Source organism: Hydractinia symbiolongicarpus, chromosome 8, assembly GCF_029227915.1.
Source record: "Hydractinia symbiolongicarpus strain clone_291-10 chromosome 8, HSymV2.1, whole genome shotgun sequence".
Lineage (NCBI taxonomy): Eukaryota > Metazoa > Cnidaria > Hydrozoa > Anthoathecata > Hydractiniidae > Hydractinia > Hydractinia symbiolongicarpus.
Window position 1 is genome coordinate 22,885,784 of NC_079882.1, and position 139,953 is coordinate 23,025,736.

The 139,953-nt window shown below is 34.7% G+C and overlaps 5 protein-coding genes across 7 annotated transcripts; 2 read left to right on the forward strand and 3 right to left on the reverse strand.

The window, feature by feature from the left end:
* The first annotated feature begins 2,082 nt into the window (after positions 1–2,082).
* LOC130654176 (receptor-type tyrosine-protein phosphatase C-like) lies at positions 2,083–63,938 on the forward strand. 3 transcript variants are annotated; one of them, XM_057456715.1, is made up of 25 exons: positions 2,083–2,178; positions 7,745–7,820; positions 9,448–9,623; positions 15,178–15,315; positions 20,688–20,850; positions 45,818–46,101; positions 46,477–46,612; positions 46,697–46,935; positions 48,608–48,755; positions 48,854–48,957; positions 49,117–49,315; positions 50,184–50,286; positions 51,877–52,123; positions 52,276–52,342; positions 52,483–52,570; positions 52,845–53,017; positions 53,193–53,317; positions 53,727–53,787; positions 56,428–56,545; positions 56,837–56,955; positions 57,034–57,999; positions 58,804–59,123; positions 59,399–59,541; positions 59,852–59,987; positions 60,444–63,932. In XM_057456715.1, exons 2-25 carry the CDS (start codon positions 7,757–7,759, stop codon positions 60,519–60,521), a joined length of 4,395 nt encoding a protein of 1,464 aa, XP_057312698.1. In that variant the 5' UTR covers positions 2,083–2,178; positions 7,745–7,756; the 3' UTR covers positions 60,522–63,932. The 3 variants fall into 3 exon arrangements, with proteins under 3 accessions (XP_057312698.1, XP_057312699.1, XP_057312700.1); XM_057456716.1 differs by lacking the exons at positions 2,083–2,178; positions 7,745–7,820; positions 9,448–9,623; positions 15,178–15,315 and adding an exon at positions 15,325–15,669 and having other exon boundaries at positions 60,444–63,933; XM_057456717.1 differs by lacking the exons at positions 2,083–2,178; positions 7,745–7,820; positions 9,448–9,623; positions 15,178–15,315 and having other exon boundaries at positions 20,729–20,850; positions 45,818–45,835; positions 45,978–46,101; positions 60,444–63,938.
* A 7,435-nt stretch (positions 63,939–71,373) lies between these two features.
* On the reverse strand, positions 71,374–72,403 carry LOC130656072 (uncharacterized). The gene has a single exon (XM_057458913.1). It carries the CDS (start codon positions 72,391–72,393, stop codon positions 71,374–71,376), a length of 1,020 nt encoding a protein of 339 aa, XP_057314896.1. The 5' UTR covers positions 72,394–72,403.
* A 3,344-nt stretch (positions 72,404–75,747) lies between these two features.
* LOC130653855 (uncharacterized) lies at positions 75,748–77,271 on the forward strand. Its single transcript, XM_057456356.1, has 2 exons — positions 75,748–76,230; positions 76,294–77,271. Exons 1-2 carry the CDS (start codon positions 75,748–75,750, stop codon positions 77,269–77,271), a joined length of 1,461 nt encoding a protein of 486 aa, XP_057312339.1.
* A 9-nt stretch (positions 77,272–77,280) lies between these two features.
* LOC130654699 (uncharacterized) lies at positions 77,281–79,925 on the reverse strand. Its single transcript, XM_057457315.1, has 3 exons — positions 79,784–79,925; positions 79,496–79,658; positions 77,281–79,182 (listed from the first exon to the last, which is right to left on the reverse strand). Exons 1-3 carry the CDS (start codon positions 79,848–79,850, stop codon positions 77,364–77,366), a joined length of 2,049 nt encoding a protein of 682 aa, XP_057313298.1. The 5' UTR covers positions 79,851–79,925; the 3' UTR covers positions 77,281–77,363.
* Positions 79,926–105,291: 25,366 nt separating this feature from the next.
* On the reverse strand, positions 105,292–106,810 carry LOC130655631 (uncharacterized). Its single transcript, XM_057458404.1, has 2 exons — positions 106,739–106,810; positions 105,292–106,006 (listed from the first exon to the last, which is right to left on the reverse strand). The coding sequence occupies exon 2, from the start codon at positions 105,995–105,997 to the stop codon at positions 105,308–105,310; it is 690 nt and encodes a 229-aa protein (XP_057314387.1). The 5' UTR covers positions 105,998–106,006; positions 106,739–106,810; the 3' UTR covers positions 105,292–105,307.
* Between the last annotated feature and the right edge of the window lie 33,143 nt (positions 106,811–139,953).

Genomic DNA, 139,953 nt, shown 5'->3' on the forward strand with positions numbered 1-139,953 from the left:
AATTACATCGATTCAGTTGATTTGCGACATGCAGATGACCTAAGAAAAACATAGACATGTTTCTGGTGAATTGAGGAATCTCTTGAAAGTACAAAATTCATGAATTTCTGGAAAAATTAATAATGGCCCTGTTGGCCATTGTTAATAACGCTACACCAGCGTCTTTACCGACCTAAAAGTCTTAGACTTAATACACCTTTCCCAAATTTCATAAGTTATAATAATTTTGGCGCGATCCAAAATTTTAAAATGGTTCTATGCTCTTCAAATAAGGAAATTCAGATAGAATAACAAATTATCAAGAGAAAAAAAAAGTTTTTAGAGCAATATAATATTCTGGTTAAATTTTATATATATTTGGAGAAAACAATTATTTTGAAAGCGAGGCTAATCTTGGAAAGCGCGGCTATATAAAGGTTTTGACCGTAACTTTCAACTCAGAATTGAAGCACTTACGAACAGAAATATTTACGAAATTAGGTAATTTGTTCTAACGTTTTGCTAAGGAACTTTGGGATAAGAATCGTTTTTAGCATCAAACTCTTTAATTGAGTTTGGCATAATTAGGAAATTCGGGAAAGGTCTATTCTGTTAAGTACAATACCGGGATGACAAGAGTGTTATTAACCTCCCACCCAACACCCTTACCGTTCCATATTACTTTTAAACAAAATACTAGTGTTATAAAATAAATTAGCCAGAGAACCTCGTGTCAAAACCCTGAATAAAAAAAAATTAAAAATTATTGTACATGATACCCGAATGTTTTGTTTTCTGCTTGTACATGTAGCTATTTTAAAAATTAATACAATGAATTTCAAATCGAACATTTTCCTTCTTTATTAAAACCTGGATATTACAACTTTGTCACAAGAAAATCTTCAAAAAATAATCCTGATTTCTACAAATCGAAACAAATAGCTATCCGTTAACAAATACAATATAAACTGTTTTATCCATCTTTTCTAAGAAATTCTACCCTCGATCAGCATATTGACCTCGCAAGCTCCGTCTATACTTTTGACCTCGGGTAGTATTTCTCGGAATAGATAAGCAAAACAGTTAATATTGTATTAATATAACAACTGCGCAATCCAAGAAACTGTGTCAAAAAATGCAGGTACCTAACTAAAAAGCCAAAGTTAAAAAAATAATAGTTTTTTAACATTGGCTTTCTGAGGTTGTTAGGTTTAACATTGGCTTTTTAAGGTTCTCTATCCATACTACGCCAGCCCATGTACAGAAGACATTTAAATGTATATAATAAAGAGTTGTGTTAACATAGATTCAAAAATTTAAAGAATTTCCATCTAACCTAAGAGGTTTAACCCTATTATACCTGGGGTGGGGCACAAATTTCCCGCGGCAATTTCAATTGGACATATCTTTTTTGTGCATTGAATGTCGAAATTTGGTGAATTTTTTTAACTATTATTCTATATTCCGGGAAAAAAATTGTTTTCAGTTTTGTTGCGTTGTTTTGTTCTAAATTAGTTTTATATGTGCTAATGAATGTTTTGATGTTACCAAAGATACATACCACAACACGTATATAATGTAGACCATTACCTTAGCATACGTGGTTCAGGTTCTAGGGTTACAAGGGACAAGAAAGGTCAGGTATAATAGGGTTAAATTGATTTTTCAACTTGTCAAGTTTACTTTTCAGTTCTTTAATGTTATAAGTGCTAGTCTATAATACGGAAAGACTCCAAATGAGCACACGTGAGTATAATCTGTTCATCCACCAGTCTAATTTTACGATCTTAAGTCCGCGGGCCGTGGACTTAAAATCGTAAAGTTAGGGATAAAAAGCCAAATTTGCGCTAAAAAACTGATTAGTCTTTTTCTTCCTTTTTAGACTTTTTGAAATCAAGAAAGTGACACATTACAGTGCTGTTCATAAAGGTAAACAAAATACCTAATCAGTCTATATTAATTTTGCAGACAATAGGTTTCTTTAACTATTTTACTATCACTATTTATTCACTTATTTAATATCACGATCTTTTGTTTAAAATCAAAATAAGACAGATTAAAGTTATATAGATGTTTATTAAAGATAGCGCTCTCTGATAGTTTTATACTCAAGAAGGTTTAAGTAAAATTTGTTCTCTTTATCAATACGAATTTGCTATTAGTTTTGCAGCTGTTACATCTTGTCGTGTATAAACACAGGTGCGTTTAGTCTCAAGATTTTGTTGTATTTTTAGTGCATTGCATTATACTTATTGACCAAACATAATTAAACCGGACAGCTAATTTAAATTTCGGTGCCACATGTGATTGCATTGTTGTTTTGTATTAGAGTGGCACATATTGGACTTTTTTATCTTTCACAGATAAAGATCATACTTGCATTCGTGGCAAAATATGATTACGCTGTGGCAGCAATTTCAAGGGGAAAATACCAGTACTTTGATAGGTACCGGTATTTTCCAGTACCTATCAAGTTACTGAAAATTGGGATAACCTATTGGGTTTTTTCACGCTATTCTGATTAAACGTTTGTAATATAATGGTTAAAACATTTTGGTCCCTGCACATAACCACGGATATGTATCAACCTCGTCGTCTGGGGCTTTGTTTTTGTGACATTAAGACCGGTGGGTGCAGGTGGTGAGTTCTGTAATGCGGTTGGTTTACATCCATAACATAGATAATTCATTCAGACGTCATAAGGTATGTAGGGACTTACTATAGGAAGGCCGATTTTGTTACAAAAGTATTAAAACAGAAGAGGTTTCTTGACTATGGGAAAGGTTAAAAAATATTGACCAAAAAACGGTGAGACGAACATTAAATATTTTTATGGAAGATGTTATTTGGGCCATTTTCCATTGTTCACCTTTTAAATAAAATAAAGGTTTTTTTAAAGCTTTGTAGAATAAGTGGTTGAGAAAAGACTAGCTAGCTAGCTATCTTGTTAACATGTATGTACATAGGGAGGCGCAAAAAGCTATTACTAAATAAAAATAAATCTTATTTTCAATGACTACTTAACAAGAAGTGTAAAAACTTTTTTTGCTCTGTTTTTTAAATAACACCAAGCTTGTGCAAGATTTGGCTACAAAAGTTAAAGCTAGCTAGAAAAAAGTCACGTTTCTAAACAAAATTCGGGCCTAAAACCGCCACAAAAGAAATTTACTGCTAAAATGAAATACTCCACAACACATATTTTTCTGCTATGAATAATTAATGAGTTTATCTTGTTGTTACAGTTTCTGCAACTAGTGAAAGCAATTTGATCGAGTCCTTCACACGTGACAAAGACGATGTCTTTTGGTTGTTTGTGTTCTTCCACGCTCGACTTTAGGATTTATTTTTCAAACCAACTTATTATTTGTTCACCCTGAAACTATATTTTATGGTAATTAAATCTTTTAAGAAGCATTATTTATCAATTAACAACAAAATGTGGTAGCGTGTGTTTATATAAAGCTGATTTTGTTCGGATATATTGATACAAGACAACCTAGCTCAATTTAGCTGGCTATCTTTTATATTTTGCAAGTCTAGTACCTCTTTGTGAAAGTGTAACTCTTAGCTTGTGACATGTATCTATGTTCAATATTTAAACAAAACTAAAGCTAGCTTAAATAGCTAGATAGCTAAGTATAAAATATTTTTTCAATGTTACTACCTTAAAAATGTTGGCTGAGTAAGTTTTTTTAAGCAACCCAGTTGCAAATATTAGGTTTAAAATTGGTTCAGAATTAACATAATCCTTAGCAACCTACGATATGATACCTTCATTTCCCTCAGCTAGCAACTCGCACAGTTAAACTATGGTTTCCTAGGAGCAATATATACTCCGTTTCAACAGCAATGATGTGTGATCCGAAGGGTCAAGGTCTGGTTCATATTTCCTGAAATCTGTTGGTAAAATAAAGGTGCTAGGCTAGAAACAATTAGCTAAGAAACTTGTATTCAGAAAAACCTTAGTTATTTAATGTTTGACCCAAGAGAGAGATTAATCTACTATTACTTAAATGTGTTACATATTGTATAGCAATAGCCATTTAATGTATATGTAGCACCCAAATAAATAATTTTTTTGCCACTTTCCACGTCTTGTAACCCATCGTAACAAATCTAGTACCACACACCCCCCTTTTTTACATAATATCTCAAATTTTGAAACCTTGCCTATGTATTTCCACATTCATTCCATACCAAAAGCAAACTAGTGCTCTAATATGAGAAAATGATATAACAGGGCCATATATTTGGCACACAAGATGACAGTTTTGATACTTTTGTGTAATTCCAGAGGCAAGAAACAAATTCAAGATATAGATCGTACACTAAAATAACTAAAAAAAGTTCTACTTGTGACTGGTGTGGCTAAAATTTGCACAAGTGTGACGTTTTTGCTTGCTAAGCGGGCACATGAGTTATTTATAATTGGAAGACACATTTAGCTGGTCTGACTAGAAATATAATTGTGGAATACCACTTGTTTTTTAAAGTAGAAAAATAAATAAAAAATAAGATTTTCTTATATAGTATTGGCTTTTTATGCCTGCCTATGTACACGTTAGCAAAATCTTTTGTTTTTCTTATCCGGTTAAACTGCCTAATTAATGGTTTTTACTGAGCCTAAAGAAAAACCTTATTATCATTTACAATGTCAACAATGGAAATCTGCCAAAATAGCATCTTTTATAAAAGTACTTACTGTTTAGCTCAACCTTTTCTGGTCAATTTTTTTGGACATTTCTCAAAATCTTTTGTTTTTGTAACAAAATCCGCCATCTTTATAACAAAATGTTACATTTATTATGACGCGCGAATTAATAAATCATCTATTTCGAATGTAAATCATTTGCATTACAGAACTCATCAGCCTGTACCAGGGGTAATTTCGTTGCCCGCCTCCAATGTCAAAAAGGCAAAAAAGCCTGGAGACAAGGTTGGTTGGGGGGCAAAAATTCCCGACCCTTCCTTTCTTTACTTTAAACATTTGTTCGCCTGGCTTCTATCTATATGAATTTGATGTAGGAGAAAAAATTAAAAATGCACCCTCAACAGGTTGCCAGCTACGTCCATATTTCTAAGGTCCCTTATGCAAAAATTAAACATTAAATTTTTTTAGAATATTAGGCGCATTTTACTATATGTGAACAATATACCAAATTTACATTTTATTGTGTGGTGCTTACGCCTTAATTAGGCCCTCACATATTATTTTGCGCCATGTGGGCGTAATTTACGACCGTATTTTGCGGTGAATCACTTTTTATCTGTTTGGCACCACATATTTAGGTTAATTAACAGTTTTTAAAGACACCCTGTTACATAAGTGTTTGCCTAAATAAAATTAAAACACAAATGTGTTAAATATTATATAGACACTGTTTTAAAATTTTTATAGTCAACATAGATAAAAAAGATAATAAAAAATATAGTCACTTCATTGCCTGACCTGTATTAAAAACAAAAGACTAAAAAGCCAATATTCTAGGCTCAGAAGAACAAAAATTCTGCAATGTGACCAAAAATAAAAAAATTTCCGCAATTTTATTTATTATATGTCAGTTATTTGTGCAAAATATTTTTCAAAATAAGCAAGTAGATCAAAAAATATAGCGTCAGGGCGTTTTTGGTCCCCTTCCCACGCAATCTTTGACTGGGTAACCAAGACCCCAACCTGAATAAGGTTAAGCAATAAACAATTTTTTAACCTGTTAGGTCAGAGATTAGATTTTTCATTCATTCATTCATCATAATCAATATAATTTCAGGGTGAACAAATAATAACTTAGTTTAAAAATTTCTGAAGTCAAGCGTTTGAAAAACATAGACAACGAGAAGACGTCGTTTTCGCCATGTGCATGTGAAGAAGGAGGACTCGATTAAATAGTTTTTACTAGCTGCAGAAAGTTTGACAGCGAGAAAACTCATTATTTACCTATAGTAACCAATACACTGGTTATGAAAAGCCGCCTGTAACAGGAACTTGTTTAGCCGTCAAGTAATCGCCAGCGGCTGTGACATAAGCAAAAAACCCTAGGCACGAGAAAGGGATACCCACTGGAAAAACCTACAAAATTTTATCATATATTTAGATTACAATTATAAAAATTAGAGGTTTAGTTAAATTAGAGGTAGAGGAAATCAAAATTTGCAAATCAAGAATCAAAAATTTTAATCCATTTTTCATTTTTTGTAATCTGATTTAATGCATTTTGAATTTTAGAAAATTTAAAAATGTCTGTTATGTCATCACGTGATTAAGAGGCAAAATGTTCGACAGAGAGAGAGAGAGAGAGTGCATTTGCCTAAGTCACTTTATTCCACCCACTTCTAGTGTCGACACAAAATACGTTGAAATATTAACAACATTAAGAATACACCGATTATACATTTAAAAATTTACAGTAGTGAAATGTGCAAATTTCGTCCCCAAAAAGCCACTTACATCAATGGTCGCCGCCACTATCAAATAAAAGCCAACTTAGTTAGTACATACTATGTTGATTTATGATAACACACGGTGTCAACTCAGCAGGACTTCCGCGGATGCACTCACTTCTTGGTATTCCAAGATTATCAGTAATCGCGAGGTTCGAGCGATGTAAAAAGGCAAGTTAAATTCCAGTAGAACAACATCATCGAGGAAAAAATAATTTTTAACCATTTTACACTGTTTTTGTTTTGCTGTGCTATCACAAAGTCACGTCTAGCATATTAAACACCTTTTATTTTTCAAGATGTTTTAATAGAAAAATAACACAAGAAAAATTTCATATTAAAATTGAATGCACGTTATACTTCGTGTGTTTACATTCTCGCTGATTTACGTCACACAAGTTAGTATTTTACTAAACAGTAAAGCCCTAATCGACACTGTCATGCCGGCGATGGTAAGGCTTCTTTGACTTTAAAAACCTCGAGAATCAATGCTATCAAAATAAACACAGTTTATTTTCACATTATGATAAACATTTTAAGCACAACGTGTTACTAATCGGTTTTCTCCTTTAATGGCATAGTGAGTGATTATATCGAATGGGTTATGGATATCAAATACTCATCAGGAACTTTTCTGTCATATGCAGAAAAATTTAAGATGTTTTAGATGTTGCCATTGTCCCCAGTGCTCTTAAATCATTTCATCGCCATTAACTTACTTTAGTCAATAAAGTCAAAATTCAACAGTTGGTTATGTAGCCGGACTTTGGTTAGCCTCTTCTCATGAATGCGTTTTCAATACAATCAGTCTGGGTATAATATTCCAGTTTGTAATAATAGCGGATCCTTAGAATTTTTCACATTTTTAAAAAAACTTTTTCATGTAATGTTTAGCGACTATTCTGTACAATTTTCAAAACAGCTTTAATCGAAAGCGCTAGATTACAAAAAAGAACTTGATATTTTATTGCAAAAAAATATTTATTTGAAGTTAAAAACAATAATAAAGTCATTACGGTGTGCTCTGTTCGTGTTGATAATAGCTCTCTCTTTTCAACTTTCTTTCTTGTTCTTTGACGATATAAAAGTTATTGTGTAAAACTTGAAGTAAACTATAACAATTAAGTTTCAAATAAGTTTGAAACTTAATTGTTATAGTTTACCTCCAAAAAAGGATTAACTTGAAGTAAGTAGTATGGAGTATTAGCCAATAGCCAATATCTACGAAAGAAAGAAGTGCAGGAACAAAGATTTTAACTGACTGGTGTCTAACAAATATTTTAAAAAGTTAGCTAGCTGTCTCAATATTATTTATTTTTCATTCTAGAAAAAGATTAACATGATGACTTGTATTGTTTTCAGCATTTTTTTGTATTGGCATCATCTCGTATCTGTAGTAAATGGTAAGTATTATTCTTTGAGTTTAAAATAAAGTAAAACAGAGGTGTAACTTTCAGTAGTTGTTCAGACCACAAGATAACACACTAAAGATGGGTGTACTACATAGATATGGCTTTGTTAGGTAGAAAAGGACACGAACTGCTCCTTCAAACCTTTCTAAAATAATAAATATACAATGGAAGTTAAAAAACGATCAATATTATAATCTGTATCTATCCTATAATACCTATATACGTAGTTTACGCAAAATGGTAACTGCAGTAGTGAGACACCCGAAATGCTTAAATTTGAGGACGGGCGACCACCGACTAGCACTCTAAAATGAAAGTTTGCGTTAACTACAAAATACGATATATAACAATTACTCAAAGTCCGTGGTACCATCTGCAGTGAACTTTCTGGTAGTTGTATTCTGATAAATTCAAAGTACTACTTCGAAATTAGTGTCAAATTTCATTGTTTTTAAAAAAAGCGATAACCTGGTTTTTCAAAGGCTGAAAAATTATGGCGAAGAATTTAAGATAAAACTATTGGCTACGAATAATTTTCAACGACTGTAAAGGATAAACTCTTGCCAAATTCTAACATCAACATGATTATTGATATTTAAATTAATAAATTGAAGTAGAACTACTTTTCATAGCACTAACATACTGCTCCTCAGTCAACAGGATTCGATCCATAATCCCTACAACTGGGAGTCGCAGATGAACCCACACTACAAACGGTAACTGGTACCACACTGGCTAAGGCTTGGCAGTAATGATGCATTAACATAATGCAATATTAATATCTCCGAACCTCAAATATACTTTTAAATAATCAAAACCTGCAACATTTTGTGGATAATGTCCCAGAAATATTTTATTTGTAACTTTATCTTTCCTTAGTAGCGGGAAAAAACTGAGTAAAATTTTTTACAGCTCTAGATATATTAATGTGTATTTTTTATATAACAATAGCGTTTCTTCAACTCAACCTCAACATTGTCGCGTTGGATAGATAAAGAAGTTTGATTTACTTAAGATATTTGAGAAATTAAACATTTAAGTCAAATTTTAACCATTAAAAAAAATCATATAAAGAAGTTTTGAGCCTGGGCATACTTTTAGAACATATATGTATATATATTATTTGATATTCTTATAAAGTATAGTTTTATATAAAAAACGTGGATGCAATTTTGCAATTGTTAGCTTAACATATGAAAAGTTTGATATAAATATGAAAGGCTTTCCGTTGTACGTGTATTTCATTTTCACGAACTATGGTAAAAGCAGAAAAACAAATGCATTGTTGGTCACAACTTCTAAAGTCTCAACCACGGATAGTTGTACATAAAAAGAATTAGAAATACAAGAAGCCTCGCACCCTTTTAATGTTTCTTCGTATTTCTATGTTATGATGTGTTGTACTCTTACTTTTTTGTATATGCAATTAAAGGTTTTTTTCTTTGGTCTTAGTTCTTTAAAATGCTTGTTAATTACATATCAACCACAGTTTAACTGAGTTTTAAGGTGTTTATAATAAAACTTATATGTTTCATAATCTTATTCTAAAAAGATAAGTTTATGAAGGTAATTATTTTCTGTTTTGCCTAAATCCAGAAGTTTTTTTTTCTGTACACAGCATGTGCAGATCGCACACCTCTTGGAATGGCAAATGGATTGATTACTTCCGATCAAATATCAAGTAGCTCAATGTATGCAGATTACCTACCATCTCGTGGAAGACTTTATTCTTCAAGTGCATGGTGTGGTCATGAAGGAACGTATGTAGGAGATTATCAGTCGGATTGGTTTCAGGTACTGTGAAGCACTCATCTTTTTATAATTTAATATTAAGCTTTTAATGCAGGATGAAAAGCTTAGAATTACCAGACTGTCTGTTGGTGTTAATTACGGTGTAGCGCGAATAATTCATGATCGCAAACAATAAAATCAATACTCTATGTACGACGAAAATAGATCTATAAGTACACAAAACGTAATGGCCATAAACAAGACTTTCTTACTCTAAATACCCTAAATCTCCAGCAGCAAAAGTTGATTTCACAAAAAATAATAGCACTTTTGATCACTTCTTTAAAATTCTATGTTTATATGCTTTTTTATACTAAGTGTAAATAAAACACAATGAAAACTGATCTCTTCTTGAGAGGAGAAAAGACTTTTAAGCTTTCTGTATTATAAGAAAAAATGCAGATAAATGGAAAATAGGCTTTAGCCGGGTCAATCATTTTTTTCGCCAACATAGTTTGTGCGATGAGCTTTTTCTAATATTGCCTTTTCATGAACAGCCGTGGAGAAACTATTGCATGAAAACGGAGTTAGTTTAGGCAAAATTTAGAACGCCGAGTTGTTTACTTGCTGTTTTGATCTTATTTGTCAACGAATGTTTGTTTTATAATTTTCAACTGGCCCATTAGAAAAATCGTAGTGCATAAAAGCATATACAGGGTATTAGCAGTGGTAGTGTAACAAAAATAATGAATGTTTCTTGATATTGTATTTATGACACTCTTGTGGGCTAGCTAGCTAGCTATAAACAACCAGCCAACTTATTTCTCGCTCCTTCGTGAGATTTAACAAGTTTACCTAGTTTACTGAAACTTATTGTAATTGCTTTCCCAAAAAGTTACCCAGCTATTTATTCTAGCCAGATATTTTAGGTAGCTAGGATGCTTTAGCCAGATATTTGCAGAGGAATGATGTGCTACCTAGTTAAGTCTCCATAACATTGTCAGGCACGCTTCCATTCAGTAACCATTTATTATATGCATATTTTTCGTGCACTCATTAATTGCAAATTGTCATTCTTTTTGTTTATCTGTTAAGATATAAATTAATTTTGTAGGCTTAACAATTCTGGAACATGTTTAAGAAACGAAAAACGTGCAGTACGAATCACAACGTGTTAGTTGCTATCGGTTCTTGCATAAATCAAATCGTCTCGAAAGGTAAAGGCACCACATTTTTACGGATCCGAGAACAACCTGAAATGCTCAATAGTATGTCTGAAAGTTAACCTCCTATTCAATTACCCTGTGAACAATGTTTTTAATTTTATTGGATAGGGTAGCAGGGACTAATTTCAGTCGAAAAATTGCTGCTGACGCATTCCACGATGTTTATCTTTCTTTGTCAATGACTGAGATGCAATGAACTTGGTTACTATTTTTAATCATTTTGAAATAAGAAAGTTGTCTTAGACGACTGCTTTCTAAGATAACTGCTTTGGTTCTTATAAAATCAACAATCCTGTAGCAACTTTAAGCACTTATTTCTCTGAGCAGAGGCAGGCTGGAATTCCACTGTGCTTATTCCAAGTTCTCTTCAAACTTTGATGACTGATTTTGTTTCTGTTACAAAAACATATAGCTGCTTGATGATAGGGCGCCCTTTTTATTGTTAGATGTCTTTTACGTTTTTTTTTTTTGTTTTTGTTTTTAAACCCACTGAATCAATTTATTTGCACTAATAAAGAACAAATGCGGTCAATCTGCAATCTCAAGATCACAATGCTTGACCCCTTTGCGTTTCTTAATCGGCGCAATCTGCAACATTAGGACCACATGATTACTGATATATTTTAGTAAAACGTCATACTCCATTAGTACGGTTGGATGACTAGACCAACATCAGTCTGCACGTCAGGTATCGGCGTTAGTAAATCTTCTACGTCGCTGTTTTTGTAACAGCGCAGAACATATATTTCATGCAACATTAATGAAGCGTTAAAATGATCTCCGAACCACCAAAAAAAAATAGTACTTGATAAAAAATTCATTTGATATCATCTATGACAATGATGTGTTACAGAAGAAATCTTATCAATACTTTAACCATTTCATGGTAATCTTGCTGATGATTATGTATTCTGGAAGGTTAGTCTGTATTGAAGGAATAGTACAGTAGCTTCTTTATAAGCATCATTTATTCTCACTTTTTGTCAAATTTATTCCTTTTTATTAAAACCTTGTAATTTATTCCAAAGACCACATAAGTATGTTTCAAGTTCTACAGATTTAGGGAAGTTTTAACTTAAAGGCAATATCAAAGCCAATAAGAGGTATCGGTGCTATATATTTGCCCTGCAGATGTTAGAATTAATATCCACAGTCATACATACTGCGTAGTATGGCGTTAACTGACTGGAGTTCTTTTACTGTAGGGCGACACCTGATTGATGCTTCTGCAAAATTTGTCGAAGTAATAGCAGGCTTCTATTAAAGCAATTCCAAAAGGATTAGATATGACTTTTATTTACGCATTATCAGCATTAAAGCATTAAAGTGTGGACTATTTAAAATCTTCTTGTGTATAATTGTACAGAATTGCCCACTAGTTCCTACAATAAATTGTACCCTAATCATGGTGATCGTTTTGTTTAAAGCCGGAGGAACCGGCGTCGCATGCCGAGGTAAGGCAGGAGTAAAAGTGTTACCCATCATTTAAAAACCCTGTTGCACAATAAATTAGAACCGTAAATTGTGTCACACATTCAGGTGGAGCATTCTAGTACAGGTATACGTATGTTGGTAAAAGTTCAGAAATGACTGTTACTCCGGGCAGGGTGTTTAGTACAAGTAAACAATGTCGCGCATTCATGTAGGTAGAATACCTTTTTCGAAATAAAACTTTATGGCAATTTTGGTTTAATCAAAACATAGGAAACAGACCGTCGTTCACACTGGACTGAGCGCTTGGTACAGGTATACCGTGTTGCACATGTGTTTATGCTTAATACCCTTTTACCACAGTTTACAACCCGTTGCTACCCCGTCATAGCAAAAAAATTAGGAAATATCTTTTTCTTGCAGAATAATTTCAATAAACGTGAACAAATTAATCATGACATAGGATGCACTCTGATTAAACGCCTGGTTTAGCCACAAGTAACTGTGTTAGCCCGCATTGAACACCAGACTGAGTGATTAATAAGATCTGTCAACTGTGCCACATATTCAGGCATAGCGCTTTAGTACAAATTAGTAAAACTGGCATATTTATATAATGCATTCATTTTAATCACTCAACTTTTTTTTTTAATTAAAGTTAGTAGCTTAAAATAATTAAATTATCTAAGGAAATAAATTAATTGCCTGAATATATTTTAATCAATAATAAGATTTTCGATTAAATACTATAAAATAATAAGATTTTCGATTAAAAAAATGTGTTAGCCCGCATTGAACACCAGACTAAGTGATTAATAAGATCTGTCAACTGTGCCACATATTCAGGCATAGCGCTTTAGTACAAATTAGTAAAACTGGCATATTTATATAATGCATTCATTTTAATCACTTAACTTTTTTTTTAATTAAAGTTAGTAGATTAAAATAATTAAATTATCTAAGGAAATAAATTAATTGCCTGAATATATTTTAATCAATAATAAGATTTTCGATTAAACAAGACCCTGGTTTTTAAAAACATCAAAGATCGCGGAAAGATCAAAGGAATATTGGTAGCCATTGTGCATGACAGAAGGCAGAGGGACAGACGTATACGGGTATTATAATATAGACTGTCGTTGCCGTGGAAAAATCCACTGATTCGCCTGTCCTTTATATTTACCCGTCGCAACAAAGCTGATAAAAGTATATCGCATTTGATATTCCTGTTTCTGTAACATCATTTTCTACCTCAGCAGGGGAGTCCGCGCAGAGACATACAGACGGAATACGGCTAATATAAGAGATTATTATTTTGCTTTTTTATCATTGCTACAACAACCCACCATCCTAATCATGTATTGATTGCATAAGGTTTACCATTTTCAATCCAGTTATCTTGTTTGAATTTCAAAGCCAGAGGAAAATTTGTTCTAGCAACCTAATGTTAATTTAATTTTTGTCAATTGTCTGTTCTGCGCTTCAACTTAGGTACTGCAGTTTCTCTAGAGTCAGACTATTTTTGATAGTCACAGGAATATAATTTCTTAAGTACTTCTTAGAACGTTTTATCCGTATGTCATCACTATTATTTGTCCTCCCCACCGTATGTTCCTTAGTTATTGTGTTCACAAAGGTAACGAGATTTTCATGTGAAAAGAATCGTTGACTACAGTTGTCATGAAATGCGAACGTCATAATGTCTGTCATCTATTATAAGATGACAGAAACCACGTACATACCGATTGATCTTTATCATGGAAATCGATCGATCAAAGGACTTATTTTTATCTTGATTTGAATTTCTTCCACACTGATTATCGTTTATATTTTTGCTTTATTGGGACGATATTTATGCAATTCTAAGGGATGCTCTCTGTACAAATGGCCATGTGTCTTTCTTGTTACATGCATTTATTGAGGAATACTTCACTAATATTAAGTTTTTGTTTTTAAACTAGCGTAATGACGGCAAATAAATATTATAAATGAAAGAAAAAATTATAGCTGGTGTTTCAAAACCGTTGCCAAGAAAAATTCATCGAAACAAAATTTCACTTTATTCTTGACTAGAACCTAACATCAACTGCATAGAAAACCCCACAGCAACAAATTATTTTTTGTGCACGCTAAACATCGCTATTATTAAATTTAACGCAACAATGCTCTACACGCCTTTTTGCGTCACGCAAATTTAAACACCAGGAAGATAATACACTGCAATAATTCACTAATAACCTTTTATTGTTTACTCGTCTGTTTCAGGCATTTACATCGTGAAGTATCGTAGGAAGACTTAAAAAATGTGATATACTGCTATTATCTTCTTCAAAAAAATTTGCATGGAATGTTAACCATGTTTTAGGTTTAAGGGCTTATAAACTCTTGAAGGTGATCTGTCAATTATTTGACTTCCCCCTGCGCGATCTATATAAAGTTACACCATTTTTTAAACGTCAAAGTGTCAGGCTAATTATTGATGTAACCACAAGGAAAAACTCTTAGAAAGAGAATTTATTTCTGGCTCTAATTGAGGGCCCATCATTGTCCCCTCCCTTTACATAAGGTGTTTGACGTTATTTATAAAATTCCTTAAATTTAATTCGCTTCCGCGACATCTTCCAACTTGTAACTGACATTTCGTTGATCAGTATATATTTGGGAGACACTAAATCATAATTACGAATTTAAATCATTTGAAGTTTTATTATTTCATATGCCTTCTGTATAGAAAGTTTTTTCATTTTTTATATATATAACTTGAATATCTTTAGAATGCATGAAGCATTGTATTCGTCTTAGACACACTTATACTAGAAGGTTCTTTTACGAATATATACTATAATCAGTGAATATTGAATTTAAAAAATTGATAAAGATAGATTAGTCTAAATTAGAAAGCCTTAAAACCGATTATGCATAGGATAAAGTTTTTGATTTGTACAATGTTATTTTTTTAGGTTCGTTTTAGTAAAAAAACAACCATCAATGGGATTGCTATTCAAGGTGATCCACTAGTTAAAAGCAGCTTTATAGAAGAATTCAGATTGAACTCCTCAATTAATGGAAATGATTGGACAAGTTTTGGGAACGGTCAGGTAAATTTTACACCCTTATTGAAACACTGCATATGAACTTTTGCTTTTTGACATGCATATAAAGTTAAATGTTGCAAAATTAAATATAAAAGAGACTCCGTATTAACCCATTATCTCTATGTGAGTCAGGGATGGTTGTACACATAGAGTCAGAGATTAAATATGTGTTAGAGCAAAGTGATGCATTTGAAAGGCAAAGAACAAAGGTATAGGTGCTGTGTTACAGCATTTAGGTAACATGATAGAACATGGAAATGGTTCAACCTTTGCAGAAAAAAAAGCTACCATTTTGCGTGACAGACAGACGTATACGGATATTATAATATAGATGCATTTTGCTGTATCTCGGTTGAAGTAAGTTATTGTTGATATTCAAGTTTTTATGTACGTTTAAATCAACCTAAGCAAGATGGGGAAGCTGCAATAACTATGTCGCTTTAAGAAAGTGCAACTACCATACATTTGGAATGGTAACCCACCAACTTCTGTTGTTTAATTTGCATATGAAAAACAAAGTGGTGTATAATACTTTACCTGTGATCACAAATTATGATCACAAATTAAATATAATATTCTTTAAATATTATATTTCAAACCAAGGCTGGTCAATATTCTTATTTATCTCTATTTTTCCAAAATGACAGCTTAATATTCTTATAAAAGAAAAATCGTGTAGATGTAAATTAATCTTATTTTTTTGAAGCTACATTCACATGCATGTAATTTTTGACATAAGAGCTTACGGAAAATTTCTACGTTAGGCCTTACGTAAAGTTACTGCTTACGGAATGGTATGCTCACATGGACGTATAGTGTTTTTCACATATACGGAAATATTTTGCGTAATGTAAATATTTCAAATTATTATTCAATAAGGCGGCGTGTAATAAGTATGATGTTTTGACTGCAGCATTAGTGATTCTAATGTATATGTTCTTACCATTTTTCAAAGACCAGTTCTTCTTCCGCAACCCCTTTCTATGCATTCCTTTTGATGTCCTTTCGATGGAATTCCTTATGCCATTTATCATAAAGAACAGTATACTTTTGTACAGAAACACTCAAATCTTCTTTATTGATCATTTTCAAAAATTTGAAATCTAACTCCTAAATTAAATGACTATATTCAAATTTGTTCTTTTAAGACTCGAACGTGATCGGCAATTTTTTCCGTCTTTTTTCTTCTTCTGGCTTAAGGACAGTTTCTTACAAGCAAAAAATTTTCCTTCGTAAGAGAACCGCACGAAAGGGCTTACGTAGCACGTAAGACCTTAAATTGTTTACGCAGCTGGTGTCACATGTCACGTCAAATTTATACGTAACGTAAGAGAATGAATGAACTTTTCACCTTACGTAAGCACTTACGTCAAAGATTACGTGCATGTAAATATAGCTTTAAAGATTTTCCACCCAGAAGCAAACGCTCTTTTCGTTTTGCTTTTTTTAAAACCTGTAAAGCCGCGTTCACATGGACGTATTTTATTACGTAAAAAGATTGTGTTCATTCATTCTCTTACGTTACGTAAAAAATTTACGTACATATGACATGTGTTACGAAGATTACGTAAACCCTTTTGGAAATCCGTAAGCGCTTACGTGAATTTCCTTCCGTGCAAAACTTTTTGCACGTAAGAAACTGTACGTAAGCAAAAATAAGGAAAAAATAAGGAATAAAATTAAGCAATCGCGTTCGAACAGCATTTCGAACTAAAAAACAGTCAAAATTACTTGTTCAACATGTTTGGTTTGATAAAATGACAAACATCAAAATTGCATGCAACGACGAAGAACTGTCCACGATTGTGTACAAGTATAAAGTAGTGTTTTGCAGGAACAATCGTTAAAATAAATGTGCCACTATGAAGTCTATCCATGTTTGTAGCCAAAATAACAACCAGCTTCATCAGCCCTCTTTTGACGACGGTGACGCCTTCTTTTTAAAATATTAAGAACAGTTGCCAACATGTGGTGCTTGTTGAATGCCGCTATATTTGAAAATTACTTTGCCAGTTAAAATGAATGAAACATTTCTTTTGACTTTACGTAACATTTTATCTAACATTGTCCGTTCATATGAACAAAACCACCCGTAAGTTGACATTTGTTACGTAAACTATTTCGTAAAAGCTTACGTAAAAAATTACGTTCATGTGATTGCGGCTTAGCACTCTTCCCCAGATAACCACCGCCGCCCTTTTATTTATATATAAGAATTTGGTTTGTTTGCTATAATTTCAGGTTAAAAAGTATAGACCTTTTCCTCAAACAATAGAGAAATATAAAATATTGACCACCCTGGTTAGAACTTTGATATTCTTATACAGAAAATTGTGAAATGGATTTCAAATTAAAGATATGCAGCGAGTTGATCTGCTTTGTCCATGCCTTGTTAGCTGCTATAAAGATGGAAAGCTGCGAAACTTAAGATCAAATGCACACTGACAATGACTTGGACGTTGTGTTAATTAGCTTTTTCTGCGCTTGCGAAACAAATGTCCACTGTCAGACACAGCGAGCATTAATGAAGGCCAAAATAAATCCATGTTCTGAAAGTATGCTTTCTTGTATTGTAAAAAATGTTAAAAAAAATCCATGTTGTTGCTTATTTGTGATGATACAGCCAGAATTCTATTTGCAAAAAGAAAATGTGCTATTCATATCTCATTTTTATAACACCATTGAACTTGGGTTATGGCATAAGTCAGAAAAAATATAAAAACAGAAAAAAGACGGTAACCTCGTGTTTATTCTTAATTGAGTGGTTAATTACGGGCGTGAGCCGGAAGTAACCCCTGAAAACCGAAATTGTCTCAAAAAACCTCCGCTGACAGCTATTCATCGCAATAAAAAAATTGAATGTTCTCAGGATTAAACGGGGGTTAAAATAAGCGTATTTTACGGGCCCATATATGACATATTTAATACAACATTTTTTTAATTCCTAACTGGCGGCGCTAGTTATGCCGCCAGTTATACCTGTCGCCGCTAGTTGCATATCACTGTCGCTGCATATCACTGTTTCATTTGATAATGTTTTTGGGGACTTAATTTCGCATTGTCGAAAAATTGATATACTTTCAAAACGGGTTAATTTATCATTTTCTGAAGATTTCGAGGTGGGTGATGGTGCAACCAAAGATGTGTATGCAAAATGTTTTGATGAATTTTATAAACAGTGTGAAGGAGAGCGTCATAAAGTACCAATAGCAACTATGGACAAAAATGACCTTGAAACCTTTGGTAAATTAATAACTCATGCCTTTATCCAACATGGACTTTTTCCATTACAAATATCCAAGGCATAGATCGAATATTCTCTTTATGGAAATGTTGATGATAATATAGATGATATATATATGATTACTAATTACAGAAACTTCGTTTTATGCTTTACAATAAATTATACATTTCTTCTGTAAGTACTTTAAACAGTTCTTTTGCTTCCGTTGAATTGGGCAAGGTCATCTGTTTTTCATTCATTTTATATTGCAAGTAGTTCCGACATTACCTCAGAACACCCAAACAATAATGGCTACTGAATATGTGTTTCGGCCACTGCAAGGTCGTTAGAATTTACTGAACATTTATAGTCCTCTCCACCATCCCTTTTAGGCAAATGGTACAGCACATTAGGACGGCCGGCAGGACTTTCCGAATTCCTAACTTTGTGTATGCGATAGTTATTCCATAACGAAACAGTCTGATCTAAGTCAGTTTGCAATAACGTGAGATATGCAAAACGCTGGCAATCTAGATGGTAATCAATGCTCGTGTCTAGCGTACCTTCGTCACACAAATCTTTAAAGTATCCAATAGTTATATTATCCAATAGTTACAGCGGTTTTTCCTGAATTGGCACCATCAAGATTCTATGCGCTGATTTCTAGTGGAAGGACCATATCGAAAGCTTTTTTCACCCGAAGAATCATCTTTGCCATCTCTTCGAAAGAATCTTTGCATTCCACCGACAACTACATTCTCTGACCCGTGATCAGCTCAAATGCAATGAGAAGTTGATTGCAGGCGCGTGACACACTTTAGGAAATAGGCAGCAATTATTTTAGGATTATTATTACTTGCGCCGTCATTTAGCCAAAGTATTTTTCGACTCCAGTCATCAATTGCACCATGGATTGCAAATCCGAATGGCTTCAACTTGTGATAACCGTCCCATGTGCCAAACAAAGTTAGGACCACGGGAAAAATATTTCCTTCTTTTAAAACGATGCTTACTTCATTCCTCAACACCGGATGGATCCATAGCCTTCATAGTCATGCGCACGGTTTCTCGATCTACATTGAAGCCATCAGATTGGAGTTTCTGTGTCATTGAACGATACCCAAATCCTTCCCCTGAGCCAGAAATTTGTCTTTCGATAGCAATCAATACCGAATTTGTACTGGATGGTTTGTATCGCCTAAACAAATTCATACTTCTTAATACGCGGTTGAGTTGTCTGATCCCAATGTGCACATCATGTTTTGTAAATAAAAACGTTCTGATTTCTTCATAAGATAATCCATCTAAAAAGTACTGTCTGATCAAGCACTTGGTTGATTTACTGATAACCATTCCAAGGATCTGAAATTGAAAATCAAAATAAGTTATAACTTTTATAACGACCAAGTTGCCACTAAATAGCACAAGAGTTTAAAATATTGTTTTACGTCCAAATAATCACCTCTTTACTTGAAACTTTACTTGAATCAAAAGGCCCCAACGTTTTCTTGTAGTGTTTACCAGCATTCGCGCATGCGCCCAAACACAAAATCACCTGGAAGGCGTTTAAATGGCGGCATAACTAGCGCCGACAGTTATAACTGGCGGCATAACTAGCGGCGACTGTTATAACTAGCGGCGACAGTTATAACTAGCGGCATAACTAGCGGCGACAGTTATAACTAGCGGCGACAGTTATAACTGGCGGCATAACTAGCGCCGCCAGTTAGGAATTAAAAAAAATGTTGTATTAAAAATGTCATATATGGGCCACCGTAGTATTTTGTAAAAAAAATATACATTTGTTTTATATCGACACACACAGAAAAAAAAATCTCATGTCAATATACATTCAGATATGAGGTTTCAAACCTTCAAACATAAAATACACACATCGGACCACCGAATGGACGGGAAAGAAGACGAAAATAAAAGAGGCGCTTATTACGCCCTCGTGAGATAATTTTGCGTGCTTAAACGTCAAAAGGGCGGGACGAATAAATAATATCAGAAAGTTATTCTCGGAGTTTTGTACTCCCCAATTTTAAAAGAGAAACGAATATATACTAAATTTAAATCTGCAACGATTTTTAAATTTATCTATCGTTTTGCCTTTCAACAAAACTGCCTAAAAACATACTATACGTTTTAGAGATTTAAAGGTAATATGGACAACTTGAACGTAGTATACAACTGGTTTACAAAATCGATGGTAGCTACTCATGTTCAATTGTATGCAACGCGTATCAAATTACATAATGATCCATTGGCTACCGCATGTGTGCGGATGGAACTTTATGGATGCTTGCAGAAAGGTAAGTAGGGTTAACAATTCTGATTAGTAGCCGGTTGTTAAGACAGGAAGCTAGGGAGATTACGCCCTAAAAGAATCTTTTCTGAGTTTTTTTTAGCATTTTCATGCTTCGCAGACTTCCTTGTATCAGTAAATATAACATGATGCCGAGATGGTTTAAAACTTTACACCAAAAAAGGCAGCCTAATTTTTCTCTGTTGTTAAATAAAGGTTAAAATTGACCAGATAAACTAACAACTGAATGTATGTATATGTCAAATATACTTTGCGTTCATATACACGCATTATTTTATAGATGGCTTGAAATAAGCATATGGAATAAAGTAACAATACAGCATACACATGATTCAATAAATCAGCCTTTAAAACTCCCTTGTTCTGCATAGTAAAATTTCCTTCAAAACATGCTTATTGATACAACAATATCTAAATACTAACAAGAATGTTAAATATTTTTCTCTATGTATAAATCTAAAGAATGGATCTATCTATTTTAACCTGATATCCCTATCTTGATACTCTTATAAACTTGTTTTTGACCAAATGACAACAATAACAATAACAAAGGATGGAAGTTCGAGAAAACTTAGTACTTTTAAAATAAGTACTTTTTTGTCCTCTTAAACTGGGTGCTTGAACATTCGTTTTGTTTATATCACATAAAACCCACCATAAACGTAAAAACATACTACGTTGCGCGTTTTTAAATGTTATAATATTTTAACACCCAATGAATTATATTACTTGTCTCTGGCATAAAATATGGCACAATCACTGTAGCTACTGGTTCGTCTTCTGCATTCTCCCTGTTACCCTTGCTGTCGGTTTTGTTCTCGATTTTCTAAGCCTAAATTACAAAATGCAGCTAAGTCTTAGATTCCTGAATCTGATTCAAATAATCTTGAGTTTCGCTAAAAGCATCATTGAATAGTGCGAATTTATCCGGCTAATTTTGAATGATTTTTTTTAAAAAGATACATATAGATGGAAACATTAACCTGACACAGGATAGCTCGATACCAGGCACCGTGCCTTTCATGGATAGTTGTTTTACTAACTGATACCAGAAATCTTCGAAGCTTGAAACATGCAGTGTTGTTGCCTTTTATTTTATACTTACAAGTAAAGACAGTTATAACTCGCAAATTTGAAAGTCTAGTAAGTGAGCGTGGTTCATTTGTGTTTCACTCGGGAGTTTTTGTTCGATGCAAGCATAGCGTTTAATTAGCCGATGATCAAATTAAATTTCCTTGTAAGTAGTACATTAACCCAATCTGGAGATACAGTCGCTGAATATTAGGACTTTAAGTCTAGTCTCTGATCAAAGGAAGGTGGCAACCTTGCCAGAAGTAGTCACAACTCTATTTAAATTGCTGCTAAGTAAAGATTATAAGCCCAGTATAGTCAATATAAGTTGGATTTAGCTGTAAGATTAAATGGATTATGAGGTTTAAGTACCACAATTCTCCATAAGTTTGTCCAAAAATAGTCTATATACCTAATTTATCGCGAAATTTCGTAATATCTTTTTTTAAAAACTATTAGAATGCCTGATTTCTCAAACTTGAAAAGTATAGCCGTAGGTAATACAGAATTAATTGTTTGCTAATTTAACCAGACCTGTCTTATCAAAATTCCATGGGGAACGTCAATCAACGCAAAATGTTTAACAGAAGCAATGGTTACTACTTATATACTTGTAAATGTGATTAAATTTCAAATATTTGTAATGTGCGTACAATAAAATAAATTTAAAAAGCTCAGAATATAGAAAAATAAGAAAAATTTCAGGCTGATCATGTCAAAAAAAAAACACAAAAAAACCTCAAGGTATAGGCAAATTAACATGGTTCTGACCAAAAACGTGCATATCAAGTTTTGATACAGTACATTCTAATAATATTTTCATAAGAACAAAGTATTTAATGTATGTATATACTCGTATTGTTCACCTGACGGTTAAATTTTATGCAACTAAGTATCACACCGTTCATTCTGTTTCAATAAAAAATTTTCAATCCAATTCAATGTCAATTTATACCTGTTAATGTGTAGGTATTATGCATATATCTTGAAATTTTTTGTATAACTCGATTTAGCTTTTAACATCTTTTAAGACAATGTTTTTGTCCAAACATAATAAAATTTAATATGTCTGGCGTATATCGATAAGTAACTGCACAGTTAATCGATGTTTTCATCTGGTATGACTTATGGTTTTTTTATATCAGTAACTTGGCTCGCATATACATACATGCTGAGTTAAATATATCGTGATTCGACACTTCCATACGACGTTCCTGGTAACACTGATCTGGTTTTCTAATACTGATTAAAGTTAATTCGAAGTGCATATTTCAGTTGTCAGATAAGAAAGCAGTTGAGTTCAGAGCTTGCATCACTTGAATTTGATCTAAATACTAGCAAGTCAAAACTGATAGTTTTGAGAGAATTCCTTTATATGGCTAAAAAAAGCGATTTATAATCTGTGTGGTTAGCTAGCTCATCGAAGGTATAGCTAGCTACCCTAACCATTGCAATCCAATCATTTTACAAGCTAAGAGTAGCTCCTAAATATAACATTTAAATAAGATAACTAGCCTCAACTCGGTTTTTTTAAAAAAAAAAATTTAAGTAACGAGTTTCCAAAGACCGCTATTTTTACGTAAAAAAACGTGGTGTATTACACCAAGTAAATGTAAAGGGACACTTTATCAACATTAAAAATTTACAGTTTCATTTTGTCCATAAACTATGGCTAGCCATCGTCATTCACTTTAAGGTTATTACAAAGGGAAAGAATAAACATTAACCAGGGTCGGATTTAGCTATGTTGTACTGATGTAAATACACCAGTAAAAATTTATCTTCAAACAGTTAAAGTATATCTCTGTGAGCCTGTTGTTTTTTGATTATGCGCCCGAAGTGGCACGGCTCCGTATCACAAGACCAAGGGAAGCGAAGGATCGTTTACGAGCCTAGCTGACATCGAGGCCTTTGTCGAAAAATGTGAAATGCAGCGATTAGATCTAGGAGATAACGAGTTTTGGGGGAAGGCGTACTTGCCACCAGAAAGAACAATCGAGACCCCAGGATCGTACGAAGGGAAAATAGTCTTCCAGCATGTGCAGATCAAGATCATCTCTACAAGGGAGCCCCTGTTAGGTTGTGGAACTTTACCAGACTGGTTGCGAAAAAAAGGTGCATCTACAGCTTCGACAAAGAAGATGAAAGAACCGACAATTTGTGTGTCTGGAGATGCCTGGTCGTACACTCACGTGAAGATAAGAAGCAAAAAGAAAAGTACATTTCTCGGCCAGCTCTCGCACTAGCACGCGAGTACTACGAGAATCCCAAACTACAGAGGGAAGATGTACGTGCTACGAAGCTCGTTGACTTTGAGGGGATAGCGAAGCGCTTCAAGATTAACATCAGAGTCTTTGAGCCCCTGAAAAACTCTGAAAAGGCACCCTGGAGACTCGTGTACGGTCAGAATCAATACAAAAAAGATTTAGATACGATCAACCTCGGCATGTTGGATGGACACTGTTTTTACATTAAAAAGATAGATGTTTTAACGCAACACTGGAAGTGCATGGTCTGCAAACAGCGATTCATGCAAGTCTGTCATCTCGCAAGGCACACAAAGAAAGAGTGCGAGGGAAAAAAGCCGACTATCATCTGCCAAGGCAAGAAGGTCAAGCGCATGCCTAGCAAGTCAGAGAAGGTCTTTTACGGTGAGGGCTTCAGTTATGACGCTTGTAAATGGCTCGAGCACATGTCGAGGGAAACTGGAAGGCACATCCATCACGCGCTGTGTGGGCATGGAGGAGAGCGTGTGTTACGAAATAGTTTTGGGGACGAGGTCTACAAGGTAGACGGCTATGAGCCAGAGACTGAGACGGTCTATGAGTACCACGGTTGCAAGTGGCACGGATGCCCCTCCCAAGGAACAAACACGAACAAAAATCGATATATTGCCACCAAAGCAAAGGAGGAAGGCATCCGAAGACTTGGCTACAACCTAGTGACAGTGTGGGAGTGCGAGAGCCCACCCAAAACTAAGATGTACTTCAAGAAAGAATTTCGACCCTACCCTCACTACATCGTGTTTGATTTCGAGGCCCTCATGCTCCCTCTGAATCAGCGGCAAACAGCAGACCTGATGTATATATCGGAGCATGTGCCGGCCAGCGTCGCCATTCACGATAGTCTGAACGGAGATCCAACGTTCCTGGAGCACGATGATCCCAAGATCTTGGTTAAACGATTTGTGGAGCAGCTCGAAAAGAGACACGCCCACATCGTGTATGAAGTGGAAAGGATATACCCAAGACCCGATGATTTTAACATGCTTCCAGACAAGACTCAGAAGGCATGGAACGAGTGGGTAAACCAAGTGGCCGTGATCGGCTTCAACAGTGGCAAGTATGACCTGAACATGATCAAGCGGTACTTAGTCGATCAAATTGTCAGAGACGATAGTGAAAAGATAAACGTGGCGAAGAAAGACAACGACTACATGTTCCTCACGACCTCGAGGTTCAAATTTCTCGATATCAAAAAATTTCTCGCTCCTGGTCTGAGCTACGACCGATGGTGCAAGTCTCTGGATTGCAAGCTCAAAAAGCTGGTGTTCCATACGAGTGGCTGACGAGCTATGACAAGCTAACCCACGTCGGACCCGTGGCGTACGAGCACTTCTATAGCAGTTTTAGTGGGAAAAACACCCTCTCTCTTGATGAGTACGAAACATTCCGTGCAGAGTTTTACAAGCGAAGTTGCGTCACCATGATGGACTGGTTGCGTGAGTACAATTTAGCCGATGTGGAACCCTTTATCGAAGCCGTGGACAAGACGAGGCAGCAGTAATACGACGACGAGATAGACATTTTGAAAGATGCGGTAGGCATTCCAGGTGTGTCGATGCGCTACGTCTTGAACAAGTCCAAAGCTAGAGCTATACGCGCCAGGAGAGCCGTGCAAGCACAAGTGTAAGGTAGACTGCTACCAAGGGTCTTGCAAGGCGTGCAAAAAGCTGCAAAAGGCTTGCACTGAGTGTACCAAAAACGAAGCGTATGGACTGCTTCAAACGGGCATGGTGGGAGGGCCTGCCATCGTGTTCTGTAGGTACCACGAGAGAGACGTGACGGGTATTAGATCCCACATCTACAAGGAGCCACGGAAGTGCAAAACTGTTCTGGGGCTTGACGCGAACATGCTGTACCCGAGTACGTTGATGCAAGACTTTCCTTGTGGAAAGGAGAAGCTGATCAAGGTGCCTACACCGACAGCGAAACACAATCTCGAGCTACTAACACAAGGTGTGCAAAATGGATCCCTCTTCGGTTTTGCACAAGTCGACATCGAAGTGCCGAAGGAGCTGTATGACAAATTCAGTGAAATGGCTCCACTGTTTGTCGTGAAAGAGATACCCGACGATCAAATCCCCGAGCACATGCACCGTTACCTGACCGCCACAGGCCGAAAGCGTGTTCCAGGTACGCGTAAGCTCCTAGGGTTGATGAAAGCTGAAAAGATCCTGCTCTATACACCTCTGTTGAAATGGTACCTTGACCATGGCCTGAAAGTGACGGCGTTTTACCAGTTCCTCAAGTACAAACGAGGTAAACCGTTTGCGTGGTTTCCGGAAGAAATTGCCGATGCACGACGACAAGCAGATAAAGACCCCGACAAGCGCATCGCGGGAGATACGGCCAAGTTGAGAGGGAACTCGTTCTATGGGAAAATGATCGAAGATCAAGCGAGGCACGCGAACACCACCTTTACGAGAGATGAAAAGAAGGTGAATGCAGCGATGAGATCGCCGTACCTTGAAGATCTTGAAGAGATAGGTGATGCTTACGAGATCCGAGAAGGAAAGAAAAAGGTGCATATCGACAGAGCGTAACAGTGCGGTATTGCGGTGTACCAGCTGGCCAAATTGCGCATGCTTAAGTTCTATTATGACTTCATCGACAAGTACGTGGATCGTCGAGACTTTGAATATATTTACATGGATACGGACAGTGCCTATTTTGCCATCTCTGGAGAAGAGTTGCGAGATGTCGTTCGCCCTGAACTGCTTGACGAGTACGACAAAGACGTGAAAAACTGGCTCGTCGCCGATAACTACTCGAGTCGAACAGGAGGTCTGTTTAAGCTTGAGTTTATAGGTTTTAGAATGATCGCTGACTCAATCAAGTGTTACTTTGTGGAAGGAAAGGAAGGCACAAAGTTTTCGTGTAAAGGCATGTCGAAGAAGCAGAACGCTATGACATGGGAGAGGTATAAGAACGCGTTGAATGGCTCTATTGACACTGCGAAAGACGTAGGTTTCCGGGTGCGCAACCAGGGGATGGTTACGTACGAACAAAACAAGCTGGGCCTCTCGGCGTTTTATGATAAGCGGAAGGTGCACGCTGACGGCCTACATACCTCCCCTCTTATGTTGTGAATAGTGAGGCTTCCCCGTCCAGAGTTTTGTGAAGTACCACTTCACAAAAAGTAACAAGATGGAGGACAGTAAAAAATGTACACAATGTAAGCGACCCCAACCACTAGACAACTTCAAGATCCAACGCAACGGGCAACGAACGAAATGGTGTATCAAATGCCTCGATGTTAACAAGGCGTGGCGGGAACGTACAAAGTGTCCGTATCAAAAACGAACAAGACAATGCCCCATATGTGATCACCCCGGGTGTCAGTACAACCGTATTAAAGCCAGGATTCACGATGCTCTAAGGTATGATACGGAAATAGCTTCTACAGAGTACCTGGGGTGCGGTATTTCCACATTTATCGGTCATATCCAGGATCAATTCAAAGACGGGATGTGCTGGGGAAATCGAGGGCAGTGGTAGTTTGATCACAAGGTGCCACTAAAATACAGAGAGAACGGAGAATACCCCAGCGATGAGGTGCAAGGCTCCACTATACCAACATGCAGCCTATGTGGGTCGCGGATAACCAAACGAAAGGCCGTCGATATATATCTGAGTAAACTAAGTCGCGTTGAATAGTTCTTTTTTCTCTCGCAACTTTGAGTCACTTCTCTTCAGAATAAAGCTGTAGAAACAAGATCAAACTCATTTGCCTCATCCATTCAAAAATTTTTATCATTTTTGAATAAGCAAGAGGTTTTCTACATGATGCGCAAATGAGCTAGCCGGTGATGCGTGAATTTTCACACAGGTAGTACTCAAGGTGATACTGAATAGCTTATATACGAAGCTCGAATTATAGTAAAATTGTGGGAGCAGGCTTAGGTCCTGGATGAAGGTTATGGGTGCGCGGGCGAGAGCACGTCCTAGCTGGAAGCGGCCGTCTCGCCCCGGTTTCTCCCACACTGTGCCACGACGGAAAAATTGTGCCAAATGATGGTTGAATGTCAGTGCAAGGAACGGCCTCTGAAAGTGCTCACTTAAAAAGGTGGGTTTCGTTAATGCGTAGTAGAAGCACGACATTCTGTAGAGAGTATAAAGAGCAAGTATGCTAAGCCTGTAAAGCAGGACAGCACTGAAAATTACCTCGGATATGCACGACATTCTGTATAGAGTATAAAGAGCAAGTACGCTAAGCCTGCAAAGCAGGACAGCACTGAAAAACACCTCGGATATGGTGAACCAAAGGCTCTGAGTGGTATACTCACAGAATCAAAAACCCTCTGGGTTCAAACAACAACAACAACAACAACATCAAAAACCTAGAGGGTTCCCTTGCGAGGGTTTTGTTTTGAAAAATAAAAATGATGAACAACATAGGCCTCACTGTAGCAATAATCCTTCCGTACGTCTTGATCGTGCTCTACGTTTTGCGCTATAGAAGGGTATTAATAAAGATGAGTGAGATTACAGCTATATTTGATGTTGTAGACACACCTGCGGAAGCCTTTCAAGCCAAAGAAAACCCGCCAGACAAACGCCAAACCTTGAAGGATCGCATCTCTTACCCCAAAAATGTACCGAAGGATTTGTCGACAAAGCTCCTGAGGAGGCGATCGACAAGGTGTACGCCGACTATGTTCAACGAGAGCTCCACGAAAAGGGAAAAAAGACCACCAAGTCACTATCTTCACATGCGATTAGCATGTACGCGAAGGCCGTAGGTAATGTTGTTCAACTTGATAGTGCGGAGGGTCTGAAAAAAGACATCGAGGAAGATCCGATTATCAAGGACTCCATGGCAGATTTGGGGATCGTTGTGTACTCTGCCTTTGAAAAATTTCTAGCGCCACTATTGGTTGCTGCTCATACCATTAATCACACTCAGCTCTCCGTGAAGCATGTGTCCAAGACAGATGAAAAGCGAGATGATGAACAGCAAGAAAAAATGGGGAGCAGTCTATCAAAGATACGCATGAGCAATCGTGAAAATATTGATAGTGTAAGCAAGGGGAAAATGAATAAAAGCACGGTACACAGATTGGTGCAGCATTTACGGTGACTCCCACTCACGCGTTGGGTAATCCTGACACCAGAAGCTGATCGCTTTCCACCACAGGCGTGTAATTTAGTAAGGACTTCGTATAAGAACGCGATAGGAAACGCTGGCAGAAAAGGTTTAAAGGCCTCCAGATGTATTCTTTGAATGATCAAGATCTAGCCGTCTAGATGTAAAAAAGAAGTGATTTTTGTACGTCTCACGACTTACAAGATAAATGAGTGAAGAACAAACACAATCTAGCCTAGTCATATCCAAGAAGAATGAGGGTTTTTTATTTATTTATTTTTATTATTTATTTCTTTATTTAAAGTTGGATCCAGTATAGTTATAAAGTACTAATTTACACCAACTATCAAATTAAAACATGTAAATACTAAGTGATAAAAATACAAATAAAATACTAAAATAAATCATCGATTGATCCCCGAATGAGCAGCACAAAGTTTACATTGGCAGTATATTTCAACGTGCCTGATAACAGATTTGAATTCTTTTAGATCTGTCACATTTTTGACACACGCGGGTAGGTAATTCCAGGCTAGGCTAGCGCGAAATTGAAAAGAATTCTGCCCGATACTGCTTTTAGAAGGTGGAATGACCAGTACAGTACCACGCCTAAGACTGTAAGTAGTCTCTTTCTTTCGAAAAATATCCCACATTAGTTCAGGGTTCAATTCATGAAGACACTTATAAACTTCAGTTAAAAGGCTTTTCAGATTTCTATCATGGATAGGCATCATACTAGATATTTCCAGTATTTCTGTATAGGTTTTCTGCACCAGACCAGTTTTTGCACACAACGCTCTTTTATGGGTTGCCGAAATGAGATTGTGTGCCTGTTTGCTGCAGAACATCCATACAAGGGGGCAATAATTGAAACAAGGTAAAATAAATGAGTTAAATAATAAATCAATCTGATCCTGTTTGAGAAAATTTCGTATCCTCAGGAGTGCTTTTGTCTTTGAGGAAGCACTTTCGCACATCCCTTTAACGTGAGGGTAAAATGAAAGTTTTTCATCCAGAGTAATACCTAGTAACTTAACTTGTTTTGATGGACAATAGAAGATGAGCCAATGTGAATGCTGATATTGCCAACATCAGCTCCCAGAATTATCATCTGAAACTTGCTTGGATTTGCAACCATACCATTTGAGTTGAACCAGTTTACCACTTTGACTATGTCAGAGTGCAAACCTTCTAGAACAGCAGTAATGCTACTCTTACAACTAAAAATGGTGTTGTCGTCGGCAAAGTTGCAGATATCACCCTCTAATAACAGGAACAACAAATCATTAATAAACACATTGAATAATATCGGTCCTAGGACAGAGCCTTGAGGAACTCCTAACAAAATTTGTAACCACTCACTAACCGAGGAGCCTAACCTCACTCGATGTTTCCTGTTTGATAGATAGCTCAGTACAAGCTTTAATGTATTAAATCCAACGCCATATGCCTCCAGTGTTGCAATTAAAAGACCAAAAGGGAGACAATCAAACGCTTTGGATAAATCCATCAAAACCGCACCGACTTTTCCAGATTTTGAGAGACATTTTTGCCACTTTTGAAGCATGTTTAAAATAGCATACTGACAGCTGTAACTCTATCGAAATCCACAAAGATATTTAGACAAAAAGGTGTTGAAGAATGGTAACAGTTGTTTGGCAAAAATTCTCTCAAAAACTTTGGAAACAGGGTCGTGTTGCTGCTGGCAAGAGACTGGCTGAATGGAATTGCAAAAACAGGGCTGACTTACAGAAGAACGTGGGCAAAAGTACTTCGCAAGATGATCAGGAACCTGTCGCATGTCCTCACAAGTTCCCGGACAGTGCATATCTCTATGGCGCCGTACTTGCCGCTTGCGTGGTAGTCTATTACAATGATCAAGACCTAGCCGTCTTGATGTAAAAAAGAAGTGATTTTTGTACGTCTCACGACTTACAAGATAAATGAGTGAACAACAAACACAATCTAACCAAGTCATAACCAAGAAGAACGAGGGTCGTGTTGCTGCTGGCAAGAGACTTGCTGAATGGAATCGCAAAAACAGGGTTGACTTACAAGAGAACGTGGTACTTCGCAAGATGATCAGGAACGTGTCGCAGGTCCTCACATATTCCGGGACAGTGCATATCTCTATGGCGCAGCAGGTATTACCGTACTTGCCACTTGCGTGGCGTCTATTACATACGTAAGCAACCCGTAGCGGCTCACCAGCCTGCTGAAATCCCAGAGCCATCGCCTAGCGGCCGTGTCAGCAGAAGGGCGAAGCCCGTCTCCACAGGAGTACGTGCGCCTCAACCCACCCGAAAGCAATACCCTGAGCGTCAGCCTGATATTGACATTTTCAAGATGAAATAAGATATAATAAATGACAACCAACGTAACACCCATGCAAAAAGAAGTCCTCGACATGATCTATGAAACAGGCGTGAACCTAGGATTCACGTTTACCTATGCAATGACCGGGAAGAATTTCCTGGGAATTTCTAGCCCCAGCACCAAGATGGATACTAACGACGTGTCGAGGCTCGCGGGAAATGGCGGTAGCAAAGGGTTGGATCCCTGCATCTATCGTACCAAAGCCTAAGTAAGTCTACATGGTTCGTGTCTGCCCAAGGCAAACACGAGTGAAATAAAATGGCTCTGAACATTGTCAAGGAGCCGCATACGGCAATCTTCACGGGAACCACCTCGTGTGGCAAGACGCAGCGTGTCCTGGATTTGCTTACGAACCAGTATAGGCAGCATTTCGACAACATTGTCATTCTCTGCCCTACAATCCGCTGGAACAAGACCTATCAGGAGAGATTCTCGCTATGGAGGGATGACTACGTGTTCCTGGTGGAGCCCAAGGAGCAGCTGTTCGAGTGGATCCAAAAACTGTCGTCATTGCTGGCGGGCGAAGAGACGTTGTTTATCGTTGACGATATGATAGCCGACGAGAGTCTCGACAAAACTCGTAGTGCGTTGCTAGAACTAGCTGTTTCGGGTAGACACAGAAGACATAGCTTGTGGCTGCTAACACAAAGATATAAGAAGATCCCAATAACAGTAAGGGATCAAATGAAACAGTTTTTTGTCTGGTATCCGAAGAATCTGAAGGAGTTTGAGCTCATTCATGAAGAGAACGATGTAATTTCATGTAGGGAAGAAATTTCCATTATTAAGGCTCAGCTCAAAAAGTCCAAGCACGCTTGCTTGTACGTAAGACTTGAGCATCCTAGAAGTTACAAGATTGTTGGATGCAAGTTAGACACTTGACATATAAGAAAAGATGGATAATGAGAGCGTAATTAAAGCTGTGTATCAAGCTCTTTTGAGAGCCCATGACAGACTGATAGATGCTGTGCATGATGACGATGACAGCAAACTGGTAAACACGACTCGGGATATTGAAGAGTTATGCGAAAAATATCCATGGCTTCCTCAGCTTGGTGTTCATTATTGGATCTACTAATTTTGTGACATTTTGCGAATCACAAAAAACTGTGGTTGAGCCTTGGCGTGAATAGTGCCTGCGCTCGAAGACTAGCGTGACTCAAAATTTTTGTAGCTACACGAGGCTACAAAAATATCGTCAGCTTACCACTACTTGACATGCTCCGGAGGTACTTGTACATCCTCTGGAATTTCCATCAATTCTTCTGAACCAAAGCTCCGCTCTGGCCCGTCTTGCAAGTAATATAGCACACGGTTGTTTGGTTGCTGCTCGATGCGATCGAGTCTATCAGTCTTTTTACTCCACCAGGCGTCAGTAGCACGTCTTCTCGCATCTCCATGCTCCTCGCCTGGTTCCAACAGGTAGAGATACAGGCCTGTTTCAGACAATGGCTTTTCCTGCCCGTCAGGACGGAGCCGCAGGCGATCAGGGTACTCTTGCCCGTCAGGACGGAACCGCAGACGATCACTTTTGAGTAGAGGTACCTCATCCGTCTTGATCGTTTTTGACGGCTTCATGCCGATCATTTCTGTCTTGGTATTGTTCATGCTTTTCACGATGGTGTACAAGTGCTTGACCCATGTGGTACTAGTCTCTTCAGAGACCATCTCTTGTGCATCCTGGGACTTGAACAGTCTCTTCGCAAGCACCTTGTTGTAGCTCTCCACAAAGGCCGTGAAAGTATGGTGGTACTTGGTAGTTGCCCGCTTAGGTTCGACCCCTTTGCCCTCTAACAGCTTCGTTACGTCTGACTTGAACTCACTACCGTTGTCGCACTGGAATATCTTCGGATAGCGTAAAGGTCCTGCTTTGTAAATGTCCTTGATCATGTCAGCGACTTCGCTGGATTTCTTCGTTCTCAATGGTCTAGCTACCTTGTAGCGCGAGGCTACATCGATCCCTGTGAGGATATATTTGTACACGTTGCTGTAGACTTTGTCATGAGGCATGTAAAGCAAGTCAAATTGGTGCATTTCATTAGGTTTTTTAATGGTAAAATGCGGGTAATCAATCCTTTTAGGTCTTCGAATATGTCTAAGCCATAAGAGTTGCCTAGACAGCCAGTGTACGACTTTCTTTTTAGGTAGTCCACTCTGCTCAGCGAGCAATTTAACAGCCTTGCGACCAGTCCAGAGATTTCCAGGGGTATAGTAAATACTGCTCAATTTTTCTACCTCCTCTGTGGGAATATGTGTTACTCCTTTCGACATGTTTATTACATGTCGAAAACATTTTACATATAACTCCTGTGGAGACGGGCTTCGCAATTCCGCTGACACGGCCGCTAGGCAAACTTGTACGCTGCAAAACCAAGGAGGGCTAAGGATCCAACGATGAACGTCAGCTCGCCGTCTTGTTGTTGCTTGGAAGGTGTGTAAAAATCGGATAGTTTTGGAGCTTTTTCGATCGTTGCGATATAGTACTCCCTCATACCTTCATCGAGCTCCTTCAAGCTCTCTCCAGCTTGCCTTTTAAGCTCTCGTTGATGGTTATACCAATCGATCTCTGCCTGCCGATCTCTTAACCACTGTTGCTGAGCTGCTTGAAGTTGTTCAATTGCTTTATCATGCCGTTTCCGTTCCTCTTCGCCATGGCCTGATAGCTTACTGAACACGAAATTTGATCCGCTAAAGGCTAATGCATTAATCGCAGCACCAGCCACAAGAACACCGATAGTTGCTATTTATTTTCAGTATTCCACAGAGTGATAACGGCCGTCTAAGATGTTCAGCTGAGCATCCTGAAGTAGTAAAACGTAGCATTTAATATTCCCGGTTGTTCCGTCTGCCTTCTTTGCCATATGCAATGTTATACCGTCTGACAATCTCTGTAATTGCCTTCCGGAACCGTGGAGAATATGATCAGGTGATGCTCGGAAATCAACAAACAGGGCGTATCTCTCTGTGAAGAACTGCCCAATCGTCACCTCCGAATCGTGGCTACCGAATAAGTTTACGATCTGCTCGAGGTGATCTTTCGGGAGCATCGCGTGCGTGTGGAGCTCATTAGGCTCACCCTCGTCAGTGGGGTAGCGCAAAACGACTATACCGTGACATCATAGCGCTCGCGAGACCCTCGTTTATAACCTTGTCAAACTCTAGTGCGATATTAGTGATCTTATACGCGGCATCCGGTGCTTTAGCTGCGGTATTTCCAACAGCTGCCGTACCTCCATCTTTGATAACGTCACCATATGATGCAAAATGTATAACGAATTGCAGCCTGTCATATAATCCTGCCTGGCAGAACGGCAAGTCTCGTGTCAATTCAAACATTTTTCCTAGAGGAATACAAAAGGTGCTGCCATAGGCTGCGACGATCGCTTTTTCCTCGTCCGTGCCTGCATGATCAGTCGCTTTCACCTGTAGGGCGCTGATTGTACCGTCGTTGGGATTGATCCCCTCTAGGATCAAGTTGTTTTCCCGATCAAACTTGGGCAACCATAGGTCCTTGTAGGTAGTGAGCACCCTGTAGTCGCTAATATTTTGCACCTCGTTTCCATTCAAAGTGATACAAAGATTTTGCACCAAGGATTTACCTATATTGCTGACGATAGTGCGCTTCGTGTTTGTTCCCGTTAGTTCCAGATCAAAAAGTAGTTTGATACTGCCTGGAAAAATTACATCGTCCTGTCCCATGTTGGGGATGTCAACATACAAGTCCTCGTTCTGATTAATCGTACTAGGCACATGACTTACTTTTACACGCTGCTTCTTCCCTTTCATCATTGTTTTAATCTCCGCCTAGGGACCGAGCTTAGTTCCGAATATGTTACTCATGCTTTATTATTAGCTGATTTTCGTTTCAAATAAATGCAATGCCGATTAATCCAATATACAAAGGAGACGAATTTACGCCAGAGGAAAACATTCCAGACGAGAATGGATCTTTCAGTAGGCTTCAGCCTGATGCCTGCTCCACGCTAACGCCAGATCAGGAGCAAGAGCAGGGTCAACGAGACACCACGACAAGACAGAAGGAAGAGCTACTAAAATCAAAGGTCGACGATCTTTACGAACACCTTGGTGAGGAGCAGGGGCAGCCAATCGCGAGATATTACAACGAGTTTGAGGCACGAGGAAACCAGCTTCTTTTCGATGGCATAAAGATCACGAAAAGGCATGGTGAATTGAGGAGCGTTGCCGAGATACGGAGGCGGTTAGGTACAAATCGCTTGCGAGCCATGGGGTTTACCTACTATACTACACCAAACAAAGGCAGTAAAGCAATGGCTGAGAAACTCCTTAACGAGATTGTTCACGTTGAAGAGAAGGCCGATGATATCGAAATGATTCCGCTGCTCAAGAACGTCCTTGATGAAACGGAGAGCCTGATCGAAGAGACTCCCTTTGGCGCCAGCGAAGCCTTCACAGAGCGTGAAAGAAGAGGGCTCAACCTCGAGCTTCAAACGCTAAGGGGTAACCTGAAGCCCTTGAAAAGCAGGATGATCTTCTACGACAGCGAGATCGCCAAAGTAGAAGCCAAGGTGAAAAGGCTTGAGACGAAGAAAGCTACACCTGGAGTATCAGAGGAGCAGCAAACTATCTGGAACAAAGACATTGCAAGGGCTAGGGAAGATCTAGAACGACTCCAAGATTAAAAGGAAGCAGTACGAGAAGCACACGGTTTACTATTATCTGACACTCAGAGCCAACTGAAAACAATTAAGGAAACGCTGATGAAAATCGCAGAAGGCGATAAATCTCTGGCTGAAAAGCTTAGAATCCTGTTCAAGGAGCAAGGGATTACTATAGCAAGCATCGTCTCGGCTGTTGGTCTACTGATTTCCACCATCGTACTCGCAGTTACAGGTGGAGGTTCCGCAACAGGCGCAGGAGGAAGTGCCGCAGGGAAGGGCTTTTAGCAAAAACAGCTGGAAAGGCTTGAAAATTTTTTGAAATACCTGGCAGGTAAGGCAGGTGCGGCGCTACCAGGGATTATTGGCACGGTTGTCTCGTTCTTTTTTAGAGTAGCAGCAAAAGTTGTTGAATACGCAGCCAAACACCTCTACATGACAATCGCTGCTGCCGTCGCTTTTGTTGTGGCCTACGTTGGGAAGAGAGGCAAACTATCGTAAATATTAGTCTAATGTGTTGATCAAAACACACTAGGCTTTTATTTCTTCAACCAAATGTACAGTAAAATAACGCCTACCCCAGTTGTAATTAAGGCAGCTTTGTTGTCATCGTGTTTTTCGGCCTCTATTGCTAGCGTAGTCTGCGTCTCCACCCTGTGCTTCTCATGTTTAGGGATCACGCTCACATGTGGAGGGCGGCGCTTAATATCAACAATGATGTCAGCCTGCTTCGCGTTAATCTTCGGATTTATACCGATTGAAAAATAATCCTTGCTAATCAAAATTTTGTTCGTGAAATTCACAACATTTCCAATATGAAGGCTCATGTCACTTGGGATCATATACACGCCATGAGCAACACTAAAATCCACCTTGGACCGCGCATATTTCAGCACATTTTGAAATTCGGCAATTTCCTTACCCGTGTCGCTAGGTCTAATTATCACGTCCTCAAATGTCGTCAGGTACAGGCGTTGAGCATCAATTGCGCTGCCTTGGTTTCCAATGATTCCAGATCTTGCATTTGCCCGGCTTTCGAGAATTAGGTAGGCATAGAAGCGCACGCTTTGGGATGTCCGTTCAATACCAATACGAGTGGGGCCTGGGATTTTTCAATGATCCAGCGACTCCACGAGTCCTCGTCAAGATAGCTAGGGCCTGAACCAGGATAATCTTTGCGATGAAGTTGCCAACTATTAAAGATGGTTTCGTTCCTCCACTCCTGCTCACTACCAGGTACTCCAAACTCGCGAGCCAGTTGCTGGAGTTTTTGTTTGTTGAAGGGGTTGTTTAGACGTCGAAATCTAACTGAGCCCGGTAGAGAAATGTCAAGCTCCAATAGAATTTTACAGATTTGGAAATAGGCGTGAAATAGATACACGGCACGAACCATAGGCAACTCGGAGGTAAGATGCTGCATGGAAATACCGCAAGCAGATGTTGCACAGTAGGTAGCAAAATTAAGTTGAGTGGACCAGAGACTGAAAGCCTGGCTGTTCCACTCCTTCACTAGCCCGCTAGTGCCAGAATGGAATTCATAGTCGACAAAGATGTCTGGAAATTTCACCCTGAACGCGGACCCTTGAGCATCAATAACGATGTTCTGCACTGAAAGGCCATCCCCTTTAGTCTCTCCAAATATCTCCCATGGTTGGGTGCATACTTTTGTTTCGGTTTAAGTAAATGCTCATCGTTTCTTTAAGAATAAACATGAGACAGCTGTATGTCACGGATATAGAGAAGCCTACGATTTTTGACGATTACCTAGGGCAGGACACGAGAATTGCCCTGAAATCGATAAGTATCAGGCCCGTATGGCTGAGCCTTTACAGCGACAATGAATTTGTCATTCGTAGGACAGGGCCTGATCAGACAGAGACTAGAATTGAAATTATGAACGGTCTATACAGGATAGAGGATTTGGCAACCATCGTCAACAGTCAGGCAGGGGACAAGATCAAATTGTTTGTATTAAAAAATGTACTCTGCAGGCTCCGTGTGAATGACGGGTATACTGTGGTAATCCATCAACAACTTCAGGGGCTTATGGGGTTACCCTACGACCCTGCAAAAAAGTACTTTACCAAAGGCGACTATGACAGCTTCTACAAAACTGACGTGTACCAAAGATTGAGACTCGTTTGCCCCCAGCTGGATGAAGACGATTGCCTACTCGATAGGAAGAAATCAAAAATGCTTGCTTTGCTTCCCACCAAAGAGTTAAACGCATGGGGAGACATGCTTACATGGAGTTTTGACACTCCAATCTACCTTCCTTTGAAAGGCTCAACAGACAGACTGGAGTTTTGACTCTCCAATCTACCTTCCTTTGAAAGGCTCAACAGACAGACTGGAGTTCATGCTGACGGACGAGCATCATCATGAAAAGACCGTTTCGTTCGTTGGAATTACGATGCACTTACTCATAGAATAAAGATGAGTGACATAATGAAGTTATATCCGAGCTTACCAAGTGCTCCTGAGCATGAGCCTGAAGAAAGTCAGGTATACAGACTCAAGAAGATCGAGGAGGTGGAACAGTACTTGCGTGGTGAGATCAAAGAGCGTGACAAACTCGCCAAAAAGTTCAAGATGCATGGTACGTGGGTTAGATTCACTGATCATGGATTGTTAGCTGTAAGTATTATAACTTCAGGTGTTGGGATTGGTAGTATGCTGTCCGGAATAGGTGTACCACTAGCTGTGGCGATGGGTGGTATCACGATCGCTGTAGGACTAGGGCAGGCAGGTTTACGGAATGCGGGGAAGAGCCTAGACGTTAAGTCAAAGAAGCATGAGGGCATCAGACTCTTGGCAGGGACTAAGTTGAACTCCGTTGTCGACCTCATCTCAAAGGCTGTGGAGAACGGTGTGATTAGTGATTATGAGTTCACCCTAATCATGCAGGAAAAGAAACGCTACATGTTGCTGAAGGAGCAGGTCCGACAACAAACGAAAAAGATCGTAGATTCCATCAATGATCGGGAGCGACAGCAGCTTGTCGCAAAGGGGCGTGAGGAGGCCAAAGAGGAGCTTATGAAAAAACTTCAATCTGCGCAGTATGTCAGCGCTACTTATAGTCTCCACCTGCTTATTCGTAGATCTAGTGTATTGTTCAAAACACTAGATCACCTACACAATCTCGAGCACTTCTCCCGTATCTTGAACTATCTAGCTGTTTTTTAGCGAGATCCCTCAAATATTGTTCAAGATTTTTCTCCCATGCAATTTTAGCACAAGGCTCGCAGTACGGTCCGTCCGTTTGTGTCGACGCATCCTTATACTTGACTTTGCGTATGGCTTCGACAAGGTCTATTCGCTTTAACATAGAGTACCCTTTGAGACATAAGGCTTTAGCTTCTTGTCGCAGTTTATCCATTTGTTTATGTGAACCACGCCAGGCTACATTCTACATGGAGATATGACGGCTGCCTTTCGTTGTATGTGGTATGCGATCTAGAGTCCACCACCACCCCCAATTGGGACACTTCAGATAAAGGCTTTTTGTCTTCCTCATCTACTTGCTTGTTTCCCTTTTCTACTCAAACAGATTTACGCATGCGCGTTTGTTGATGTCAGCAGTTTTGTCGAGTGCCGTCATTTTTGATGATGTCACGTGGCGTGTTTACGCATTTGAGGCATGATAAAATCTGTGACGTCACAGATTTTTTAGGGGGTCTAAAAGCAACGTTTTTTAATAGGGCTTTGACCGTGGAAAACCAAAAACCTCCTTTAATTCCTCCCCTACTCTAGCTCATCTTAAGTCGGATTTTGTAAATTGGATATTCCAAGTGCATGTAGCTAGATATTTAGTAGAGCTAATAGTTAAGTAAGGGACAATGAAAGAAATAAAAACAGATATACGTGGGATGGAGAAGAGCAATATTCAGTTAATTTTGTGGCGAATTTATCTATATGCAATTGCAGGATGGTACATTTTTTTCCTTAATTTATTCCTAGCGTTTATCTTTATTACTACTCTCCACAAACCTTCTTACATTTTCTTATCAAAACGTTGTAAAATTTTGACATTTTAAATAGGGACCAAGCTTAAAATTTTCGTTTAGTGTCTTTACATCTTCTTTACTGAATGGGTTAAGCAAATTATTTGTTTTTGTTACCTTAACTTTTAGTGATTTCAGTTTTCAATTAAATTGACTTTAGTTTTCAAATAAAGTTTATCTCGTCTCACCATGTTGATTATAAAGTTTGTTGTGATGTTAAAATACCTGATTAGTTTAAATTCTCACGAAATTAAGCTGATTGGTTTAAGAACCAATGTAGTGGCGGAATTAACTGTGACTAATTTGATAAACAACGCCGCTTTTTTTCGTTATTTGATTTGACAAACACTTTCAGGTTACATTCAGAAATATGTTTTTAATTCTTAGCTGCAACGACAAAACTTGAGTACAGTGGTATGAAATATGCATCTATATACCTGACGCTGAAGAAAATGTAATGTAATAAAATGTAATATTTAAAATGTAAATTAAATGTAAAATGTAAACTCATTGACTCAACAATATTTTACGTACTGTAGTAGTAACAGCATTTTAAAACCACTGTTTAAACTTCTCTGAACTTGAAAAATATTTGTAATGACTAACAACAACAGTTTTTTCATGTTTAAATTCCTTTTCCACAACATACTACGAGCTTACAACGATGAAGTTTGTTTTGTCAGCAGTGGCCTGTTTATATGTACAAAATATTTATTTAGAAATTTTTTAAGTATCTATTTGTTAAGGGCTTGAAAGTCAGTTAGAATGATATATAGGGCCGTGTACTTTTAGCGAACGGTTTTACAGATATTTGGTTTAAAAGCTTTTGATAACGTCATCAACCTATATTTTCCGAAGTGGGTGACACCCAGGTTTGGGCAATTTACCCAATTAGTTCAAATGTGGCCCTTAGTTTCCCAGGCAGGGGGTGACGTCAACTATATTACACTTCTTCGTTAATTTCAAAATGATATTAATGGCAGTGTAAATTACAATTACATCGTGCCGTAACCTCAAAAAAGTTATCAAATGAGACAAAACACTTTTGACTACTTCCGTCTTTACCGATCATCGAGGGACAGAGGCACAGTTTTCGTCTCTATAATAATAGCCGTAGTTTGTTTAAAATGGTTGCGCGCATTACAACCAAAGCACTATAATGTTGTGTGCGCTTTACTCCATTTCCAACATGAACTTCATACCTGTTCCAGAGTTCTCCAATTATTTAATTTTTGTAGCTAGATAAGGTAACAACTGGACTTTTCTTGTGTTTTTAGTTAAATCGAAGTTTCAGCAAAGTTTTTTTTTTCAAAATACGGTATTATTCGTTCTTAGCCCGCTGTCATGATTAAATTTTGAACTTTTATGGAGACTTATGCAAAATAAAAAATATTGGCCGTTTGTTTTTTCTTTGATAGAATAACAACAGTTTGTAAACGAGAAAGTTATTTTTAAGAAAGTAGGTTACATTCGAAACACTATTATGGTGAAAGCGCTTCACTTGATTTGCGCCATACTATATATCCATACTAAAGCGCGTTTCTTATCAAGCTCTCCTCGGCGCGTTCAACAAGAGTTACTTGTGGCTTAACCCCGCGATTCGACGGCGGGTCTTCTGATAGGGTCTTCCTAATAAGAGCCGCAAACTGTGCCACACATCAAAGTGGAGTGCTTTAGTTCATGCATTCAGTATGTCATATATCGAGTTTAGCGCTTAGTGTAGTGTGTTATTCAACAAAAACTATAGCCAAAAAAAAAAAATAGTTTACAACCCATTGTTACCCCCTCATAGCAAATTTAAAAATAGTATTTGTTTATAAGTTCCTTTTTTTCGGTTTTACCTAAACAAATTTTTAATAGCATGGCCTTCTTTTTCAGTTTTAAATCAGCCAACCGTAGTGAAATACGAACTAGAACGCGATGCAATGATTTTGATTTAAACGGATGATATTTTCTCTATCGAAAGAATATATTTCCTTTAAGTTTTTCAAAGTTGTTGAGGATCGTTCGCCGTTTCTTTTAAGAATGTTTTGTTATCTTCCTTTCTTACCTACCATTTTTGACGGAAGCAGAAGTTTTGGATCAATGTGTCTCTATAGTTCATTTTCTTTTAAACCTCGTGTTAACCATGGCGATTTTCTCCCATAGCTTTTTACTGATAATTGGAGCATGTAGGTTTGATTTTTTTAGTTAGATTACTTCTTAATGCACACCAAGCGTTGATTGGTATTTGCACGGCGTGACCAACCTTTATTACTTAAGCCTTGACATAACTCATTTGAGTCGTACTTCAAATAATCTCTATTAAGTTTTCTTTTTGATGCAACGTTATGATGATCGCTTAGCGGGTGGAAACAATTTAATCCTTTTTTGGCTTTCGAATCTTAAATTATTTTTTAGGAATTATCTTTGGGTATTTTTCCAAAATCCAAAACTCTAGTTATTATTTGCAAACATTTAAGAATCTTAAAACGTGATTGGTTTAAAGATTACAATCTTCCTTAAATCCAACTCATTTATTCGTTAAGCGATGATGTAATGGTTAACTAATTTTTAAAGATGGCTGCAAATGCAAGGTCGCTGTCAAAAATGAGATTTGTGGTTGACAAGATTTTTCTATACGTTTTAGGAAATATAATATAATTACATATAAATAGTAACATATAATTTTAAAAACTAATGTATAATTACAATCAGAACTCCTAAATAATGTAGTTGACTAGCTAGCTTCCTAACCTTAGTTGGTTGGAAAGTTCCAGAAACGATTTCTTTAAAAAAATTGAGGCCCATCTAATAAAAATGGTATTATACACATAAAATTATCATAAAATATCTCATAGATTTCCAGCCCCTTAGAACCCTTTTAATTAAATTGCGTTCCTAGAAACTCCTGGGTCGTCATTATAACCACATAGAGAAAATATGGTGGTAAAATTATAAAACAAATAATTTCAAAAATTTGATGAAATTCTTTATAACTATGTGTGCACACTTTTTTAAATGTTTTGTCCTAAGCCTCATGACTTAGAGAATTGACATTTTGAGCGTGTAGTGCTTCCTTTAAATTTATTAAACAAAAAATAATAATACTTTAATAAATCCATTAAAAAATGCCATGAGATAAAACATGATTGGACAAATAAGGAAAAAAAAGGAAATATTCAATGAAATAACAATGTACCTTCAGGAGAGATTGTGTGAAATTGCGCTCTTTTTCCGCCAAATTTAATTAAATTTTAATTTACTCCAAAAAATGATAGTCAAAAAATACTTATTTTTGATCCCTGCCAAATTAAATTTCCAAAATTCAGAACGGTTCGCAAAATATAAAAAAGTACCTTATAGTATTAAAATTCAAGTTATATAAAAAATAGTTATTTTGATAAATATTACATATTGTCTTGCTGAACAAATGTTTAAAACAAATTACTAAATTAAATTATTTCTACCTCTTAACCCAAAATTTTAAATCTTACGATTTGCAACACATAAATTGTAAGTTAACTAAAATCAGTCATTTTTGTCTATTGCATACCGTTCTCTCGCAAAGACATTTAAAAAGATTATAAATAAACATATATCCCGCGGAAACATCCACTGTTTCATTTGTTTTCTGTGGCTCGAAAAGAATAAAAACGGCGATTGAGATCACGGGGGTAATATTTATTACGAATAGCGTATTAAAATAATGCATTCACTTAATTTATTTTCTAGTTGTGGCTAATAAATTAAAGTAATTTAATTATGTAAGGAAGTAAATTAATTTCTGGAATTTATTATAATCTATAATTAGACTTCAGATTAAACGATTTCTAAGAACTCGCAAAAAGATCAAAGGAATATTGGTAACCCTTTTGAACAGTCCTTTAAATTTACCCTTCGCAACAAAGTGGCATTTGATATTCCTGTTTTCGTAACATCATTTTCTAACTCAACGGGGGGTCTGCGCAGAGATAGACAGACGACGGCTAATATTGAAGAGATATTAAATTCCACAGATCACAAAATTTACCACTCTGACACCCTAAACTAATGTTTTGTGTGAACCTTTTAATTCGTGACTGTGCTCTTCGTCTAATGTGAAAAAAATGAAAACTCTAGCTATGTACGTTAGTCTTCAGCCATTGAGATTACGATTATTATAGCTTGAGCGTTTATGTTTGCTATGCTTAACTACATTTTTCTTTACAATGTCAAATCATGAAGGGGAATCTTTTTTATAAACCATTATTGTCATGTACAAAACTTTGCAATATGTTACCATTGTCGATGCATATATTTAAAGGTAATTTTTGCAGAAAATATTCTTTTAAAACGTCTGTGCGTCTGGATAACGTCTATAAAAAAATCTTCTTCAGCTCAACATCCACTTAATATGCATTTTTAATTTCTTCTGTGTTTGCCACAGTTTATACAAGATTTAGCGTGCAATAACAATTCGCCCAACTGCCCACAAACTATGAAACACGAGTCTATTATATGATTATATGACGAAAACCATTACAACATATTCAGATAGAGAATATATATTGTATTTTATTCCTTTGCATTATAACAGCCCTTCATTGTTTCATTAACTTCACACAACATGCTTTTTAAATATTCACACATCCAATTCAACTCCATTTTTACACAATAAACTCACAAATTGATATTATAAGTTGATATGATCATTCATTTTTCTAAATTTAGCAAGTTAACTGAGAGCAGATTTAACTATCTATATAACTAGAGAGAAACAACAGATATAGCAATCTTAGCTATGCTTCTTATAAACATTAAATTAAAGGAATATGAAAACAATGAAGTGTATAGCTACAAAAAAAATGAAATTATTCCATTAACATTATTCCCTATCGCTGCCATCTTTATTAGTATAATTATACGAAATTAGGGCAAGGCAAATATGCAAATCAATGATTATTAACAAAATATAAAACCTTATAACTCATTAAAAGTTGAACAAAATTGTACAAAGTTAACACACCATAAAAATAAAATCAGTAGATATATTCTCTGCAGGCATTTAGCAGGCACATATAGTGACTTTATTTTAATGAGCAGTCAATGCATATAACAACCTACATCCATTTCCAAAATGGCCATTCTCCTCTGTTTTCGCATGCGCGGTTGCACCACTTCGTTAGGTTTATTTACATACCCACATTGAATATATTCTCAAACTTATGAGATAAGATTAAATTTCATACGCTTTTTGGTACTAACACGCCTTTATCCGTCAAGACGTTAATACTTATTCTAAATTTGCGCCTGTTTACGCCGTATTTTGGAAGTTTTTTTTGTTTTTGTTTTTATTTGTTTCTGCAGTTTCTGCGGCTTTGGTGTCCTATGAGTTATAACATTGATTCAACGTTGAAAAAAAACCCTCGCTCCTAAAAAAACAAGAGACTGATTATATCTTTTTTTTGTTTTTACCTTTCCAGCTTGACATGAAATTATTTGGAAAACAGGTACAAAATAGATTATTTCTATTTAGACATCCCGTTACAGCTTGGTATGTCAAGTGGCATTATTAAAAACACACAGTTAGAAACTAGTAATGATGGGTTTAATAAATCAGCATCAAGATTATTTATTTTTGGAGACGGAATGTATCGAATGACTGGCGAACCAATGTACTTACAAATTAATTTTAGAAAAGCAAAAACAGTCACAGGCATATCCATGCAAGGTTCGTTCGAAAGGTGGGCTAAAAAATTCATTAAAAAATACATTATAAAGTATTCAAACGATGGTAACACTTTTACCCTATTAAAACAGGTTAGTATCAGTATATTTCTTGTTAAAAACGTAATTTTTATGCAATTTCTTTAATTAGTGCAGAAACTCTGTGTGTCTGTAACTTTCGCAATAAGTGTTTTTTACTCATTTGTTAGGTAACAAATAAGCGCTCTTTTCACGTTGCTACGTTAAACTGACGTCAAAACTTTGAAAACCATTATTCTGACAAAGTGTATTGTTAATAAAAACAAGCTGGTTATGTCATCAAATATCTTTTAACTTGGAATCAACAGGTTTACAAATTTCAAATCATTGATAACTTTATTAAAATATGTTTTCGTAAAATGTTTGCTTCTCTAATTCCCACAGAACCTTGACCTAGCAAATGTTATACGCCTTTTATATTTGTTTTAGAATTTGAACAACACAGATTTAGGTGCTGTATTTATTTCCTTTTTGGAACCTACGACAATGAGATACATTAGAATAACAGCTGTGGATTGCAAAAGCACGTGTGGTATGAAAGTTGAGATTTATGGTTATGATCCAGGTAAGAATTTGGACTATTTGTTGTTTGTATAAGTTATTTTAAATAACTGCCACAGCAAATTTTCTATTTAAATTTTTGTTTTAGTGTGTTTCCAAACTTTGACACAAATGAATATATCTAGAAGAAATGGTTCCGTTTTACCTAATGTTGATATTAACGGTCCAGATGCATGGTGTGCAACAGATAATGCTGAATATGTTCATATTACATTCACCACACCAATAATAATCTCCGGGGTAATTTTACAAGGAGATTCCAACAGAGATGGCTGGGTAAAAAAGTACAAAGTACAATACGGTGTAACAAAATATGAACTTATTGAGGTATGCCTTGTAATTTACTTGTATTTTTGGGCTTTTTATATCAAGAGTATTCAGTAAAGTGGGATGAAAATCTAGTTATATTTGACCAATTTAAAGTTCGCGCGTTAACATGTTAATAAAGTTTGCGATAATCACAATTAACCCTATTAGGTACAACTTTTTTTGCTATGCTGCATGATTGTGACACCACCTAAGTTTTCATTTATCTATCGGACACCAGCGTTCAAAGTTTTCTTGACACTATTCGATCTTGGGTCCTACGTCATCTCTAAAAATAATAATAAATAAATAAAAATAAGAATAAGAATAAAAAAGCAACTACTTCTACGGTAAAATGTTACTTATGGTAAAAATAATTTTAATCATTATTGTACTGGATTGACGTGTTGCAATGAGTTGCGAAAAGTTGAGAATGTTTCAGCACAGAATAAGATTTAGTTTTTTTATTATAGGATAGTTAACTTTTCCTAGGAAAGAAAATGTCGCGTAATAAACATATGTTGCTTAGTTAAACATAAAATCATAAATGTACCGGGAGTGATTTTAGTGAATCTTAGGTAGCTATAAAGTAAAATTTAGTTTCCGACTCACAACAAAGATTTCACAATGCTTTTTTCAAAGTTTTACATGACAAACATTTTGTGGACAAAATTTTAGAGTTATTATTTTTTTTATTTTCAGTCAAAACTGTTCGGGTTTTTTCATGAAACAATTTTCATGTGGAATGGGAGAAAGCAAATAGGCTTTTTGAAGTCAACCTCCCAAGAAAAAAATTATAGCAATCATAAGGATACTAAGAAGGCGACTTTTTTTTTAGATTGTTGGCAAAATAATTTTGCAAATAAAGCAACTAAACAAACCATATCTACACTGCTTCCCTAGAAACTAGAAGTTCGTGAATAAATAATCTCGTTTTTATGTTAGTCAGTATTTTAGTATGTATATTTCGCAGACTAAAATTGGAAGAAAATGCGGTGTTTTGTTTTTTTCGCAAATGACGTACCATCATTATAACGTTATTTAATTAACCAAACTTTCGTTTTTTCACTCACTCACTCTTAAAGTTACTGTATTTGACTCATAGTCATTCCAATACAGCCTATGTGTATCAGTAAATATATTATTTTAATAAATGTTTAAAGATTTCGAAAAGATAAAAGTTGAACACTCTAAAAAATTTAGTTGAATCTCTGATGCAATTTTTTTAATATAACTAGAAAACTGTTTTTCTGTTATTGTGTAGTCAACCATCGTGAAATATCTAAAAGAATAAAATAGTCTTAGTAATTGAAGGGGCTACGGAACTGTTAAAGTAAAATCTGCGTCACTGGTGTTACTTTCTATCGTTGCACATTCTGAATAACAGCGTGTTTTAAACATACCATTCGAAAGGACAAGAACAAAAAATTTATACTCACTTTACAACTTTTTACGGTCTGCACTGGACCTGTATCTGCAATAATTTGTATGCCTTTAAGCAATCTATTACACTGTTTATTAAGTCTTACAGGTCAGTTTGTAGGGTGCTCTAAATGTTAACGTCGAAATGTGCCATGAAGATATTTAATGAGAAAGAAATATTCCATTAATTTTTAACCTACTTTTACATTGTTTTTCCCTAAAATTACCAATCGATATTTATTATGTTACTACGTTAGTATGTTTCTTTTAGGATTTAGTTGGTGTTCCAGCACGGATATCACCATTATCTGTAAACTGGCTAAATCCCTACATCGTGACAAATTTTCTACACATTATTCCAACAGTATGTAACAATGGCAGATGCTGTTTAAGATTTCGATTAAAAGGATGTCAATTTGGTAAGAGACATTTAAACTTCGTCGTTTTTTTAATTAATGAAAATGAGAGTCACTAAAATGAGAAAGTAGTTTAATTAACAATTTTCTCGCATTTTCAGTTTTAGAAAAGCCTCATACAATACAAGGAAGCATATCTTCTTCAACAATCACATTTACATGGAAAGCACCAATTTCGCATCCTCTTTCTGTGGACAAATATCATGTATGTGGCACTTGTCATAATAAAACGTTCTGTCATAACTTTAAAAGTTTAAAATAAAAAGAATTTTTTTATATGTAGAATACATCTAAAGTATATCATAATGGTTATAATGGTATAATACGATATTGTATCTTTCATAGCTTTATTTGGTTCTTTCAGATTAGAATTTCAGCGTCAAAGGAGTATGAAAATAAACACAAGTTCTCCTTCTCAACAATCAACGCTACCACAATACATTTGATTTATAGTGTTTCAAACATCAACTTCTCAGCAGCTCGTGTTCAAGTTAATATTACGGCAGATATTCAAGGTGTGAAAAAATCTGCTAAACCATACAATTTTTATGTCCAACCAAAAGGTAAGTTTAAAAGATTAATTTATTCCCAGTAGTGAGAGTAGAACGGGAAAAAGAAACTTGTGTTGAATGCACTAATGAATGAATCAATTTTTGATAAAATTGTGGTACAAACAAATTCATTTTGTCGCAATATACCAAAAGGTTTGGCAGAAAATTACTTTTTCAGTTGTCGCGCATATTTGTGTATCAACATGTAAACCAATTAGAACAGAGATGTAATATATAAGGAAATATATAAATCGGAAACATGAAAAAAGAAATCATGCTTGGTAATGTTATTTTCATTTTACGTTTAAAGTGTTTGTCAGGAATTTTTTTGTATCTCTACAACCTATACTTCTGCTGTATAACCGTCGCTCTACATTGACACTAGTTATTGTTGCCGTTATTAGATAGGTCTTTTTCTTCCTCGTCACTCTCGGAACTACACGTTCCTAATTTATTCAGTTCTTCCATAAAAATTTCTTTTTTAAAATTGTCCACTCTCCACGATGTTTACTTTTCGTTTTTTTCTTTCCAGTCAGTGTTTCGTTTATCATCTTTTAACTACTATTTTGGAGTAACTCATTCAATTTCATTACATTTTGTATCAAACGCAGTAGAGTTAGAACAAATATGTAATATATAAAGTAATATATAAATCGGAAACATGAAAAAAAAAATTATGCTTGGCTAATGTTTTTTTCATTCTACCTTTGACATGTTTGTCAGGAATTTTATTTGTATCTCTGCAACGTAGATAGATAAGCGAAGCACAATTACAGCATAAATGTTAGAAGCTTAGTGTTTGAGGCAAAAACACCTACTAAAATCTACAAAGGAATTATTGAACTCTGAATATTTGTATCAAACAATATATTTTTACTAGATCCACCATCACCTGGATTAACTAAAAACTTTTCTTTTAATGAAACACACAACGCCACTATTGTCACATTGACCACTTCGTCAGATGAAAACGGACCAATCAGGTGAAAACTTGTTTACAAATGCTACGAATTGTATGCACGAGATAATTTAGTTATATAATAACAAATTCATAATTAGTAAAGCGTAAAGAGGAGTGACAATTGAGTTGCGATCTCATATAATGCATTATGGATAAGATCATTAACATACTTTCAAACATTGCTTCAAAACATTTTCTATCTTATGATACCATCAGGAGTGTCCACATTGTAAAAAAGAATTAATTTTGTATAATTTTTCAGGAACTTAATTATAAATTTATGCAGGTTACCCTATTGCATCATCAAAATGAAGTCATAAGTACAAATGGAAATCTTTAAAGTTAAATATTTAAAGACCGTTTTACATTAGACAATATATTATAACAACATATTGCAGATACTTGATAAATATTGCAAAATATTGCTACAGTAGGAATATATAGTGTGAAAACAACATACAATACACCACACTGATAAAACATTTCAACTCAAATGTTCGCAATATTCCTATTGCCATAACAATATATTTTAAACAGACATAGTGTGTAAATTAATTTCTACAATACAATCTACAATATTTTTTTGATAATGTAAATCACCACAAAAATCTCATGGTATAGTAAATGATTCAAACGAAAAAGCACACAGAAAGCTTTACTTTAAAAACTTTAATTTTAAATTAACTTTATTTTCAACGTCTTTTAAATGCGTTAATTATTCTAAGCTCTGATATAATTGTTGATGGGTTGACTTAAGAAGTATAAAAATGTCTTAATTTAAAGCGCATATATATGGTCGTTCAGTATTTTTGTTTTTCTTTTAATAATTTTTCGACCTCCTTATTGGAGGTCTACATCAAAAATTCAAAGAATAAATATCTCTTGTTCAATGACGGGTCAGAAAATAACATAACTGGGTCGGTTCCCTTAAGTTTGATTTTTCTATCGATCAAGCAATAAAAATGCCGTCCATTGACCTTAAAAATAGAAATTCAGCCACCTGCTCTAGACCAGTCAGAGTATCTATATTACTCGTTTTGAAAATATAAAAATTTCAGGTGATTTTTGACGTATATCAGCATTATCGGTAAACCCTACCCAACATCATTTACAAATCGGTTTTATTGTAAAACTCGAAGCACGATTGTCGTAAATTTTCTGCGAATACAATTCAGGAGATTATGCACGCTCAACGAATATAGCTAGCCGATCATCTTTTGAATGTTCTACAGCGTTTCTTGGTTTTTGATGATTTATATTGAATGAAACAATATTGTTTCTTTCGTTTTTTAATTGTTGTTTGTGAAATTTATTCATCTAGAATCTTTTTGGTATATATAGGGTAAGGTTGTGCAGTCAAAGTGTTTTATAAATACGAAGAACACACGTAAATATCATAGACAGCGACTTGCTTTTCCTTTGCATTCGCTCGAAAATGCTGTCTTGCATCAATAACGTTAAACTAAAATAAAAATACAACATGTATTTGCTAATTCCACTGATGATTATAAATCGGCACAATACACAATAAAGAGGACATAATTGCGACATTGGTAGTTTGATTTTGTGCTACCTTTACTACCGTTACATACCTTACTTTTTTAACTTGTAGCTATTATGAGATTGTGATATCAACAACTCGAAAGACCAACCTATCAAACCAACTAAAAAATCAAGCCGAATCTGAATTAAAGAATTTAGATTATTTTCGTGCTGCCCAAATTAAAGCTGACGATTTGCCAACAGTTGGTATTAAATATGCTTTCGTAGAGGGTCAAGAACATATTACCGGTTTAAATGCAAGAATATCAACCGTTGGAAAATATTACTTGTATGCTCGGGCTGTTATAGATGGAAAGGTAAGGTTATATGCATATTGTTTTTTATATATTACATTGTTTTTTATTACTTTAAATATCTTAAATGCTATATTTTTAACATGTACGAAGTTTAATGGTAATTAATTATCGTTAAATTAAGAATCATTCGAACATATATAATTTTTAACTAGGATATTACAAAGTACGGTTTCAGCAAAATGAATTACTTTTCAATTCTCTCTCAAGAAATCATGATAGGTGAGGTTGTTTATTGGTCTATTTTGTTTTTCATCTTCTACATTTTTAATTTTTCCTCCTTTCAAAACTTGGGAATGAAATGTTACGCTAGTGTAGATATTAAAATTTACAAATAAATATTTTGTATATTTATATTTTAGAGCGCAACTCTCTTAGCGTATTTATACCAAAAATCTTGAATGATACTATTCCATCTGTTAGACTGGTGAAAGGATCCTCAAATATTAAGTAAATTAATCCTTTGCATACTACTTATTTCCAGTTAACTCAATCGGTCCTGATTATTTGGCTTTTGCACATTTTTTCGTACACTTAAGCATTAAAGTAGGTGGCAACTGCCAACATTTTTCATAAATTAGGATTGGTCACAAACAACTACAACGTGTATTAAGTTATAAGATAATACCTTCACTCATTCCCAGATTAGATAAAGTTACAAAATAAACAGTATTAATAACATTTTTTATCAGCACTCCCCCTTTTTAAGACCCTTGATATTTAGGTATCATTTTGTTGTAATCATGAAAGTGAATAAGACAACTTTACAAGAAAAAGAACCAACGTTGTACAAACAGAAGGAGTTAAAGACATACGAAACTGCTGATTACAACGAACCTTACATAGCTGGCGTATTTAACAAAGCACAGTTACTCAATGTTGATGAGTTTAAATTAGGTAATGTAGACGACAGAGTTGAGCATACATTTTGTTATAGTACGTTCAAAATACTCCTGTTTTGAAAATGTCATAATAAAGTTGTTTGTCATAACCTTTGTTATCCTTCTTTTGTAAAGCTGTGATTAAAAAAAAAACACATGTTAAATTATTAAGCTTTCGCAATATTAAACAGGTGATAACGTAACGTACTCGATGCCATCCAGTTCTGCTCGCAAAAGAAGATCAGTAATGGAGTACAGAAATGGACCTTTAATTGCGGGTGAAACGTATGTTGTATTTCAAAGACTTCTTGAGCAGGTAAATATAACATTATGTAACAGTGGAGTTCAGTATAAAATTATGTCAAAAGCTGCAGCTGGTTCTGCGGAAAGATAATAACAAACGGAGAGGCTTTCTTACGATCTTGAAAAAATTTTGTCGTAATGATAATAAGTTGAGTTAAATAATGAGATTATAAAATTATTCAAATACCAAAACTTTCAAGTATGCTTACCATATTAAAACTACATTGATTCATTAAAAACGAATAAAGGAGTAATTAAAAGTTTTAAACCTAGTCAAATTAAGTTCCTATGGAATAGTTGCAAATTCTGTTACACTGATGATAGATTGCCAGACTTTGTTAAAGAGCGTTACATCATATTTAAACGGATCTAAATTTTGAGAACTGGTTAAGAAAGAGTACCAACAAAGTATTTCTTTTTAGGATGAGTTTTATTCAACTGCATGGTCAAAAGAATTTGTAGGACCCATGCAAGCAGAAAATGGTAGGGAATATTGCTTCTAATGCTACATAAAAGACCCAATATATCGTTTTTTGTTCTGCAAAATACACTTTTATTTGTGTTGAATTAGCCAGGTAAACTAACTTTGAATAAGTGATACCATTATGGCTGGACTAGAAGTCAAATCATTAAATAAGCGTTTCATATACTGCGAGGAATACATTAAGCATTGGATTAAACAAGTCAATTGGATCTAGTTTCCCTTGTCATTCTCTGTTCTATCACAAGGTACAAATTTCTAACAAAAGTTCTGCAAACATTTTATTATCCGTCATTAATAAAAAGTCACATATGGAACCACCGGACAAATATAATATGTTCACCATCGCCCGGTTTATTTACACCGGGTACGTAATTGTCATATGTTCTTGCTTTATTCCTTGGATCATTGATGTATAAGACTTGCGGGTTGGATGAGAATCCTGCTTGCCACATGGTTACAAATTTCTCAGTCTACAAATCAGTAGCCGAAAATGCGCACTTTCAATGAACAGAACATGAAAAAAAGTCGTGTGTTAGTTTGTTCAGCAGTCAAAGCATATTGATACAAATACAACCATTTAACGCTTAAAGGAACCAAGCCAGCGATGAACAAGGATTTTAGCGAATGAATAAATACCGAATTAACACGCAACGGGATAAATTATGTTTTCGGAACTTTCTTCTTCGAAAGAAATTTATTGGCTTGGAAAACATACTTGCGCACCAATGATTTCGCATGTGACTCATCGAAGCGCAAAAATATATTACAAAAGTGTTTACACGCTATGTACAATCACTCGTTGTGAGTTGGAAAAAACGTTTAGCAGTATTGTATGAAATTAGAGGATCATCGGCTCGGTGCAAAAAGATTAACCCTTTCAAAACGGTTCTTTTTGTTTCTTTAGCACCAGGTGAGGGACAGAGTTCCTGCAGGCCTACTTATGGTTATATGATAAAACTTGGCATACTTGTAGAAATTCCTAATAGAAACAAATCTTAGGAAAAAATCAATTTGATGGCGTCATGCTGATCTGGAATGACGCCATACATGCCTAAAATAGGTAATTTCACACATTTTTGCAACCGATTACAAGGTTCACTAACCATATGGTCTTAATTCTTTCTTGATTTATTAACTGAATTAAAGAAAATTGATCTCATACAAAAAAGGAACATAATGACGCTATTGTGATCAAAAAATTTTTCTTATTTTATCGATAAAGGCGAATAGATCCGTGTTTGCAGAAACGTTTATGTCATTAAACTTTGTACATGTTTAGAAAATGGCATTAATAAATTTTTGCTTCCAATAATTTTATCGGATTACATAGTTTTACTTAGTGATTTTGTCTTGTATGGAAATATACTTTTGATAACATCCCAGAATTTCTTTGAATTGCATGTTCTTTCAGAATATTTTTATTGTAGTTGCCTTTAGCATAACTAATTTTGTTAGTACATGAGTTACGTCCCTTCCTATATAGCGTCCAATCCGCATTACTTTTTGATATTCTCACTTTTCTGTATAGCTTGTCGCGGTGAGACATAATTTGTTTCACTTAACTGATAATCCAGGCACTACGTTTACATCCAATTTTTTTTTAAACAATGTGCGCTATTTATTAAAAATTGTTTCTAACACATTATTAAAATTAGTCACAGCTAGGGTTTAAAAAATCTATATTATAACACCCGTATACGTCTGTCCATCTGTCTGTCTGTCACGAGTAGCGAGACGCACGTAATGCGGTATAAAAAGGACAGGCTAACCCGTGGACCTTTCCACAGGCCACCGACTAGTATCCTATATTATAATACGCTTGTGTGAGTGGCTATGTGAGTTCACGGCACTAAAATCACAGGTCACTTTCTTATTTCTCAAGCATTGTCTGTCCAACGCATGGCGTTACGCTAAGATTTAATAGGATAAAAAATCGCAAAAAAAAGGAGGTTCATGTTGCGTATTTCAAAAGCCGTACCGGGTCGTTATGGATAAAATAATTCAATCTAAACCCTGGTTTACCATGTGGGCGCCGTATCTCACGAAAACAAGTTGTTTATCAATTGAGAAAAGAAACCGGAGCGAAGAAGATTGTCTCTTTTTCAAATTAATCCTGAAAAAAGTTATTTCAAACAAAGCTTGGCAATGTTTGAGGTTAGCTTAAAGTTTATTTGGTATGATGGATTACAAACTGTACATTGTGGAAATTCTGTAATAACCTTTTTTCAATAACTTAAAGAAATATGTTGGGTTTTTTTGATTGGAATACTATTTTCTCTGCTTTAATTCTGGGATGGCAATGCAAATACATAATTTTAGCAGATTTAGCTCTTTCCATAACGGTAGTTAGACACGCACCTGCCTGTATTTTTAGACGTTTTGTTTCATCGGGTATAATTATAGAATAACACAGATTGTGACTTTAAATATCTATCTACCTATGTATCTATTCTGTCTTTTTTGCCAGATGTGTATTTCGCAGAACGAAACGGATATGGAAATAAACTTATCTTGTGACGTCTATGTGATAATGTACAATGATAATTGCGAACAAATAAAATGTTGCATTGTGTGTGAGTCCATGCATGTATATTGATGCTTTAAATTGAAATCTGAACAAAAATTTGAATTTTACATAGGTAAAGAGAAGGTTGCGCCCCAGTCACCTTCATCATCTTCACAATTATCATTGATCATCGGCATATGTGTGTCTTCAGTCATTGTGATTGTCATAATTGGTGTGATCATATACAAAAGGTAACTTATAGAGTATGAAGTGATTCTTTTATGCTAAAATAAATTGATGTCTAATTATTTTATTCTTTCGTGCTGTAGCTTGAAACACATTTTTAAGTAGCTACAACAGATATAACTTTAGATATGACGCTTATTTTTAACTTTGTTGTGAAAAGTCTTGCAGGTAGTAATTTATGTGTGTTCTTTTAACAAATTACTTTCTTTTTGGGGAGGACTCAATGTTTGATATGCATTCTCGGGAATAAATTAAGACGACAATTGAATCTCATTCACTCTTGTTTTTATGTCCAGAAAGGTGGCAACGTTAAGGATGAAGAGCACAGAGAGTGAAGGGGATAAATCGACTGGTGCAAGCAACTACCAAGATCTTACAGGAATTCATCAAAGTGTATCTAAAGATACTTACGAAGGTAAAGAACACATAACTTCACCAAAAGAAATGAAGTAAAAATTTAATATTGTATTTCATCATTATTTTGTTGTCTTAGAACTTCAAAATGTCGCTAAAAGTGGTCCCACTTATGAGCAGATCGCAATGAAAAAAGTTCAACACAAACAAATGGATACATCACAATTTTCCAATTATTTTATCCGACAATGGAGCTCAAACTATGAAGGCCTTAAAAAAGAAATTAACTCGTTGGTTCAAAATAATGACTACCGTCACTCGAACAGTAAAGCAGCAACTAATGATGTAATTGAGATCATCTCCAGCAAAGATCGATGTGTTGGTTACAGCATATTTCAAGGCGTTAACCTAAGCAATACTTTTGATATTTGGAGAAAAATATTTCTTGAAGCGTTTCCAGTTGTTGTAGTTATACGAACCTGTGGTACATTACGTTCGGACAAATTACTTAACTGTCTAGTAGGCGAGACAGAAAAGTATGGAGACTATAATGTACGGTTATGTCAAACCTTAGTACGCAAAGATCATACAACTCAAGAAGTGGAAATTAGCTATGGACAGCACAAACATAAATTCTATCTTTATGAGTTTGAAGTATTGCCATTGATGGAGTATGTAGCGTCAACAGAATACTTAATGAATACATGCAGAGCCTTTAACCGCATGGTTCAGACCAAGCAAAATACACGCATTTCTTTCATCGATAATTCTGGTTACGGGTTTGATATTATACTGATTGTTATTATTGAAATGATGGTACTCAATAAAGAAAAGGGAACAGTTGATATTTACAATTTCCTTACCATGCTTGTCAACAAGGTTTCGTCATTAAGAGTCACTTTGGAACAGTATCTTATCATACACAAAGTAATTTGGGAATTTATAACGTATGGTGAAAAGTATGTGTCAGTTAAAGATTTTCAAAATGAATACAATAATTTCAAGATGGAAAAAGACGACAAAGGAAGATATTTTTTTGAAAGAGAGTTTCATGAGCAGGATAAGTTACGGAAGTCCCTTACAAACACTTGTATCCCTGCCTCAAGTAAGTTAAATGGTTCAAAAAATTGCTTCCGCGGTGTACTTTCTGGTAGATCTGCCATTTCATTGGGTAACTCTTTATCATCTTAAACATAAATCAGGTGTTGACTATGTTTTTACCTGTGTTTGCTTTACTGCAAGCAAGAATTTAGGATATAATTTTGGCCCAGCTTTAGTTTAATTTTAATGCTTGCTGAACAGAGTGGTAAAATGTAACAGATAATATAACAGTTACCTCCTCAAATTGCATTTTTCAAATATTGCTCAACAATGCTTTAATTTATCAAGCATAGGACAAACTTTTGTTACAAATTATGACGTGTTTATACATGTCACTGCCGTACTTTAAGACTTAAAACGAGATACACAGAAATTAGATAAGTATTTAAATGAGTTTGGTAAAGATTCAATCACTCCTGATAATAAATTCTACAGTTGTGTTAAAATTTTTATCTTTTGTTGACATTATTGGGATCAAACATTTTAAGGATTTTTAACGTCCCTAGTATCCTCTTATCAGTAGTTTTATGTAAGCATATTCGAGCTTATATTCCATGACAAGATAAATGGCATTATTTAAGGTTTGGTCAACGTCCGGAATTTTAAAATTATATCATCATTTTTAAATTTCTTTTTTACAGCTAGGGTAATTGTGCCTTTTTCAATTCAGTGGAAGTATCAATTCTTTAAAAATCAAAAGTAAACTAAATCACAGCTACATGACCAGTCGATACGTGCGCATGATTTTTCTGAGTATATTAGAATTCATTTAAAGGCTTTTTCATAAATAAGTGTATTTTTGTTTCAGGTTATAAGAAGCGTGTTGTTTCACCAGTTTCATCAGATTACATTAATGCTGTGTATGTTGATAGTTATCAAAAGAGGAATACATTTATTGCAACACAAGCTCCTTTAAAAGAAACAGTTTTGGATTTCTGGGATATGGTTTTAAAGGAGAATGTATCAACCATTATCATGTTGTATACTTTTAATGAAGATAGAACTACTGATTATCCAGTGTTCTGGAAACTTCCAGAAGATAATTCAAAAAACATTAAAGTTAAATTGGTTTCTGACTCGATGCACGGTGTCGTTATGTTGCGATCATTTTTCGTATCGGTGAAAGCGGTATGTGATTTTTGTGTTGTTAGCAAAGTATGGACAGTTTCGTGTGGCATTAATGTGACTGTATGATATAATTTAAATGTCAAATAAAAGAACTGATCACTAAAAATTAGGTTCAGTTATAGAGAAATAACGGTTTGATAGTGAGTCTGAGATAAAATGAAATTCGCTCAATTATCTTTTTTAACCACATATATTATTCCAAATTACAAGTGTTAAAAAGTGTAATGCATGTTTTTACTGCTGAAGTATCTTCTTTCATTTTTTGAACTGTTTAGGCAACACATCCTGTCAACATTATACAGTTAACAAATTGGTCTCTTAGCAATCTGCCAAAGATTGAAGACATGAAGTTAACTGTCGAGGAACTTAAAAAGTCTCAGGAAAGATTGGATCATGGAACAATTGTGGTAACGTGCGGGTAAATTTTCTGTTCGCATAGTATTTACAACTTGTACAAATCCTTACCCTTTTTTTCAAGGCACATTTACTGAAGTTAAAAATTAATACCTTACTGGGAAATACAAAAAGTAGTCTGCTTTGCATAATGCGAAACACTGTAACTCCTGTGTTACAATTATTGAGTTTGTTGTCTGTTACTAATAAAAAATGTGTCGAAATCAGAGAAGGTTATTAACGACTGCATTGTATTATTCACACATATATATACATGTAATCAAAAGCACATATGCATACATTAACATGTAAGTATTTGATTTTCTTTAATTTAGTGATGGTGCTTACCGAAGTGGAACATTCATCGCTTGTATGAATGCGTTGGAACAAATAAAGGTAGAAGAGGGCGTCGACGTATTTAACATCGTAAGATGTATGAGACAAAGCCGACCAGAATTTATTTTGAATAAGGTATGAGCTTTCAAAATTTTCTTTAACGTTAATGTGGTTACGTAATTAAAATCTAATTTCAGACAGGTAGCGAATTCTTTACACAACCACTTCCATACTTTGGTTTACCCTCACAATCAGTAAACTACACACATTCAAGAAGTTTTATTTTTCCATTATTTTTTTCTGTGCAGCGTGGTGAAAGTGTACCATTTTAAGCTTTTTACACACAAGAAGAAAATTTAAGGTTTTACGTCTATGATTAAGTGGAAAATTATAACTAGTGTAACTATCCTTTTATATATTTGTAATAGTTGATTACAATCAATAAACTGCACAGATTTAGAAAGCTTTATTTTTACAATAATTTTTCTGCGCAACAAGTGTAAAAGGTTACCGTTTTAAGCTTTTTATATATTCTTTTACATATTTTTTATTCACTTCATAAAACTTCTGTTTTTTTTTTGTTTTTTTTAGCACCAGTATTGTTTCGTTTACGAAGTTGTTAATTCGTTTATGGAGAATCACTCTGCTTATGAGTATATCAACACATGACATTTTATATACAATAATTTCAATATAAATATAAGATGTAAAGCCTAATTTTAACGTTTTTGCAGCGCTGAATGGTAATTAAAGTATAACTGAATCACATATCATAAAACAACACATATTGCAAGTTATTGGGGAACATATTTGTGGACTCTACTGTTAATTCAGCATTGAACACTTCAGTAAAGTTTGACATTCTACAAAGCACAGAGTAACTAATACTTGCAATTTTATTTTATATTTTTAACATCACTTGTCTAAGTATTTGTTAATTACTTCCAGTTTTCAAATCATACATTGTTGACATGATTGGATGTAAATGATCTTAAAGATTTTTTACAACAGGTTGGATATATTTTTAAAATCTAAAATTAAAACAGGCGGATATTGTGAAACAAGTGGTACCGAAACAAGTGATTAAGTAGAAATTATGAAGTCCTACACATCATCATCAAATGCTAAGACTTTAGGCTAACTTGAAATTACCAAGTTAGCAAGCCTGAATACAAAAAGTTTTCCAAAACGTTGGATGTGTACATTTATTATAATTAATTTCATACTTTATGATTCAATGATTTCAGTAATTCCCTACGTTCACGGATGCACGGATGCACATTCTGTATTATGTGTTTTATTGCACCAGAGTTTATCCAACCGCGTATTGTGGCTGATGTAAAAAAGTACGACTTTATTTCCGTAAAACATATTATATCAGCTATTAAACTATTTTCACCAAAAAAAGGTTTTTAACAAAACTTTTAGATTTTAAGTCTCCTTCCTTTTTGATTAGTTTCAAATATTTTTAACTTCTTACCACTTACGACTTCCTTGCTTGAATACTGGAATAAAATCATTTGTCAATTGAAAGCCTCAATTTTGCAAAACCACGCATTCGAGATTTGAACATTTACAATAATTGTTTTGATTTCCAACATCACTTATAATCCAAGTTACAGGCTGATAAAAAAGTTGCAAGTACTATGATTTTATCTTTATTATGTCATGCACTGGATAAAAAGTAGAATTGCCTTGGTATAATTTAAAAAATTAGCAATTTTGTTAAGATATTGAACAAAAACATAGTACTAGTAAAACGCTACAATAAAGATTTTTTAAATCTTTTTATCTCTGATTATATATTTTCATAAATATCTTTATTATTGTAAGCTTAATAAATTTTAATTGATCTTATATTGGGCATTGCGGTTATAAAATATCCTATGGGTTCTGCTGGGGTCCTGTAGATTTAATCACATTAAATAAATTGGTGTAAGCTGTGTTCATGAAAATAAGTGGGAATAGAGATGGCATTAATTAATATAATCTTATAATTATAATATAATTTTTGAGGGCAGGCGGTTTTTGCCGTTGAGCATCACGTCATTGAGCTTTTAGAGTTACTGTAATTAGCTTAATAAGAACAGGGTTTAATTTTTGGGCCCTATAATGCAGCACAATTGCAACGACAGAAAAAATATTATGAAAGGTTGCCAAATGTAGAAAACATATTGAAAGTCTTATCTATATATCAGTATTTTAGGAGTTATACCTAAGAAATTAAGTTGGTGGTAAATGCAACCCTCCTAGTAAATAAGGGTTATCATAGAATGATGTCAATTGTACTATCTTATATTTGTGATACCTTGTTATTTTTTTTTGTTAATTCTTTTATATATAACTTGTTATTATTATTAAATATTGTAATACTTTTTTCTAATTCTTTTTGTAAAAAATAGTTAAAAATCTCACGAAAATGCGCGATTTGAAAATGCGTTATTAAAAGACAAGAAAAATCAGTTAGAATATGACGGGGTTTTTGTGACCCAAAATACAAATAACAAATATACTATGGTTTGGTATGTAATATAAGAAACAATGCAAATAATATTTAGAAAGACAACGGTTACAGTTAAAGCTGTTAAAGAATTTACCAGACTATGATTGTACGTGTGATGACATACCGCAGAATGACTAACCTCAACTTGACGTGTACGTGAAAATTCCTTCAGTCGATCGACGATCGTGCACGAAAAATTGTACCATCCGTGATCGAGAATATTATAAACCGTTGTCTTTTGGTGCGAAAAAGAATAAACAGTGAGAACTTTAATGACTATTTTGTATTAATGAACCACGACCATAGCACCATAAATGCGTATTCGTTACTACGGCTTCCTGCAATTCTCACGGAATATGTATTTAAGTTTATGACAAGTAAAATAATTAGGACCTTGCCAAAAGACATTTCAAACAATAATAAAATAACTAGTTAAAAATTATCTGGGCATTATAAGTAATTTATTTTTTCCAAACCTTTCTGCGGTCCATGATTTTGTTTTCTCTTCTTTTTTTTTGCGACATGTTCTACTCACTGTCTACGCGTTTTGACTTTTAACACACATACACATGTATTTACTTATTTGTTCTTTGCAATTTATAACTGTTTTCGTATCCTTGTCATTTGCTTTCACTTTTCCAACAGATTCTATTGCGGTTTTAGTTTTTCTCACCCACTTAACTGACGCCTTCTATTATTTTAAATAGAAGAAATAAAATGAAAAAGTATTGGTGCATCATCTTTTAAGTAACTAGCATTAGCATTTTAGGTACATTCTGTTATTATTCTAGAACGTTTTTTCTTTACTTCTTCTCTTCACCACACTTGGATGTCATCATGTGAAGGTCTCACCACTTACATTTACAACATGCAAACTGTAGTAAAAATATCTATGAGACAGCGTAGTTCACCTTAGCTGATCTTATTAACTAACCATAGCTATATGTTATCTTAACACTAAACCATGCGAATAAATATTTCATAACCTAAACAAAAAACTAAAATGGATCACTATCACTTCATTTTTATGCCTATCTTCATTCATTCAACGATCAATTTGACTGAACATTTTCTTCATTGAACCCGCATAAGCATCAGCATGGCATATCCATGCACTATTCGGATCATAATAGTCTTTCCAGCAAGTATCAACATCAACATAACGAATTCCAAGATAAAGTTGACCTCTTTGTCCTGGTTGCGATCCCATCAGTTTAATGCTCTTATTTTTACCGAAAATAAACGAAAATTAGAAAAAAGTATCCGAAATACTTTGCTGTGCCTATAATGATAGTTTAAATGGCCATCAAAACCTGTTCCGGAATTATGCGTTAATCACAGAGTTCTTCAATTCCATTGCATTTTGTTGCATATGTATTGCTTTGCGTCCCGATAAACAGAAGAGTAAAAAAATTGAAGGGTACATTGCTGGACGAGTAATCTAAATAAGTAAAATGCTTTAGTTGTTAGCCAGCACAAAATCTGTCATACTACAGGTTTCCGTCCATCCAAACACTACTATTTCATGAGTCCTTTACAGCGTTTAACTATAAAGCATGGAGAGAGACTACTGAGTAGCTTGTGGAAATCCAAAATTTGATTTCATGGGCTATTTGAATTTACATTATGGTTATCTAATGAGTTCTTTTCACTTTTCCTTGTTCGTTAAGTAATATGCTTCTCAGGGAATTGACTGCTATTATCGATTTTCTTATTTGTTTTATTCAATTTCTATTTGCACTAGCGTTATGGTTGTTGTACATTTTGTAAAATCACTTCTGAGAATGTTTTTATCTCCATTTGTTGAATTGCGTCAATTTGTGCGGAATTCATTTTCGCAGTGTCTTGTAAGAGAACATTTGGCTTGTCAAAGATGACTGGTTCCGTCCTTGGTTTTGTAGATTTTAATAATAATAACAAATCATCAATTATGTTGTTTTTAAATGTCTCTACCTTCATTTCATTGCATAGGACGTCTGAAAGTAAACACGATTTCGAAACTCCAACTAGGTTGGTATGTAAAGCAAGAAGCTTGGATTTCATTTACGTAGAAAACAACAAAATAACTTTAGCCAAATTTTAAAGTTTTCGATAATTTGTATTTTTTCAACAAACGCTTACATGCCTAAATGTTTTTAAACTTTCATAGATTCACGTCTTTATTAGAATGTTAAAGCCAATAATCTAAAGTTGCAAACAAAATCAAGACGAGGTAAAAAATGCTAGTTACCAATTCCTTTGGTGTTTACCTGAACGAAATAGACTTGCATTTTGGGACAGATAGCCATAAGATTCTTGTCCAATTAGCAAGATTAAAAAGTTATAATTATTTTCTCCTATGCGAAAAACATTTCAGACACATAACTAGGCGACATCCCGCTAAAAAAATTAAATAATTCCTTCGTAATGACTTTGTATTTCACAGTAGAACATCAAAACCGGTCAGTATCCATTTATAACATGTCGGTTATTGCTAGTCTTTTTGTGATACATTTATTTTATAAGGATGCGGTTAATATGTATCGCAGTGAGTTACTTTTGTATAATTTCTATCGTGATTAAGGTGAAGTTTGCTACGTTCCTGTGTCGTTTTAGCACAAATATTGCAATACTGGTGTTTCCCAGCATGTAATTACGGTTTCTCCTATTATGGTCTCCATCAGTGTCTTTATAACTAATTTGACAGTATTCAAACAAACGTCATTTCAGAACGGTAGGTGAATAGATTTGATAATATTTAGTTATGATTATTACATTATTGTTCATTTTTACCAACATGATAGTAAGTTTTTCGCATCACAATTTTCTTATTGGATTAGTGTCCGTTACTCAACAAAGGCTTGTCTGACGATGCCGATGGATCCATATCAGTTATTTCCAAACAGACAGCGTGTTAGGATAGGGGCCCAAAATAAGGGAGATTTTTCTGACACAAGATCCAAGTGTCTGTCCTAATGTTATAGCTAGTTATCTAAATACAAATGGATTGGTAAGTAAGTGGTTAGTGTTATGGTATATATTAATCATGAAATTATTTATGTTCTTAAGTCTTTTAACTCATTTCGGGGTTTTGATCAATAGCAAGACCCAGTGTGATCCGCCACAAGGAGCTATGTAACTCTTCGTAAGAAGCTGATGTAACCATAAGTTAGACCAGCAAATATTTTTATGTTGCATAATAGATATTTAAGTTAGATTTTTAAATTGAAAAAATAGTTAGAATTAAAAACTTTATGATATTGTGCATTACACATTCAACTCCCGGGCGTTTACTTATTTTCTTTTCGCTGGACTTTAAAAATGTTTTGTTATGAATTTGCATAGCGACAGCACATATTAAAAATTCATAATTTAATATTTTTACGTTTTGGTGTCCCCAATCGCCACAAATAATCAAGGGGGTAAAATTCATCAAACTACCATTAAAACAACTCCTTTTTATTCTTCATTCTTGGATTTTTGATCTTTATACTATCTCTTTGTTGAGGAAACCTTTTTTTAAAGGACATCCTATATACCAGACACCTCTCAACAATGAAACTTTTTCAGGAATGGATGAAACGACTGTCAAACTCCTATAACAAAACCTATTCTGGCGAACTATTTATAGCGAGCACCTGTTTTATTGGACGTCATTAGCATAACCAGGGGCGCAGCCAGAAAAAAATTTAGCTTAGTCGAAATATTGACCGCAGGGTCAACATCGGACCAAAGGTGCGATAATAACCAACTGGGGGTTTAGGCGTAGCCCTGTAAGCCAACGCCCTTTAACGCTCTTTAAGCACTAAAACACCATAAAACTGACTCTCTGAGATACGCGATACACGTTAAGTATTCTGAACAATTGATTGAAAAAGGGGAATAAATGAAACATAAAATACATTAAATCTTTATCAGCAAGGTTGTAATCAAGCCAGCAATAAGACAGCACAACACTATCTTAATGTTTCTTATAGATGAAAAGCTATTAAAACAATAATTAAAATCTTCGTTCTTCTTTCTTCATTTTCAGCACCAAAATAACGTCTTTTGCAAATTGGAGGTTATTAAAAAAATAACCAAATCAAAATCTTCTTTCTTCATAAATATAATAAAAATTTCAAAAATATAATGAAATGGAACCATGGACAAAATGCCTTCAAACAAATCATTGAAAACCCTCATGCCAAAAATACGTTCCACCCACCTTGCGTTACAAAAATTAAATATGGCATGGTTGGGATTATTAGTTAATTCAGAAATATTCTTACGTAAAAGTTTTAACCTACTTTTAGAAAATCTGAAAAATATGTTAAGTTTGATTTGATTCATCATGTTTCAGAAATAATGTAAAAAGCATGAATTACAGACAACTAATGTTAGGGAGTGAGAAGAACAAGGATATGTATAAAGCTAATCTGTTTTGCTTTTAATTGTTAGCATGAAAACTATTAATTTTAACAGATACATTGCCGGCATACTCATAACATTGACCTTAACAATTCTGTATATATTTTAAGAGAAAGTTCATTTAAGGTTCTTAAAATGACCTTTGAAAGAGACAGAGCCCTTTACTACAATGAATAAACCTTAAGACATCCTCTCGCAAGTTATAATAGGAAGACTTATAGTGATCACTGAGGTGTGGAGTTTGTTGCAGTGAGTGCCTACATTATATTTTCCAATACCGTCAATAGAACCTGAAGGGTTTTGCAGATAAAACGTTTTCAGCTTTAATAGGTTTCGATTTGGAATTTCCATTGACGAAAAAGTTTCTAAGTTAAGGGATTGCTTATTACAAAGTCTCATCATTAGTGCTAGAAGTACCACGTTGATTAAAACACATTTGGGCTAATGAAAGACGAACAATTTGGAGATGATACACATAATTTTTTTTTAATTTTACTTTGTCTTCATAACGCATGACAACCTAAATTAAAATATTAAGCAGGATGATTTAACGTAGCTTTACTCAAACTTAAAGAAACTAAGGGGACAAAATGATTAGGTTCATCAAATTGCCTAGAATATATATTGCACAATGAAATAAACTAGATACAGGCTGAAAATTTTTATTTAAAGGCGGATGAGGAAAAATATTCTGATCTAAAACCGTCTTGAATCGTAGCTGACCACAATCAGTATAAGAAATTGGAATACTTTTTTTAAATAAACTGTGAAGGGCTTATAACAATAGCTTCATTCTGTAGCTACAAGATCTGCTGCCCTAATCCAATAGAGAGGAATGGCTAGCTAAACTGAAAACTTGCAAGTGCCTTATACACAGGAAAACAAATCTGATTTTTGACATACAGATACAAAAATTGGATGGTTCGAGTAAAGGGAATTTAAGTAAAACTCTATACAAGTCACAAGTTAAAGCTAAATACGATTCCACGTTTGACAACAACATCATGCTTGTTTCACTTCACCTTCACAGATTTGCTGGCCATGTTTACATTTTTGACTTTCTTGCGTATTTTTATAAGCCATATATGGAGCGAATTTATAACCTATCTGCGAAACTTACTAGCCAATAGGATGCGTCCAAAATTACCATAAATGGAAAACACATGACCGTACACCGGCATAATTTTCGCAGGCAATCTGCGAAATACGCTATCTGAGAAACAAAGTAGATATTCAACACTTCCAGCCAGCAAAACAAAGTAGATGCTGTTAAATCCTGCGGAAACGACGCGCGAAGCGCTGAAGCCCGTGGTGTGACCCAGGGGGAGAAGATTTGTACAAATGCACAACCCGTGCGCCCGTCGTGTGTTGGGCAGAGGTGATAGAAAAAACGACGTGTTGGATGAAAAAAGTAGGTCAGTCGATCGCAGAGACCGACTGACACTGGCTACGCCCCTGATAACCTATTAGAGCTGACCTCTCACAGATAAGTACAACAATGCGTTTAACAAAAAATTCCTTCTAAGACATGTTTTACTCTATATTTAGGCTAGGCTGCTCCATTTTGTTACATGCTAAGGTCCGTCAAGAATTCTATCAAACTCGTCATTCGTCTTTTATAGAAATGTTATTACAAATGCTTATTGATCGTGGAAAGATGTACAAACGATAGCCGACAAGCTTTGACATTAAGGTATAGCTGAAGCAAGCGTTGTGTAGTTGATCTTCGCTATTTTAATTTTATTTTAATTTACATTAGTTACAGTTATTTTATTTTAACAATATTTCTTTCTTTTTTGTTGAAAAGTAAACATCAAATGCATCATTTGTTGAAATAGAACGATGTTCCTTACAAGTTTATTCTATGCGGTCTTTCGAACGGTGTTTTCATTGTAAAATGTATCCTTTTCTTGGACAAATTTAATTCGAATTTTTGGCTACCTCTGTATAAAAAATTCTGAAATATCAAAACCTTTATTTGTACGCCAATTATTGCGAATGTAGTTAGTTGTTTGTTTCTTGTGAATTTATCTTTAAAACGAAAAGAAATGATGACATTCATTTCGAACGAGATTATACTTGTCTTACAGAGACCAAATAAAGACGTCTTTGAGACGTTTATTCCCAACGAGATTTTACTGGTCTTACAGAGACCAAATAAAGACGTCTTTGAGACGTTTCTTTCGAACGAGATTTTACTGGTCTTACAGAGACCAAATAAAGACGTCTTTGAGACGTTTCTTTAAAACGAGATATAACTGGTCTAACGGAGACCAAATAAAAACGACTTTAAGACGTTTCTTTAAAACGAGATATAACTGGTCTAACGGAGACCAAATAAAAACGTCTTTAAGACGTTTCTTTTGAACGAGATTTTACTCGTATTATAAACACGTCTTTAAGACGTCTTTTTCTGGTCGAGAGACGTCCGAACGAGCTAGAGACGAGAAAAGACGTCTTTAAGACGTCTTTGTGTTTACTGGGTACCTTAAGAGTATTAGTTTTCGCGAAAACTAATACACACTTTTACAATTCCCGCTGTTTAAAGTTTCGTTTGTTTTAAATTGGGTGCATGTAAGGTGCGCACGAAAAAATTGAGCTGTTTTGTTATTAGCGGCCACTTTTCTTGGTTGTGGACTGTTTATGTTTCATTTTTGATCTGATCAAAGAGATGGCAACTTCTATTTTTTGCGCCGTAAAGGACTGTAAAAATGGTTCCAGAAAGCTTGAAAATTGGAAATTAATTAATTGTATGATCCACGATGGCATTATTCATAAAAATTGTTCTTGTGATCCTCCATTTTTAAATTATACCCATTTCCCACTGTAAAGAAAGATCCTGTTCGCCGTGATAAATAGATTAGACTTATTAATCGTGTGGATGCTAAGGGTAAACCCTGGACTCCCAATGTGCATAGCAGAGTTTGTTCTGAACATTTTGTAGATGACGAACCCTCCTTAAAAAACCCTTTGCCCACACAAAATCTTGGATATAATGCTTCTTCAAGAATTAAAAATTGTCTGCTCATTCGTCGAGAAGAAGTATTACATATTCTTCAGAGGATTCATTTACAGACAAATCTAGTTTATCTTCAATATATATTATCGATCTTCTTGCTTCTTATCATGAATAATTTTTTACTCAATAATATAACAAACAAGCTAAAGAAAACAAAATATGTTATATCACAGAAAAAGCCAGGTGCTACTCCATTTTATAAAACTTTCCTCACTCAAAATTATGTAAAATGTTTTAGCAATGTCAAGTCAATTGAAGTATTTAATATCCTTCCTGATTTTATATGTCCATATGTTTAGAAAAGATTTTGCTCTGATCCAGTGAAAAGAAAGTTTAACGGTACACCTAAAAAATTTGGCAGACAACGGAAGTTGCATTCCAAAGATTTTTATTGATGTTGTTAAAGTTTCGTCTTGGCCTACTTAATAAAGATATAGCTCACCGATTTATTATATCTCTTAGATTGGTGTCAAAAATGTTTCATTCTTGGTTACGAGCAAATGCTGAGGTCTTAAAATCCTTGGTTTATGTTCCTGACCCTGGTACAACTTATGTAGTTAGACCTTGTTGCTTTCACAGATTTCAAAAATTGATGGCTATAATTGACTGCACAGAAATTTTCTTGAAACTCCTAAAGATTTGAAGCTACAAAGTGCTACATGGGGTGAATATAAGCATCACAACACTTTGATATTTTAAGTTTGTAAATCACCAAATTCAAGCATTATTTTCGTCTCAAAAGCTTACACTGGAAGGATTTCAGACCAGGCATTGACTCTTGATTGTGGATTTTTAGACATTTTACCAAAATATTCAAGTATTATGGCAGACAAAAGTTTTAACAATTTTGAATGAATGTACAGCAAGGTCCATTTACTTTATTGATCCACCTGATAGAAGAGGTGCATCACGAATGACACCTAGTGAGGCACAACAGACAAGTAATATCGCAAAAGCTTTTTAATAAACTTCTTTCTGTATGCTTACAGTCAGGATCAACATCACAACAATCACTTATACGCTCCAATGCTAGTGAATGACTGTGTATTCATGCACTGTTAACTGACTTAGAGTTGCGAAAGATATCTAGCACACTTTTTTAATATGTAAGTAGTTAAGCTATTTATAGCTAGCTAGCTCAATTATACAACCTAAATAAATGTTAAAGTTATCCTCTATATGTTATTTAACCTTCGCCAGGATAATGTTTTCCTAAAATGTAACCCACTAAAATTATCCATGCAGTTAGTATTTTGTTCTTTGTACCTGGCTGCAAGCTCTTCATCACTTCTAACAACTTGTTTTTTTCGTATAGAGAGAAATTTTGTGAGTGCCAGATGACTACTAGCCATGACAAACCAACAATAACAGTTTTCTGACTTAACTTGAGGCACCGGTAGCTCAAAATTTACGTGACTTCGTGGCACGGATTCAATATAAGGTGCATGAATTTAATTCCAGCAGGCTCGGCACGTGAATCAATTTTTCGACATTTTGATAAAATTAATTCCCTTAAGGTTTTTTGAAACCAAATCCAAGTAAAATACTCATTAGATATGTCGATATTTTCTATATTTGAAATAACTACAATTGAAATATTTAATATAAACTCACTCAGTTACAATTTTTCCTAAATACATTTCAATATTTCTTATATTTTGTTTCTTTGTAGCTTCGATCACTTGTGTGTCAGCATAATCGACAACGAAGAAATTCACTGTTTTTCCTCTAATCTTAGTTCCACTGAAACACCTACCACGACCTTCATTTATGAGTTTATTGCAAAGTTCAGCATTATACGTATTGCACGGGGGAAAGGGGGAAAGGTACAAGTCATATCGGACAAAATTATGTATTGCCGCCTCTGCCTCACACCTTTCCTGCCCCATCTCTTCAACCAATTTGCGACAATAATTAGAACCGAAGTATGACATGCCGATCCATGTGTAACCCACGCTCTTATGTGATAACGCCCAGTTTCTGTAATTATGATTCGAAAGACCGTCATGCATGATGATATAAATGCGTTTGTTTTGATTCACTGCTGATCGTAGTGTTGCATTCTTCGATGGTTGAATAGCAACCTTGGAGGAGTTGGAATGGATCCATTTTCTTTCAAGTTGTTGAATGATATCACGTGCTGTCTTATCACTATTTTCTATAGCAAAATCACGATTAAAGTGGATCACAATAACTTCATTTTCATGCCCATCTTCATTCATCCAACGATCAATTTGGGTGATCATTTTCTCTATTGAACCTGCATAAGCATCAGCATGGCATATCCATGCACTATTCGGTTCATAATGGTCTTCCCAGCAAGTATCAATATCAAAATACCGAATGCCAAGATCGAGTTGAGCGTAAAAACTTTTGTCCTGGTTGCGCCACCAGCAACTATATACTACTGTTTTTTTTGGTTGATCAACAGATAAAGCGAGTCTCCCACCAGATTTCCACCAATGATGGTATAAATCACCATCAAAACCTGCTCCGGAATTATGCGTTCCTGCCAAGGAGACTTGCTCAATGGTTAAATCACAGAGTTCTTCAAATCCATTGCATTTCGTTGCATATGTATAGCTTTGCATCATGATAAACAGAATGGTGAAAAACATTGAAGCGTACATTGCTTGACGAGTAATCTAAACAAGTAAAAATTTCTTGACGTTTTAGAGTATTATTTTTTACCTAGTTGTTAGCCTGCAGAAAAACCGTCATACTCGGCCACCGAGTTGTAGTTCATCCATTTTATTCCAGGCATAGCTTTTTCGTGTATCAGCACATAATTTTGAAGCACGAACCGTTAAAAAAGATTCTTACTTAGCATTCATTATTCTTTCAGTATTTGCTATGATAAAAGTGTAACTAACTGACACACAAATAAATAGAGAAGAATAGAAGTTATTCTTCAGTAAAAATCGTTCTTACCAGTATGGCTCGTCTTGTCTTAATAAGAATTCAATGTATATCTACAAAGGATGATGATTTCTGAAATAATTAGAGCAGAAAATTTGGTAAATATAAAATTATCTTTTAATCTCTCTCACACTTTCGGAATTTAGCCAACAGAAATAAACGACGACTGATTGGTTTCTCGAATACAGATTAAGGAAACATTTATTGGTGCATAAAATAACTGGTTTCTAAAATAGCTAGAGCAGAAAAAATTTTTAAATAAAATTTACGTTATTTACTCTAAAGAATTTGTTTATAAAATATATTCTATGAAAAATTACACATACCTAAAAAGAGTTATCTGTTGAAATAGCTAGGAATTAATTAAGTCTATTAGCCTCAGTTCTAGTGCACCATGTTCTATGTATTATGCAAAAGAGGTAGTGTCAGTTTTAATGCATCTTTTATTAGCCTTGGTTCTATTGTGCTATTGTTATAGTATTCTACTTATTCTTAAGAAAAGGTACGTCTGTAGACCGAACCAAGGATCTTGTGATTACGAAGCGAACGTCATAACCACAAGGCCACAAACAAAAATAGTAAAACTAGATAGCTAAGCAGTGATCGCCACTTGAAAAAAGTACGCCCTGAATGTATCTGGTGTAATATCTAAAAATAAAAAAATAAATGCATGAGAGGATTTGATGCTTGATGAAAATAATCAACTGCTTGGTAAGAAAAAGATGTTATGATGAGAAGACGTCTTTTCCAAGTAAACGCCTATATCGCATAATAGTGAATTCTTGAGTTTTGAATAAAGACCAGGGCGTTTTATCGGTTAAATACGGTAGATATGTATAATATAGAATAATACCTAAATAAAACACTTTGGAACCAGAAAACTAAAAAATCCACATGGTAATGCATTTTCCTGAAAATCACTGTCTTATTCCATTCAGTACTCACATTTATTTCTAAATCATTCATTTTAATACTTCTTATATGTTGATGTCGTACATTTTTAAAAACTTGCTTATCTGCAACTTTCAACGCGTGTCTATTTGCTCGACGATATAACCTAAAGAAAAAAATTAATATTGTATTTATAATGTACGGTAAATAATTTTTTTGCTAACTGACCTGGTTAGTTTTTTTCATTAAAAAAGGACGGCTGATGTGAATTTTTTGACGTCTGATGAAAGACTTCGCAAAGGTAATGATTTTTAATATTTAAAGCAAAAAATTTGTATCTTAAAAGCTTTCTTCTACGGCTTACCATGATGATTATTTCTGAAATAGCTTTCTAGAACAGAAAAAAAATTATTTTCTTAAGCATCCATATCTGCAGAAAAGACGTCAAAAAACCTTCTTCCACTCCTTCTTTTCGCTTTTTTGCTAGCATTTACGTGCTTGATTCACGTAAAAAAGAATAGATGTATTGGCGACAATTTTCAAACCAATAAAAATTCATAAAAATTTTTGTAACTATTGTGAGCTAACAGTTCAATCTGATAAACGAATCGTTTATGCTTCAACAGACAATGGTGTAGTAAACGTCAATCTTAGTGTAGCAATTCTTAAAGGGCAGAAAAAGTCTTTTTATCAAACTACATCAAAGCAGTTCCATGAACTACCAAATGTTTCCACGAAATAACCAGCTATCAAACAAAGATCTTGCCATAGGAAGAAACATTAGCTGTATGGTTAAATTGCAGTAATAAACGGTGACTGTACTTATAGCGCATTGTAAAAAACGAACATAATACTTAGGGCTATACCCGGTTTTTACTCACTTCACTTAGCATTGTAATTCGACCTTAATTAATATTAGTTTTAGAAACATGGCAAAACAGGAACAGCGTTATACATTTGTTTATGAGACAATCGTCCTGCGCTTGACAAAGGGTATGGTTGAAACGTTTTTAGTTTTCTTCAAATCAAGCATTTTTTTAACGACGATCAGGGTTCTTTTTTTTGCGCGTGCGCTGTCGTGAAATATTTGATGATTGTCGTGTAGATCATCTAATGTTTTTTGAGAGTGTCTAGAAAAAAAAAACATTTGAAATTCTCCACCCTGCGTAGCACTTAGTATATATATCATTTCAGTAGTGCATGTTGTGCCGCGTGATACGTTTGTGATACGTGCAGCATTTTGTAACTAAAGCGGTTTACTTCGTAGTACTTGCCGCGCTTTTTAATAAAAACAACTCATTTTGAAGTAAAAAAACTGAAGCGTCTCCTTTATGGAATGAACTGCCACTAGGGTTAAACTTCGCGATTTCACAAACTGTTAGTGTTTTAGCGAATTCCGCTGTCATCATTCGCGAAAATATGTTCTCGCGAATTTTTGTTAATGTTTGCATTAAAAATTAAATTCTATTCTATTTTATTCTTTATTTTTCACAAGCTTGTTTTGTGAGAAATTTAAGTAAATTGTGTTTGTTTAAGAAGAAAATATTTGACCCCGCGAAGAAATATATTTTTCTTTAGCTGACATTGTACCATTTGATGACTTTCTACCCAGTCCTCCGATGAATCTAGGCTTTGATGTGGATGAAGAACGAAATACCTTTAACTATTTTCTGAATAAACATTAACTTTTGCTACTCGCTTCTCCTGAATAAAAATAGACTTTATAAGAATATTAGGCTGGAGTTTTAAGTTAAAACACAACAGGTCTATTATTTATAATAACAGAGAAATATAAATAATAACCAACCCGGCTAGAAATTTTGCACTCTTTTTAAAAAAGTGAGAACGAACGAGAATGAAAACTTTTATGTAATAAAGACTTTTCATTCGCGAAAATAAATTCTCGAGAAATTTATTGAATCTATTTATTCGCCAAAATAAGTTCTTGGGAAAATTAATTCCTGCGAAAATATATTCCACTAGCGTAGCAAAGGTCAGGAAAAAAACCCAGATCTGGCTTTTTTCCTGACCTTTTTACCTTATAATGATCCTCGAACCCTACTATGGTTTAACTGGTGTGTGTTCAGTCTATAGACCTTTTCATAAATTATTGCGCAATAGTATGCCTCGTATTGAAAACGAGACAAGCGGTGCTAAACTTTTTTGTAAACAAAATGTCGGAGGGGAATACGAAGAAAAAACATAAAAGATCTCAAGGAAAGCAATGTGCTGCCTGGGGATGCAATAATCGTAGCCTGGTTGAATTTGAAAATGAATTAATATCTTCAACCATAAGTTTTTTTAAATTTCCGAAAGATTCAGGAACAAGGAAAGTGTGGTGCAGCCGAATTAAACGTATTGATGGACAAGACAACTTTAGAGTAACCAGCCATACTGTGCTGTGCGAAAAACACTTTGCAAAAAGTGATATAATAAAAGCCCCTGGAGGGACACGCCGCAGATTGAGAGATGGAGCCAAACCTACACTATTTGAAAATGTGGAGGATTTTAGCAAAAGAAAAGCTCCTGTTAACAGACCATCTCCTCGAAAAAAATTTAGAGAAACATCCACTCTAATTCCTGATGAGACTGATATAGGGGATGATTCCACTGAATTTGTAGCTGAGCCAGACTTTATTATGAGGGAGGAACCAGACGCAATTTTTTTGTCAAAAGAAGTTGAAAAGCTTACAGAAGAAAAAAAGAGTTTGTGTAAAGAGATAGAAATGTTGAAACACAAACTCATGGAAAAAATTTCTACAGTTAAAATAAAATTTGTCGAAAATGTTTTGTCATCTGATGCATCATGTAAACATTACACTGGCATACCAAACATCGAAGTGTTTAAAGAATTATTAATTTTTTTAAACCCAGGACAAAATGGAGAAAATGTTATTCTTTACAATAATCAAGATGTCAAAGGTTTTAGTGATAGAGGTAGACCACGTACGCTGTCCCCTCTTGAAAGTTTTTTATTGACCCTTGTTAGAATGCGAAGAAACTTTGATGTTTGCCATTTATCATATTTGTTTGAAGTGTCTGAAGGTACTGTAACAAATACTTTTCAAACGTGGGTAAATTATATGTATGTTAAGCTCGGAACAATATGCATTTGGCCTTCCCGCAGTCAAGTTCAAGAAAATATGCCAGCTAGTATGAAAGAAAGATTTGCAAACGTACGATGCATTATAGATTGTGTAGAGTTTAAAATTGCAGTGCCTTCATCTTTATATTTACACAAAATGATGTACTCAGAATACAAAAGTCACACCACCGTTAAAGTACTTGTTGGCATTGCTCCTGGTGGAGGTTTCACATTTATATCGAGTGCCTACCCCGGTAGCATCTCAGATAAAGATATTGTTGTCAAAAGTGGTTTATTATTTCCAGAACTTTGGCAGGCAGGAGATGCTATTATGGCTGATCGAGGTTTTTTGATAGAGGACTATGTAAAACCTCTTGGTGTGGAATTAATTATGCCATCATTTTTGAAAGGACGCGAGCAATTTTCAGAGTCTGAAGTAGTCAAAAGTCAACAAATAGCATCAGAAAGAATTCATGTGGAAAGAATGATTCAACGACTCAAATGTTTTCGAATATTCGATCGAGTTATTCCAGTAAACATGTTGAACTCCCTGAATCAAATTATTTCGGTATGTGGTATTCTCACAAATTTTCAAGACCCTATTTTAAAGTAAACAAACAACTTTAGACTGAAGCAATGTTTTAAATCAAAAATATTTACAAAAAGAGTGATATATATACATTACAAATATATACAGGTCTTATTTTACATCAATTTGTCCTGATCTTTCTCTATGATTTGTGGTAGCATATATGTAAAGTAAAACCGTAAAATGTTTTTTTGTAGTTCTTGCCAGTATTTCATGTCAAATGGCACTCTGTCGATTACAAGACCTTTTGAGGTATAAAAAATAAAATCACACCATGTTTGACATGTGATAGCCAATTGCATTTGTATCTGATTGTAATATGTGTGATCTTTATTTATTTTGATATTTTCTGTATTGCTGTCATAGAGAATGCAAGGGTTTTTCGCCACAGAACACACTAACTTTGGATCTATGTCTCTGTACAAGTGACTGCATTTTACCTCAAGGATGCCATAAAAGCCATTGCAGTTAACTCTTCCATCTGGTGTAGCTCCAAGCACATAATTATTTTGATCTATTGTTAAACCATTATTTTCCACAACAACTTGGAAACCTGCAATCTTCATGTATCTTTCATAATGTGCAATGGCTATGGGTTCATGATATCGTCCATACTCAAATTTAACTTTTAAAAACTGTTGTGGTACACAACCATGCACTATATTTCGTGCTAAAGTTTTTAAGCCTCTTTCTGTTTTGGGTCCACTGTTTCCAAGTTTGTTGCACAGTGAGGCAGTAAATCTGTTTTCTCTATACTTGAACCAATTTGGATTGTTAGCTTGGTCTCGTGTATTTTTTTCGATGCTGATTGCATCAGCTGCCTGCTCTTTTAAATTTTGTAGTAACATTAGCTTTTTTTGCTCAACTAAATGAATTTCATTGGCATAATTATCGATAACATTGTCATTTTGTTTAAAAAAGTGGTCAGTAAAATCTGAAAACAAAACCCGGTCGCCCTTGTTTCCATCCTCCTTAATGTTACAGTAAACTTTAAAATCTGGTGGCATTAAGGCACATTGGTAGCTCAGAATAGATCCAAATGGCACCGGCCCAAATTGTGTTTGCGTGTATAGCTGAGGATTTGTGTTCATAATTTTTGGTGCATGTGCTTTGCCATGAAAATTAGTGACGTTGTCAAGCAAAATTCTCAAACTGTCACTACGTGTGTCTCTGTTATGTTCAGATCTTGGCTCGTACAATGAAGATGTAATTCCTTTTTTAGAAGCTCCTTCAGTATTTGTGGCATTCCTTTTTGAATCTGGTGATTTAATGGTTAGTTCTGAGACAGGTGGCTTTTGCATATATTCTCTTGCCTGCGGTACATTCCAAACACATGGCATTGATGTGCATGCTTTAGGCTCTGGAATCATACGCAATTCATCAACTACCCATTTAGCTAACAGTTTCATAACGGCATAGCAATGCGAACATGTGCCGGTTTTTCCGGCTGGACATTGACAATGTGCAAATACAACTTCACCATTAATTTTGTTAAGTACAATAAACACCCATCTATTCATTTTTTTTAAACTTGCAGCAGCTATACCTTTTATACAAAATATATTATTGTCTTGTTTGACATATATTGTGCTGGTATCAATGTATTTTTCTTCTACAAATTGTTCACCTCTTGCAAAATGTTTTTTAATTGTTTTAGCCTTTTCAACAAATGTATTGTTTACTTTTGTGTGATAGTCTGTCATTTGCGTAACGGTAAAGACAGGTACACCTTGCAAAGACTTTGACCAGCCAGTGAGGTCCAATGGATTTTTCATATCATTTTGTATTGCTGAGGGTGCTTCAGGTAGTGAGCCTTCTTTCCAAAGCGGTTTTAAAATTTTTCCTAGCTCCATTGCTTTTTTCCTAATCCAAAGCTTATCAGGTGTTGGATCAACAATCTTCTGATTGTTTTTATTCTCAAAGTAGTTCCATACTCTAAAGTGAAGAAAAATACATTGAATACAAATGTGTTGCTTTTTATGCATACAAAATCTTGAATTTAGGAAAATATTTTTTTAGAATATATATTATATATAAATAGCTACATACACATATGATGGTAAAAAAGCATGTAAAATAATTTTCTATGAAAATATTATAAAATCCAAGTTTATTGAGGTTGCTCTGACTTCTGTTGTGAAATTGTAATTACCAACATTCCACTTTTCTTATGTTTCTAGATTTGTGTTTGCAATATAATAAAGCCATAATTCTGTTCAGCTTCTCTCTACAATTTAATATCACTTACCTAACTTGGGCATCTTTTAGTGTGTGAATACCACGTAGAGTGTCTCCTCTAAATACTAACCACTGTTTTAAATGTTCCATAGGATATTTTGAAAGCATTGTAACATTTAATTTTACATATGGGTTGTCAATATCATCTTCTGTGAGAGTAATGGCATCCATATCTACATAAATTTAAAAAACCTATATATATACATTTTTTATAGTTTTCGTTTTCCTAACAATCACTTTTTTCCATTAAAACGTAAATTTCTCTTGCTAGCTAGCTTAAAAGTTTAAGGTTACTTACCAACCATGTTGTTTTTGAAATAATCATCAAAATCTGGTATCTCCAACTCGTGTTTTTTAAAATCCATATTGAGCTGAGATTTAGCTATTAAAATAACTGTTTTTTACAAATTTTAGATATAATATTTCTGAAATAAAGCTTGTCACAAAACCAACACTTCCACAGATCTTGTCTTCAAACTCAGAATGCCAGCGCTTATTAATGTCAAAAGATGCGTAACTTTATAGAGATAAAGCCTTTTATTAAGGAGTTAACTCGTTTTTATGTAAATATCGCCCTCATAATAATGTATCTCCGCAGCATTTTGAATCTGTTGTTAGCGTAAACAAAGAATCATATTTATATATATTTTATATATATTTTATTATATATTTATATTATATATTTATATATATTTTATTATATATATTTTATATAGACTGCAATAGCTTCCCAAGATGGCGGACGCTTTTCCGTAACGGAATTTTAGTGCTGTTGGTGAATTTAAAATTATGATAACGCAACGAGTTGCTGAGATAATATCAAGATAGTTATTTTCAATAATAGTACTAGCTGAAAGCAGAGAAGGGCGAATAATGAATGGGGGGAATGGCGATTCCATCGGAAATTCAAGACCTGCAACTGCAGCAGACGAAGTGATGGGCCAAGGCCTACCATCGACATCAACGGAAGTTCCGTGTGTAAAGTGCAGAAAATTATTCCGTACGGCGAGAGGTGCTCTACAACATCAGAGACAATGTAAAGTAATTGTGTCAAGAGTCGATCTTCTGCCTGCAGAAGAAGAGGTTCCTATGCATGAAAATTCTAACAACAATGCAACAGAAGTAACAACTCCTGAACAGTTTTACTGGGGTGAAGTGAAGGGAAGTGATTTTACAAAACTGATTGATTCATGCTATGAAAAAATCGTTTTCTGGAGAAAAAATCTTTTCATGCTCCCAAGTGGAGGCGCTGGCAAAGACTTTACCCGGGAAATAACTAGATTGCTTAATGCTTGGGTAGAAGATAGCCCGCTGGGATCGATATCTATGAAGGCGATTCACATCATGCCAGCCCTTTTACTCCAAAAACCAAGCAAAACCTCCAAAACCAGAGACCATGTAAAAGCTCTGGAAAGAAGACTGCGTTTATGGCATGGAGGGGAGATTAATGCGTTGGTGAATGAGGCAGAAACACTACAATCAAGACTGCCAAAAATTATGGAGAAGAAAACAATTGAAACAATCTCAAAACAGTTTAAGGAGAAAATGGAAAGAGGTGATGTGCATGGCGCAATCAAATTGCTTACAAACAATATGAGTGGAGGAGTGCTTCCATTAGACGATGCGACAATTGCAACACTGAAGGAGAAGCATCCCAAAGGACAAAATACTAATGATTACAATCTACTGCATGGCCCTGTTCAACGCATCAATCCGATAATATTTGATGCTATTGATGAGCAAATGGTACTAAAATCTGCATTGGCAACACAAGGTGGTTCGGGTCCTTCTGGTTTTGATGCTGATGGATGGAGAAGGCCGCTGACATCGAAAATGTACGGAGAGTGTGGCAAGGATTTACGATCATCCATTGCAAATGTCACAAAGAAAATTTGCACCCAACAAATAAATGATCAATCGTTGCAGGGTTTTCTAGCTGCAAGGTTAGTACCACTTGACAAGCAACCAGGAGTCCGACCCATTGGGGTCGGGGAAGTGCTAAGGCGGATCTGTGGAAAGTTGGTTATGTCAATTGTTAAAGGAGATGTTATCATATCGGGGAGCAGGGTGCAGATGTGTTCTGGTCAAAAAGGAGGAAGTGAGGCTGCAATCCACTCGATGAGGAAAGCATTTGAAAGTGAAGGAGCTGAGGCGGTGATACTAGTAGATGCCGCTAATGCTTTCAATAACATTAATCGGAAAGCTCTACTTCACAATGTGCAAATATTGTGTCCAGAGTTCTCAAATTATGTCGTCAATTGTTATCGTGTGCCTGCCAGATTGTTTGTCATTGGTGGAATTGAACTTCGCTCTAATGAAGGGACCACTCAAGGAGACCCAATTGGCATGGCAGTTTATGCTATGGGAATTACACCACTCCTTAACATCATGTTGTCAACAATTGCTGATGTTCCAGATCAAATGGCAGCATTTGCGGACGATATTACATCAACAGGAAAATTGCAATCATTAAAGCAATGGTGGACCAATATTACAACAATCGGTCCACACTTTGGATACTTTCCCCAGCCAATGAAATCATGGCTAATTGTAAAAGAGGAACACTTTGATCTTGCCAAAACAGTGTTTGAAGGCACAAATATACAAATATCCAAAGATGGTGAGAGACATCTTGGCGCCGTTATTGGAAGTAAAACAGCCAAAGATCAATACTGCAAAAAGAGGGTCAAACACTGGTCTGATGAATTGACCTTGCTGACACAGATTGCAGTCACCCAGCCACAGGCGGCATATGCATGTTATGTGAGTGGCTTTCAGCATCGCTACTCATACTTCATTCGAACGATACCTCAAATGGAAGATTACCTCCAACCAATTGAAGATATTTTGAGACATCAATTTATACCAGCCATCACTGGTGGGAAAGTCATAAACGACACAGAAAGAGATCTTCTGTCCCTCCCGCCTCGGATGGGCGGGCTTGGTCTTAAAAATGTCTGTGAAATTGCACCGATCGAGCACGAGAATTCAAAGCAATTTACATTTAAACTTCAGAATCAGATACTTGGCACCACTGAAAATGGGGAAATAAAATCAATTGCAATGATTAAAAGTGAGAAGAACCAACGAAATAAAGAGAAACTGGTGCGAGTCAGAGCCGAGTTGAATGAAGATCAAAAGAAAAAGAACGACTCCAATTGCCTAGTCGGTTCTTCAATCTGGTTAACAAATCTTCCAATCAAAGAGCTTGCGTACGATCTCAACAAAGAGCAGTTCCAGGATGCACTGCGTATTCGATATAACTGGACCCTACCTCGATTACCCACTGAATGTATCTGTGGAAGCAGTTTTGATGTTTCACATGCGCTGTCCTGTAAGAAAGGAGGGTTTGTGGCATTAAGACATAATGAGATTCGCGACATAACAGCAAAGCTAATTGATGAGGTATGTGTCAATGTTCGAAGCGAACCAAGCTTGATGGCTCTAGATGGCGAGCAGTTTCAATATCGTACTGCCAATCGCAGCAGAGAAGCACGTTTGGACATCAGTGCTACTGGGTTCTGGACTCCTGGGCAAAGAGCATTTTTCGATATAAGGGTCTTTGACCTAAGTGCTCGAAGATACAGGGGTCTGGAGCTCAGCAAGTGCTTCAAAAGGAATGAAGATGAAAAGAAACGCCATTATAACGAGAGAGTAAACACCGTAGAATATGGGACCTTCAGTCCCCTTGTCTTCTCAACAAATGGAGGAATGGGTCGTGAGTGTGGAGCGTTTTACAAACGACTATCAGAGATGATTGCTGAAAAGCGGGATGTCACAGTTCAACAATCGACCAAATTCATAAGGTCGAAGATCTCATTCAGTTTGTTAAGATCAACTTTACTATGCATCAGAGGCGCACGCTCATTGTGGGGTAGGGAACCTGCAACAATCAATGACATTGAACTCTCCAATTCTCTTTCAAGGATTGTAGGCAGCGATTAATCAATAATCTATTCTGTGAAGAGATTTTAAAATTCAAAAACAATCAAAACACTCGAACAATCAGATTAAATAGACAGTAGTACAGTATTAAAAATTAATAAATTGTTGCTATAATTGTAATGTAAGTTAAATATGAAATTAAAATCAAAAAAAAAAAAGTCACCGTACTGGAAACGTACTGGAGGCCTGAATGAAAAAAAAAAAAAAAAAAAAAAAAAAAAAAAAAAAGAATCATATTGGAAGCAATTAGTAAAGAATTTTAAGCACCGCTTGCCTCGTTTCCGTGCAACGAAGCAAAGTTACGCAATCATTTATGAAAAGGTCTATTTGTATAATCTATTTGATTCCAGATGGAATCAGGTGTACAAAGGTGGGATATGGCTCTAGTTTAAGTGTTATTGTATGTTCAATTTCACGCTAATACTGTGCGTCAGTCAGCTTGTTTGCAAAAAAAGAAATTAAACATTTTTGTTCCAAACTTGTGTTCTTCAAAAATTTGTTCCTGTTTTAGAATATCCCTTTTTTACGGCGGAAGAATTGAGGGTCATGAAGATGCTTGTTTCGAGAATGCTTAAAACGCCATATTAATGATAATAACCAGTTCATATAATCAAACTAATTAATTGGTTAAAACTAAAAGCGACACTGTCAGATTAGATTCAACCAAAATTCTAAAGACAATAAAAGCAATTTATACAAGGATTGCTTAGTCCAGTATTTTGAACCCAAGGTAATTACAATAATATAAATAGAGCCTTATTTAGGAATTCTATCCAATATCAATCCATCATCTCCTTAAGCCTTTTTTAAATGTTAAGAATTTTACATGTCTACGATGTCGTTGGATCATTTAAATTATCTAACTAAGTTTTTTTCCTATAGTAGTTTTAACATTTAAACCTTTTATTGTTGTATACCTCGATCATTATTTATGAGCATCTAAAATTTGTAATTATTGTATTTTTCAAACTTGTAACCTGATTTGGTATTAGGTTTTTTCCTATTCGAATGATTTTCAGTATGTTGAGACAAATCAAATAATTACACAATTATTTACTTTAAAAATTAACTTTTTTAGCCATGCGTAATTCTTCATTATAAACAAATTCAGTGAAGCAAGTAAACGAATTTTATTTAATAATTTTTTATGCTCCAGTTATTATAGAAACCAGTCATTTTGTGCACCATTGAATTTTTCGGTAACAATCAAAACAATTATTCGACGTGAATGAATTCTGAAAGTGTGAGATAAGATAATACCATATTTTTTCCTCGAATTATTTCAGCAATCATCTACATTAAATTCTCATCAAATTGAATTAGATATACATTGAACTTTCATATATGACAATACTGAAACATCAGACCAGATTAGCTAATAAAAAAAAATTATATCCTTCTCTATTTATTTACGTTTTATTTAGTTACACTTTTATCATAACAAATACTGAAAGAATTATTAATACTAAGTAATGTAAGAACCTTTTTACTAACAGCAGCATTTGTATCGTGTACGCCAAAAAACTTGTCACGACGTAGCAAATACGATATATTTTTATCGAATTTATCGCGAAAGACGATGTCTGCAGGATTTCTTCACGGGCTACTCCTTTAGTATGAGTATGTCAGACAAAAAAAAAATTCAGGCAAACAACTAGGTAAGAAATGATATCCTAACATAAAACAATTTTACTTACTTAGATTACTCGTCTAGCAATGTACGCTTCAATGTTTTTCACCATTCTGTGATGTAAATCATGGTGTAAATGCAACGAAATGCAGGAACACATAATACCGGATCAGGCTTTACGAACACGAACTGCAGATCACTTTACGAACACGAACTGCAGAGGCGTTGCATGCTTTTGTCCGATATAATTTGTACCTTTTCTCCAGTTCATTTCGGTGCCTTTGGGATATGGTTTCTTACTGCAATCAACTCATACAGGAAGGTCGTGGTAAGTGTTTCAGTGGAACTAAGATTAGAGGAAAAACAGTGAATTTCTTCGTTGTCGATTATGCTGACACACAAGTGATCGAAGCTACAAAGAAACAAAATATAAGAAATATTGAAATGTATTTAGGAAAAGATGTAACTGAGTGAGTTTATATTAACTATTTCAACTTCTTTACATTAAAATTGTAGTTATTTTAATTACAAAAAATAACGACATATCTAATTGGTATTTTACTTGGAATTGGTTTCAAAAGACCTAGGAAGTTAATTTTAGCAAACTTTTGTTAATTTCGCGAAAGTATTGCCCGCAGAAATTACTTGGAAATTTGCTAACTAAATCATATGTACGGAGTATGAGATATGTTGGTTTATCCTTTCGTCGATGCGCCTGGGGCTTTTTTTAACACATTGAATTCGCATCATTGTAATTGCTCATTTTACTGGATTAAAAATTCTCTACTACTTTCTTGCGGAAACAGAAAGCTGTTGTTTTGTTGTTGAAGCTCTTATCGTCATTATGGCGACTACTTTACAGGGCCGCGGGGTAATTGTTGTTATGCTCTCATGATATACACTTGTGGAAAAAGACCAATCTTTTAGCTGTTTTTATTGAAGCGTGGCGCTTAGTTAGTGTTGCTGTACTATCTATGAGTTTTAATATTTTTCCAGCAAAAATGAAGTGAAGAAGCATTTAAAATAAACGATTTTTTAGGATTACATGAAAGGACAAGAAATCTGAAATTGTTTTTATGCTACAATACGTAAAAAATCATGTTTGTAGAGTTTTCTTCAGAATTTAGACAGAAAGGGGAACTTTTAAATTTTCCTTTTTGGCAAAACAAATAAACAAACACAACCAATTTTTATTATAATGTGTATATAGCTATGCATTTAAGAAACGCACCAAAGAATTTTTGTGTCGTATAATCTGGACAATGTTGCATTAACATATTTTTATTTTTTTAAAAAACATGAAGTTCATGTTTCCTATTTTATTTTTATACGTGAGCTCTCACAAAAGCGTTCTTTCAGCACAATCTTTTGAAATAAGCTCTCACGCGCAGAGTATAGAGCTTACATACAAAAGTTAGATATTTTTAAAAAGAAGCTCCTGTCTGGAGTAATAAGAATGGTTGATGAAATTTGAAAGCTTTAGTTGGTAGCCCGCTATTTACTGCACTTTGTGTGTCTCGTTACTGCAGTTACCATTTTGCGTGGCAGACAGACAGACGTATACGGGTATTATAATATAGATAGTCGTTAGCCTGTGAAAAAATATCCACGGGTGCACCCGCTTTTAAATTTACTTGTCTCAGCAAAGTAGATAAAAATATATCGCATTTAGTATTCGTGCGTTATTAAATATTTCGTGTTTACGTAACAGGACGCGTCTTTCGCGGGTACACAGACAAAGTACGACTATTATTAAAGAGACTGTCCTTAACCCGTGGATCCACAGGTTGTTCGTTTTTAAATTACACGGTATTTTGTGTGCCCGTTGCACGACACTTTTCTTGCCCGTCCTTTAAATTTATCCGTCGCAACACAGTGGATAAAATTATATCGCATTTGATATTCGTGTTTCCGTAGCACGATTGTCTAACTCAGCGGGGAGGTCCGCGAAAAAGGTCGGGCGACTCCGTGAATTTTTCCACGGGTAATACGACTATTATGAAAAAGATGCAGAACGTTTGACGACCTCGTACAGAGAGCTTTCTTAAGGCAAGAATACCTGGTGAAACATTTTTTTAAAAACATTCGACGTTTTTCTTTCGAAATTTTTATATTGTGTGTATTTTAAGAAAGAATTGTTGCTCGAGATACGTAAAAAATGAAGTCGCAACGCAAAGTAACTTGTATTATAATAATTGAAATTTTAAGCAAGTTAAAAAACGTGAAAAAAAGAAAAAGACGATTCTACCGGGTAAAACCATTAACTAAAAGAATATCATGAAGTTAAAATCTCTTCACGTTCCATCTTCGCGCACATTTTCCTTCTAACAAAATTAGAAATGCGCAAAAATCTTTGTTTACAATAAACTGGTGCGATCTTTCTTTTAAGACAAGAAATACCATAGTCATAAGAAAAAAAGATAGTCTGGCGTCTCGGGGCCGTTTCTATTGTTCTCGCTAATCATGTTGTCAAAATGGGGGTGGCACGAGCGCCAATACACTAAAATCAGCAAGATGGCTGCCGCAGCCGAAGATTACTTTGGAGATGAAGATTTGGATGCTATTTTGTTGATACTTGAGGAGAATATTCTCGAAAATAATACAGATTTTACTGGAGAGTTCGAGGGAATAGTTGGTGAAATCAATGATGAGGTTCCTGCCGCGGGATTTCAGTGTTCTGAGTGCGAAAAAGTATGCAAAAGTCAACGTGGTTTAACCAGGCATCGTAATGTAAAACACGCACCCACAAATACTGATTCTGCCATTGCTTCGACATCACAAAATGTGAAAAAGACCCCTGAAGAGTTGCTACATCCTCTATACTTCAAGAAATATGTAAACGCTAGTGCATTGAAGCTAGCAAAGGATGAATGTTACTCTGAGAAAACACGTGAAGAATTTGATGGCTACACAGTGACACTTGATGAGGCAAATGCATCATATGCTTATGTTCGTGATGTAATTGGTCAATTCAAGGGAAATGCTGAGAAATTTTATCCAAAATTTTACAAATGTATATCAGCAGATGAAGTCATCTTTCAGAAATTATCACGGAAATGTTCAGTTCTACTTGGTTGTGAGGTAGCAAATCATGTCTTGGCTCATATCACAGGTTCTATTGTGAAAGAAAACACCGTTGAATTTCCGAAACCATGTTACAGTGCCAAGGAAATCAATATCATAATATATTTGAGTGGTTATGTCTTTTCCACAATGTACAGGCGATTGAGACGTTCAAAAGCTACACAGAGTATGTTGGGTGTTCAATGTTTGAACATACTTATAGTTGGCAAGCAATCGGCCGATGAAAGTTGCGAAAGTGATGTCCTAATAAAAGCTAAGGATAGAGGCGGTCTATGGAGTGTTACCCCAGAAGTTCATGCAATATTTACCGAAGTCGAAACATCATTTCGCGAATCAACAGCTAATTTTGGTAGACAAATAGACAGCAAAAAAATGGTATCAAAACTTATGGAAAATTCATACATTTTGTGTAATTTCAATAAATTGAGAAATATTTCTGCTGAAAAAGTTGAAAAAGAAATAGCGTTGAATTTGTTGGATCACTTGATAACACTTTACATCCGTGTGCGAACGTTTTCTTTGGTGAAAGATAAAATTAAACTACATAAAATTGCCTCGAAAAAAAAGAAGACCAGATCACTTCGAACCGAGATAAAAAAATCATCTGTATCACTGGACAAAGGTCATTGAACCTCTTATACAAACTAATTAAACGGCTATTTTTATAGCCACACACTTGAAAAAAGCATTATTATGGCAAATGGCATATAAACTTTATATTTTAGAAGGATACTGTATCCCAGAATTTCATATCTATGGTAAGGCACTTATTTTTTATTGCTGTTATATAGAAAAAATATGTTGAACTTCATCCCTATATATAGCAGATTTCGTGAATTTTGATTCTTTTCGCTTAAAATTTGGGAAGGAAGAAAATAATTTTTTCAATACAATGTTTCGCAAATGTTTTGAAAAGTCAAAATAATTTTTGGGGTTTTTCAGCTCTTGAAAGTTTATGTATCACACAAAAAAGATTTTTTCAATATTTTTCTAATTTTTCATTAATCGCTAAATTAAATCTCGTAAATTTCTGCCTAAGGTACTAAGATTACAGTAAAAAAGAAAATAAAGTAAGCTAATTTTATCATTGCCAAAAACCGTGAAACTGAAAAAATAAAGGCAAATAAAAATTTTTGAAAAAATACGTACCTTGCAAAAATAGTTCACATTGCAGCAACTTCATGAGCAAGATTAATACCAAAAATATGTTTTTTTAAATGTGTGGCTATAAAAATAGCCGTTTAATTAGTTCGTTGTGTACAAGTTAGTTCTTTTTGTTTCTTTTACGGCATGGAACAGTCTCAACATCTATTGTAGCGAGTATAGGGTCATCATTGCGGCAGTTACCAGCTATCGGTCGAAATAATTTTGATGTATGAATTGTATTGTCGTTGTAACCAAAATCCCTAAGTGAAGGATTATCTTTACGGTGTCCAATTGAATGTTGCTGGCCAAAATAATTTTCAAGTGGATCTTGACAAAATCTTTCGGTAAATACATCAGGTACATTTTGAGATAGCAAGTATTTTATGAGCTCAATACTGGAGTAAACGGTCAATTGAAGTCCCTCATAGGTTTGCCAAGAAATAAACATATTCGCTCTAGCATTATCGGTATACTGAGCATCATTTCGGTCAGCGATAGAAATTTTCCAGTCGGTGAAGTATTTTAAGAAGGTATCAATCAACCATGTGAAACGTTCATCATCAAGGTTTTCATATGGTTTTAGAAATGGTTTTTGTTTTCTTACACATTCCACAGAATTTCTGACATTCATACAGTCAAAAAATTTGTCCAACATCCTGCAATATGTGGCCGTACCAATTGCATCCGGTGGACCATATGTCTGTAAAGCTTGAAATACAGATTCGCTCAACACTTGAGCTGCAAGTCGCACATTCATGACTGAAAAGGGTGTCAAAGAAATGTGTTCATTTGTAATTTTTGGTACTAAGTGTAACCCACAATCTAAATCATCATGAAAAAGCTTTGAGATATGATTCCAAGTCAAATAATGACCGTCATTCCACATACTGCGAGTAGCACGGCCGGATAACGAATTAAGTAAACAGTTCCGGGATGTCTTAATCAAGTGCGGCGGGTCAGATATAAAATAAATAAAACGTTTCTCTTCTGCCATTATGTTCAGTGTACGGTATGTAACATCAATGTGAGGATTAAAATCTTCAACTCGTTCCATGTGTTGATGCATCCGATACATAGTATGGTTTGGCGAGCCACCATCACTAGTCACTCCGACAACTTTCATACCAACATTGTCGTCTAAAATACCAACAGCTTTCCAAAACAACGGAAATAATTGTATTGAAGTAGCATTTGATGTAGCAAAATATGCTAAAGAAAATTTAAGAGGATTAACAATACTTCGGACCAGAAAAACCAAAACATGACTGGCTATATCTTCTGATTTTGATTTTGGTAAGGTGGCATAATTCAGTTCTGTGTCTCCCAGGTCAACAAAGCCAATTAAATCACCTGTGTGCTTGTCCCACACTAAATTCTCTTGGATTTTCATTTCGTCCATCAAAATTATACAATACTTTTCTATTTCTTGAAATTTAGAAACAATATTTGCGAGCTCTTTGATAACAGGTGGATTAAATCCTTGTTGAGGCCGGATGTAATTTTTGTAATCTCTTAAGCGTCTACGACTTGGCAAAATTAAAAAACCTGTTTTATTTTTTTCATCATATCTGATTTCATCGTATACCGCGGGTGATTTTGCTGCCAAGGCAAGACAATATCGGATGATCATTGGATGATATCTCACTCCTTTTTCTGATGTTGATAAATAATTTTGTTGTTCTGCCCAAAATTTTTTCATAAAAGGTGTAATTTTACTTTGGTCTGCACCAGACATGATAGTCGCAAGATCATCACCAAGAGTTTCAGGAACCGGTACAGATTTCTTATTTATTTCAATGAGCAGTTGCTTGTTTTCATGTCTCGACTCTTAAACATAAAGTTTTACACGTTGCGGAGATGTCAATGTTATCGGTGCTTTCGGCTTGGCAGGAATGTTCATATTTGCTCTTTTTCTTTTCAAACTAAGATCTTCCTTCTTCTCCACAAGAATACATTCAGCACATTTTTCAATTCCTTTTTGTATCAACAGGTAACAATTTGTTGGCCGATACCACTTTGTTTGGAATAAAGGCGAAGAGGTGAATGATCCCATAAAGATTTTTGGTACGGTATGTTCCAAACAGCTAGCAGAAAATTTTTTTGACAGTCCAGGGCATAATGTTAATGATGAAACCAAAGAACATAAATTAGAAATAGTAACATTTTTCACAGATCTGTCATGATTTTCATATATTTCATGTTTCACGGGAACTGACCACAAAAAAGCGCGTACTACAAAATCAAGGTGTTAATCAACATAAATCTCAAACTTTGGTACGGAATGAGTTTGATCATGGTGAAAAAAAGACATGCAACTTGTCGACGGTGAAGATACTACCCAACTGTTCAACTTCAAAGAACTCACACGATTTTTAAAATCATCAAATGATTTGTAATATGATGATCAAGTCTGTGTAGTTGATGCATATAAAAAAAATTCCCTTTTATTTATTATTGTGGAAGCATAATCACGAGGTTTGGTGATGGTGGAAGATGAAGGATGACTTTTTGTTGGTAAATTCAGTGTTGGTAAAACTCCTGGATTAAGGGTTGCTTTTGTAATATGTTTGTAGTATTCATCCTCCTTGAAATGACGTTGACAAATATGTAAATTACACTTTTCAATTTGACCACGAAGTGAATTATCGATCACGCGATCTTTAGTAATAATTGAGATTAGTTTATCCCTCCAATTCTTGTCGAAATCGCTTTTTCCAGCTGGCACTTTGAACAACGATAAACCCTTATACTCTGGTCGACGTGAGACTGAACAGCCGTAAATAGAACAATTAGCACCAGGCATAACAACTTTCAACGTATCAAATAACAATTTCGAAGTAAATTTCCAAAATAAAACCAATGTTAGCAAACAAAACTTTCGATTTCCCTAACGAACATGCTAGAAAACCGCCATTTTAGATTTTGATGCATTCGAGAGAAAAGGCCCGAGTTTAGAAACGGCCACAAAACGATAGAACAATGGCCTATTGTTACTGTCCAGACTATCTTTTTTTCTTATGACTATGGAAATACTTAACCGTTCAGTTGGTAAAAATCGTAAACTTTTGCAACACGTGAAATAAACTTTTGTTGCGTATAAATTTTTTCTAAATATAGCATACATTACGAGAGAAAAGTTTAGAAAGAAAAATTTTGAAAGTTTCTAGAAAAATACTTCACCGTGTATTCGCGCCTTAACAAAAGTTGACCACAAAATATAAAAATACAAAGTTACATTACTTCTACCTGTTACTCAAAAATTTCTTATAATATCCAGCTTATAAATTGTAAGTGAACTAAAATCAATTATTTCTGTCCGTCCTCTTTCACATATGTTCTCGGGGAGACGAATAGTTTTTGATGACCCTTACCTTTGTCAGAGTAAGGCATAGAATTACGTGCTTTGCATGGAGCGTTAAGAAATATCATGGTTAAAAGAATTTTTGATGGTGTCAGCAGACTTTTTTATTACCTATTGCACACAGTTTAATCATTCCGGGAGACTCTTGCAAAATTTAGTAGGTATAAGCACACATTCCATAAAAAAAAATTTGGTTTGACAAAGTGCAGAAAATTATTTTCATACAAAACAGAAATACAGGTTGTTGGCCCGGTTGGCGGGTCAACTCGTTTAAAAAAAATGCATAGCGTAATTTTGTAAAAATGGCGGATTCAAGATGCATACAAACAAGCAAAATTTAATTAAAATTATCATTTAGGGAATTTATAAGCTACTCCACAAATTCTAAATTTATTTAAACTTCTTGTCTGCTGCTTCGCTTGCCATTAGTTATTTTTGTTTTGCTTTGAATCGCAATTCGCATGCTCTCATTTTTCAACCCGACGCCTGGATTGGTAAATTGTTATTATATGAACCGAGTTAACCCACTTAACCAACCCCTGCCAGGTTGAAAAAACAAGCCAGCCCGCCTAAGGGCTCATATAGCGTCAAACATTTTAGTAGTGATCTGGCATTATGCCGAACTGTTTAATTTAAATCATGCTGAGCATGTGGCGAGCCAACACCGAACCAACTCGCCGTATATAATCAGGCTCTTAGCAATGAAATATAGTCACATCTCAGAGCATTACAGGTCAGATCATTGTCGCCTTTTTACCTTATCGTGATAACAATGCAGCGTTTTCGAATTTACGAATAGAATATATTCCATACGATTGTAACGTAACATATATGTAAACATTGATTTAAGTTTGTTTATATTTTGTTATGATTTAATAACGACAACAACACTGAATCACCCTGTAGTGTTATAAACAGTAACAACGGAAAAAAAATTTTTTACAACTTATTAAATTCTTCTCTTGGAGAAACACGCTGTTTTAATAAGAACAGTCTTTTTTCGTTTCCGCCTGAAAATTCTAAACCTTTGGATAAATAGCATTCTCATTATTCTTAAAGCCTGGTGCAAATCGATCAACATTCTGATGCGATTTGCTATACCCTCGTCAACATTCTCGTCAACATTTTAAGCAACTACATTCTTCTGAAGCGTGGCCATTCATTCCCTCTTTTTAAAATGGCGGAGAAGGAAGCTACAGCATGTTTATTGCTGGCATTAATAATAGATGACAATGAAAAAAGAAACCAAGGCCCTACCAGGAAATGGATTCAATAAAGGGAAGGGAAAGGAGTCTATGCTAATGGCTGAGGATACTAGAACGTGTAGAGAAATGATGAGGATGGATTGTAAATCAATCCGCCATTTTCAAAATGAATATATCTCTTTGATATAATATTATGTTCATGCAAGTTGTGTATACACTCGAACAAAAACATTCGAATTCGTGCTAGAACATTCGAATTTGCAATTAAATGATTTGAAAATACTGAAAAATGTTGCCGGAAATGTTGATACCCATAGCAAATTGAGTCAACATGTTCATAAACAAATGTTGACGGGTAATGTTGCTCAAAAAGTTGCCTCGATTTGCGCCGGCCTTAATTTTTAGCATGACTTTGGCCTAAAATATATAATGCCTTAACAAAATAGAGCTTGCTATAATTTGCTATAGCTAATGGCAAATTCTGCTCAATTGTTGCTTTGGACGAATAAAGATGTTCAGTTTACTTGATGTGCAATAGGAAAAGTAAGCTTCTAATAAAATTTTGTGCATCATACAAACTTTAATATTTAGAACAAACCATCGAGCTTGGACATATTCATAGAACATTCCTAACGTCTCACCTAATTGTTAGACTATATTCTTATATTAAATGCTTAAAAGAAACTTATTCAGATTCAAAACCCAACAAAGGAACTAAATATTTAAGGGGAAATTGAGATTTGAAAATTTAAAACGTATAAAAAATCGTTAGCTACACACCTAAATCTTCTTTCTACTAGATACTCTAAACAGCAGTAGATCATCTTTTTAATGTTGCACCTGCTTTCCTTTGACTTTCTCAGTAGGTAGCTAGAGTTCTCTTGATGAAATTCCAATCAGTTTTTTTAACCTCGATAACTACACTTCTTTTCATCCCAAAGAAAACAAATTGGAAACGAATACAATTGTTCGATGCATTTCCAATCAGTTCTCTTTGAGATGTATATCTTCGTATGTTTTTCTTCTTTATTATTTTTAACCAACAACACCAACTTTTTATACCCAATAACATTTTATATTCGAATTATATTTTAATATTTATAATTATCATTTTATGTTCGAATAACATAAAGCAGCAACCTTGGTCACAGAACACAAAAGCTTTAAAGTAACCTTGTGATGAGTAAACATTGTCATGCCTTGTTTATAAATACTTTTTTCAGAATTAATTTTAAGAAATCAGTACAAAAGTAAAAAAAATAAAGACAACTTTGTGCGCTTCGGTTTCCTCTGATAAACTGAACTTTTAAGTGAGATACGGCAAGCCAAACCGAGAGTAGAAGGGTATTATTTTTAACCATCTGCCTTGAATGGAAAATAAACCTCCTTTTCGCCTTTTTTATTTAGTAAACTTTAGCGCAAAGCCACGCCTTCGGGAGAAATGTATAAGCCATAAGAAAGTTAATGTTGATTTTTGTGCCGTGGAAAACCATGCTTACTCACACAAGGGAATTAATATGTAAGACTGAAGGAATTCCTGTGGAAGAATCCACTGTATCCCTCTCTCATTAAATTCATGTAAGGGATACCAAACAAAAAGATACAACACAATAATTTAAATCTGCATTATTCTATGTTAATACCCGCTGAAACAAAACGTCGAAGAATATAAGCAGGTGCATGAAAAAATAAATAAATAAATGAGAATTAAATTGCATAATGTCCAACAAAATCAGAGGTGTCTAACAACCGTCACGGTAAAAGCGAAATCAAGTTATTACAGTTTGTATATACCAAAATCAGCTATTTAGTCTATTGCATACAGCATCCAAAGTTTTACACAAAATATAAGAAATCAACGGCTATCAACTCATAAAATAAAAGAAGAAAAAACATGAATAGATACATTTTCAATCAATTCTCTTTGTGATCTTATATCATCCTACGTTTTTCTTTTTTTAAGAATATTTTTAACTAACCACACTAACTTCCGTCGACAACAACAGTTTGTGTTTAACACTTTAGATTTGAATTTGCAAATTCATACGGCGGTTAAGTTCGTCTGAATTCACTTGTAGGAAAAAAAATCATAATGGCAGCGATTGTTTTGGTGTACTTGGCTAGATAAATAATAATAAATCAAATAAAAACGTTGTATATTGAAATAGTATATAGTTTATTTATGATATCAATTATTAAAGTTTATAAACATGGACAATACAAAGAATGTTAGCAATTATAGCCGTGAAGAATGTTCAGAATGGCTAAAAAATATAGGTCAGTGTGCCGCAGGTAATGTTCAAGAACTGCAGATAAAAATTAGAAAGTTCAAGCGATATCCTCGTTTAGTAAAACGTCTAGAAGACAAAGTAAAAAAAAATTACAAGTTAACTTGTAGCTTAGATCCCACAGATATTCCTCCAATTGCACTGAAGTGGTGTAAAAAAGATGAGGATCTACCATCAATGAAGATATATTTAAAAACTACTGCAAAATAAAAACATATAGTAGTTTAGTCCAGCAAGAAAAAGCTATTAGAATGTTACAAAACAGAAAGATAATAACTGTTAAAACTTTAGTTGATAATTTGTGTGCATTTGCAAAAGCAATAGTAAAAAATTCATATGGTACTGAAGCAAGGCCAGCAGTGCTTTTTTTGAAAATGGGTACCCTTAAAACGCTCATTGCAGTTGTCCAGTTGGTGCAAGTGGCTTATGTTGTCATTTTCTTGCAGTTTTGTTATTTTTAAAACATTTCCACCACACTGGCAATCAAATTTCGGAACTGACTGTGACATAACAGTTACAAAAATGGCATCGGCGGTCTAAAAAAGGCTCTATTTCAGTGGTTCCGTTAAAGGCTATGAAAGTTAAGTCAGCAAATGTAAAAAAGAAAAATGGAAAAGTTGTTCTTAATGCTGCGGATTCAAGTGAATCTTATTTTAAAAGAGATGTCACTTCAATTATGAAAACTTTAAAGGAAAAACTCAAAAATGTAAAACCTGTAGAACAGCATGTCTAGCAAGTGTTAATGAAAACTGATTTGGGAAAAACTCACTTGGCCGACAACTACAATACATTTGTATTGTAGTTGTCGGCCAAGTGAGTTTTTCCCAAATCAGTACACATTAAACTACACATTAAAACTAGCCAATACTTTAGCTGATCATGACTATTGTGGTGTAGCCTTATACAACGAAAATATTATAAGACTCTTTTTTATTTCCGTGACTGATTTTTTTACCAAATTATTAGCATTCTCATATTTCTGTTAAAGCTTTTGGGAATTTCTTTCTGAAACAACAACATCTGGTCAGTCTGTCAATGATAATCTCTCATTGAAGCTCCAGTGTACACAGCATTTATACCCATTTTTCCAGTTAATACCATCTGCTCTAAACAACATATTGCAACATCAAACAAATAAAAAGTGTGTCTTTATGTCTAACTAAAAGACTTTAAAATCTATCCGCATCCTTGTTTACAATTAAAGTAAAAGGAGTCTAAGTTGTTGTCACACTTTGAGTTTAATGGTATCTGAGTTTTAGTTAAGCACAGTGCATCACTTACCATGAGAATGCAGTCAGATGAAATATCTTCTTTATTTTTGTTGTAAGACTTTGTATTAAAAAAAGTTATTATAATTAGAATCGTCAGTTATTACATAAGAATTGGTATCAATTATGAATGTTCTCGTATAAAATTTTATTGTTTGGTTGCTCAGGCGTCTGCTTTAATAGCTGACTTTTGCTGGTTGATTTTCACGACATTTGAAGTATGTCTTTATCTTTATTTTTTGTTTGTTTATTTCACTTTCAATGTTTTAACATGTGCTCCCAAACTCAAACAATATCAGCGCCACTGCATAATACATAGTCGCTCTTAAAAAGGACTTTGTGGGAAGGTTGATTATACATATAAAAATTTTTGTCCAAAAGGCATTAACAGATTCTTCTGATAAAGGGGGGTGTTCACACTAGAATTATAAAAGCATGGTATAAATTTAAAGCACGATTTAAAGCGTGCTTAATAATGTGAACGCATTCTTGCTTGATTAAAATACTAGTCGAGTGCCCGTGGAAAAATCCACTGAGGCAGGATAAAAATTAAAAGGAAGCGTCATTTAAATTTTCATGACATCAGCAACCCATATACAAAAAAAATTAGAACCTGCTTTCTACGTTGCCTCTATTGTGTAGAGCTTAAAGCGCTGATCAAAGAAAATGTATGTAATCACGTGCTTTTGATGAATGGTTATTGAGATATAAGGGTTTAAAAATTTTGCTGACGTCAGCAAAGTCCCTAATAAAACAACAAAAATTTTTATTTCGAAACTTGTATACCCGTTGCCTTCATCTTATAGATCTCGAAACGCTGATCAAGAAAATGTATAGCACCATGTATCTTTGACAAATGGTTGCAGAGATATTAAGGTTTAAAGATTTAATGATGACGTCATCAACCCGTCCATTCCGAAACGGATTTGGGGACCCAGGTTTGGGAAACTTACTCAAATTGGTCCCAGGTGATCCTTAGTTACCTATGCAGGAAATGACGTCAGTTATTTCCACCCGTTTCCAAGATTTTGGGCGGGTATTATGAAAGTGAAAGTTCATTCGTATGTGAGAAAAACAACATGAAAGCTTCGTTTTAAATTTTGTTTACAACTCCCCCTTTGAAGTTACCGGCAACTTGCTGTAGTCAAAGCGTGCTTTATTTTTATACTAAGCATGCTTTATTCTAGTGTGAACCCCCCAAACTCATAAACTTTCCTCGGTTGTGTTATGTTATATTGTCTTCATTGCGGAAAATTTTAATACCACTGAACTTCTTATTACTATTACTTTCATTGTTAAAGATACTTTCCTTGGTCAACGGTTTTTGGAGCAATAAAATAATGGAGATGATGCGATGCTGTTGTTAAGTCTGCTTTAAATAATAAGTCAAAATCGTTTTTTGTACGTGGCCTTACTTAGTTCCATATTTACGAGAAATAGTAAAGAAAATTTGTATACAAAAAACACTAATTAAAAATGCAGTTGGATGTACAGTTCAAAAAAGGTTACTGTCACTTTAACAATCTTTGCAAGCGTTTCAAGAGACTTATTAAATCTGAGCCTAACAATTCAGTGGCTATCGACTTTGACATTACTTACAATAGGTGCACAAACAGAAAAAGAGAAAGTATCAAGAAAAGATTGCGGAAGTCAATATAAAAACAAATTATTACAAAGCGTTGGTGTTTAAGCTGGACCTGGAGGATGCTGATTTCTTGTGTCAATCAAAACAAGATGTAACATCGTTTTATCATTATTTTGTGAAGGTTAAAGTTCTTTTCTTTTTAACTCCCTTACTAATGCAAGTAGAGAGCTACTTATCTTGCTTGTTACTTCTTCCACAATACCACGAGGATAGTGATAATAATGGTCATGATCCAGAGGACCTTTTAAGATGAAGTAGATAAGGAAAATATGCTTAACCAAGTAGCGAACAGTTGTATCGTGTTGTACAACGCAAGAGAGTTAAAATACTTTTTCAGTTGACTGGGAGTTAAAACAACTTTTTAAAAAAAATCCAAAGTTCAATCGTACAACAAAGCTTTGTGAAAATGATATCAACAATGAGAATGAGTGGATTCCTAGGTCTTTAAGAGTCGTAACTTGGCGAGTCTGAAGTGTTATTAGATCTTTTCATTTCTTAAATAAAAGCTATTTAAATGTACATCAGAGAACTCTAATTCAGCTTCTACCTTTTCGACCATGCTAACAAAAAAGCAGAAGATACCTCAACAAATGAACCCTTGCGCAAGAAATATGTTTTTGGTTTACGAAGAGCAGCTTTAATAGTTCATGCGTTATTATTGTAAAGCAGTGAATCTATTCTATACATTTATTCTTGCTCCTAACTTCGTGGTGAAAATCTCCTAATCTTCCATCTCGTTCAACAAAAACGTAAAGATCATTTTAAAACCAATGCACTTCGAATAATGCTCAATTTTTATTTTTTCTGAAATCCACATTGCATTGTAATAATGCAACCTGTAAAAATTATCAAAAATTCAGGAAAAGATTACACTTTGCAGCTGACAGTAACTGTAGTTCGCTGGTGCATAACGCGACATTCATCAATGTGTCTTCTATGAATGCATAGTCACAAGAAAAAGAATAGTCTGGAGACTCGTGCCAACGCGCTCTGCTCCCGGCAAATAACTCGGGTTCCTACATTTTCTAGTACCCAGACTACTTTTAGGGGCACCAAAATTTAAAAAACAAGCGGGAAACCTTAGCGAAGCTTATATTTTTTTAAAGTAATTTTTCATTTATGCTGTAATTTGCTATGCCTGGTGCTAATTGTTCGATTTTTGGTTGCTCTACTTCGAGAAGAACTACTGCCATCTCAGTATTTTGTATTCCACAAGGAAATGATGAGTACAACACATCTTGGAGACAGAAACTTATTGCTGTGATTACGAAGGATCGTGTTGTTGATAATAAGTTGAGGACACAGATTGAAAAACGTAATTTACATGTATGCGAAAAACACTTTCAACAGAGTCAGCTTATACAACGTAGGTGCTATTTTATGTACTTTTAGCTATGTAAACATTGGAAACACTATTAATAAAGCTCTCTCTTATACCTGTTGTTTATTTAGATGAAAAAAGAAGAACACTAATTCCAGGATCTATTCCAACACTAAATTTACCAATAAAAAGCATTCCCTCTTCCAGGTATGAGACCATATATTTTTTTGTACAGATACGTATATAGCTAGCTATTTATAAACATTTATGCATATACAGAAAATATGACCACAGGAAAAATATATATTTACAGTAAATTATATTTTTATTTCGCACATCAGTCAAGCCAAGACCTTCTGCTGAAAAGATTGCTGTGAAAAGAAACAGTACAATAACTGTTGATCAAAACCAACACATATTCTATCAATCCTTTGACAACTTCATCGGCCGAGTAAAATCACTAAAGCTTCCAGAGAGTTGGAGTGTAGATATATCTCCAGACTTAGTAAAGGTTTGGATGTGCGATGAAATTCATTCCAGTGCACAGTTTGAAATATATGTTGACGATAGTTTGTCATTTACTATTCAAGGCTATACATGGAGTCTACCTGATGATCACGAAATATACAGTACATATAAACGATCAGTCCGAAATATTACACTGTCAAATTTAATAAAAGTTGTATCCACCTACAAATTCTGTCCTGGAGTAATTGATTTGTCATTTGTACATTCACACCACTTAAAGAAACATAACATCTCGAAAAATTTTTGTCTTCATTTTGATGAAATACCCTTACAACAGTCAGAATATCATCGATCTATGCATTGTTCACTGTTACAATTTAACGATGAAAAAATGTGCATGCAATGTGACAGTGCTGCTAAAAAATCGCAAAAATCTGTAAAACGTTCATCAACAAATTTGACTGTTCCAATTAAATGCACCAATTTCGTTAACATCACCAGAACGTGTTGTGCTAAGGCTTCGCAATGAACGTGAAGAAAACAAGTCCTTGAAAATTGAGAACATGTCATTAAAACATGAAATAAAATTGCTACAAGAGGAAATATCTTCTTCTTCAGTCCCTGTTAGTTCAGAGCTAGGTTCAGATTTAAAAACCATTATGTCAAACACCAATACATCGACAATTTCTCACTCATGAAATTCTTCTGGGAGGAGCAACAAAAGTATTTGTCGTCTACAAAAACTGGTGTCCGTTACCACCCAATGGTAATTAAATATTGTTTGTCATTGGCAGCAAAGTCACCAGCTACTTATGATGATATCCGTTATGATGAAAAATCTGGTACTGGTTTTGTGATTCTACCTAGTCGACGTAGATTGAGAGATTATAAGAACTACATCCATCCACAACGAGGATTCAATAAAAGTATAGTTGAAGAATTAAAACTTAAAGTTGAGCATTTCAGTGACATTGAAAAGTTTGTTGTCATTTTATTCGACGAAATGAAAATCCAAGAAAATTTAGTCTGGGATAAACAAACAGGCGAACTAATTGGATTTGTCGATCTCGGAGACATAAATATAAACTATGCAACATTACAAAAAGTAGATGGGTTAGCATCCCATGTTTTGGTTTTTCTTGTTCGGAGTATCGTAAACCCTTTTAAGTTCAGTCTGGCTAATTTTGCAACAACTGGAGCTACAGCAAGTCAAATGTTTCCTTTGTTTTGGAAAGCAGTTGGCATATGTGAACTACAATGCAATCTAAAAGTAGTTGCCGCAACATGTGATGGAGCATCACCAAACAGGAAGCTTTTCCGTATGCATTTCAACTTAACAAAAGCTGACGATATAAATCCAGATGTTGATGTTACATATCGCACAGTAAATTATTTTAGTGCTGAAAAACGATACATCTACTTTCTCTCTGATCCACCTCATCTGATAAAAACTGCTCGTAATTGCTTGTCAAACTCTGGTGCTGGTAGATGCACAAGGTTTATGTGGAATGATGGAATGTTCCTCATTTGGAATTACATAGCTGATATATTTTATGAGGATCGTGAATGTGGATTACACCTTCTACCTAAATTATCACATGATCACATTAAATTATTATCTTTTTCTGTAATGAATGTTAAGCTAGCAGCACAAGTTTTGAGTTCAACAGTCAGCACAATTTTGAATAATTATGGCCCTCCAGAAGCAGGTGGTACTGCTAAGTTTTGCGAGATGATGGATGGGTTCTTCGATATTTTGAACATCCGAAACACGGAAGAATACAAGCAAAAGAGGAAACCATTTCTTGTTCCATTTTCATCAGTCGATGACGCACGCTTTGTATGGCTACGTAAAGTTTTCCTTCAATATTTTGAAGATTGGTTACAGTCCATTGAGGAACGCCCAGGTGATTTTTCTAAAAACGCAAAGTCAAATATGTTTATATCTTGGCAGACATATGAAGGCCTCAAAATAACTGTCAATTCTATTATAGAGTTGGTTCAGTTTTTAGTAAATAATAATGTGCCTTATATTCTTACTGAACGTTTATGTCAAGATCCCTTAGAGAATTATTTTGGTCGTCAGAGATCCATGGGAGCACGAAAAGACAACCCTTCAATGCGTGATTTTGGCTACAATGATAACACTATCAGGAACCAAAAAATCTTCAGGCCTATTTCTGGAGGAAATGTAGCTGGTAATGCTGTAGTGGATTTTAGTGATGAACCTGTTCCTTGGAGAAAAAAGAAAAAACTATAAAGAAAAACACTTAAAAAAAACGGCTATTTTTATAGCCACACATTCTTAAAAACATTATACTTGACTTTAAAACAGTTACACTTATGCCTCTCACTAGCCTAGCTAGCTATATGCTAGTAACTAGCTATCCAGCTATGTGCTAATAATGCCATAGGTAATGATTTTTATAGGTGTGTAGCTATAAAAATAGCTGTTTTGTTAGTGGTTGCAGTACTTTCAATGACCTTGATCCAGGGTGGATGATTTCTTCTTTAATTCTGTGCGTAGAGATATTGATCTCTTTGTATCGGCCGATATTTTGTGAAGCTGCATTTTATCTTTGACAAAAGAAAATGTTCTCACTCTGACATATAGCATGAGTAGGTCTTCTAGAAGATTTAAAGAAACTTCTTTTTTCAGTGATACATCGCAGAGGTTAACTATTTTCGTGAAATTTGACTTCACATTAAAATTTTTCATAAGAAAGGAAACTATTTCCTTGCTATCAATTTTACTGCACCCTTTATTGGTATATGATCGAAAATATTCCTCGGCAGCTGTAAAAATTAAAATTATCTCTTTTCTGACTTTCCATAGACCACCACGATCCCTAGCATTAACCAATTTGTACTCTGGTATATCTTCTGTGTCATCAGATTTTCCAGCCAGAAGAACTGCCAAATACTGTTGATGATATATTTGTTGACATGTGTTTTTTGAGGAGAAACGTATTCGCCGATACATAGTACTAAAGATGTATCCACTAAGATAGGATATGATGGACGTTTCCTTATCTGAAAAGGTGTGTGGTTTATTTGGAACTTGCAAAACATCCTTGAAATCAGACTTAGACAAGTGACACAATACTTGATTTGCTAACTCAAATCCTAGAAGAACAGTACAGTTGTGGCTTAGACTTGCTCCAAAGGGGTGTTCCATGTCCAAAATATTTTTATAAAATAATGGATAAAACTTTTCAGCATCTCCATCAAAAGATTTGATAACATTTTTCACCAGACTGATGATGGCAAAACATTGTCAAGGCTACCAATTTTAAAAAACTTGAATTCGTTTGTGATTTCAGAGGGATAACATTCATCACCTGTCAATTTTATTATTGAATCCTCGATATATCGCTTAAAATACAGCGGATGCAGAACCTGTTCAGCTTCCAAACTTGCATCACTTTCCTTTTCTTTACTGTGCTTAGTGTTGTTGTGGCGGGATAACCCCCTTTGTGATACACAAACTTTAGAGCACAAACTACAGGTAAATGTAACCTTGGCCTTTTCTTTGGGTATTTCGTCAATTACTGAAGTTAGTTCCACTTCAAACTCAGTATTACTTTGTAAAAAATCTTCATCTATTGCCTCCAAAATAGCATCCAGATCTTCACCATAAAGGAAATCCTCTGCAGCCGGAGCCATTTTTTAAACTTTGGTGCCCTTATATTCCGGCCACCCCAGTTTTTTGAAGTCTCTTTACGATACGGCCCGGAATGGTCGATTAACCAGACTATTCTTTTTCTTGTGACTATGATGAATGTTAACAACAACAAAGTAGTAAATTTCGACATCGTTCACGTTAAGGTTATTAAGTGGGTGTTGCCAAAATGTAAAACTCTGAATGGTTTAAAATATGACGTTTATGTTATTAAAATGGTCTATAGACCATATGAAGTGTGTCAATTAAATTATGAACATTGGCATCAATATTGCCATCAAAATTGTCAAAAATTGTCATTATATTTTTGCATGTCGTTTTGAAACTTTTATCAAAACTATGAGTTACAAGAAATCTAAAGTTTGAAATAAACTCTCAAAGTTACATACGAGGCGAGAGAGTTTGAATTTTTGTCATTAAAAATATTTAATAACACTTTAATATTTTGTCGAACGCCCTGATAAAGGATGTCCACTTTAGTGCTTGAATAAATCTCGAAACAACTCACTGAAACCAACAGTTTAGTTGTAAAAATAGTTTGCTGCTAACCTTCCCCCCCTCCCTCTCCCCCTGTACCCCTTTATTATAGGGAAAGTGAGATGGAGGAGTGGGAATAAAATACATTCCACCCACGTTTTCTGTTTTGTTAAGATTTCTGATATTTTAGAAATATCTATTCACCCGTGCATGTCTAAAAAGATGCAAAAAACAGTAAACCTAGTTTTCGCTGGGAATAAATGCAAAGGAGAGAAAACAAGCGTGATACAAGAGTACATATTTTATTCAAGTTTTAGGTAATTCTCATATCCCTCGATTAGACTTTCACGCCAGACATTAAATGTTTTTGGAATTGCTCTTGAAATCAAACTTTCAAATCCGTTATTTGGAAGAATTCCGTTGTAGTTGTTGTTTGTAAGTGCGAATGTATGGCACTTTTTGTCGGGTTCTTCTTTATCAGGAATGACAATAAAATAATTTCCACCATTTTCAGCTCTGACTGGACCGAAGAATGATGTTGATTTAGACGCATGCCAAGCATTTCTTTGCAAAATCATAAAAGCTTCCTCCCCGAACCAGTTAACCTTTTGAGCAGGTGGTATAAATAAAACAAATTCTCGGTCTTGTAGCGGCCAAGATGTTTCTGTCACCATGTAGGTCACATAGCCTTCATTATTTGGAAAAGTTTCCAATACTTGATGTTTTACAAACGCTTTGTCCCATTTTAAACGTGTTTCTTGCATTGATGGGTGTAAGAGTTTAACAAAAGCTTCTGCAGGCATTGGCATGTCAAAAGTAAACAACACCTTCACAGGAATCTTTTCTTCTCTGAATGTTTTCATCCAATACTGTGAACCTGTATTGTTATAGATTTCTTTCCAACCACCGTTTTGCAGGTCTTCTTTAAACCATTTTGCTCTTGCTAATTCTTTCTCAAACGATATCTGTCTGAATGACTCTACCTCTGTCATGGTATGACTCTAAATAAAATGAACACATTAAGAATAATGGAATTATTTAAACGTGTTTTCAGAAACCCTAGCTGATGCATCGCGAACTGCTTGAGAGTGGAAGGATTCGGGAAACTGCATTCACTCCTCACGTGGTAAACCCATTATCCGTCTCTACTCAAGGTAATGGTAAAAAACGCCTTATCTTGGATTTAAGACATGTAAATAAGCATATATATAAAGACAAAGTAAAATTTGATGACTGGAGAGTCATGGAAGAATACTTAAAGAGGGATAGCTTCATGTTTCAGTTTGATCTGAAGCAAGGTTATCACCATATTGATATATTTGAAGAACATCAAACTTATCTTGGATTTTCTTGGAAATTTGAAGGGATAACAAAACATTTCGTATTCACTGTTCTACCTCTTGGCTTAACTTCTGCCCCATTTATTTTTACAAAAGTAATGCGTTGTCTGGTTAAATATTGGAGGAAAAGCGCGATTTGTATTTCTGTGTACCTTGATGATGGATTAGGAGTCGCAAGCTCATACGAAACATGTTTAAAACAGTCGGAATTTGTTCAGGAGACTTTATTTAAAAGCGGATTCGTTGTTAACAACGATAAAAGTGTCTGGAATCCACAAAAAGAAGTAATCTGGTTAGGCGTTAAAGCAGATTTGCATAGAAATGTTTTCACTATCCCTCAAATACGAGTTAACTCCATCTTAGATTGTATTAATAAGGCCATTCAAAACTTACCGTATTCAACAGCGAGAAATTTAGCAAGGCTGTGTGGCAAAATTGTTTCTACAAAGTTCGTTGTGAAAGAATTAATTCAATTAAAAACTAGAAACTTATACAAAATCATTGATGCAGAAATGTCTTGGGATTCTCGAATTAATCTGAAAGAAAAGGATCAGGCTATTAAGGAAATTATCTTTTGGCGTGATAATTTTGAAATGTTTAACAAAAGAGAAATCATTCCCTACAGAATTCCACAAATTGATGTTTATTCGGACGCTAGTGATTACGCTATAGGAGCGCACGTAAGAACGGACAGCAAAACATACACCTGTTTTAAGAATTTTAAAGTTCATGAGAAAAACTTTAGTTCCACATGGCGGGAATTATATGCAATTCTGTTCACATTAGAAACATTCAAAACCATATTAAAAGGAAAAATTATAAATTGGAAATCGGACAATTTCGCAGCTACTATAATAACAAAATCAGGTAGTGCAAAATCCCAGCTACAAGAAATAGCTGAACGTATTTTCAAAATCGGTTTTGATTATTCTATCGATATCAATATATCATGGATACCTAGAAAAGAAAATCGTTTGGCAGATAAAATAAGTAAATATTTTGACTACGATGATTGGCAAACTACAGAAAAGTGTTTTTAATACACTGAACAGATTATGGGGCCCCCTGACAATTGACCGATTTGCAGACCACGAGAATGCGAAAACGCCAATATTTAATTCCCGATTTTGGTGTCCAAGAACAGCGATCGTCGATGCGTTCACTGTCGCGTGGGGAAATGAAAATAATTACTTAGTCCCGCCTACGTCATTAGTGAGCAGAACTTTAAGTCACATGGAGGCGTCGAAAGCCATAGGTGTGCTAGTTGTTCCATACTGGAAATCTGCAAAATTCTGGCCGTTATTAATCAACTCAGATTCGAAATTTAAGACGTTTGTCAAAGAATACCGTGTTTTTAAAAACACTAGCGAATATGTTAGATTGGGAAATAACCGTGATGCGATTATTGGCTCTGCTGCTTTTAAAAGCCCAATGATTGCGCTAAGAATAGCATTTTCGTAAAACCGAGACAGTAATTTTATGACGGATACAAAATTGTACATCATGAATTGTTACGAAATATGTAGGTCAGCAGGATTGCAGATCCCTACTGCTGTGGAAACACAATCGTGAAAAGTGTAAACAGACGGGTAGTCAAGCCCCAGTTTAAGAGGAAGGTAGCATTAGCAGGAGTGCAGATGGCTACTGGATATAAACTTTGGGTAGCTTAACCCACTATTTTAAGGAAGGTAGAATCAGCAGGATTGCAGATGTCTACTGGGCATTGAAACGACTTTATTAGGATTATATGTTGCCGGTTGTGCAAAACGTAATAAAATTAGCAGGATTGCTTAGGTTAACAAAGTAGGTTAGCAGAATTGCAAAAAACAGGTGTTGTACTAAAAGATGAGTGTAAATGCATAATAATTATATTTATCCTCTGAATTTAGACTTTGTCAAATCTTACGTTGAAAAACAAACTCCTGGAAATGCGAATAAAGAGCTTAAAGTACTAGCTGATCAAATTCCAAGTGTTTTGGACAAATGTCGAGAACCAACTACTCTAAAGAAGTATACTTGTTATTTTAACCTTTGGAAAGATTGGGCCGAGCGATACTCATTAAAATGTTTCCCGGCCGACGAATTCCAGGTGTTATTATTTCTGTTGAGTTTAATTCAAGGTGATGCGTCTATTAGTATAATCGAAAGCTGTTTCTATGCCATAAAGTTTCACCACAACATCATTTCATGTCATGATCTTTGCGAAGCTTCTATCGTTAAAAACATGCTTGAGGCGGCAAAAAGAATAAAGAAGCAACAAGTGAAGAAGAAAGATCCTATAACAGTAGACCACCTTAATTCGATTTTTAATTATTTGGGAGGTGAAAATGCCGATTTGAAGAATTAAAGAACACTAGTGATATGCTTGATAGGATGTAGTGGCTTCTTAAGATTTAATGAAATTGTGAACTTAAGTCGATCTGACATCATTTTCTTTGACACGTACATGACACTTTTCATCAGCAAAAGCAAAACCGACGTTTATAGGAAAGGTTCAACGGTGTAGAATACCGAAAATGACTCCACTCACTAAGTTTTATTTCTCGAATAGCGTCCTAAGTCTTGAAGAGATTACGTATACAATAAGGCTCTTATTTTCGGTTGAACAAAGTGAATAAGAAAATAAGTGTTTTTTTAATGTTTGTAATTTTATGGTCTTGAAATGGCGTGGCGTTGTGGTTATGGAGTTCGCTTCGTAATCACAAGGTCCCTGGTTCGGTTCATATATATATATATATATATATATATATATATATATATATATATATATATATATATATATATATATATATATATATATATATATATATATATATATATATATATATATATATATATATATATATATATATATATATATATATATATATATATATATATATATATATATATATATATATATATATATATATATTAATTGCTGTAATAAAAAGCTAATAAAAAATGTTAAAAACAACGATGGAGATAAAAGAACTGCGATGGAGATAAAAGAAAACTAAAAACTACGATGGAGTGAAAAGAAAAAAGGAGAGCAGGTTTAAAATTTATTAAAAGTCACCAATCGCCAATTAAATGTTTCTGTATACGCTTCGTACGTCGCCAATCGTGGAATCCATTCAAGCCTTGATGAATCGCGCACACCGTACCAATCCAAAACTTCTTCTTTTCGAGCAGGATTTATTCGATCTTTTCGTTCGAAAGCTGATCAGTATTGTCTACATAATCGATCAGAATGAAGCGAAGAAATTTCGTTGGATTTTCGGCATCGTTGCAACATTCGATGAAGTGCTTGACAATTTGACAAGATTTAACTTGGTTCTTGATGTGGCTTTTGTAATTGGCCAAACGATGTTTCCAGCTGTTTGTGGATCCAATGCCTTGTTTTTTGCATTTAAGACAATAGCACATGTCTACGACGTGTTTGGTAGTACAAGTGAGCTGCTTACGGATTTTGAAATGCTTCTTTGTAGCGTTGCAGGTAAAAGAGTCGACGTGATCAACAAAGTTGCTGCAAGAATCGCATTTCTTCTCACATGGTACGTATCCAGGATTTTCGTCGTCTTTTGTGGATCTCGTAGTATAAAGATCAGCTCGAACCATTAGTTGTTGCAGGTCTTTCAACGTTTTGTTGGCAACCATGATCGATCCACGTGGAAAAACTTCAGCAAGCGTCGGTGAGTCGTATATCAAGTCAACGTGTTTCTTGACGATACTTTTGATATTCGGACCGCATGGATTGTATTCCGTAGAGAATATGGTCATTTTCGATTTGCTCTTGGTAGTTTTCTTGCGAGCTTCGGATCTTGTTTTTTGTTCAATCGCATTGAAGTTTTTTTTGATAGCTTTCGGATCGTGATTACGAGCAGCAAGGTAAGCTTTGTATTCTTTCGCTTTTAGGTTGAATTCGTCATCTGAAGAGCAAATTCGACGCAATCGTGTAGCAACGCCAAGCGATATGCCATCTTTTAAGCGTTTTGGATGGCACGAGTTGCCGTGGAGATACATAAGACTACTTGTTGGTTTGCAGTATACTGATGTAGAAAGTTTTTTCTCCTTTATTTCGATCCGCAAATGAAGAAAACATATGGATTTCCCGCCAACTTCCATTGTGAACTAGATTCCAGGTGCTAAGGTGTTGATGAAATCGAGAAATGTTCGTAAACAATTCGGATCGCCACACCAAAGGGACAAACAATCGTCGCGGTATCGACCAAAGTATTTGATCTCTGGAAATTCGTTATCCATTGTCGCAAGAACAGCATCATCAACGCATTTGATGGCGATGTCAGCGTATGAACAAGAGTTGGCAGCTCCCATGGCAGTTCCATTCGTTTGCATGAGATGCTTTCCATCGAATGTAGAGTTGTTGTGCGTGAGGCAAATCTTCAGTGCATCAACAAGGCAAGCAGTTGAAGGTGATTGTTCTGCTCTGGTTTCAAGACAGCTACGTACAGCATTCATTCCTAAAGTGTTGTCGATGCTAGGAAACATGTTTACGATATCGAATGAGACAAGTATGGTGTTGTCGGTAATCGTTTTCAAATTCAAGTTGTCAATTATTTGCAAGAGATGTTGGGTATCCTTGATCCTTGTAGCAATCGATTCGGCCATTGGAGCACAATGCTTCTCAACAAAGATTGCAAGATTGGCGGTGTTGCATCCTGTAGTGAGGAGACGAACAGGTGTACCAGCCTTGTGTGTCTTGTAAAGGGTTGAATTTTTACCAGGTTGGGCGTTATCGTTGACAATGAAGTTAGCCCATTTGTAGGATAAATCGCCTTTGTTTTACCATTTTGTAACAAAAAGATCTACCACTTCAATGTGATTTTGTGTTGGATCGTTGTCAATCTCGATAAAGTTACTTCTTTCAATTTGTTGACGTGCCTTTTCACGATCTGTTGTTTTATTGACTAAGACGAAACGATTTCCCTTATCTTGAATACGAAGGATAGTTTGGTTTTCGGGATCGTGCATGTGTTTTTTCCAATCGTTTAAAGCTTGTTTTTCCTCTCTTGTCAAATTTGATTGGTGTGGTTTTCTAGTCGTATCAGAAAAAAGATCATTTTCAATCCGATATATATATATAATCTAGAGGTTTACCCAAATCACTTTTTACATCTTATCTTACTAACATATCCCGAATCGTCACCATTTAAGGAAGTTCTCAAAAAAGTCAATTATTAAACGTGAGGGTTCTCAAGGTCAGTTTTAAGTCTTATTTTTTGACTTTTTTATCATAAATGCTAAAGTGATACATTTTGTTTATGGCACAAGTTTGATTAACACCCAGCATCCACTGAAAACAATAAACCAACAGGTATATCTTGATCTAAACTTACTCGATGAAAGGTTAAGCGCAAATGGAATTTCACCACAAAACATTCAAACGATAAAGAGTTCATCCATTGCTGAAAAAGAAAATGGCAGACGGACCGAAGGAGTTCTGCAGTGCTGCTTATGTTGCTAAATTTTGTTCTTAGCCGTGGAACCTTCTCCTTTTTTTCTTTATTCTTCTCTTCCAAAGCCATCTCTCTTGCTATTTTCTGTTGTTCCTTTTTGTGTTGTTCGAATGCATTCCCTTTCACAGGGGATAGCTCTTCCTCACTGCTAAACATTTTTATATCTTGTGTAGTAGAGTACTGATCTGATGTGATCTGCTATGTCTGCCGAAATGATAATGTTTTTTTTAAAAGCATCCAATCAAAAACATTCCATTCAAAAATTTGAGCGTTTGAATGTTTTCGAACGTCAATTTCAGTTGTTCCACATTCGAAATGCGCGGGATTTTTGGTGTCGTTTTTCAGAAATAGACGAATTTAAGCTGAAATTTTGGCAATGGAACTTATCTAAAAGTAATGGTTTTGTTATATAACATAATTCAACAACAACAAAAGTGGTTTTGGATATGGCGGATACGTTTTACAACGATTAAGTAATGTCTTGCTAGGGGAAATTTCAATGAACATAAAAAAACACAGCAAGTTCTACCTACTGAGAGTAATTATGAGTAAAATATGTACTCGAATCAGTCGGAGATTTTCTACGCAAGGAATCTGTTCTGTGGTTCTCTGATGATGCTAACGTGTCTAAAATTGTTGATTTAAATTGCTTTAGTCATCTACGACCTTTGTTAAAAATTCAATGTTACTCTGAAACCAACTTGGCTCTAAAGAGAGGAAAATTATTTAGCTGATCAAATTTCAAAATTATACGATAACGATAACGAAACTTGTAAAGAAGGAGAATCGTTCGAAAGAGATGATTTATCCAATCTTTCATGATCATGGCCTTATAAACGACGTAGAAACATAACAAATCAGTATTCGAAATCTTTTACTGCTCTCATTTTCATCATGTTATGTGGAGGTGTCCAGTTGAATCCTGTTCCTATTTTTATGTGTATCGCGGACTTTGTAAATCTAAAGGTTTTACTGTGCTCCATCAGAGGGTTATGTGGAAGAAGTATCTCCTTGAAGATGCTTTATTTGAAAATAAAAAAATCAACATTCTCTCTTTGAGTGAAACATTTGTTGCTGACGACGAGTTATTTGACACAGAAATCCAGGGCTTCGGCTTCGTGCATAAGAGTCGTACAACTGGAATAGGAGGAATTGTGGGTGCACATATTAAGCAAGGTGTTCCATACGTAAGAAGAAACCTCGAGAAAAAGGAAATTGAGGTCCGAAGTATCATATAAAAATGCGAAGAAATTGCTCATTAGTACTTTATATCAACCCCCAGATTCATCGCAATATTTTCAAAAAAACTTTACAACAACGTTGAAAGAGTATTTACAAGTCGCATCAAATGAACATTAGGAAATTACTATCTTGGGAGATATAAATTGCGATTTTCTTATAAAAAACGATCACAACGAGATAAAAGATATATCCACTACCTTCGATATCAGAAAATTAATTACACAAGCAACGAGAATAACCGAAAATAGTGCAACTTTATTAGATTCTCCGGAGACCATCTCATATAGCAAAACGCTTTTATCAAGTTAAGTGATCACGACATGGTTGGCTATATCAGAAAGAAAGTTGTTACAAAATTTGCTCCAAGGAAATTATTGAGTCGAAATTACAAACATTATAATCCAGAAAAAGTCCGAGATAAGTTGGGGACAATAGGTTGGGAACCTTTCACGCAATTTTATGATTCGAATAAATGCTGGAATTTCCTAAAAGAAACACTAATTTCATGTATAGACACCAAAACTGTAAAAGGTTAGCCAATTCCATGGCTCACGAAAAAGCATTAAAAGCGAAATGAATCATCGTTACAATTCAATACGGAAAGCAACAAAGTCAAGTAAAGATTACGACTAGTCAGTCTATAAACGGAAGAAAAAATACGTAAGTAATCTGATAAAAAAAGGCGAAGCAGAACACAAGAAAAATCAACTCGAAGAAAGTATTCCAGTGATTAAAAAGCATTTACGGGAGCTACAAAAATATAAATCAGACGTTACAGACAAATTTCCAGGTCGTCTACTAAAGGACTATGAGCATGAGCTAGATCTACTGATAGCTTTCTTGATAACATTTTAAAAGCTTCTATAACTTCAGCAGATTTTAAAAGTGGCAAGGATACACTTATTAAGAGTGAAAAGAATCACCTTTTCGACAACTGTCGGCCAGTAACGATGTTACCAATCATATCAAAGATACTCGAGAAATGTGATCATCAACAACTTTCGAAATACCTGGAATCGAATAATATCTGAAACTGCTGCATTCTTGCTCTCAGATGACATTCACAAAGCAGTCATTTACAGATTACTTGTTTAACCGTTGGCAGCACGTTTTCTACAACACCATGTTATTTTCTAATGCATTGCAATCGAGTTAATAAATCAAGTTAATAAATCAAGTTAATTTCAATCGAAAATAACTTTATTAAGTCTATGTAACCTTCGCATATGCGATACAAGTGTAGCAAATCAGACTAGATGAATGTAGTTGGGATATAAAATTTACAAAAGAATTACAAGAAATATATATTTATTTTACTCAAAAAATCTCACACTAAGAGCGGTTGGGTGGATGTGCAAAACTAACTAACGATGAGTGATATTTTCCTGCTTGGTCACGTGACAAAGCAAAGTGTACATTGACTGTATCTTTAACATACCCGGTTATAAGCCTTTAATAAATTCATTTATTTTCTAATTCATTGCATTCAATCGAAAATAACTTGATTTATTAACTTTGTATAGCCTTCGTATATGCGATACAAGTGAAGTAATCAGCCTAAGCTATGCAATCCAAAGTCTTTCGGGTTAAGTTCGATGTGTTTCACAGCGTCTAAAACATTTTCTCTAGCGGCTGTGTAACTTATTGGTTTATTCAACATGCACAGTTTGTAGACGATGAGAGACTTAAAGTACGAGACTGCTCTGAACATAAATTCATCTGAATCTTCCGTAATTTTACACTGATCAAAATATTTTCGTAGCAACATAACAGGACATAAATTAGTCCCTGTCTTGGCCAAAAACAACCAATGTCCGTCTCTGTATACGTCGATTTTGCTTTTCTCTATAAATATTTCAACGAGCGTATCGTTAAATAGGAAGTCGCTTCTTTTGAGAGATGATATCTCACAATATCTCATAAAACCACTATAACCAATTACAATCATAACAATAGTCCAGAAATTTGTTAAGTTTAACTTACGTTAACCAAAAAGATGATAAATCATTTTCATGTGATCAGACGTTATTGGTTCTTTCTTCTTTCTTGGTTTCGAACACAGCCTCCTACCCAGCACCATTTTGCACAAACTTGAATTGCAGGGATTTTTTTTTAATAACGAATGCAGATGTTTGATTGCATAAAACGAACTTTCTATATCAGACACAGTTGATCCAGATTGGATTAACAATACCAGGTAAAGCGAGATGGAAATTAACTTTACGGGAAATGCTTCAATTTATGGGAACTAACAGCGCCATCTCTCGTGCTTTTTCTTATTAATGGCACCCTGTGCCTATTTTTCTGATGTCCGGTCACCTGTACAGTGTAGAATCAATCTTCAAGGCGATTAAATTTCCTTTATAACTATCGCGTCCTAAAATGCTGAACCATGAAACGCCTTGTCTGAGCCGTTGAAACTATTGTTATTAAAAATTAAAGTGTCTTTGAGAAATGGTTTAAATTTATCCATTGTTCTGAGACATGCCCAAAAATTGGCTGATTTCCATAGTGGAATTACTAACACACCTTTAACTTGTTCTTTTTAAATTTTGTTAATGGTTTTGAAAATGCAATTTACAGGAGGCACTAGGTAGTATTCATACTCCCAAGAATAACAAAATGCATTTGCGCCTGGACACAGAAATTTCGAATAGAATCTATCATTTTTCTTATTTTGAAAAGTAGCGAAACAATCAATTGTAAAAGGTTCCCATTTTGCGTGGATTATCTGGAAACATTCTGGACTAGGCTGCCAATCTATAATTTTCGAGATTTTATCAGCGTTTTCATTAAGGGATCTGGGAATCCAGTTGGTTATAAGATTGATATCATAAACTCTTGATAATTCAAATATCTTTAACGAAATACTTTGTAATTCAGTTTTACTACTCCCAGATGAATTTCAAAAGCTGCGTAATTATCAGTAAACCATACCACAAACTTGTACTGAAGTTGTTATTTAAATGACTCTAAACCGAACTCTACAGATTTCATTTCTCGCCAAGTAGAACACTTTTTTTGTTCCAAAGAAGTGAGCATTGTGTGACTTTTTAAAGATCTAGCGGGTATTATTGCTCCTATAGCTACATCGCTAGCACCAGAAAATGTTTTAAAAGTTTTCTTATCTAACACCGGCAGTTAAGCAATGGAAAATTATCTCTTAAAAGCTTCTGGGAAATTGAGTATATTAAGGATAGCATTCCATGAGGCCCTTTTTTATATGGTTCCGTGGATTTCTCTTGTCATTAAGCAAGTAATGTCACTCAGAACAAATTTTGTAGAAACAATTTTGCCTGCAATTTTAGCTCTTTTTCTTGCAGAGATGTGCAGTTGTGGTTGTGTTCGAGATACTTTCAAAAAAAGAAAAAACTCTTTTTTCACAGGCTTGGATAATGTTTGTATCACAATTCGGGGTGAGTCCAAGCCATGTTATATTTTTGGTGGGTTTCCAACACGACTTTTCTTCGTTAACTACAAATCCTGCCTTATACAGTGTGTCTCTCACTAAACAAGCACTTTTATAAGCAAAATTTCCCTTTTTCGTAAATTCTTTAAATGACTGTCAGTCATCAAACTTGATGTAGTTCTTTTTAAGATGTGAATTTACATAAATAAGTCGTTTTATCCCCACGGAATTACAGCTAACAGAAAGGGGATTTACAACTTTTGGTGCAGCTAAAGTTTCTAGTACAGATTCTTAAAGGGCTGTAACTTCTTCAGTGACAAAATATTCCTCGTTCAATGATGATTTGTTATTTGAAAATTGAGCCCTAACTGGATATTTTAAAAATGGAAGCTTATAACCATGTTCAACACTTTCTAAAATAGTTTTACTTGCTCCTAATTCTTCTTAGTATTTAATATTCTTAATTCTTCCCTTAACCGATATTACAGAAGTTAAACACTTATCTTTTTTACTTTCTTTAGACTGTTGACTGGTTGTTGATGGTTGGGCAATTGTCCTCCAGTGTCCCTGTTGTTCACACGCAAGACACACGTCTGTGGGCTTTGGTCCCCTTGTCGACCAGTACTGATTCTTGTGATGGTGGAGGATGAACATGGATACCTTTTGTAACTGCGGCTGTTTGGGTATGTGACATGGGAAAACTGTTGGTGCTTGGGGCAAGAAAGGGCTGCTGGTATGATGAAGAATTTGGACGAAATGGCTTGTGAAACGATTTTGGGATAGAAACGTGGCCCATTTTTTCATGGCTCTTTTTTTCTGGAGGTTTTATCTTCTTATCATTGTCTGGATTGCTTGGTAGCTTGTCTGAAACATATTCTGATACGGTGTCCCATCCTGCGGGCGACCTATCAGCAATTCTAATGACTTTATTGCACTTTCAATTCGTCAATTTCTTGCAGAACTTCAGTGTCGTGATCGAATTGATTGCTGTTACTTTTAAACTTGAACAGAAATCGTGGTTTCTTGTTTGTTCTTTCTTCACTGACCATTTCTCTTTAAAGGTTGGAGAATTTGGCATCGAAATACGTGCGCATCAGTCGGAAGGTGTCTTCATGCGACATGTTTGATGCTACGGATTCTTGGTCCTCTTCCAAAGTTGGCTGCTCTTTGTCAGTTTAAATTTCATAGATTGAGATCACGTGACAAAGCAAAGTGTACATTGACTGTATCTTAACATACCCGCTTATAAGCCTTTAATAAATTCATCTATCTCGAGTCAACCCGTTTTTTTGGCGTACCTGAATGATCAATACTGGGTCCGCTGTTCTTTTTACTCTATTTTAATGAGGCTGAAAAGCAACTCAAGAACTGTGAAATTATAAGGTATGCCAACGACACGGTCATTTACTTTCATCGCAACAACATCTCTTCAATCGAACATGTACTCACCAATGACTTAAAGAACTTTACTGACTGGTTAGAAGAAAATGAACTCATCTTGAACCTTAAACAAGGAAAAACAGAGGTCATGCTTTGTGGGACACAATCATCAGCATCATGTATCGCTGATATAAAAGCAACAACACTGAAAGATACAAGTATCTAGCAGTCAACCTGGATCCATCACTAACCATGGCTGATCATTTCAACTCCGCATACAGAAATTATCTAGGGGACTTCGACTGTTACGTAAAACAAGATTTCATCTAACAGCTACCGCAGCACTGCGTATATATCAGGCTATGATCGTACATAACATATTGCTTACTTAAAAATGACTTCCACCAGCGATACAGAATGCGTAAGTTGGAGTTACTAGACAACATAGCACATAGCATCATCCGATGTGACACTAACATTACAAAAATTCATAACTATCACATGAGAAAGCTCTGTACCACCGTGCATAAATGCTTATTATGCCACGTTCCTATTTTGAGGTGATATGTCACAACAACGGGACAAGGAACAACCAACCTTCTTTGTGTCCCAATAGTTAAGCGCTTCAATCGACAAAAAGGCGTTTTCTTCAATGGTGCACTAAACTATAATAAACTTCCACTTGATGTACGTTCAGAAATTGACACAAAAGACTTCAACGCTGAGTTAAGATTTTTTTTGTATGACTTTAACATTGAGTTTTTAGTAGTTTCATATACCTATCAGTTCGGTATGTCAATTGTGCTATTTACTCACTTCTTGTCTCTTTCTATTTCACACAATTGCGTTTCTTTCTTTTTTTCTCTTCGCGGTCCTCCTGTTGTTTCTAATTTCTAATATTTTTAACTGTGTTTATAATGTGCATATAATAACAAACAGGACTTTATAGGAAGAACAGTTTATTTTTAACTAATGTTGAGAACCTGTAAAAATATAAATAAAATATGAATAATTAAAAGCGAGAGCGAAGAATCCACAATCTACACCAGTTGCTGCTGATATGGTTAAAAACATAAATTAAAGTGTTGATAATTGACTTTCGACGAGCGAACAAAATTGCTTACAAAATACATTATCGGTAAAAAAAATCGGCTAGGTGATTTTGATGATATAGGTGATAAATTTTGGCTTGGTGATTAATATTTTTTGTCGACTAAAATTTTTGCCGACTTTTTTATTACCGACTAAACTTTTTTGCCGACATTTTTTTCCAACCAAACTTTTTTTCCGACCACCTTTTTGCTGTTTTTTCTTCCTTGTTGCTAATTTACATTAATTTTATGCAATTATTCTTTATTTGTGACTAAATTCAAAAATTAAGTCAGCAGAAAATGATTAAATTCAAAAATTAAGTCAGCAGAAAATGATTAAATTCAAAAATTTAGTCGGCAAAAAGTGACTAAATTTTGTCCAAGTGACTATTATTTTTGCTGACTTTTTATTTTTGCCGACTAATTTTTTTGCCGACTAATTTTTTACCGATAAGGTACATCAACAACGTTATTGGTGTTACTGTGTAAGGAATCTGGAACAGGCTGGTCATGTGACACAATAATGCCCAGATATACTGAGCATTTTTGAAATTCCGAAGATAATAAGATACAAATTTGGCGCTCGCCTTACAAGCAAGATTTAGAGATGGCGGGCGAAAAAACACACAACGTTAAAGAAACTATTTTGTCGATAAAAGCAATATTGTCAGACTAATACTGACGTAAAGTCTATTAAACTGGATTAACTTGATTGTTCAATATTGGCAAAAGGCTTTTTATTTAGAAACTGTTTTGAAAGTTTGTTTCCATTAAAAATCATGAGCTCTAGCAAGCTAGCTGGGCTGTCAACTATATAAGGTAGCTGCCTAGCTGGCTAACGTGACATCCTGAGACAGCTTTACTTTTAAAGTTATAAAGGACATATGGCTATTATTTTCCAGGTGGGTGATTTTGTTAAGAACACGTTAGAAATTGTAGGAGAAGATTTGGGTACTCTAGTTGCACACAAATTTTTCTAATATGCAAAACAAATTCTTCTATTTTTAAAATCAAAAGTAAGAATGACATGCTGTAGTTCTAAATTATGGACTATTCTTAGATCCAGGTTAACATGATGACACTTTCTGATCATTTTCAACCAAAATGACCAACATTTAAATTCAGCATCAAAATTTATGGAATCTTGCATTTTTCAAATTTATACTCGAATTTAACTGCCCCTTTTTAATGAAAGGACTACACGAATCAACTGCAGTAAAAATGGTTCACTACAGTTAAATAATACAGTCAAACTCTTATAAAATTAAAAATATAACAAATGTGTAAGTCATTTTCTCCAAAAGTTTTTTTATTTTATCTTTTAAAACGGCCATAACCGAGACCTGAGAATAAAAACTTTATTTCTACCAGTTCTAAATTGTAAACATTTGCCATGTTGTTCCTAATTAGATATATATAAACTGCCACGCCGACAAGAAGCCGTTTTTTGAAGATTGATATTTAGAGATTTTGCGAAATCTTATTTAGTAAAAGGGACAATATTTGATATCATTAAACGATATAAATAATGTATTAAGTTAAAGCTGGTTTATTACATACGTGCACTGCAGGTATTAATTCCAAAAATGCCATCTGTACATGGCTACTATATGTAAAAATATGCTGGTGGAGCATAAAAGGCACTGCCAAAAAAAGCACAATACAGGTTACATTTAAGTGCCTCACTTAATGTACATTCTGTGGGCCTGGTTAATATATCCAATAAGCTCATCATATGTACCTACTTATATATATGAGTTCGAATGTTTACATTCTGACGTGTTTCCTAAGCCTCTTACGCAAACCAGCAGGCAAAAAATGCAGACGGTAACCCGTGTGACATTCCATATCAAACTTTTTTTTCAGGTAGAGACATATCGTCAACGCTAAACCTTAGCTAGTATTCTCGGATTCGGGCTGACGTCACACCACTGAAGATTGGCAAATCTTCGCGCATGCGCGAGTAACTGCAGTGAAAACAAACATTTTGCGCTAGCTGTGGAAAGCTTTTTTCACTGTAGTTCACTGTAGGAGAAGGTCAAACAATGAGTTACAACATTGAAGAAAAAAGTGTCGATGCGAAAACAAGATATTTTAATAAGCTAAAAATTGTTAATTTGGATACTTGTCCATACCAATTGCCAGCAGGTGCTTGGATCAACGATCCTTCGAAGTGCCCAAAGTTGGAGTATCCTAAGGTTTATGATTACTTGGTAAACACCCCTGGCGTTTTTACAAGAGAAGCTATGAAGAGTAAAGAGCACATGTATTACTACCAAGTACAGTTTCAAATGTTTGTTTTCAATTGCAAATGCTGTTTTTTTATTGTGTGGACTCCACATTGGTTACATGCTGTTGAGGTTTTGTTTGATGTGAACTTCATCAATTTGAATGTGGACAAAGTTGAACAGTTTTATCTCCGACACAATATACCAGAGTTATTGACAAGAAGACTAGAGCGTAAAGTTGTTAAAGCTCCTCCTCATCAAGCAAATGCAAGTGAAAAATTGTATTGTCTCTGTGTGACTCTACATCTTGTAAGTATGAATGGTTTTATTTGAGCTGTGTTAAATTGAAAAGAGTCCCAAAAGGTTCATGGTATTGTCCCTTGTGTCGAAAGGCCAGAAAACAAAAGGTATCTCAACACAATCAGTGACATGACTTTAAACATCAAACCGGCTATTTTTATAGCCACATCTGTCTTGGTCGTCCAATGGCAGGACACCGCACTGTTTTAAACTGTAGGAAACCCAGTTTCGATTCCTGGTCAAGACTTTTTCCATTGACTTGATACGAAAGAAGTGGTTCTTTAAATGATTTTCAGAAAATTGGCAATTTTATTTATATAAAAATTAAGGATAATCGTGAAACACACAAGTTTTTACGCAAACACTTTGTTCACTTGAAATATTGCTTGTGATGTTAAAACTTTTTTTACAGTTCCCAATATTGCAATTATAAAGGTCTTGACCAGGAATCGAACTTGGGTTTCCTACTGTTTAAAACAGTGAGGTATCCTACCACTGGACGATCAAGACAGATGTGGCTATAAAAATAGCCAGTTTGACGTGTAAAGTCATATCACTGACTTTTTGGTTCACTGTACACTATACCATCACCAAGATTCACAAGTGCAGCACAAACAGTAACAAGCTTGTCGATACTAGTAAATTCTGATTCATTTGCTTCATCAGAGAGAGACTTTTGCTAGGCTTCTTTTTTTGGCTGACTCGAATCTTTCTATTTTATTCTTCTTTTATTCTGAATTATTTTGTGTATACACAAATATAGTTGGTATGTAGTCAGAATGTGTAGGATCTTTTACTGGTTTCCCTAATAAAGAAAAACAAAGACTGTACCTAGCTAGCTAAACAATGCCAGCCTAAAAGAGTTACTAATCTAATATAATATAGCACAGAGCATGGTCTATTTTACAATGAAGAGAGCTTTTTTATAATTTTTTTATAAGTTTTATAAATAACACTTACCAGTTGTAAAATGTTTTCCATACAGATAAACATTTTTCCCAGTTGGGTTCCAGTCAGCAGTACCATCCTTGTTTTTCCTTTTACATGCGCTTATCCACAATTTTCTTCGTTCTGGATTGTTATTCTGAAATCTATAGAAACCAGGTTTATTTTCCATTAAATTATGGTTTTTACAACCAAAAGCAGCACAACTATTTGGCATTTTAAAAACTTCTATTTGTTCACTCCAGCTTCGCTAGGTTAAAATGACTGCTCCGACAGAGTTTGTTTTCACTGCAGTAATTTGCGCATGCGCAGAAAATTACCGTCAGTGATTAACCCGGATCCGAGAATTATTATCCACTCCACAAAATAAATGAACGGCAATATTTGTTGTACTCTTGTTTGCATAAAACCCCAGCGCGGGGCAGAAATGAATTTTTGCAAGCCAAGAACTGCTCATAAATTATTATTTTGGTATAATTATCATAAATTATAATTCATCATGTGACCAGCCTGTTCCAGGGCCTTTTCCCCGCTATCAACTTATCAACAAAGCAAATTGCCCTGAAAACGAGATTGCCAGTAACAATCTTCATGTAAAATGACAAGTTTAGAAAATGACATCATTTTAATTTTTTCGCGTTTAATTTTTTCTGTATCTTTGTACCCTTCACCCTATAATGTCTTTGCATCATCTAAGCGAAAGCTCCAACTCTTCCAATAAAAGGATTTTCTTTCGGCTTTGATAAAAATCGGCTATTGCTCTTTTGTGTTTTTCGCTTTAATTCTGTTTTTTTCTTTCGATTAACTAGCTCATCATCATTTAAATCCTCGTCCAACGTTTCCGTGCCATTATTTGTGTTGTTTAACATCAGATTGTTAGATCTGTATGCTAAAGCCCACCTCCTAATTCGATTCTTCAATAACTTTGATTTATAAAGTGTTCCACTAAGGATTTAGTAAAATACAGTAAATAAAACGCAGCAAAAGTTATCACGTATTTAAAATATAAATATTCGTTAAAAATATAAGCATTATCTTAAAATGCAAGAGCGTTTTATATACGCGTGGTGTGTTTGATTTCATTGGGTACAATTAAATTTCTGTTATATGCAAATGTGATGTTATTGTTCATAATTATTTAAAACAACGGCTAGTCAACGAAATTGTTTCGTATTTTACAAAACTGAATTTTTAAAGGACCCATGCAAACCAAATTTATTGTTTTAATATTCAAAGTAAATTAACTTTTTAAGATTTCGGATTACAGCTACGCCAGCTGTGTGCGTATTTTGATGGTCTGATGTTTTTGATGTTGTTGAATTGGGAAATTATGAATGTGTTACGAATTTGATCACAAAATATTTCTATAGACTTATTGTAATATTATTTGATGAGTTATACTAGATACTCCTTTAAATTTTTATTTCCAGTTATGTTTTTAAAGAGACGGATTTTGTTTAACTAAACCGAGCCCTAGGGCTTAAAGTACGAGTTGTTCCTTTCGAGGGACTGAGTTCAAGCACGCAATATTGATTATATTCTCTTCATTGTGTCATGTCTAGCCATGTGTAATTCTGAAACAAACCGATTTCAAGATTTTAGCTACAAACGTAGATTTAAAAAAGCAGCATCCTGCTTAAGCCAGATACCTGCAGCTAGCCTTATTTATCCTGACGGCTAAAAAGTAAAAGTAGCCAAATGCAGTTTGGCTAGCTAACAACAAATTTCTTAATCAATATTTCTTTTACTAAATGCAGTTGATAGACACCTTTATAACTGTCATGAAAACTTATTACGCAAAATAAAGTTGCTGAGTGATTTTTTTAGCTGGATGAGGTAATGACAGGTTGTTTCCTGTGTTTTTATTTAAAACAAAGTAGCAATACAGGTTTTTTTGGAAAAGGGTATTACGCCTATACACATATGCAACACCATTTACCTCTACTAAGCGCTCAGTCAGTTGTTAGCGACAGATTTTTCCTGTTTTTTTTTTTAAATTGAAGCTGTCATAAGTTTTTTTGAAAACGGTTTGACGCCTATATGGGTATGCAACATGGTTTACCTGTATGTAGTAAGTGTTTAGCTGTTTGTGCTGTTATAAAAACCGAAGTTGTGACACAGTTTTTCGAAAAGGGTATTACGCCTAAACGCATTGGTGACACAGTTTACCTCTGCTAAGCACTCAGTCCAATGTTAACGATGGCCTGTTTCCTGTGTTTCTGTTAAACCGAAGCTGTGATAAAGTTTTTTTCAAAATGTATTATGTTTATATGGATGTACGACATGTTTGCCTGATCACTCACCCCGGAGTACCATTTATTTTTCAACTTTCAGCGGGAACATTCTCCGAAAAATAAAAAAGGTTGGCCGACTGTTTGAGCTATGACAGAGTGGCAACGGGTTGTAAACTGTGTTTTTATTTCAGCTAAAGTTGTGGAAAGTTATTGTTTAAAACATATAGTACATCAGAAACACCATAATCTTGTTCGCCTATTTTTTTAAAAAATATATTACACCGGAAACACCATAATGTTGCGCGCCTTACTCGATTTACCAAAAACTACACTAAAGCGCTCCACCTGAATGTGTGGCACAGTTTACGGTTCTTATTGATCGCTCTTCCGGGCGTTCAATTCCGGGTAACACAGTTACTGGTGGCTTAACCCAACGTTTCGACACCAGATCTTCCGGCTAGTCGAATTATTAATACCATGGATTTGCATTTTGGATTTAGTGTCTTTTGTTAATTCTAAACTGATGAACGTAGTCATAGTCTTTTTGTTTCTATCGCCTTCTTCTATTTCTTTTTTTGTTTGTTTTTAAACTTGTAGGATCCAACTTTATGGTTAAATCGTAGATATCTTAAGCGTTTTTAGACATGTCGCAGGTATAATAAAACATTACCGAAATACCGCTACACCACAAGCAATAATATTTAGTAAATTGATATGCTCTAAGGACGTGTTTTTTCTTGACTGTGCGAAAAGTGGAGATTTCTATATCTCTCACTTAATCTAAAATATCGTAGCAGTCTCTAAATCCAAGAAGAATTCCATTTTAATGGCGAATTAAGATAAGATTTTTCTTTCAAAATATGAAAATTAGAGTTTTATATGATAAGTAGACTGAGAGAAAATTACATCTAAAGTCAGGAGTAGTTTAAGATACGTTTTAGTCCTTAGCTGCAAAGATAAAAAAAGTCATCTTAATTTTTGGAACCTTGAAGTCTTTGAAGTGTTTGAAGCTTTCGTTGATATTGATCATGACAGCCTTTGTATGCCAAAGGATATCTATGCGGAACTTGTTTTAAGAGCATCGTAAATTTTTACAATTTTGCCTTGGACTAAGTTAATCTCAAATTACTCTTAAATAAGTCATAAACAGAATACTATACTAAACATTTGCACACCCTATATCGAATTTGAATATTGAATCGTATAATTGATTCTTATTATTTCATTGAAATTATCTACGTCCTGTTTTTCGATTCTAGTGTAGGATATTGAACCTAGATTTTATGAATTTTAAAGACCAATAACATCATAATTCACTCTTTTAAACAAAAATTTATCATTGTAAATAAGTATTATATGTTCCTAATTATTATTTATCCAAATTTCTAAATTGTTATTTAATGAAAATTTCAAAGTTATAATTCACCAAAAATTATTTATTCAAAGACCACATTTATCTCGAAGTACTCATTAATTCTGTTGTCAACTTTGATTTGAATGAAAAAAGCATAGTCAGACAATTTATTCTGCCAAATTTTCAAATCGCTATAATGTTTTAAGAGTGATTATTCCATGTTTTCGAAAAGGTTAGGCTTGTGACTAAATCGCTCATTACTTACTCATTTCTGAATGAATTTTACTCATCACAGTTTTTACTGGTTTCCAAGATGTCAAAGATGCTTTAAAAATACAATTTTACTATTTTTTCGAAAAAATGAGTAAATCACGAGCAAAAACTCAAAATGACCAATATTATCGCGACACACTCCTAATTTCAAAATTGACCTTGTAGGACCAATAGTATCTCTACAAACTCCAACCCAGTGAGTTTTCTTGATCTAATAACGGTTTTAACCAAAGTTATTAAATATTTTGTGATTTTGCTATTTTTCATTTTACAACTTTTTCGCACAGTCAAGAAAAAACACGTCCCTAACGTCTTCGTTTCTTTCTTAAGAATGTTAAGTGTAGTGTAGAATTGTTAAAGCATTAATTTTGACAGATTACTTTTTGTAAATTTAGGAAAACATTAATTCTGATATAATTTTAAAACTTTAAAGTTCCACGATGAGTTGCGTTACGGTGGTGTATTGTTGAGAAAACACTTTTCATGGAAAAGGGGGTGACCAACAAAAAAGGTGCTAATGCAGTTATTCTGTGGGAGTACATCTGGGTCCCACGCCGGACCCCCGCTAGTATTTCTTAAGCAAAATATAAAATAAATAAATACCCTAAATGTTTAAAGTTATGCAAATAACATAAAAAATTTTAAAAACAGGTCGAAAGAAATCAAAAATTAAAACCTCGAAAAACTCAAACAATTTGTTTGGTTGGCGCCAAGCAAACGGCGCGAGAATAGAATTGGATCCTACTCTTTCGCCTGGTCGCTGCAATTAGACGAAATGTTTCCACGAGCATCTGATTCTGAAGTCTGATCGGCTTTCGTTTTTTTTACCGCTTTGGGCTACTTAAACTTATGACCCTTGCTTTGCCCGCTAACAGTAACGCGTTGGTTTGTCCTAGCCTGTGTCTCATGCACTACATGAAACATTTTGCAAGTTCAAGATCATACCATGGGACAATAACTATTTATTTGAGATGACGGAACAACATTGTAGAAGTTCTGTATAAAACAGGTTACTGGTGACCTCGAAAAGGAGTTGGAAACAAAATTACACACGAACAAGAATCGGCAATCTTTTAGTCTGCAAGGCCTTTTCATTTTTCTTTGCATCCTTTGACTTTTTACTTATTTGTTTAAATTTTTTGTCAAGGATTTTATACCACTGCTGTGCCAGGTTTTGTAATAAGAAAGCCGGTGCGTTTTGTAAAGTGAATAAATTAGTGAAATGAAATATTTTTGTAATTTTTGTGCTGAAATTTGTATCTGTGGTGAGCGTTCTATTAAAATCACATGTTCTGGCGATTTAAGTGTTTGAACCGATGTTTCTGCTGAATGTCCTGGTAATGTGATAATGGAATTAAAGTGTCGCAAAATTACAACATCCTGGTGAAATAAAATACTGCAATTCTAGTACATATCCTCGTGATGGTAATACAATACTATAAATGTTTTCTGCTGTTTCCTTAAAAGATCGGTCTATACTCGCGCAATGCTATCTTTGACACACCTCCAAAGCTTTTTCTGAACTACCCAGCGCAGAATTTGACAAGTTACTCTCGCTGGTCAAAGATTTAGAAAAATGGTACCGCACAACTGTAAACAGCATATAGCTACAATAATACTCCAGCATTTAAATAAGGCGAAGGCTATCATTGCGTAGTATTAAATGGTGATAGAAAAGATAAAGTAAACGAGTTTGTATTAAGGTCTAATTAGTCCTTGTTAATGCTGTTTTCTATTTATTTATTTTTTACCATTTTGTCTTAAAAATGTTTGCTGTTGAGCCTAGTACAGTTGACCCACAGTTTTGTAGGCACCCAGATTTATTGTCACCACTCTAATGCGCTTAATGCGAAGGGTAACCTTTTTTTTAATTTTTCTAAAATGTCAACTAATTTTATAAGGAAGTTTAATTTCAACAGGACGAGGAACCATCCAATCCTATCATAATCACTAGAATATGTAATTTCACCAAGTATTATTCACAATTTAATTTTATCAAGATATAAACCAATTTTATCGGCACAAGTATCACAAAACAATTAATTTCATCAGGACAGTCACCAAAAAATACATTTATTACAAAACGAGCCAATATTTTTGTTACAAAACGCTGTAGGTATTACAAAATGCGCCACTTTGCAAAACACAGCACAGCAACACACGTAATTCTATTGTTGTTAAAAAAGTTTTGATCAAAAGAACATGAAATTATGGCGTCATTCGGATTTAAAGCATTTTTTGAAAATTTTCAAATCAATCATAAACTAGTTATCGTACTTAAGCATCGTACACCATAAGACATATCATTTTTCTGAAGGGTCAGAAAGTAACCAGACAAAAGTGACATAAAAAAACATATGACATAATTAAGAACTTATAATCTATAACCATCGTTTTCAGGAATTTGTATCACATTGTTTTCGATACTTTAACCAAAACATTGCACAAAACAATCTCTCGTGAAAGTCCCTCGCTTGCGTTTTCTTCCTGCCATGCTTGACGCATTTCATTCTTCCTAATATTATACTCCCCGGCACCTCAAGTCCTGAATCCCGGGTCCCACTAGACCAACTATGCTTACACAAATACAACATTCTTTAGCTGGCGCCAGGCTTCTTCATGTAAGACTCTCTTAAGATTAGGGACGAAATAAGGACCTGGAAAAAAAACGTTTTCCTCTAACAATTGAAGAAAGCGGTTTATGAGTTCGATTTTAATGATTGGATTATCAATTAAAGTAAACACATCTTATCTAGAAAGTGTGAATTAGCAGATTGAATTCAACTTTTTAGGTTTTATAACAAATTGGATAAAGCGATTAACAATTCTAAAAATAGGCATCTCCAAAGTTGTTGTTGAAAAGTAAAACTCATTACACAAATATACAGATATACATCTGATAAAAAATATCAATTAAAACCAAAATCTTATTAAATAACAAATATTGACTTTAATCCAATGTGAAAATTAGATAAGAAATTATATTAAAGAGAAACAAACAAGGTAATTATCCTTATGGTATCCAACTTGTTTTGATGACCTTGTACAGCTAGACGGTGCTCAACTTGCACCCATTTGATAGTGCTACAATAACTTCCTGTACTTCTCTCTACATGCTCTGTTTTCCTTCCTTCAAGCTATATTTAATTATATATTTCGTGGTTTATTAACTGAGTATCCTGTTTAATAAAATAAGAGCCCTTGCTTTGGCTCCCCCTTTAAGTATAAACACCCTACGAGCTCGAAGTTCGTGGAAAGTACCATAACAACGTTTGCTTTAATTCGGATAAACATGTTAGAAATTTTGCATTGTTTTTTCAATATATTTAATAAGCGCCTGCCACGAAAGAGTGCAACCTTAAAATGAACCCCACCTCCTTAAATTCCATATGTTAAATAATAAATGTATGCTTCAGGCGTTCGTTTTAGTTAATACGGGGCGTGATAACTTTAACAATTAGATATTTCTATGCAGTATGAATTGTTTGTGAGAGTTCAACCTAATGAAACATATGGATTTAGAATTGACAGAAGTTTGTCCTTGAACAACAATTTTAGCGACCTCCACGGTTGGATTGAAGAAGTTATCATTTGTCATAATATCAATAAAAAGATTTTTCCCTGCCCTTTTAAAATTGAATGCTGTTTAAATTTACTCAAAACGTTGCTTTGCATATTCCGTTCCCTAAAAAACATTACAATGTAATCTTACAGTATCACAGGATTAATGAAGTTCATGCCTACTTTGACTTTGCGACAACGAAACTGAGATGTTCATTTCACAGATTGATTGTTCGATAAAACACCGTTAAAAATTGTCTCTTTTTTTCCCTTTACGTTCTAGCAAATCAAGTGTGATACGTTTAGGTAGCACTTTTTACAATTTTGTGCGCTATAAAAACCTTTTTTATTACTTAACACCGCTCATTGCATTGCTATGGCATCCTTTTAGGGCAATTCACCGTTCCCATAAAATAGCGTTTCCGCAATGCATTGTGGTCAAGAACATAAACAAGCTTAAAGGCGTGAGGAGAAAAAAAACTCTTAATACAAATATTTTATTACCTTGTTCAACACCTAAAAATAGCTTTTTTCAAAGCTTTACTTTACCAAAAAACATCGAAGTTTCCTTAAACAATTTATCTACAGATTTTACCGTATAGAATGCCTGTCAAATTCCTGCCAGTTTTTTTTTTTCTTTGTGCAGGTTAAAAAACAAAATAGAAAGAATTCTTTCTCTGTTATCAAGGATGGAAAAGTGACTAATTTTAAGTCAAGATTGTTTACATAGCATGACACCATTCTAGATCACTATCTGCTGACTATCAGTTCTAACCTCGTTTAAAAACAGTAGAACGGGCATTCTCTCTAGTCCTCAACGGCTTTAGAGCTACTGGATTTTTAAAGCTATAGAGTATGCCCAGTCTACTGTTTTCAGAAATTAAAAATGAGCTTTGAAAGGCCACAAAGTTCCCTACCTCAATCATTTTTGAATACTTTTAACCAATCAGGTATATTAATTAAGTGAGATTTATCCACCCAAGGCTATGAAATATTTTACAACGGGGTAGTTGTATTGAAATGTTGTCTTACCGAGAGTGGAATCTAATATTCAACATGCTGCAATAGTTCTTTAACATATGGTCAATTGATCCTTGTAAGTTAAATTTCTTCAGAAATTAAAAACTGATTTGTAATTATTCAAAAGGTTCCCTTCTCAATCATTTTAGAATACTTTTAACCAAGCAAAATAAATTATTGCTCGTGTGATCAATAATCGAAATCAATAAAATCGCGATAAAAAAACTAAAAGAACAAAAAGTTAAACTAATTTCATGAATATAATTGAAATCAACATTTTAAATTGTCAATCGAAGAAGTGAAATATTAAGCAGATATTGCAGGACTGCTCGTTGAAAATCAAGATTTATTACCCGGGTAAAAGGGCGGCATCAATATTTTCGAAAATTATGCAATGTGATTGATTAAAACTTACGTCATAGCGGGCAATATTTAACGGTTTTGCTCGCTACCATAACAACCGTGGTTATTATTACCCGGGAAAAAGGGCGGCATCGAAATTTTCGAAAATCACACAATGTGATTGGTTGGTAACAAAACGCTAAACAGAGCTGAAACTTACTTTTATCCTTTGAAGAATTCTATGTTACAGCTACAATAAAAACATGTAATGTTTACGTGATATTCGATTTTAAAGAAATATATTTTTAGTTCGAATGTACGTTTCATATGGGGATAGTTTCTATAAAGACATGGTTTCTACATCCTGCTTATAATGTTATAATAATTTTTGTCGTTAGACAATTTTTGACGTCGGTCAATAGCTATTCTCCGGTATTGCCCTCATAAACAGTTATTATAGGTTTATTATTCGAAAGGCGACCTTGCCCAGGGTCGTTAACACAGTAATAAAAGTGGAGAAGCCATTATTGCTTCTACAAAAATGAACTCTCCCGCCTCAGTGTATTGAATTTTTCAATCTGTCTATTTTTTGTAGTTCACAGTTCTTGTAAGCTCTTAGTTTTGATAAAAATATGAAAAAAACAAGGGAATATACATTAGAAGAGAAGAGAATGTGTTTCTTAAATTTGATAATAATAATATTAAAAATATTAATAATATATATGACAAACATCATAAAGGTTATAAATCATTTTAATAACATATAAACTATATCTTAAACCAATCAAAGTATTTGATGATATCTAATTTCTCAAAAAAAAAAACATGCCCTTGCACCTCAGTGTCGACGGCCCTGTTGCCCAAGGGTAACCAATTTTCTAAGAAATAAAAACTCATACAATAGCAAAAAGACAATTAAATTGTTGTCATCAGTCGTTCCAGCTGTAATCATCCAGAACTAAATAAATATAGAGGCAATGGTAAGTCTGCAAAATATATGCAGTAAGCTCCAATTTTATAATAATGTTTATAAGAATTTCTTGTTTTTCCCCGTTTTTCTCGCACAAAATCTGGGACTGAATGAATCTCACCGATTGGAGCGGATAAAACCCACCAATCAGTCACGATAAAATCCCACCAACCGAACCGGATAAAACTCATCAATCAGACCGGATAAGACTCACCAATCGGACCGTATAAAACTCGTGACGATAAAAACTAACTACAAGCATTCTTTTGCTATCTATGATATTCAAGAAACATTTTTTTATAACAAGTCACGAATATAAAACTCTCGCACGAATAAATACCGCTTTAATTTCTCAAAGAAAACAGATCCCGGTTTTTACTAAAAGCTATCAATGCATTGTTTTGTAGCTTTCCTTTTCACTATTAATATTTTTCTTTCTTTTTTAGATTAATAATTCAAAAACGCGTTTGTAATCCACGGAACCGCAACTTCTCAAGAAGATTGTTCAGCGTGGTGAATTAAAAGAGCTTTCTGTTTACTGTTTACTGTTCCCTAATTTATTCTTTATTGGTTGTTCTTACGCCGGTCTTTACTGCTAATTATTTGGATATCTGGAACAGGTAAAAACCTCGCTGTTCCTAACTTTGAAGTTTCCAAATCTACAACTATGTAAACACTGCCTATATGATTAATTATAATGAATAAAACATCTACCTTATCTTATATTTAACCTCGTGTACCCCATTTTTTTCAAAAATAATTCTGCCCATTTGAAACTCCTGAAATAATGATTTAGCTTTCTAAAACTTCAGACCACCAAAGTTTACAAGGAATAAATATCTCTAATTTTCGTTGTTGTTGGTTGGTGTAATAACCGAAATAAAAAATGTAAAATTTAAAATGTTTTACTTTTGGAAAAATAATAGGTTTATGTTCTCTTTATATTAGGTAAGTTCTGTTCACAACATTTAAATGTCACCAACTGAAAAATTACCGCACCGTTACGTAGACTGGTACCATTTGGGTACACTTCACTAGGTCATGTTGAAAAACCGGCGCTTAAAGGGAGCCCATTTTAAGTTTTCTCTGGCTTAAAAGATTTAGAACAAAAAAATATAATATTTTGTGCAAAACAAAATCAACAACTTAATTTTGTACGGTGTGTGTTTTCAAAACTAAAAATACAATAGACTAAGTGAAGGAACCAGGGAAAATGGAGTGATACGGTTTTGGAAACACGAAAGAACTTCCACAAACAGCAGATCCGATTGAAAGAAGCTTTGAATTTCAACGTAAGCCCCAGATAAAATGATGAAAATAAGGACAAAAGCAGGTCAAGAGAAAGGAAACTTTCGGTATATTCTAAGACATTGTAAACGAAAAATTAGAAATAAAACACTTTTAAAATAAAATTGTTGTTATTGTGTATCAAAGTTACGCTTGTTATCCGATCTTTACTCTCCAAAATGGCGCTATCTTTCTCACACTAACACTTATAGGACCTACAAGTAGGAGGTAAAAAACCCATGAATTACTGGAGACGAGGTTGGTTTTACAGAGAAATAATCTGCAAGATTCTGAATTATCTGAGTGAGCATCATATCAGAAAATCTGGCAGATAATCATGATAGTTAAAACTGTATACTTATACATCGTCACCTACCAACACTTTTTCCATTGTTTCTAAAGCATCAATTACTTAGGATTAAAACTTCAAAATACGAAAGATAAAAATCAAATCAAACTTCAAAGCAATTAATGTAGGCGGCGTCATACATTTTAAAAATACAACTTGAAAGGTTTTAAGCTTATTGATTAACGTGAAGTTACAGCAAACAGATTATAAAATGTCATGGTTACTATACTATACTTTACCAGCAGTTTTTTAAAGCTCAACAACCCTTGCATTTGGTCGATTAAGAATTTACTTCAGACTATCCGGTAGCCCGTTGGTAAATTCCTGGGTTCGCCCGTCCTTTATATTCACGACAAAGTGAAAAAAAATTTATCGCATTTGATATTCGTGTTTCCGTAACATCATTTTCTAGCTCAGCGGGGGGTCCGCGCAGAGACAGACAGACGGAATGCAGCTATCATAATAGAGATTTAAAAAAATGGTTCGGGAAGTACAAAATATCGGATCATCAAATTGTCAGAAAACACACAAGGATTGGGAACTAAATTGATATAACAAAGATGTTTTACGCGGTAAATAAAAGCTCTTACTTTTCCCGCGGTGGAGTACTTTTAAATGCATATAAATTTTTTCTAACATTTTCGAAAAATTTGTTTTGCTACATTTTATCTGTTTATATTGTACTGTATTAATCGCAAACAAAAGGTTTTCGCGATTGAGCAAAACTTTCTGAGATACATGCAAGTCATTTAAGATATTGATTTCTTTTAAAGAACAACATCGAAACCAAGCTGCAAAGTAGCCATTTTACGCTGACGCAAAATTGAATAAATAAATGAAACTAAATTGACACAATCCAAAATATTTGATTGCATCTCTTTTTTGTTGTTATCCAATGCAGCACCAATATTGATCCTTTAAGACAGCAAATAGACTGATTTGACAAAACTACATGTCCAGTGTAGATAGAAATTATTTACTTCTACATAAATCTCCAACGCTACAACGCCCCAATTATTTTTTTTTTCGCAGTGTTTCAGCATTTTTACTTATAATTTTAACAAGAGTTTAGCCGAACAAAAACAAATTTTAATCTGACTTTGGTATCCTTATAATGAAAGGACATATCATTGATCGGTATTTTGACTGCTTTTATTTCTATAATTAAGAATTGTCCGGCTAATCGAGGAAGTACTAAGCCACAAAGAAGAAATAAGAAAAAAATCAGGAAAGGGTATTCCAAAAGAGAAGCCTGGTCGCGAATGATATTTCTTCAGCCAACGATGTACTAGTCGCGCTTGCTGACTAGTTAATTACCCCTGTACTGTACTTTTACTGGCGACCTTAGTGAAGCCAAGACACTCTGCTTAAGTTGTACCCCAGATATCTTGGTCATTTGCTAAGTCGTACCATTTGGTCACCTCGGTCACTTTAGTGAAAAAACTCGGACTTTCTGAAAACCGTATGTCAAATAACTGACTAGTTAATAAATTAACTCTGTTCCCAATGGTCATTTGAATAATTATTGATTCAGATCTGACATGCTTGAGAAGACAATCACTGATAATTACCCCTTTTTATATTTATTGACCAATTCTAACGGTCGTTTTGTATTTAAACTTTCATGGAAAGAAGTAGTACAGTTGAGTACAATTCAGCCATGGTATCAAAAAGCGAGAGAGGCTCTGGGAATGAGGTTGCTATTAAAATAAATTTTTATAAACGGTTAAAATAGAAGTCTAATTTGCTGATAAACCTTTCCAATTTTCTGCAAGAAATATCCTTGTGAAGAAGAATGGGGATATTGCACAAACAGTGATGAATGCTTCTAGAAAGATTTTATTATGCAAATTTAAATTCAATCATATGAGGGTTTCTTCCAATGTAATTGAAAGCATGAGCCTTTTTTTTCATCTGCAAACAAATGCATTTCTAAAACTTCTAAGCTCTCACATTACCTAAATTCCTCATTTTTTTACTGCCCACTCCTTGTAACGCCTGGCAACAAATTCTAACACCATCCACCCACTTCCTACGTAACATTTTAAATCCTAAGACTGAAAAGCGTTTTCCTAATAAATTCACAGAAATGCAAAAAGTCGATAAAAAGCTATGCAATTTAGCAAAAATCTCACAAAGTTTTTTGGACCTAATGAAAATTAAAATAACATTACACACAGCCGTCCTATTTTGAATAACACGGTAAAGTCTATGCCTTTTTTATTATTTCAATAGTTCTATTGTGACAATGTTACTCCTATTGTTATGTTTAATATTTTATCTCGAACGTTTAAAAATTTAGAATTATTGTGGACATGTCGACCTGGGTATTGGCGAGAGCTTACTATAAAATAGAATATATTGTTGATATGTTGTAGATAGATGGTTTTTTTCCTTAACATTACACACTTTTAATATATCATTACATTGCCTTAATATATAATTATTCAAATTAAAATAGCATTATGGTAACAGTGGGGTGCTTGCAGATTGCAAGTTGTGTCGGCTACCATGCTTACCTTTGAATCTCTCTAAGCAACATTAGAAACAATCTACTTAATATAGGCTACAGTAAGATTAGATAGTCTGTTGGCTTTAATTTTAATTTGGTCAGATTAAATGTTTATAAAATTATTAATTATAAATGGATAAAACACAAATTTTCCTTTAGGTACCCAGCTACTACAACAATAGGATTTTCCGTATGTATGCTAAAGAAAAGCAAACTTTCGATCCTGTCTAAATCAAAAGGTATTTAAACGGCCCAGCAGTCCCTAGGATGTTTCGTCTTATGCAGGTTACACTAAGTAACATTGTCCGGTCTTTGTAGAATTTTTCCTTATTCCTTGATGGCTTCTCATACCTGTTTTGCTCGTCTCGTATTTCTCCTAGTAAGTTTAAAAAGGTATTGGATATTAATGACATCTTAGTGTTGTGAGATACACTTAATATGGGATGAAAGAGTTTAAAAAAAATTCTAAGCTTAGATTAACACGTTATAAGTGGTGTTCCAATTAGATATGATAGCTAATGAGAGTTGGGGATTACAATTACCGCACCAATCTTATAACGTGACGAAATATTTTCCAAATATATAATTTGGTTTTTAGTGGGTAGTGCTTTTTTTCCGAAGTAGTAACTTATGTTCATAATTTAATTGTACTTATTTTGGTATCAAATATCCCTGGGAAAGAGTGAATTAAACCTGTCCAAGTAACTCTCAAATGACTTAAGATATGTTGGTGTTTGGCAGGAATATAGCATAGTATAAAAGGAATTGAATGATGCGAATAAAAAATGATGATTTTTGCATTCGCTATGACGCCATTATTTTTCTGAGAACGCGTGTTTTCTACACTGCAAATTTTGTTTACTGACCTGTTCTTATGTTATTACTTAACGAATGTTGCAACACAAAGTTCTAGTTCAAAAGTACATATAAAATTTACGACGTTGCGCAATAATGGAATACCTTTAGCCAATCAGACTGCCTGATTTGATTGATTTGATTCAGACTGCTTGATTATTATTGCTTATTTCTCGTTCACCAAGGTAATAATCTTTCATAATAACTAATGAGCCAATGCAGATGGTGAGTAAAAGAAGGCTCAAAAATCAGAGCTTTTTTTTGAGACAATATTTAGCAACACAATTGCCATGGCAACTCCTAAAATAATTGGTAACACAGTAGCGATGCCTGTCTCTATGTGATTTCATAGCTGTGTTACGGAAACATGAAATGAGATATAAAGGACGGACAAACCTACGGATTTATTCTCTAAGCCGACTAGTTGTTTTCTCTGGCCGTATCTCTCCTCTATCTCTGTTAATAATACCCGTATTAAGTCTGTCTGCAAAATGGTACCACAGTAGCGAAATGCGATATATAAAGGAGGGTATATAAAGGACGGACTAACCCACGGATTTATCCACGGGCTACCGACTAGTCTATTCTATTGATATTTTTGGGGCCAAATTTTGTAATTTAAATTTGGTATTTCTTATAAAAAATCTTCGCTTTCTTTATAAATGAATGGTGTTTTTTTCTTTCAGACTCAACGGTTTGACAAATGTCAGTATTATTGATTCTTAATAAACTGGTAGCTTTTTGTATGAAGTAAAAATTTCTTGTAATTTACAAAGCATTTTAAAAGCACAATATCCAGATTAAATTTTAACTAATTCTTATTTTTTTAAAGAAAATATTTTCTATTCTGAACAAATATTTCGCTTAAGTGAATTATTAAACTGCTGTGGTCTGTTGTTTATATTTTCTACCAACAGGAATGAGAGCCCATGTCCATTGTTTTCAACGAAAAAAACAGCACATTACATCAGACGGAAAATTAATTAACGTTCAATGTTACTCTATTTTCAGTAACCTTGGAGTAAAAATATAATTTATATTATCAATTATATAAACTAATAAACAAATTTGCTTCATAGACAGCAACGAGAATATCTGCTGTTACACTTAAAATCATTTATAATCAGTAAAAGACAATTAATTTATGTTGTCTGCTCGAGTTTTGTCAATGTGGGAAAAACATAATCAAGGGTATATGTAATGACAATTCCTACATCAGAACAAATTTAAGTTCATAAGCGAAAAGGTCAGTGCTGAAGTCAATATATCAAAGCTTCTCCCGCGTTGGAATGTCGTAACATCTCGTGTATGTTATCGATTCATCTTCTAAATCTTATTAGCAATTTTCATTATTATTTTGTGCATAATGATCCCGCTGACGTCATAAAACTGGAGATAAAGAAATCCCCTAAGTCAGAAGATAGACCAAACAAATAAGTATAAGAGATATTGCACACAAATTTGGAATAATAATAACAAATAAGCGCGATAGGATTTGTGAAGAATGTAATTGATCCAGGGAATTAGCAATTTTTCTTCTGATAGCGCTTTATTTCATAATTTTGTGTAACATACATACATTTCCTATTTCTTTTCCGTATATTTCGTGTTCTTTTTTTTAAAATTATCACACAATTTCCTAGCCGTTTGATTCTACTGGTTTGTGGTTTAGGGATTAGATCCATCGCTATTGTTGTCTCTAATTTTTGTGGCAATGTGGTCTATGGTTTTATGAAAAGAATGTTTTACATGAAACAACACTGAAAGAGAAAGCTATGAGTAATGATGTATGATTTCTTTATTCATAAACACAAATATATATATCTTTTCATGGCGGACAGGTTTTCTATATCGACCATGCAACTAAAAAACATTAAAGCGTTCCTCATTAAGAATTTCGTATTAACAAAATAATTGGAGCGTATAGCATTTTGAAAGATTAATCCGTGTGTTATTCCAAATTGACGTTTAAAATTCTGGCACAGTTTATCGATCGTTCGAAGTCAGACATGAAAATATACCCTTTTTAGGGGCTATTTAAATTGCATTATACGCTTTGGGGGTAGATTTATGGTAAAACAAATGATCAGCATCTTCAGTGATTGTCTCTTGACCGATTTTATCTATGATAAAATCTACTTATACTTTTAGGCCACATAGAAAATGAATTTATGATGAAAGCATTGGTTCAGGGGTGGGGGTAGGGGTGATTGGTACTAGATTTGTTACGATGTGTAACAAAGGTTAAGAAAGGGTGGAAAATGACAAGTGTGTGTAGACGTAAATTTTTGAAGGCACCTTGTGATTAAAAGTGATCTTGGAAGTTTCAGAAAAGCTTTGATTAACAGATAAAATAAAAGTTGACTTTTAAGTGTATAAGGCTTTATAGGCATTAAAAAAGACTTTTGAGAATGCCCACCATAAATGAATTCAAACAGTTGTGATTTTAAGTTACTACGTAACAGATTTTGTGTCGTGTGAATCGAATAATCGTGTCTTTCAAAAAAATTCGGAGCTATGAATAGATATAATATTAGCAAAGGAACGTGGATTCGCATCCTGTTTTCTGTAGAGTGAAATTCAGTGCTTTAGATGCAGAACTAAGAATTTTTCTTATTTTTCTTTATCTATTTTATCTTTCAGAATATTTTAATTTGTTAAAAATGGGCTGAAAAAACCTTATAAATCGGTAAATTTGTAACAAGCACAGCGGACTTTGAGCAACAGTAACAACTTAATTATATGCCCCGCAATATCTTTTAAACAAAATATATTTTGAATAGAAAATATACGTATG

Coding starts and splice junctions, on each gene's coding strand:
- LOC130654176 (XM_057456715.1), top strand. CDS start 7,757: ATGATGACTTGTATTGTTTTCAGCATTTTTTTGTATTGGCATCATCTC. Junction 46,936..48,607: donor CAAAATATGAACTTATTGAG/GTATGCCTTGTA, acceptor TGTTTCTTTTAG/GATTTAGTTGGTGTTCCAGC. Junction 59,542..59,851: donor ACAATTGTGGTAACGTGCGG/GTAAATTTTCTG, acceptor TCTTTAATTTAG/TGATGGTGCTTACCGAAGTG.
- LOC130656072 (XM_057458913.1), bottom strand. CDS start 72,393: ATGTACGCTTCAATGTTTTTCACCATTCTGTTTATCATGATGCAAAGC.
- LOC130653855 (XM_057456356.1), top strand. CDS start 75,748: ATGTCGGAGGGGAATACGAAGAAAAAACATAAAAGATCTCAAGGAAAG. Junction 76,231..76,293: donor TTATGAGGGAGGAACCAGAC/GCAATTTTTTTG, acceptor TTGTGTAAAGAG/ATAGAAATGTTGAAACACAA.
- LOC130654699 (XM_057457315.1), bottom strand. CDS start 79,850: ATGGATTTTAAAAAACACGAGTTGGAGATACCAGATTTTGATGATTAT. Junction 79,659..79,783: donor TTTCAAAAACAACATGGTTG/GTAAGTAACCTT, acceptor AAATTTATGTAG/ATATGGATGCCATTACTCTC. Junction 79,183..79,495: donor CTAAAAGATGCCCAAGTTAG/GTAAGTGATATT, acceptor TCTTCACTTTAG/AGTATGGAACTACTTTGAGA.
- LOC130655631 (XM_057458404.1), bottom strand. CDS start 105,997: ATGACAGAGGTAGAGTCATTCAGACAGATATCGTTTGAGAAAGAATTA.